The 144,179-nt window shown below is 39.4% G+C and overlaps 1 protein-coding gene across 3 annotated transcripts; it reads right to left on the bottom strand.

Moving 5' to 3' along the window:
- Window positions 1-58,449: 58,449 nt before the first annotated feature.
- ETV1 (ETS variant transcription factor 1) lies at window positions 58,450-123,026 on the bottom strand. Of its 3 annotated transcripts, none has more exons than XM_075587225.1 (13): window positions 122,764-123,026; window positions 122,208-122,358; window positions 121,592-121,679; window positions 120,901-120,948; window positions 112,015-112,068; window positions 86,441-86,570; window positions 83,663-83,851; window positions 81,691-81,938; window positions 71,991-72,059; window positions 71,548-71,616; window positions 64,756-64,925; window positions 62,632-62,733; window positions 58,450-61,557 (listed from the first exon to the last, which is right to left on the bottom strand). In XM_075587225.1, the coding sequence occupies exons 2-13, from the start codon at window positions 122,250-122,252 to the stop codon at window positions 61,336-61,338; spliced, it is 1,434 nt and encodes a 477-aa protein (XP_075443340.1). In that variant the 5' UTR covers window positions 122,253-122,358; window positions 122,764-123,026; the 3' UTR covers window positions 58,450-61,335. The 3 variants fall into 3 exon arrangements, with proteins under 3 accessions (XP_075443340.1, XP_075443341.1, XP_075443342.1); XM_075587226.1 differs by having other exon boundaries at window positions 122,208-122,340; XM_075587227.1 differs by lacking the exon at window positions 122,764-123,026 and adding an exon at window positions 122,518-122,536 and having other exon boundaries at window positions 122,208-122,340.
- Between the last annotated feature and the right edge of the window lie 21,153 nt (window positions 123,027-144,179).

Genomic DNA, 144,179 nt, shown 5'->3' with positions numbered 1-144,179 from the left:
CAAAAATTGTTATGCAAACCCATGTCGAGAAATGAAAAAGAAAGGTGCGTTTTTTCAGACTTGAAATTTACATTGAATGAGAATTCATACACACATGCGCGTAAATGTGATGACACGCATATGCGTTTCAACAAGGTTCCAATGAGAGATACACGCATGTGCATAAAAAAACAGTATGAAAAGAAGAGCAAGCCTAGCAAAAGCATTGATTAATAAATAATACATATAGAAATGTGATGACACGCATACAGTATGCGTTTCAGCAAGGTTCCAATCCGCATGAGCGTAAAAAATATTTTATATTCGGAAGACGCGACGTTATATTTTTGTAATACTGTACTTCTGTATATAGTACAGTATGTCCTCATATTTTTTATGCGTATGGCTAAGGAGCCTCAGACTACTGTATAAAGTATGAACTCGGAATGTTAATCTCTGCTTCAAATATAAATCTTCAAATTACAATTACTGTACACACCCAAACTTGCAGAACTGTACGGCTGTACAGTAGGTTGAATAGCTATTAGACTTTTAAGACAACAGCTCGATATCGCTTACTTGAGTTTCTAGACGGGATTGCAGACATCGCTAAAATGTAATTTTCTGCGCCCGATAGATGGATTCTGCGCCCGATATAAAACCGATAGAAACCCGAGTCAATTACTATACTGTTGGAAAACATAGCTTGTCATGACCCAGTATTCGGAGCGGTACGCCGGGCGAGGTTTTAGAATAAAGGCTGGCACCTCTGTAGGATAGAGAGCTCGTGAAGCTTCATTTTTAACTGATTTAATTTTGCATCTTTCTTCTTCTTCCTACCGGCCGCTATGTTAATTAAAGTGCTTCTGAGAGTAGCTTTGTGGACCTCCCATAAGGTTATATGAGAGTTCACGCTATCACTGTTAATCCTGAAAAATTGCACTAATTCCTCTTTAAGAGTTTGAATTATCACAGGGATCTTTATAATTGATTCATTAATTTTCCAGTTTGCTCCCAGGCTATCCAGTCTAATTTGTGATCACCTTAGCTCTATGGGTGCATGATCAGACCATGTAATATCATGGATCCTTGAGTATGCAATCTGCGGGACCAATATATTAGACACAAGAAGTAGAAGTAATCAATTCTGCTATAACTATTGTGCGGATGCAAGTAAAAGGTAAAACCTCTTTCTCCAGGTTGTTGTTCTCTCCATACAGAATGTCAACTAATTGTCGGTATCTCAGTCCTGTGAGATGCGTCACAGCCCCGTCGTTTCTGCCTCTTTTTTTCTGGGATGCCTTATCGAGTGATGGTTATAAGGTCTTATTGAAATCACCCGCCAAAACAATGTTACTGAAACGCTGAGCTCACCACAAACAAGGCAGGACCCCGGGACTGAGGTGGGAATTTGTAGTAATGCCACCCACAGACACAGAGAAACATCTGGAAAGTGGGTTGGTCGAGGTAGCCGGGTCGGTGTTGGAGAGGTCAGAGTTGTCGTAATACTTGCCGAGGTCAGAGTAGGAGAGGTCCGGATCATAGAAGATACTATTAGCCAAGGTCAGGACTGGAAATAGTAAAATAGTTGTTGTCCGAGTGCCGAGGTCAGGGTTGGAGAGATGCGGAGGGTCAGAGGTATGCCGGGGTCAGTAAGCCAGAGGTGCGGAGTCCAAGGATAAGGCCGGGTCAGTACACAAAGCAAGATACAAGACAAGGCAAGACGAGACTGCGAAGGCAAAAGAGAGGTGAAACACAACGATACATGGATCAATGCTCAACCAAAGTGCCAGTGGCACTGCTGATCATATATAAGCCTGAGTAGCCAATAAGACAGGGGGGGCGGAGTGGAGGCACCGCCTCTGCAGAAGCCATGATTGGTTAGAGCAGTGCAGGAGACAGGTGGGGGTGTGTAATGTGATCAGTGTTGCCACAGAGCTTGGGAGCGCTGCACATGTGCCGCGTGCCATCGACACACAACGCAATCAAGAGGCGGGACCTACCCCCGCAGTACCTGGTGACATCACCTGTGCGCACCTGCGTGCTGTGTGGCCTGTGGATGTTTCCATGGAGGTAGTCCCGCACATGAACAAAGGTATGGCGGGAGCATGCCTAGGCGGCGTGATTCCTGAATTCTCACAGTTACTCTCTGCTAACTTATTCAGTATTATGAAGAACATCTTGAAAAATTGTGGATCATTCTCACAAGGTGCGTAGATATTCGCCTACTATTATCAAAACTCTGCCCTCCTTGACTCTTCTGACTTTATATACTTTAAAGAGTAATTTGTTATGAATCAATATAGCTACATCTCTCTCTCTTTTTTCTTTGTCAGATGCTTGGTAAAAATGTCTAAAGTTTTTGTCTAAGAACTTTGGGGAGTTTGTTTCACAAAAGTGTATCTCTTGGAGGAGCAGTATATCAGCTTTCCTTTTTTTGTATTTGGAGAATGCTAGCCGCCTTTTATTTGGGCTGTTAAAGAATTTCCCATTGTGGGAAATAATATTTACAGCCATTTGTATTTCCTATGGGTCCCTCTAGCCCAATTCCCACTTACCCTTGATGCAGCCTGGAACGCTGGGTCCATTTTTTCTCAGCACCTCTCGTCACATCCTCCACCCCTCAACCGGGACAGGGGAAGGGGAAAAGATCACACACAAGGGATGACAAGGGGAAACAGACAAACAAACACAATACAAAACCGTATGAGCCTCCTTTGGTCATGGAAAACCTAGGCTCAGTCGCCCTAGGGAAATCAACCATCTCTAAGCCCTCCTGATAGAGGGCCCAGAGACATGGACTACAAATGAGCCCATGATCCCTTGGGACTTTAACGACAAGACGGGATAAGTCCATCTCGTTGGGCTGCCAGCCCATGCTGACCGTCCGGATGGCGACATCTCCACCCTACCTCTGGCGCTTCTTACGTTGTCAACAGTACAAACACCTCCCCCCCATAAACCCCTATCAACCTCTTAAACTTTACTAAACCCTATTTACTCCAATCTCTCCGAACCTATTATCTTAACTATAACACCTTTTACTTTTTGAGTGAGCACACCCTTAATCCCTGTGCCTTCCTCTAGCCTCAGCCCTCTTTTCCAGACTCCTATTAGCCTAATGTCTCTCTTGATAACCCTCAGACTCTAACCTCTTGCCCACAGATACCCAGCTGTGAAAATCATTCTGCCACTTTATATATATCTCTAGTTCCCTTACTTCTAGTTTCCTAACTTGGCCCTGAAAACTTGTTTCCCCCACTTCTACACTTCCTTCTGACCCACCTCTCCACCTTGCCTCTCCCTCATCCCCTCAACCTATCCCCCCTCTCTCGTAAGCCTCATCCTCTTCTCCTCTTGTCTCTACTCCCCCAGCTCTCACCTATGTCCCTCACCCCTCAACTTCCTCTGCCGTGCTAGTATCACTACCTTTGTCACAGTTTTTTTTTCGCCTGGCCTGCCCTTCCTCCCTACTCTCCCCCCTCACCAACCTACTATCCATTCTATCACCCTCATCCCCCACATAGACCTGCTCCCCTTCACCTCCCTTCAGCCTCCAATGTCGTCTTTAATAGCCCCCTTCCCCATTCAGTGACCTCTCATTCCCCCTCGTCACCTGGCAGAGGAGTACGCGAACCCCCGCCTGGAAAAGAATGGTCCGTTGCCACCCAGACCCATCTGTATGCTCCTCCGTCCTCTTTATAGTATAGTGCTTTTTCCGCTCTTCCGTCTTCCCCCTCCCCCCTTGCGTCCTGCCGGTGAGTTTCAAGGAGGTCCACCTTGTATGTATATGCTTGCCCTCAAGTCGCCCAGCACGCATACCTATCTGCAGGCACACGTACCCACATTCCCACATTCCCACACACATATATACACACACTCATACACCCATACACATACGCACTCCCTCATACCCCTTCACACACATACACATAAACTTATACACATACATACCCACACGCACACTCCCACATACACACATGTACACTTACACATACAGTATGAACGTACATACACACACATACACATGCACACTCATGCACGCTCCACCATCGGGTGCCTCTGCGATGTAGAGTCTTCCGCTGCTCTCTCCTTCTGAGGCCTTGGAGTCTTGCCAACTTAGAGGTTAGGTTACAGATTCTTTTCCGTTTGTCTCCCGCCGAGCCATCAGACGAGACCGTCATCTTCTTTTTTCTTTTTTACCTCTTTCTTTATTTTCTTTATTTTCTCCTTAAAATTTAACCGAGTCTCTGGAAGGGCCGGACCAGAGTTTTTCTTGGATCAATCCACCTCACCCGTAACTCGTCACCATTGATACCTGCTGCCCTTTTAAGAGCCGAAACTTTAAACCGCAAAAAATCTTAATTGGATAATTGAATAATTGAATTCAATCAGTAACTTTTTCTCTCTGATCTCCTGCAGGGCTCCCCACTATCCTCCATCTCTCATCGAGGGAGGGTCTCTGTTCGGGTTGGTGTGTAAACTCCTCGTTTATTCCTAGGCCCCTTAGGAACATTGCATCACCAGAAATGTCCTTAAGTGTACAGTAGCGACCAACTTTATTCTCACTTGGCTAGCTCCACGAATTTCAGAGTATCCCGGTGATGTGCAGTTTTGTATCATTTTCTCCCGGGGTGTATAGCGTTATTTCCGCGGCAGTAATTTAAGCATTTTATTCCGGCTGGCTGCAATACTGCAATGCCGTGTAAAAACGCATGGGGGCGTTTGCGAGCTGTTGTCTTTGAAGCCGAGAAATTCATGAATTGTAATGCAGTATATATATGTATATATACAGTATATACTGTATAACAACAACCCCTATAACCCCTAACATACACATACAGTACTGTATATGCACAGCAATGATACTATAGGCCGTCCCCTGCCAAGATGTATTTGCAGCAGAGAGAGAACCGCTGCTCTCTCTGCGCAAACATCGGCACATTAAAAATTATTTAAAATACATTTTTATTGATAGTGTAGATGTGCAGGGGGTCTCCGGAGCTGAACCGCGTTGGTTTCAGGTCTGGGGACCCCCTGCTTCCCGAGATACAGCCCCCTTTATGAAGGGGTTAAGCCATCCCACTACCCCCCCGCAAGCCCTAAACAAGCACCGTTGGGGCTAATACCCCCTTCACCCACCCCCGCTACCCACAATAAAAAAAATACACACACACAGCAGCCGCCAAAAAATAAATAAATAAATCTAAATAAATAAATGACTATAAATAAATAAATTTGAAATACATTTTTATTTATAGTGGAGATGTGCAGGGGGTCTCCAGAGCTGAACCGCTGATTACACTGAAGGCAGAAAGATTTAACAGAAATATTAGGGGGGAGGGGGCTTTTTAACAGATTACACTGAAGGCAGGGAGATACAGGGGATGTACTGTACTGTATGTTATTTATTCGAATGCTTCAATGTGTGTATAATGTATAATGTTTTTTACAATTAGATAGATGTAATCCTTGGTATTGTAAGGGTTAGCTTTGGTTTTAAATTGTGTTTTCTGGTTGGTACTTACAGTATATATTGATTTTTGTTTACTTGATTGGTTAAAATAGTTGACTTGTTTGGAAGTGTTTGTATTTACTGGTACAGTAGCTTGCAATGATATTGTTAACATTCATTTGCAGAATGTATGAGGTGCATAGATTTTATGCATCATTTATACAATGTAAATGCAATGTACTGATTGGAATGTTATGTTTTATATTGTAAGATCAGTTAGGATTATTAAATGGATTATTATTATTGTCTGTATGGAGAAGAGTTATTTGTAGGACAGTATGATTTTGATAACCATTCTACATTTATTTGTATATTGTTCATCATGTGTGTGTATATACTATGTGTGTATATATATATATATATATAAATATATATATATATATATATATATATATATATATATATATACAGTATATATATATACACAGTATATACTGTATATGTATAGGGATTGTTATTATATATATATACTGTATATATACAGTATATATATACAGTATATATTTATTTCTCTTCATGTATTTATTTATTTATTTAGATTTATTTATTAATTGTGGGGCTGCTGTGCGTGAATTTTTTTTATTGTGGGTAGCGGGGATGGGTGAAGGGGGTGTTTGGCCCTTGGTGTGAGTTTAGGACTTGCGGGGGGTTGCGGGTGCACTTAACCCCATCACGGCCGTAGCAGTTAGTACCGCTACGGTCGTGAAGGGGTTAAGTGCACCCGCTACCCCACCGCAAGCCCTAAACAACCACCGATGGGGCTATTACCCCCTTCACCCACCCCCACTACCCACAATAAAAAAAATTCACACACAGCAGCAACAGCACAATTAATAAATAAATCTAAATAAATAAATAAATAAATGAATATAAATAAATACATTTAAAATACATTTTTATTGATAGTGTAGATGTGCACCTCATAAAGGGGGATGTATCTCGGGAAGCAGGGGGTCCCCCGACCTGAAACCAACGCGGTTCAGCTCTGGAGACCCCCTGCACATCTACACTATAAATAAAAATGTATTTCAAATGTATTTATTTATAGTCATTTATTTATTTATTTATTTAGATTTATTTATTTATTTTTTGGCGGCTGCTGTGTGTGAGTTTTTTTTTATTGTGGGTAGCGGGGGTGGGTGAAGGGGGTATTAGCCCCAACGGTGCTTGTTTAGGGCTTGCGGGGGGGTAGCAGGAGGGCTTAACCCCTTCATGACCATAGCGGTATTAACTGCTACGGTCGTGAAGGGGTTAAGTGCACCCGCAACCCCCCCGCAAGTCCTAAACTCACACCAAGGGCCAAATACCCCCTTCACCCACCCCCGCTACCCACAATAAAGCGGGCACGGTGAGTTAACCCCTTCATTGCCTTAGCGGCTATCCGCTATGGTAATGAAGCAGCATTTCTGTATTTTAATAATATTGTGCAGGAGCAGGGGGTCCCTGAGCATTAATTTCTGGCTCAGGGAACCCCCTGCTCACTGTACAATATTATTAAAATACAGAAATGCTGCTTCATTACCGTAGCACATAGCTACTAAGGTAAGGAACGAGTGTTTATTTATATATGTTTTTTATTCATACTGTATATGTGCAGAGGGTCTCCGGAGCAGAAACGTTTTGGTTTTAGGTCTGGGGACCCCCTGCTCCCCGAGATACAGGCCCCTTTAGGGGGTGCCGGTATCCCTCTGCTTTGTTTACAGGCCGCGATCACGTGAACTGGACCTTTAAACGCAGAGGGATACCGGCACCTCATAAAGGGGGCTGTATCTCGGGAAGCAGGGGGTCCCCAGACCTGAATCCAACGCGGTTCAGCTCCGGAGACCCCCTGCACATCTACAGTATCAATAAAAATGTATGTTAAATAATTTTTAATGTGCCGATGTTTGCGCAGAGAGAGCAGCGGTTCTCTCTCTGCTGCAAACACATCTCACCCCCCCCGGCCTATAGTATCATTGATGTGCATATACAGTACTGTATGTGTATGTTAGGGGTTATAGGGGTTGTTGTTATACAGTATATATATATATATATATATATATATATATATATATATATATATACATATACATATATATACTGCATTACAATTCATGAATTTATGCCATCTGGCGGTCACGCGAAGCATTGCAGCCTAGTAAATCCTGAACCAATATTAATTAACACATCAACCGCGTGTCTGCCGTGTAATGCGCCTGGCTGGGAAGGCAAAAGAAGCCCGGCATGCTCCAGGTGAACAGAGTGGCATTCCAGGTACATGCTAGGTACATGCCAGTGATTAGTAAGAATAAATGCTGCCGCTGCTGTATGTGCCTTGCCATTTTTTATGGCAAGAAGGTTGAAAGGGAATGCCCACCTATACTTTATCCACTTCTCCATTAGGATTTTTGTTACAGGTTGAAGGGCTTTACTTCTCCCCAGCGTGATCTGAGAAATATCCTGAAAAATCAGGATTTTTATTCCCTCAAAAGTGGTTGTAGGGGAAGACCTTGTAATTTGTGAGATTTCTTCTTTTATTCAGAAATAATGCAGGCGATTCTGACATCCCTAGATGGGTTATTTGGAAGGGGTTTAGAACGTAAAGCCCTGTGGCATCGGTCCATTCCTAATTCTACATCAGACTTGTCAGGTAGCATGGCAGACAGTCATTTTCCCACCCACTCCTCCACATCCAGGACAGCTTCAGGTATCCCGCATATTCGCAAATTGTTGGAGCGGTCCCTGTTTTCAGTGTCCTCCTGCCTCTCTGCGATTTCATCTATCTTATTCTTAATGGTGGCTAATTCACAATCTGTCTCTTTGTGGATTTTTATAGAGGAATCCATTTTTTCCTCTAATGCCTCCGTTCCTTTGCCGATATTGTTTAGGTCTTTGCGCAAGCTCTCCATTTCGCCATGGGAAAAAGTTTTTAAGTCTTAAAACAGCTTAGTAATGTGCCTTTTAATAAGCAACTGCAATTCAGGGTTGTCCTGTAGGGAGTCCATGTCCAATCCGCAGCTAGGTGACAGCTCTGCTCACCCCCTTCTCGCACCATCTCAGCTCATGTGAAGTACGTTTTTAAGTCCATGGTTTGCCACTTTTTTATCTGTGATCTGGTTTTAGTTGTCATCCTCCGTTTTAGATATGATTTGGTGTACTTTTCTGGTCTTTTAATCGGATGTTTGCACCTTTCATTTGTATTAATGCACCGGGCTTTAGCGGAGCAGCGGGATTAGGCCTCGATTCCTTTCCGCGTAGCGCATGCGCCCCCTCCTCTCTGACCTTTTTGATGCTGATGAATGTTGCTCTCTCCACAAAAATATCTTCCCCACCCACCAACATGACAACAACATCCTCCCCCCCCACAACACCCTCACCCACACACTCACACCCACACACATTGGGTGGATCTCTGCAATGTTTGGTGCTGATTAGTGACATAAATAACTACAGGGTAGCCAAGGTTTGGTAAAGGAAATTATGCAAATATGCCAGTATTGACATTCAAAGTATCTGAAAGGCAGTAAAGCAGGGTCACGTAAATAACTGTTGGTGCTCTCCCCACAGTGTTTGGTGCTGATGAGAGTAAAGATAACGTAAATAACTGCAGGGTAAGCCAAGGCTTGGTAATGGCAAGAATGCAAAGATGTTAGAATTGTTCTTCAAAGTATCCGAAAAGCAGTAAAACCAGGGTCTAGAACTTTCCAGTACATTCTCATGTCAGAGGTGGAGGAGGGGGCAGGGGCAGGCTTCGCATGGGAGGTGAATGGGGCTTTCTCCACTGCCTCCTCCTCACACTAGAGAAGTAAGATACAAATTCTGGCTGCAGCTTAAAATATTTAAAAAAAAAAAAGTACTGTGCGGTATAATTAATTGATATTTGAAAACATTTAGTAAAATAAATAGGTTCTCAGGACTCGCCTAAAGAATATTTAAAGACACATAAAGTAATTTTAATGTACAACTTTCACATAACTGAACTCGTAGATTCGTAGACCCATTTGTTGGGTCACCAGGAGATTGATGCTGCACCGCCACAATATCTGGTACTGTGAATGCGACAGTGGTTGTTGTGGCTGCGACTGCGGCTGCTGCTGATTCTGCCATGCTGGTCTGTTTTCATTTTCAATGTGTCGTTGAAGACAGCGCATGCGCTGGTTGCTTGTTTTATGGACAGAGATATTCAGTGTGCCATCTGATGGACATATATTGAATAAAAATTAAATAAATAAGCCCAACAAATAATTCTGTTGGTTGGACCGCAATAAACAAGTGTTCCCGTGGGTGGAATCTTGCGCCTTGTCATGGTACCGAAGACAGTAACTATTGCTACATCTTTACAAGAGTTGATACAAGTGTTTGGTGCAAGCCTTCCTCTGTTCTCTTCTTTCAATTTAAGGTGCAGTAAATATACAGTGGCGCTATGGTCAAAGAAGCAAAAGACCGGAGCCGGGACACAGTGTCTGCCGAGATCTAGTTGCGGTGGGTCTACGCTTCCCAGTGGGACTTTCTTTTTATCTGTACCTCACCCACATACACTTTTTTCATATTCATTTTTCTAAATGAATATTGTATAGTGTATGTGATATTTGATATATGTATATGTAACAGTGTTTCCCCCACCCGCTGGGAGATCCCCCTGTTACCAGGTGTATGGTGTATGGGGCATGCTAGCAGTTGGTTCACAAGAGGCTTAGTTCTCCACCGATGGTTGTTGGGACTGCAGGACAGGCTTCTGGGGTATATACCTGACATTTACTCCATGGTACACAGTGCCTCCATCTGCCGTAAGCTCCAGATATATGGATGCAATCTCCTATGGTAGAAATGGTTACGTCTCACCCCAGTAAGATCACACGCCTTTTAGGAGGTATATTCAACTGGAACGGATTTAGTCCTGTACACTCACAGCACATGGCAGTTATCTGCCCAATACCATCTCCGTTCTGGTCTCCAAATGTAGGATTGTCCCTGGATCTGCTCTTCCCCAGCCCTCTAGCAGGACCAGGGGAAAAGGTAATCACTCACTCTCCCCCGTAGGGAATAGGACTATGGCCTGCCAGTGCACAGCAGCCCTGCGTGATATCTTGTCTCTCTCAACGGTAGAGAAATTACTAAATTTGGGGTTGCACCTCTATTAAGTACAATAGGGGGAAGGTACTAGGTCTGAACCCAGGATTGGGCAGAACACAGACCTAGTCACACCTCCTCCCCTGTCACTCAAGGGACTGCCTTTGTGGGGGAAACCCCATAATTGGTACTGGCACTGGCACTGGCACTGTCTGCTCTTACCAGGACTTGCATGTCAGTGACGGCAGAATGGTAGCCAGAAAACAGCCATGGCTCCATATATTTTTCTCATATACATATGATGGTATGTATTAGGTATGAATGTAGTGTATTCAACAAAAGACAAGAAAGCCCCAATATCATATCCAATATGACAAATTATTTAGTAGATTACAATGTATTGTATCTATATTGTTTCTTCATAAGTATGGGGCCATTTAGTTAAATCTTTTGGCCAAAATATTTTAAGTCTACAACCACATCAAGGTAAACCAATTTTGACTGGTCCTACAATACCGATATTATGCTATTTTATGTATTTCTGCCACTGTATAGTGAGAAGAGGAAACAAATGTATGCAGTGCCTATAGGGTTAACATTTAAGAAGTACTACATGTGCTTTGTATGTATGTATGTAAAAATCTTTTTTTTTAAAGTGCACAAATTATATATACTGTATACCACCTCTCTCCTGGGGAAACATATCTCCCAATGAACTACTCATTCACGTGTGTTTCAGGACCTGCTAATTATGAAGAAGTGGGATGGATGAGCTTAAAACTAAGGAGGAGTGCTCACTAAACCTCCCAAATTGTTGCTAATTTACATTTAGACATACACAGTCTTAGCAAGCTCAAACTCCAAACCCACTACATATAGTTATGTTAATTGGAGTGCTACTGGGTGACTGTAATGAATGATGTTCCAGTGCATCTGTACTACCCTTGGGATGATTAGTTTGCTTGAAAGCTCCTTGTATTGACCCCGCACATATTTGTATATAGTTATCATATACCCTCTTAGACCCCTCTTTTCTAATGTAAACAAATCTAATTTAGCTAGCCTCTCCTCATAAGTCAGATTTTCCATCTTTTTTCTTTTAATTTGGTGGCTCTTCTGTGCACTTTTTCTAGTTCAATAATGTCTTTTTTATGTAATGGAGCCCCAAACTGTACTCTATTTTCAATGTGTGACCTTACTAATGCTTTATACAGTTGCCTAATTATCCTTATTTCCCTACCCTCCATACCCCATTTAATGCAAGATAAGATCTTATTTGCCACTCCAACTACTGTCCGTCATTGGGCAGTGCTGTCTACAAGCACTAATGGCGACAAAGAAGAAAAAGATCCCAGAATAGTAGGGCACTCTGGCTCCTACATAATAGTATACCGTAGGTTAAATGAGTAGTGTCAAATTTAAAACTTAAGTTTTATAAGGTAGTTTTAAATAAATGGCTTCAAAATAACGACGAACTACAGAAGTGTAGTGATATGGACACTCGGATCTCTGGACCCTTTAATCTGCTGTATGCAGTGTCTCCGTGCATAGGATTAATCCACTTTGTGCTAAACAGTCTGTGTTGTGGATATATGTAATATTTTCCACTAGATCATGCTGTCTCATTCAGGAAAAAATCAGCGCACCTCCAAGAAATAAAACAGAAAAGAAAAACCAAAATAATGAAGTACGTTTTTGATGAATTCAAATAGGTGAACTTTGGTGAGATATGGACTTACTTCTAAGTGCCTGGACCCAGGCACGTTAAGGTTTCTTTATACAGCTTGTCGTAGATACAGATGAGCTGAAGCCTTTAGATTGTACAAATCAAACTTTTATAAAAGATAAAAATGGTATACAGGTATACACAGTAGATGGAGCAGGGACACCAATAACACATGCACGAGCTTTCCTCCTGGACCGCGACTACCACCGTTCCCGCCGGCGTCTTTCATCACTTCCGGTAAGTCTCTGTTTCTTGCAAATTAGTCCCCACAGCAACCCTACATGTTTCGAAGGGCGTTCCTTCTTCCTCAGGGGTTTGAATGGCATAGTCCATATCCTATCCTTTTATATACCCTATCTGACGCTATTCTATATCATACTTTATTATCTAAAACAGATAGAATACATTAACGAGAACATACACATGAAATACCTATATTGCACATATTACATGTATTTAAAAAATGAATTCATGTGTATTTATATTTTATATCCATGGATTAATATTCTTACCAAATCTAACGGTAAGTGGAGATATCAATTCTATCAAATGAAGATTGCTATAGTTAAAGATATAATCTAGTGGGCAATAATGATGGTCTCTAATGGAAGAGCGGTGAAATTACTGTTCCAATCTTTGTTGTATTATTGGCTTTGGAATTTGTCTTAGATAATTTAAGGCAAAATATCCTATCCATAGCCACAAGTAGACTCCCCTGCTTCGTTCTATAGATGTACTGACTAGTCTTGGAGTGTTTCCTCTGGCTATACATTTTGCAGACACTTCGCTTTCTAAGAAAAGTTTCAACTAACAAACATATTGAATGTACCTAAAATGGCAATATGTGTTGATCTATGTGAGAAAACAGGCAAGATCGATATTGATGTTTAATCCTTGGAGGGCTAATGTTTTTAATTTATATATCCACATAGTTTCTCTTTGTGAGATTTTTTGAATTATGTCCCGACCTCTTATATCCAATAAAATGTTGTCGATTCCCATAAAGGTCAGGTGTATGTTCTCGTTAATGTATTCTATCTGTTTAAGAGAATAAAGTATGATATAGAATAGCGTCAGATAGGGTATATAAGAGGACAGGATATGGACTATGCCATTCAAACCCCTGACGAAGAAGGAAGACCCTTCAAAACATGTAGGGTTGCCATGGGGACTAATTTGCAAGAACACAGAGCCTTACTGGAAGTGATGAAAGACGCCGGCGGGAATGGCGGTAGTCGCGGTCCAGGAGGAAAGCTCGTGCATGTGTTATTGGTGTCCTTGCTACATCTACGGTGTATACCTGTATACTATTTTTATCTTTTATAAAAGTTTGATTTGTACCATCTAAAGGCTTCAGCTCATCTGTATCTACGATATACTGTATAAAGAAACCTTTACGTGCCTGGGTCCAGGCACTTAGAAGTAAGTGCATATCTCACCAAAGTTCACCTACTTGAATTCATTAAAACCGTACTTTACTATTTTTGTTTTTCTTTTCTGTTTTACTTCTTTGAGGTGCGCTGATTTTTTCCTGAATGAATCTTCAATCAAAGAACTAGGAACAGTTATTTTCTCTTCAAGCAGCACTTCATTACTATTTTATTATAGTTTAAACCTTGTTCACATTTATTTGAGTGTTCTTTTTTGTATTATACAGATCATGCTGTCTGCATATAGGGCTGTGGCAGACATTGGTGATTTTTATTCTGTTTGTGTTCTGGCTATATTGCCACATTTTAGCCATAATATAATTTATACTGCATGTTGAAAAACAATTTGTATGTTTCAGACACTCTCTCGTGCTGCCTTTAGCTAGACTGAGACGGTAGTCAGTGGACATTTCTTTAGGCGGTGTTCATTTTCCGCAAAAAAAAAAATCCGCCTTGTATTCAGAAGCTGCTTTCAGAAAGGTAAGTTTGCCGTATGCATCTCACAGAAGGGTAGCATACTGTATAGAGTTTGCAAGGTTTATGATGCACCAGAATGAAGTCAATGAAAATGCCTTTACCCATCAAAAGTCATATATTATATATATATATAATCCGTTTGTCCTCCAGTTCGTCTGAGAGGCAGATATTAGTGTGTATATATATATCTATTGACCTTCTCACGTTTGCCTGGAGGCAACTTGCCTCAATATTTATAGATTCAATTGTATCCTTTTTGAAGAGCAGTCATAGTTTGTGAACTAATGTGTAGCTATGTATGAATATGCTACAAATTCGATATTTAGTATTCAGCCTTTGTATGTATGCTGCTGATGTGTCTAGTGCATATTGATAAGCCTTTTAATAATAACTTAGTGTAAGCAGTGTAACGAGATGGTCATGATGTATATTATAACCAGTATCTAGCACAGAGAAATTATGCTAATGACAAGCAGATTGGGAGGTGAAACTGCCATTCAAGCGAAATGCATTGCAGAGTGCTAATGCACCATTCCATTTGATATCCCATATAACATTGAGTGAAGAAAGATTAAAAAACTGACAATTAAAACCAAAAGATCAGACGCATAGTGAGCATCTGTCGGCTGTACCCTGTACAAGGTGTCATGGACCACCTCCTCAAAGTTGTCCACTAAGATGATGTCATCAAAAGGAAATAACGTGTTGACATATGTTTCACGCACCTAGCGGACTTTCTCAAGACAAAGTGTATATTGTCTATAAGCATTCCTGAATCCTTCTCCATCATGGATTGACTTAATTTTACCCCATTTAATGTGTAAGTCACCTATTTATTCTTGTTTCCCAAATGCATAACATTACATTTATCTGTATTAAACATCATCTGCCATTTACCTGCCCAAGTTTCCAGTCTAGCCAAGCCCTGCTTTGATTTTATTGCCTTACATCATTTAGTGTCATCAGCAAAGATGTAGACTGTGCTCTCTATCTTCATCATCATATATTAATTAAAAGCCCACCTCCACTTAAGGGAGAACCGCAAAAACTTTACAGTCAGTTTAAGAGCAAACTAAAATTATTTTGTAAGACATGAAAAGCCAGAAGGAAGAAGTAAGTCTTACACTGTGTCCGAAGAATACATATACCAACCTCAAGGTAATTAATAAACATGTTAAAAAGTGGGGTCACAGTATTGATCCTTGAGGTACTCCACTTACAACTTTAACCCAACCTTAAAAGGTTCAATTTATCATAACTATCTGTTGTATATCCTTCAACCAGTTTTCAATCCAGGTGCAAATATTTTTACTGAGATCTATTTCCTTTATTTTGTACACTAACATCTTGTGTGGCACCATATCAAAAGCCATTTGAAAATCTAAGTAGACCACATCAACTTCATTACCCTGATCTAAATTCCTACTTACCTCCTCAAAGAAACTAAAAAGGTTAGTTTTTACACGACCTATCCTTTATAAATCCATGCTGACTATAATTAATAATGTTGTTTTCCATTAGGTATTCCTGAATATTATCCCATACTATACCTTCAAGTAGCTACCCCACTAGTGATGTCAGGCTTACAGGTCTGTAATTATAGGTACCATGTCTGCTTTATGCCGGTCTTGTTGTACTGAGCCTGCGGTAATGGAGTCCTTGAAAATTGTTTTTAAAGAGTATCAAATTGGCAGACGTCCAATATTTTTATTAACGTTTTTAATAAAAGAAGTAATAAACGAGTCACAGCTCACTCCTTGCTGGGCCAGCCAGACATCCCAGATAGTGAGACGCATTTTAACTCCACATCACGCACACTGGGAAAGGTCTTGTACTATAGGTGCACCTCATCCAACACTTCCTCGTTGTGTCAGCGATGGAAACCCCAACATGGTGAGCTAATGCGTGTCTGCACAGGCTATGTGGGACACCAGACAGAAACAGCTGTGGTGTGACGTGACCACTACACATTTCATAGGTCATCCTGATAAAGCATAAGCCCATGCAAAATGCGTAGTGGTCAAGTCACACCACAGCTGTTTCTGTCCATCTCCTGTTTTAGCCGTTAACACACACAGTCCTGCCTGGCAGTTTGTAGGGCATCTTCAGGGTTCATCAAGGGATCGTCACTTACTTGTTCTGGCTCCACTTCCCTGGTATAGTTTAAGGGTTTCTCACTATCAGCACCAGACAGGCTCTTCTTTGGGGCACACAACTTCTACCTTGGGCACTCTGATATTCTGTCATCCGCAGGATGAATTCTCCATTTGTTCTAGGCTGCAGGGCATCTCGGCTCCCTTTTTTCTCTACGGAATCTGCGGACATGTCTGATCCTTCCATGGTAAGTAGAGAACCTCTTTTATTTTTGCTTTGGATGACTCTGTCCCATCAGGGATACTGGGGTCTCCTTCTTTGTTTGAAACTTCAGCAGTTTCACAGCATCCACCATGCTTTTCTTGCAGTTGCATTATCTGGTAGGAATATTCGACGTTCAGCTGATCCAGCTCTTGCTGCTGCCAATCATATTTGGGGTCATAGAGACCTGTCTTTTTGGTGTGCACCGAGTTTAGGCACCTTCACCATTCCAGGGGTGTTTTGTGGGTGTGTCTCATTTCGGGGATCACTTAAGATATAGCTTCCTCCTCATTCATATCCTCTTAGAACCTGAAGGGACCCTCTACCATGTGGCCAGGTTCAGTACAGGAACACCACATTTTGCCCTCAATTTTGGCGGTATCTGGTGTATTCTTCTTCCTGACCTCGGGAGGCGATATTGCAGTGATTTTCTCTCTATATGCTACAATCCCAGCATGTAGGCCTACAGGTGGGCAGACTTCACTTGCAGAGTTTGTAGCTCTTACAGGCATCTCTGTAGACTTTTTATTTTTCTTTACTTTGGTAGGTTCTGATACATCAGCAGTACAGGGCACACAATTTTTCTCAGAGATACTGGAAGTGCACTTGCTAAGAAAAACATTTGCCTTTTCCTTGTGACCATAGCACATTGCTTGCTGCTGCAGTTGCTACGCTCGTTGAAAAAAATTCCTCTGGTTTCTGCCCTTTTCCCAGGGCCACAGGCATCATCCTCATCATTATAATAAGGCTGGAAGGGACACTGCTCTGTGTGGCTTGGATCTTTACACCAGGAACACATTTTCTTCACAATTCTTGCAGAGTTGTACTTAACTTCAGCTGATAGCCATTTTAAAAACCCACAGGTTTTTTTTCCTTCACAAGTGGTGGGGTATACTCTGGTCACAGCATCTGTACCTTGTGTGGGTCACCATTTGATGCAGTCCCCCAGTCAAACTGTTATGTTGTGGCTGTCTCCATTGCAGTGTATCTTTCATGTCTGGATGCGTAGCCCATTCATTCTGGTCACTTCTGCACGTGATTCTTTTTTTTGTTGATCAGGCTGTTGCAGGAACTGTATGCAGGCAAAAGCATGAGAAAAATTCCCAGGCAGTCTCTGGGGCCCCTTTTAAATTCAAGAGCCACCTCTCATCCCAACTTCTCACCATATGTAAGAGACGTGCTGAGGTACAACCAGGGAGACAGTTTTGGGGAAAATAAACATGGCTTTATTCAGCATGTCACTTTAAACAATGCAGAGCATACAAAAATAAACAGCCTATCCCTGTGTAAGGGCTAACTCACTTTCCCAGTCCCTATCTGCAGGGCTGAGGGGAAATCCCATTACCAACCTATCACCCCAAAGTCCAAAGAGGTACCTGCAAGCAGGGGTTCTTTGTGGCAGTCTCTGAGTCTGGTTGGTGTCTGTTGAAGGACCAGCCTTTGGCAGGTTCCTGGGTCCTCTGTGTCCAGGAGTAGAGTCTGGTGTCTGGGTGTCTTAATATCAGCCCAGCCTTTGTGCTCAATACATCATCTCCTCTGTCAACACAGTTGTGAGTGTGCTCAGGAGTATCTCTTAGCAGTTTCCCACAGGAAGCTTTTCTACAGGTCTGATTATCCAGGTGGAGACTTGTTAATTGTCTTTAGCTGCAATTAACCAGATCACTGCTGGATTCCTCAGACCACTACATTACTACACCATTACAGTTAGTAATATTATGAATTTTGTGTCTTCTTATTTTCATGTATATTTTATTGATTGTTTTAGGTTCATATTGAGTGTCAAACTTAATTATTTGATATGTTCACTTTAATATTGTTCATGTATGTAATATATGAATTTGTATTTTATCCCAATGGTGTGTCATCCCTTCTTTTGCTATTTTTCCTTTAAATGTATGATTTTGTTTTAGTTTTTGAGACAATATTAAACTGTTGCACCTTCCATTTAAAGTAGGGAAAGTTAGGCAGTGGTTTTGAAGTATGTGTTTATTTTTACACCACTATGGTTGTAATTCTATATAGTCCGAAGCTGTTGTTCAAGCCTTTTTGGCAGAAAATCACCATTTAAGTCAATGGGAATTTCCTTCCGGAAACAGCCATAACGACCGCTTTAAACAAAAATTAAATTAGGCCCTACTGTATGTAGGGTGACCAGGCATCTATATTAGACGGGACAGTCCGGTTTTTAATTAACGTTCCCGGTGTCCCGACAATCTTTGTAATGTCCCGGTTTTGACAGAGCAGAGAGAGGAGCAATGTTTGTGAAGGTCAATTACTCCACCGGCCATTAGGTGGCACTGTGCTGCTCATGCAGCTTCTCCTGCTGCTGGCTGCAGTCTGCTGTCACTGATAAGGTTAATGTGTGTGTGTGTGTGTGTGTGTGTGTGTGTGTGTGTGTGTGTGTGTGTGTGTGTGTGTGTGTGTGTGTGTGTGTGTGTGTGTGTGTGTGTGTGTGTGTGTGTGTGTGTGTGTGTGTGTGTGTATCACTGTGTCACTGTGTGTATATCACTGTGTCACTGTGGGTAAGTGTGCATGTGTGTGTGTGTTTGTGTGAATAAGTGTGTAAGTATATGTGTGTGAAAGAGTATGTGGGTAAGAGTGTGTGTAAGTGTAAGAGAGGGAGGGAGGATTGAGAGAAAAGAAAGGAGAAGGAGAAGAGGGAGAAGGAGAAGAAAGAGAAGAGAGTGAGATGGCAGAGGGAGAAGAGAGGGGAGAGGGATATGGGAGATGAGAAGAGAGGGAGGAGAGGGAGAAGAGAGAGAGGGATAGAGAAAAGAGAAGGGAGAGGGAGAAAAAGAAGAGAGGGAGAAGAGAGAGGAGAGGGAGAAGAGAGAGAAGAGAGGGAGAAGAGGGAGAAGATAGAGAGAGACGAGATGGGTATAAGAGAGAGAGGGGGATGGGGGAGAGGGAAGAGAGATAAGGGGCAGAAGGAGAAGAGGGGGAGAGTGGAGAAGGGGTAGAAAGAAGAGGGACAAGAAAGAGAGAGGCGAGTGGGGCTAAATATCTCAATACTACAGCATACTTGGGGACACAATTAGACAAGTTCCTTCATAATATTTATTTTTATGTGATTTTATTTTAATGTGTTTCGCTTTTTCCTTTTGGAAATCTGGTCACTCTAGGTCTGCATTATCATAGAGGAAAATGTATGGCCTATTATTACCAGTCCATCTAATTCATCTTTATATGACACAATAGATATTTACTGTTATGTCTCAAAATTCCTGAGTTTAATGTATACAATACAATAGGAATCATTTTCAAATTGAAAACAAAGAAAGTTGTCATGGGCTATGTGTATTTAAAGCAGGAATATACTCTACTTATCATTAACAAATACATTTATCTTTTCTATTTACTATTGCAAAGCACTTTTCTGTTGATTTTAGCAACTGGACCAGCTTTACATTTTGTATTTAAATTCGAGAGGCATCAGTTGACGAAAATGTGCCTATCTTCGAGGTTACAATGGCTGCTACCATTCATGTTAGCTAAGATAACAGAGGTTGCCATGGTAATAGCTGATGCCAGTAAAAAATAAGCAAGTTAAAACTCAGGAAAAAAATTCAGGTGTTTTTTAGAGGTTTGTTGCTTTAAGGTGCAGAATGCAATTTAGTTTGATGATATCTTATTATATTGTTTGTTACTACAATGGATTGATCAAAGTTCATTTTGCAGTAAAAACTAAATTCCTGATAAATCCAATCCCAGTTAAGAAAAAAACTATTTTCGACTCACAAGCCTACTTGGATCAATATTTAAGTTTTGGTTCTGCTGAACTAAGACCTTTTGAATTCTCTAACATATAGATGAAACATTGATTGAACAAAAACAACCTTATTAACTAGCATTTAACACAGTTTTTAAGTGACTAGAAATGTGATACATTTATCTCATAGTTTTAAATAATTTTAACATGTATAATAATGATTAATAGTCTTCAAATGAATAGTGTTAGCAAACACATATTGTATGCACTTAAATAGAATTTAATTTGTAACTGGATGAATCATAATACGACACCACACAAAATGATTTAAAAACAAGAGTATAAATTAAAATTGTAACTCTGAAAGGTTATAAAACATGTCTTAGATGCAATTATAATATAAGGAAAATAGGTATGTTTGGTGTTTCATTTGAGGTCAATTGAGCTAACAAAATTAGCCAGGTGATTTTCATTTCACTTTAAAGGTAATTTATTGTAACAGCAGCACAGCTTCTAAGATGGTTCAGACAAATAATTCAACGTAAGTAAACACCATTTGCTACTAATGACATAGTAAGGCAAACTTTAGGAGCATTTATGAACAGCAACGTCTCTTGTACTCAGCACACATTTGCAATACTCAGTGAACATTTGCTAACCAAACTTTATTGTTTGCAAATGAATTAACTGTGGCTTGAGAATCATAATAACCATCTGTTTAAAAATAAAACAGAACTGCTGAAATATTTGTATTGCGACAACACAGAAACTGAGATCCATTTTGAAATTCTGTATTAAGTGCAAACTCATTATTCCATCCTGTCTGACTCAGCCCACCTAACTGCAAAGGATAACACTATACCTAGATATCAAATGGAGAATCAATTGAAATAACATCAACCACAAAATGCATACTCTTTGAAGTATTGCTGGCCAGGCTAGGACTCGCATGTACTAATCCCAGTCCCACTGACAAACTGTAATCAGATATCATAAAGTAGCAATATTAAACCAAAATAATATTTCAGTCACCAACATGTATCTTCGTCAAAGTACAGAGGAAGTCAAAAGTTAATCATTTATGTTCTCACTAGTAGTCTGATGTGTGACTGCTCTATATTATAATTTTGACATATTTTTAGAGGGGAGGGTCAAATGTTAAATATTAAATCTATTAAACACATTATTGTGGGTTTTTTACATTGTAAAGTATTTGGAAAACGGTAAAGTTTATTTTTTTGATAAAAAAATCAATTTAAAAATATATTATTTGCTTGATTAGTTGATCTGGAAAGACCATAAACCTTTACATAGTTACATAGTTACAAAGTGAATGAGGTTGAAAAAAGATATGTATACATCATGTTCAACCTATGCTAAATTTAGGCGACAGATACTTTATCCTATATCCGTATTTACAGTATATGGATCCAGAGGAAGGCAAACAGAAAACCCCAGTGAAATATCATCCAATGATATCTCATAAGGGGAAAATAAATTCCTTCCTGACTCCAAGAATTGGCAATCAGATTAATCCCTGGATCATCATCCTTCCCACATATACTTATTTGGTATATCCCTAAATACCTTTCCTTTCTAAAAAGATATCCAACCTTTTTTTGAACAAATTTATTGTATCTGCCATCACAGTCTCCATGGGTAATGAATTCCACATTTTAACTGCTCTTACTGTAAAGAACCCTTTCCTTTATTGCTGGTGAATTCTCTTTTCCTCCAACCTTAAGGGATGACCCTGAGTCCTTTGTACTGCCCGTGGGATGAACAGTTCTTTTGAAAGTTCCTTGTACTGTCCCCGAATATATTAGTATGTTGTTATCATATCCCCTCTTAGATGCCTCTTTTCTAATGTAAATAAATCTAATTTAGCTAGCCTCTCCGCATAAATTAGATTGTCCATAACCTGTATTAATTTGGTGGCTCTTCTCTGCACTCGCTCTAGTTCTATAATGTATTTTCAAGGAGTGGTGCTTAAAATTGTACTCCATATTTAAGGTGTGGTCTTACTAATGCTTTATTTCCCTTCCATCCATTGTCTGTTTAATGCAAGATAAGATTTTGTCTGCCTTTGCAGCTACTGCATGATTTTTGGCTATATTTGATATTATGAATGCAAACGCCTATAGATATAGAGTATAATGCTAAAAGCACCAAAACAATTATAGCAGACAAATGAATAAAAGATCTGATCATATTCATAACATAACTATAACTGAATCTACAAAGACAAACAAGTATGTTTAAAAATTATTTGAAATGGAGGCCACTGACGTATGAATTTAGTAAAGGTAGAGAGCACTTGTGTGGACTTGTACAAAGGTGTTTTTATTTAATAAAAAATGGTCAACAAACTGGACCTTTCTCAAGACAAAATTAGAGTAAAACACTGTATTATAACTTGCAATTACCCAAAATGCATAGCTTGAGTCTTGTGGCCCACCGTAGTTCCCTGAAAAAAAACTGCCAGTACTGGCAGCAAAAGTGTTGCTCAGCAACAGCACGTAAACAACTCAACTGCATACAGACAATATAGACAATGCAGAATCAATATCCAGATGGTAATCAGTGCTAGTGAAAATGCTCAATGCTAGTAACAACAGTGAACATAACATGATACAATAGAGCTAAAAAGAAAAAAAGCATCAACAATCCAGCATAAATGACAAGGGTTCTATCACAAGGCAAAGAGAAATATAAACTTACAAACAAGGAGGGCATGACTCAAAGGGATCACCTCAGACGAGGTGGACATAGCAACCAAAGTATATCTATTTAGTATTGAACTACAGAGCTTGTAGAGAGACAGAAAGGGGAAAATGATGGTATTACAAATGTGAACAGTTATTATTATTATTATTCTCAATATCTGATTTTTTTTAACTCCTATCTATAAACATTTGTGTGCTCCCTATGGCTAGGTGGACTGGGATGAAGAAGGGTTTGCGGCGACAAACAGGTTGAGATTGGAAAGGGTCCACTATAGAAGGTTATAAATGGAATTCGGCAAAAGGTTGCTACTGATAAAACAAATGGACTTAGATTAGGGGAAAGAGGATATTTAAAGCTATTGTGGGAGGGGCCTAGTATTTATTTATTTATCAAATGTTTTACCAGGAAGTAACACATTGAGCGTTACCTCTCATTTTGAAGTATGTCTTGGCCACAGAGTTATGATGACAAATACATGGTTACATTAAATGAACAGGGTTATACATCTATACATATATATCTAAAGATATTGCATGAACAGTTCAAGATAATATATGTTACAGACCAGATCAAAATGTGAGACAGACATAGTTTTGAAACACATGATACATAAGCTTGGCCCCCTGCAGACGCACTTACCAGAACTCCCTCCTACTGTCTCTGTACGTTCTCCCTACTTACCAATTAGACTGTAAGCTCCTCGGGGCAGGGACTCCTCTTCCTTAATGTTACTTTTATGTCTAAAGCACTTATTCCCATGATCTGTTATTTATATTATCTGTTATTTATTTGATTACCACATGTATTAATACTGTGAAGCGCTATGTAAATTAATGGCGCTATATAAATAAAGACATACAATACAATACAATACTTTAGACTGGTGACAGCTTTAAGAGTCTCAGGCAGATTGTTCCAGATTTGTGAGGTTTACGGTAAGAGAAGGAGGAGCGGCCAGATTCTGTTGCCGCCTCTCCAATTACAGGCTTTAGCCTTACAGTTATCTGATTTCAAAACCGTGCCATAATCAATATTGAAATGTTTAAAAAACTTTTGTGAAAATGTCAAATAATGATATCTTCAGATATTACACAATTATACCAAAGTTGCTAACAGATCAGGAAATTAGAATAAAAAACCAGGACTGTACCATTGGTCTAGAGTTATTTGACTAGAATGCAGTCACACTGTCTTTGTGATGTGGTTATACAGTGATTTTTTTCTAGAATAAATGGCGAGGCAACTCTGATGTGAAGATTGGACTGGGGGGGAGAATTATTCTTGGACATGCACAATAATATACACATTTATTCACTTATGAAACTCGTTTCTAATCTATATGTTATTATTTTATAAATAATAATTATTACATTCTAATTGTGTTATACATTATGTCAAAAAAATCGTTTTTTAGATTATTACAGTACAATTATGCTATATAAATTACCATGTGGTCTATGAAAAAAGGTACAGGAACTGCGTTCCACTGCATTCCCCCTGAAAAAAGCCCGGTGTTTATATATCTGTGCTAAATAATGTTAAAGTTGGAATATTAAGGTTAAGTCTGCTGAAAGTAAACCAAATTGGTAAAGAACGCATTTATTTTTCTATTAGGGTATCTCAGATGTGTTCCTTTATTGTACACAGGTATCTTTCTACGTGTTGTTATTAAGGTGTGTTTCCCTCTCTTTCGCTCTCTCTCTCCCAAAACCATATTTTAGATTTTGGATGAACTTTATAAAGTTCATTGAAGCGAATTTTAGTGGCAAAATAAAAGGCATGTTTTTTGCGCAATTGTTTAATAACAAAATGTAAATAAACAGATAGATGTAGATTTTTAATCATCTGTGTAGAGGAAATATGTGTGCAATCATTAAAAGTAATTGTACAAATACCTTCTTTGCTGCGAGGCATGTCTTATGTGAGAGAAGGGTGTCCAGACTGTGCAACACAGTGGAATGTACAGTAGGTGTGAAATAAGTTGTAACATATTTTCAGGGAAGGAAATTGGTAAAGAAGTAAGCTGGCCATGTTAGTAAGCTCCCTCTTCCTCACTCTTTGTGACCTGAACTCAGCAAATCTCTAACTAAGCCTGCCTTTTAGAAAATAAGCAAATACACATTAGTGTATATTAGGTTAAAACAGAGGAATTGAATATATACCTTGCGTATAAAATTAGAAAAAGGCATAAGAAGCAAGCCCTTGTGTTTAGTGTGACTAAACATTTCCCCTGAGTGATAGGGGAATTCAAAATGAATGAATACAGAAGGTTAGGCATTTTAGGCCTACTATGGCTGCCAAGTCACAAGTTCAGGCTGAGAGTACTCCATCAAATGCACCAATTATTTTCTAAAATACAACAAAGATGTGTAAAGCACATCTGCTCTTCTGGGTTTTTTTCTTCTTTCCGTGTTTCTATCAAGTGTATCTACTTACATATCTTTCTATTTAGCAGTAAACTGCGCAACATGTAGCAAATGGCATTGATGTGGGGAAAAAAATGTTGTTGAGCAAATATGACAGATCCTCCTGTCTGGGTATGTGGAAACAATATAAACAATCAATTCCTACACCTAACATATTCTCAGCTCCAGCAATAAATGTAATTTAGCATACAAACAGGACCCTATTGTCAAACATCATCAGAAATGGCACACTACCATTAAAAATCACTGGGATTTATGTATGAATGTATGCTTTTATTTACACTGTTTTTGCTTTACAGCAAATACAGGAAATTATAAAACCATACAGTGATATATGAACCAAACATAAAAGTAAACTCTAAGACACAGGAATACCGGTATTGAAGAGTTTAGTGTAAGAAGTATGTTGAGAGACTTACAAAGGCAGGAGGATTAGCTATAAGTACAGTGGTTTGTACTGATTGACCAGACTGGCTAAGCGGATTTCAAGCTATTGTAATGCTTTATTAATAAAATAAGGACTCATATAGGATATTAAGGTGGGGATGGAAGGTGCTTGATGATGGTTTATAAAGGGAACAAATCTTTGGTGGTACAGTAGGTAAACAGTGTGTAAGAAACAATTCAGTCATGAAAGCGATGAGTGTTATAAATAATAGACAGGCTTTATCAGATCTCAAAAATCAATCAAGGACATAGGACACCATGCAATATGTGAGACGAGGGATAGCACACATAACAATGAATTGAACTGAACAGAATGCATTGGTTTTTTAACCAGATTTTATAGGGGCCAAAGTGAGAGATCAAAAATATCAGGTGTGGCACAGGAGTGTAGAGCCTTGAGAGTGAAGATGAGAAGTTTGTGAAGTTAAGTTAATACAAATCTTAATGAGAAGCCAGCAGAGGGAAGCAAAGACTGTTTTAGGGGAGGGTGATATTATTCTAGCTGCATCATTTTGAAAATACTATTAGGGAGAAAGTTGCAAATCCTGGAGGTCAGTTAAAGAATGGTGTTATAGTCATAGTGAAAGAGAGTTAGTGTATAAATTAGCCAGATTGTGAAACATAACAGCATAGCCTATCCAGTCTATTCATATTTAATTTATCTTTACCTTACATATTTTGTGATATCATTTATTGTTTAGGCAGTTCCAACCAGTATAATCACCTAATAATGTGTCCAGCAGAAAGGAAGTAGAAAGGTCTTAGTGGTAACTCAAAGGCTTATACCAAGGGTGCGCAAACTGGGGGGGTAGGAGATTAGAGGGGGGGGGCAGCGGTTGCAGAGGCCCCACACTCTTCCCTAAGGCATTTAAATTAAATGCCGGGGACCACTCAAGGCCTCTGCAACTTCACTAACCGTGATTCAGCCGGCATCGGCGATACATCACTGTGGCATTGCAGTGTGAAAGGATGAGGCGGGGTCACGTGACCCCGCTGTATCATTTGATGCTTCAGACCAGGTAAGGGGGGCGCAAGCAGGGGGGAGAGCCGGCAGGGGGGCTCAAGGAAAGAAGTTTGCACAGCCCTGGCCTATACTACCTATTTCCTAATCACGTGATCATTTTGAAGCACATAGGAACATGTCTAAATCTATAGAAATCAGCTAATATCAATGTGATTTCCACTCCAAGCACGTTTCATTGCTACTGATGCAGCAGCTTGATTGTTCCCTTTTTTGTGAAATTGTAGATAGTGAAATTGAAATATTTTGTGTCATGTCTAGAAATACAGTATTCTGCGGCAACATTCCCATAGAATCCTGAGGACTGCTGTGATATTGTGATGCATAAATACTGTGAGTACATTAAAGTTTCTGGGGGAATGAAGACTGCTACATCTGTAGCACTTGGTATATATCTATGCAATGTATCAAGAGTAGTTAGAAAAGGGATGTTTGCTGTTTTAATATAGTTTTATAAAAATATATATTTTTAAGTTACGTTTTACTTACACTTATTTCTATAAATTGAGCTCTGTATCATGCACTTAGTTTATTTGTTGATTTATAATCAGGATAGGAACTCTATTAGTTCATCCAGGTTGAGCTTCTCATGTACAATATATAGATTACATTATTATTCACTGAAATTGAAACCAATTAAACTGTACATCCTTGTAACAGGGGAAAGACTGCTAGAGCTGTTGTGTGTCGGTCACTTAGTGGCTAATCCCTGCCTAGAGGAAGACACGACTACTAACGAGCCCATCTGAATCTAACAAGGGATTAAAAAGCAAGAAAGGGAAATATTTCTTTGTCTCCACCTGGTCTACATATAGACCACGTGTGTGTGTGTGTGTGTCCTTGCATCCTATGGATTTCAGGGCATACAGGTCACTTGTATATGTCCCAGATGCATAGGAATCCCCAGTAAATATGTAGACATACAGGCACTTTCAACCGCTGGGAAACCTGAACTTTATCTTACAGAACTTTGGCTAGGAAAAGCCTATACTTTATGTTGCTGAAACTGTGGCTCAATAAAAGTCTACGTTATTTTTCCCGAAACAAATCTCCTGTCTTCACATCTGCACACATCACCTACAATACCATTAAAAGAGAAGACTGATGTCCTAGCAAAAAAGTGTTATGCTATAGATTATCAGTCACTATTAAAGGATGCTGCACATTAACAGTTGATTGAAATAGCAGTCCAAATGCAAATCATGATAGCCCTTGGTATTTTCACTACTATCACTCACTTATTTCAGAACTGAATAAACAGTACTATATACAGTAGGTAGTAGTATAGATGTTAGATAAATTCTACTCACCAAAACACAGTATATGTACAGTGTTTTATGTTGTATGGAATTCACTCCACATCACTGGACCATGTGGTCTTCAATATAGAAATTTAAACACTCTCCATGTATTATTGAAGGCATTTAATTTTATAATGCACTGAAGAATAATGAGAAAGCAGGAAATGAAGCATCAGCTAGAAGGATCCTTTATTGACGATGTTGGGAAAATGTGACAAAAGTTTATTTTATTCATACAGCAGTATGGAGATCCCACCATACGAAAACAAGGTTAACAATAAGTCATCCTTAGTACCTTAAATTTATATGCTTTATGTTCTTGTTCACCAAAAACAAGGTGAGAAGGTCAGCACTCCCACAGATTACACATGATTATAGTGAAATACACTGGCGACACACTTTATTCGAGCTCGGCTAGTCCCACGAATTCGGGTATACCCGGGTGTATTGAGGTTTGTGACTGTTTTCTGCCCGAGTGCATTGAGGTATTTTCCAGGCAGGGATTGAAGCATTTTATTCCCGCTGGCTGCAATACTGCACAGTATATATATATATATATACTGCATTACAATTCATGAATTTATGCCATCTGGTAGACACGCGAAGCATTGCAGCCTATTAAATCCTAATCATTATCATTTAACAGATCAGCCGCCCGTCAGCCAGGCATGAACCCAGGCTGGGAAGGCAAACACAACGGGGCTTGTCAGAGGTGAGGAGCGGCGCATTCCAGGTATCTGCCAGGCACATACTGGGTATTTGCTCGAATAAAGTGTGTCGGTGCAGTACAAAGTCCACTATACAAGGTGAATATAATTATTGAATCAAAATAAATATAATGTGATTCAACGTGACATAATAAAGTGACGGAATAAAAGTGCTTAAACCAAATCAATTGTGCTTATTCAAGTGAATGGGAAATATATGAGTGAATATAGTGTCTTCCTGCTTAAACCCTCCAGAAGGGGCTGTCTTCGATGGTCCCAAGTATAAAATGGGTCTTCAAAGTCCAGGGGGAGCAAAGGAAAGCACCACAGAGAGAAGAGAAAAAAATCATAGTGCAGATGTATTTTATGAATGGTGAATAACACAGGTGACTATTGTGCGTACATCAATAAAAATCAGTTAAGCATTTATGGGATAAGTTACCCATCCACCAGCAATGCGACCCGGATCAGATGTCTTTTCTGCAGGGACCTTGCACCACACTGTGGATCGGATCAGCAGTCATCTACTGGCACTGGAGTTGGTAGGTAAGTCCCAGATTCAGAATGGGTAAATATGGAGTCTTTTAAATGTCCCCAGTGAAGGTGAACAGTGTCCAGCCACAAGTGGCTCACTGGGGAACGGCCATGTCCCGCGGTCCTCGCGACGGCTGGTCTCTCTCCTTCTCCCCACCGCACCAGCACTTCCGGGTGATGACGTCACTCCAACTCACGTCGCGTCACGTCAAGATTCTCCTCCGGTGGCCGGATCGATATAAAAACGGGGCAGAGAGTCCAATAGTACACTATCTTACGCGTTTCGAAACCGTAAAGGTTTCTTCATCAGGATTCCGGCCACCGGAGAAGAATCTTGACGTGACGCGACGTGAGTTGGAGTGACGTCATCACCCGGAAGTGCTGGTGCGGTGGGGAGAAGGAGAGAGACCAGCCGTCGCGAGGACCGCGGGACACGGCCGTTCCCCAGTGAGCCACTTGTGGCTGGACACTGTTCACCTTCACCGGGGACATTTAAAAGACTCCACATTTACCCATTCTGAATCTGGGACTTACCTACCAACTCCAGTGCCAGTAGATGACTGTTGATCCGATCCACAGTGTGGTGCAAGGTCCATGCTGAAGACATCTGATCCGGGTCGCATTGCTGGTGGATGGGTAACTTATCCCATAAATGCTTAACTGATTTTTATTGATGTACGCACAATAATTACCTTATTAATTTGTTGTTTTAATATATCTTTAATGCACTATGAGCGTTGTGCGCTGTGTCTTTTGTGTTTTTGTCTAACGTTTTAGGGGGTGCCCTGAGCCATCCCCGGTACCACAGCTGCAGATGCTCCAATTTGAATATTAGGTCACGTAATATACCTTTAATATCACTGTATTATCACTTCACGTGTGTGGTCTTGTTTAATAGTTGCGCACTTCCTGTTCACTTTTGAATAACACAGGTGTCTTGGCTTTTATTGAGTGAGTACTCACAGTGTAATAAAGTATAATGGGCAGATCCAAAACTGAGGCTCTTTACTTCCTTTGTCTAGTTCTCCTTGTTTTTATTGCTTTTGAAGAATGTACATCTTGTGAGTATGAGTGTGTTATTCACCATTCATAAAAGACGTTTTTTCCCTTCCTCCCCCTGGAGTTTGAAAACACTATGGGGCATATTCTAGCAGCCTTTATAACCCACTTATCAAGGCTTTTTAGCTGTTATCAGTCCAAAATGTCTGCAGCGATTCAGAAAGCCTTGATAAGTGGGCGGTGAAAGCATTTATTCGCAATTTTTGCTCTCGTCGAATACACATTGCTAAGTGAACCGCGAAAAGCGACTTATCTGCAGGATTTGAAACTCGTGCAATTTTAGTAGCCTCGATTAGCTTATCGAGGCTAATCGCTGCTCTAGAATGGCGATTTCCTCCCATATTCCTCTCACCATAAAAAGTTGGTATGGAGCTGGTGTGAGGATTCGGAGGCGGCGAGAGAGGGACTTAGAAAAAAATGCATTTTTTCTTGAATTGGATTGATACAGGGGGTCTCCGGAGCTGATACACATTATTATCAGCACCGGAGCCCCCCGGCATGAATCAGATGTATGAAAAATGCATTTACAGGCAACTTCATTACCTTAGCGGCTAACCGCTAAGGCAATGAAGGGGTTAACTACCCGTGCCATTTTTATTGTGGGTAACGAGGGTGGGTGAAGGTGGTATTTGGCCCTTGGTGGGTGTTTAGGCCTTGGGGGGGTTGCAGATGGAGTTAACCCCTTCACTAACATAGCGGTTAATACCACTAAGGTAATGAAGGGGTTAACCCCTCCAGCTACCCACCCGGTAGGTATAAATACCCACCAAGGGCCAAATGCCAACTTCAACCATCCTCGCTACCCACAATAAACATTAAAAAAAACAACAACCCTACTACCCACCTCCTCTACTCCCAACAACACATACAGTACATTAATTGTCAAAATTACTATTATCCAGATATGGATAATAGCTCATTTGCCTATTTTTAATCAAGCATTAGCCAGCCAGCATAAATAAAGTAAATAAAACTTATACTTACCCCTGCCATCATGAAGATCATCCTCGTGACCATACTCCAGGTCCTTGTCCTCCGTTGCCAACAAGAGAAAATACAATCTAATGGCCCTAACCCCTTAATCACCTTAGTGATTAATAACCACTATAGTAATTAAGGGGTTAACCCACCTGTAGAGGGAGAAAGGGGGTGGCCCGGGATTAAAGGGGTTACACCCCATTTGGCCATCCCCTGACCTCACCAGGGAGACAAGGGGTAACTGGGCTGAGGTCCAGAAATGTGATTTAACCCTTGTTAGGACATGAAAATGTGTATTCCCCTGTTCCCATGTTTCATTGTAATATCTGGTTTAATCAGTGTCTGCATCACACACACACTAGAATCCATCCGGGAGCACAAGGGTTAATAGTTCTTTAATGATTATAGCCCTTTGTGTAATTTTACTGCCTTTTCAGGCACCATTTTGCAGGGTCCATAGGCCGCCATTGGAGCTCCATGTGTTTCAATGTCGAATCTTGCTGTTTTGGTCCTGTTTCCTGAGAAGACCAGCAGATGGCGTCCGAGAGGAGGAGCGGCGGTTTCCCATTGTAAGTCAATGGGCCCATTGACTTCAATGGAGAATCCTCGAAGGAGCTTTCCAGGAATGAGTTGGCTGCCGTCCAAACCGCTAAACCGCAAAGCGGATACATTTTCAATAAGAGAGCTTTGATCACTTAACCGTCAAGTTCAACGACAAGTGGCGTGGGAATAAACAGTTCTAGGGCACATAGAAATAAAATTCTTTTTGCCCCTAGTTCCTAGACCTCCCCCCACTCGACCACAACTGGGTCCCTGTATCCTGGACCCCCGATAAGGGTCGAAACGAGAAGAGCGGGTCGCGCCATAGGTTCCAATGGCGGCGGCAGAAATGGCTCAGGAAAACGGCTAAGTGTCAAAAGCTGAAATTTGGTAATCCATAGCTCCGTTTCCGGAGGGTCCAGAGGATCAGGGTTTGGGATACCTGTAGTCACTGCTCCGGCATCGCTGCAGAACCATCCTTGACCCTCTTGGACCAACCCGACGGAGTATGGACCCCCTTGAAAGTTCGGGACTTTTCCTATAGACTCCAAAGGCGGCCAATCTCCATTGACCGGCTATGGCGGAAAACCCCAATTGACTTCAACGGCGGCGCAGCCCCGTTGAAAGTTTATGGCGGCGAATTCCCATAGCCGCCAACGGCGGCGGTTTGCCATTGAAAGTCTATGGCGGCGGAGCCCGTTGTTTTCAATGGGGATTTAGTGAAAAAACGTGATTTAATTTACAGCTGAGTTTTTTGTATTAAAATAGGAAATGGTTTAAGGTGTATTTGTGTAACTCCGGTTCCGAAGGTCGTAGCAAGTCGCAAATTGGACCATAGGGTGTCCCAGTTCCGGCATTGAGAACTGGGGAGTTTGGACCTGCTGGACCCAACGGAACCGGATATTTTAATATGTTTGTGTTTTATCTTTCATACTGTGTCCCAAAGCAGGGATAAAACCCAGAGGAAATTCCTTTGCATACCAGGGTAGCATATGGCCAGAGAGGCGACCCAATGTCTAGTACTTAAGTATGGTTCAAAGGATTTTGTCACCCTCACTGTTTACCTGAGGGAGGAGACGGCTCAAACCAGAGCAGTCTTTAAGTGTCCCATTTAACACCTTACAACAAAGAATATCCTGCCAGAATCCCAAATTGGTAGACTAGCTGGCATTCCTGATGCAGATGAGGGGCTACAGAAATGAGACCCCAGAGTTCTACTGCGCATGTATCAGCTAGCAGGGGGGCATGTATCAAAATGTGTTCCCACGTTAATGAGTGGCTAGAGGTAATTGAAGACCAATCACCTGTACTTAATGTTAAGGATAGGGTTACAAAAGGTTTATAAACTGTTGTCCAGCCTTTATCCTTTGTCTTCTTCTTCTGATAACATCTGAATTGTTACCTGATTGCGAGAGAATTGCTATGCAGAATACTTCTCATCCCCCATCCCCAAAGTAAGTGTACTTCTTGTCTTGTTACTGTACTATATCGTGTGTTCACCTATCCAAAGGAATAAATACAATTTATTATATCTAAGCCTCGTTCAGTTCAAACCCAGTTATTTGTGTAAACTTACAACCTGTGACAGGCTATCGTCACACCACCCTCACTGGCTACCCACCCGGGAGGCCTAACCACCCACCCCAGCACAAGTACCCCCACCCTCTACCCATTGATTGGCACCATATAATATGGGCATAATAAGCCACTATTGCAGTCAATGGCCAACCTATTAAAGCAATAATCAAGCACAACAATCCACAACAATTAAAGAAATAAACAAGCTCCTAAACACCACAAGAATAAAAGAAATACAAAGCCTCAACAACACATCAATACAATTATTCTAACACCAAAACTACAAACGACTTAAAATTATGTTATACTAAAAAACTATTATACAATTAAAGAAACAGCTAACCACAAAAGAAATCAAGAAATAAAACCGCTAACCAATCCTAAAATGTACTAAAAATAAGCCATTCAAATACCAAACAATTTAGTGAAAACAATAAACAGAAATAGAAACAATAACAATCAATTGTAAACAAGCATTTTCCAAAAAATGCTTTGCCTGTCACTGTATTTATCTTTACCCTAAAGGGGCATAGATTAATACATTAGCAGTCAATGGGCAATGAAAAACATAAAAATAAATAAATACAATAAAAAAAAACTGAAAAAAAGACAATGACATACATTCAAAATGTATCTTACCTTTAGAAGTCTTCACCCTCTGAATCCCAGCGGATCAGGAAGCTCTCGACCAGTGACGTCATCCACTGCAATCCGACTCCATCCTCCTTGAAGATCAACATAAGGTACAAAAATCTTCTTTCTCCGTCTTCTATCTTCACCTGTAATTATTTTCTTCTTATCTTTAATCTTCTTTTCTTTCAATCCAAACCCCATGGTAAATCCAAAACGGATGTTGACGCGTCGATATCTTCAGCTAAAATGAGATGGAACTGGCCTTATATAGGGCCTGTGACATCACATTTTAGGGTCAGATGGTACAGCTCCAATACGATTGGACGCTGTGTCGTGTGACCGTCCTTATATTTTTTTTAGGATGTGACGTCTTCTCCAGGGTTTCTGAAGCGTATCGCGTCTATTTCTCCAAGAGCATCTTATGGTGATTTCAAATTTGCCACTGCTGTCTTGGCGAGCAAAATCTTAGAGAATCTCAACAATGGATTGGCTGCAGAGTTTCTTATAGTATTTTGGAGTTCATTCACAAAATACTACAGCCAATCCCAGCGTGGGAACTTTCCAACCAGCTAATCAGATGGCTGCCAGTCTTCTGAAGTTGGGCAAGCGGATCTTCTGAATGGAACAAGGGCATGCGTGAGTTTGCAACCATAGCCACTTATTATGCAGAAGCCACATGTGGGGCTACATGCCTCCAGGTCTGAGAATGCGATTACTAGCCGGAATGGCATGCATTGATCCCAGAACGTGGGTACTTCACCTAGCCATCCTGCCAACATTTTCTTCACACCTCTGGCAGCATCTGTGGCTTTCAAGTCCAGACCTCGAGTAGACACAGTGGCACCACAGTTTGGTAGCCACCTGGCTAACTCAGAATACCAGCTTTGAAAGTCCCAGTTTATTTTACAGTGCACAAGCATAATACATTTTTTACATACCTGTTTAATAAAATATACTTTACACTTTTATTCCGTCTATGTCTTTTGGTTATGAGGGGCAGAATGGGACTCTTTACTTTTATTCCCACTAGCCATATCCCTCATGTGAAAAGGGCACATAAAAAGTTAGTCTGCGTCCAGCTCAGATACTCTCCACTGCCTCTGTCTCATACCTCCCGATCCAGATGTGTCACTTCTGGTCTGTGATGTGCACTGGATCCCAGATGTTCCTGGATGAAAGAGGGTAACGGCTGAAAACTCTGCTCATGTGGGGGCAGATAGGAGTCCTTTGGATACGCCACAGAAACACTCTATGCATTTCGCTTGTGTAAAGCTCCGTCAGGAGTGATGGAAACTAGTGGGCTTGGCTTAATATTTATACCCTCACTTATGATCCTATTGGCTAATGGGTAAACATACAAGAACTGCATAAAAAATGAATATACAGAGAAGGGAACATCCCAAATCTTCCAAAAACACTATATATAGAAAAAATATAATAATAGAACATTATAGTATTAAAATACTAATCAGAACACACAACTATTAAGAATTAATTAAAAGCTTGGTATAAGAGAATGACAAACTCAATAATACAAGTAATCGGAACACTATATAAATATGCTAATATTGGTGGATTATTTTAAAAGATCAGAACACCTGAGGAGAAGCATGGAGGGAGGGGGGAGACAAGAGAGAGGAAAATGCCATTAGAAAATGTAAACATTATACAAAAGTTATCATAAATATTTAAAGATAAAAAATAAAATTGAACGATATATTAACAATGAATTAAAAATTATACAACAAGTATATATATATATATGCAACAAGTATGACTTGTGGATGATCTGGAATTTCATCACCCAGTATCGGGTCATTTTTTTAAATATGCCAATGTTTGTTAACTACATTCTTTATTTTGGCTGCCTCACGATTGTACTGGGTGATGAATGTTGTTTGAAAATCTTTCTTAAACTGATGTTTTTCCTTCATATGTGTCTGGATGTAATAAACTATTTCTGTCTAAAGTGTTTGTCTTATTTATTGCCTCATTGATGACTCTTTCTTCAGAGTTCTTTTCTTTAAACTTTTGTATAAGAATTTATGACTGTTCTTCATAGACTTTATTTTCTGTGCAATTTCTTTTAATTCATTTTAGCTGACAAAATGGTATATTAGAAATGCATGTAGGATTATGGCAGCTAGTGTTTAGAATATAATTATTGCCGTCTACTTTTTTGAGGATTGTTTTTGTCTTCAATGTATCATTTTCTATGTAATTTCTTAATCCAAGAATTCTAACCTAGTTTTGTCATACTTAGAGGTAAATCTAAGATTCAGATCATTTTGGTTCATATATGAAAAACATCTATTCAATTCACTTTTGTCACCTTTCCAGATTAAAAATATGTCATCGATATATCTTTTCCAGAGGATCAGGTTCGCACCTAACTCATGGTGGGACCAAATAAAATAATTTTCCCAAATGCCCATGAATTGATTGGCGTAGCTCGGTGCAAACCTGGTCCCATTGCTGTACCACAAATCTGAAGGTAAAATTCTCTACCAATCCAGAAGAAGTTATGGTTAACAATAAAAGTAATCCCTTCTAACACAAAATTAATTTGATCTTCTGGTACAGTGGAATCATCAGAGAGTATTCTTTTTACTGCTTCTAGACCTGTATATGTTTTATTTAGGTATAGAGGGATGCTACATCACTTGTAACTAGAATATATCCTTCTCTTCAGTCAACATCTTCTAGAATAGTTAGTATATCTATTGTGTCCTTCAGGTGGGATCTATTCTTTATTACATATTTCTAAAGTAGAATGTCTGTATATTCAGACAGGTTAGATGTCATGGAATTAATATCCAATATTATTGGTCTGCCAGGGGGGTTTTGTATATCCTTATGTATTTTTGGTAAAATGTAAAATAAAGGTAATTTTGGATTTTTATTCCATAAATAATTGAATTCTTCATCTTTTAAAATGCCTTTATCTTTACCTTTTACAAGCATGGTTTGCATTTCAAGTAAAAAAAAAATAGTTGGACCTTTTGGTAACTTAATGTAAGTCTCCTTATCATTTAAAATCCTTACTGCTTCATTGACATAGAAAGACCTGTCCATAATAACTATCCCACCCGCCCACCCCTTTTATCTGCTTGTTTTATAATTATATCCTCATTGTCCATAAGTTCTTTCAAGGCATCTCTTTCAGATTTCGTTAAATTATGATGAAATTTATTTTTAGACATAGCAATTTTTTCAAAATCTTTATTAATTAACTGATAGAACACTTCTAAATGTTGTCCTTTCGAAAAACTAGGATAAAACATTGACTTTGGTTTTAAATTAGTATGTATAAATGTATCCTTCTTTATACTCTCTGATGTATCTGTATTTCGGATAATACTATTTTCTTTACTTCTTGAAAGGAAATGTCTCTTTAATGTTAATTTTCTTAAAAATCTGTTAGCATCTATAAAAAGATTAAAGTTATTCGGGCCCATCATTGGCGCGAAAGTAAGACCCTTTGCTATTAGTTTCTCCTCTGTGTCACTCAAGATTTTATTACTAATATTCAAAAAAAATTCTTTATTGGCAGTCGTATATTCTTTGCACTTTTCCTCTGTCTTCCTCCTCTCTTTCTTCAAACTCTCCTTTTCTGTGAGTCCCATGATAGCATTCCTTTTCTGCCAGTGGTGCAAATTTGTTTGTATCCCAAAAATTGGAAGACTTCTTACTATTAAAAAAGGAGTACTTTTTGCTTTACTTCTTGCCCTATCTTGTGCTTCAGAAAACCCTGATGCTTCAGCCTGATCATTTTCTTTATCTCATCCTTATCTGAACTATGGTGATTTATTTATTTGCTGTCAATATGGTTACCTTTGAATTTGTCAAATCTAACCATTATAGAACCAGTCTCGGCCGGAGATTTATGGTCTCTATATTCATTATCTGACCTGACTATCCGGTTTATTATCAGATTTTTTATGTTCATACGAGGAACTTTTCTTTCTCTCCGATCTATGTGGGTATATTTAATTATATCAATTAGATCTATGCATACAGTATCTGTTTGACCATAGTTAAGATTTGTATTTTTCACCGAACTCTTATAATTACCTTTAATATTCTTCTTCATCATGAAAGAATTTTTTACATTTTCCCATGGCGATTTCTTTCTCTAATTCATCAATTTTTCAATGTAGTTCTGTCATTCTTTTTAAAGTGTGTAGCAGGGTTCCCCCTGGGCCCCCCTTACCTCCGCTTAGCTGGGGGACCCCTGCGCTGTGCCGGGGAGCTGTAGGGACGAGCGCATCACCTGGGACTCCCGACGGCATCTACAGCCAGGCGCCGCCATCTTTAAAGCGTTTGCCCATGCGCGGGAGCTCGCGCATGCGCAGCAGAGTTGCAGCAGCCATTAACGATATTGCAGATGGGCAGAGGTGGTGCTCCATAGCGCTGGGACATCCCCAGTCGGTGCATGCACAGACAGAAGTATAATGCGTGGTGCTAAGAACCGTATACAGTTATAGTAATAATGAAATAATGATAGTAAATCCTGTGTGAGGTCTGGGATGTAATCTTGATTGTAGGGAGGGTACTGGGTGTGGTATCCTTGTTGGTAAACCAGCATAGATGGCACTCAAGTTGTCCAGGAAACCAAAGGCTAATAATCACCCCAATAGATATTTCTCTCTCCTACTGCATGCACAGACAGTGCCTGCGGCGGCCATTACAGACTAGTGCATGCGCAGTTGCAATTGCACACGCGGCCCCAATGTAAAAGAGCTCTGCAAAGGACTACAACACCCAGCAGCCACTGGGGCTGCTAAACCACCTACGCCAGGGAGCCAATAGGCTTAGAGATTTCTCTGCAGAGATAGATACATTGTTGTGCATTACACCATGCTAGAGAGTCAGAGCTGGGAGCAGGTTAGGGATGGGTGTGTGTAGGGAGCAGTAGCCCCTACACTAGGCCGGGTTACCCATAGGCCCTGAGACATAACCCAGATTGTGGTTGCGACAGGGACAGGCCCTAGGTAGGGATCCTGCCCCTTTAGTTATTGCTGAGTTCAGGGACACAGTTCACCTGCTGTGCAGCCCTGATTATTGTGTCTGGACACAGACCATCGCTCAAGATAGAGACTATCTTCCTGGTGGGATTGTCTGATGGGACGCCACCCCACGCGTCAAGAGCCGAAGCATCGTGGATCACGCTTTCGGATTCATCAGCCAAGAACAGCATCTCCACGTCTTGGTGTGGACACACCCGGCAGGTACCGTCAAGTCACCAAGTGCACCAACTACACACCTCATATTAGTGGGCAGCGCTGTTCCACATGGGTGGGGTTGTGGGACTTTTGAGACACTTGGGTGGATGGTGGTGGGGTTGAGGCCCAGTGAGGTCAGGTTAAAGGGTGACACTGCTGTGATGCTGTTGATGTTATATTGTGATCTGTTATGCTTTAGTTGCATATAGTAAACTGTTTTATCCCTACCCTGGTGTAAGTATTTACTGTATGTGGTTCCTGTGTCAGGGGTTATTCTACACACTAGAATCCCTGCACAGGTGGAGGCGCAGTAAACAGTACGTTCCAGGATACACCCCAGGCTCCCAGTGGCGGAGGTTCAGGCCTCCTGTGAGCCTGACAGGTAACGCACCATACACCTGTAACATATGTAGATTTCCCCATATGGTCCCTATCTGCAATTGGAGGGGGGGAGGGGGTGGAGTGTGTTACAAGTGATTAGTTTTATCATAAGAATCTAACTTTTCTTTTATTCCATTTATTTCGTCATCTAGTTTTTTCTAATTTCTGGTATGTTGTGAAATGATTAGACACATTAAATTATTTGAACATTCGTCAAGGATTTTATGCCACTGGGTGATAAAAGTTTCATCTTCTATATCACAGGTGGGATTTTTTTAATAGTCTTAAACCTCTAGGGATTTTGTTATCATTGAGATATTTCTCTAGAAAGACTAGAACCCACTATTTCCTTGTATCTTTTATCATTAACCTTTCTAACTTCAAAAACTTCATATCTAAATTATCCTCTGCTTTAGGAGCAGGATCTTCTTGCAAATCATCATCTGAAAATAAGGAGCCTAATCTGTTCTTTCTAGAGTCTCCAAATGAATACATTTGGAGTATCTACTTCTTCCATTATAACACACAATTGTGTAAAAGTGCAGCCACTGATCCAATAAAACCAACCAAAGTTAAGTGACAAAGCGAAAGGGTGGGCGCTTAAGTGATTAAGTGCACTAATTAGTGCAATAACGTGCAATATAGTGTAATTAAGTAACAATAAAATAAACACACAGTTAATTCATATAGTGACATTCAATGTACATATACGTAATATACGTATAACAATTAAAGAATGCAGCTAAAAAAATACTTAAAATGGATGGTCTGTAGACTTCACTCAGTAGAATTCTTTTTCAAAAGGTAGGGGAGCGAAGATATCAATATTGTATATGAAAAATAATGTGCATAATACATAGTGCAAATAAAGTTTTTAAACCAAGTAAAGTGTACTGGAAGAAGCTCTCCTAGATGGAGAATCACATGGTATCAGAAATAAAAAGGCATCTCCAAAACTGTGGCAAATGCTGGACTCTGTATAAATGGATGCAGTTCCTCACTTGAATGTGATTCTGGTGTAGTCAAGTCTCACTCAGATGGCAACATCAGTGGCAGTGTGGGTATAAGTAAACAAGAAAGCCAACAATAGTGTAATCCAATATGATACAAAACAATCTTTATAGACGAGAAAAATCAACACTTACATAGTGTCATGTAAAATGGACATATAAAAACTTGGTGTGCATCCAGATAAGATACTCTCCGCTGCCTCCGTCTCAGACCTCTCGATCGCAATGCATCACTTCCGGTCTGTGACAAGCACTGGATCCCGGTTATTCCCAGATGAAGGAGGGTCCCGGCCGAAAACTCTGCTCAGAGGGGGGCAGGAAGGAGTCCTCTGGATACACCACAGAAACGACTCTACGTGTTTAGCTAGTGTAAAGTTTCATCAGGAGTCATGCAAACTAGTGGGCTTGGCTTACAATATATATCCTCACTTATGATCCTATTGGCTAATGGTTCAACATACAAGAATTGCATAAACAAATTAATTTACAGATAAGGGAACATCCCAAATCTTCCAAAAACACTATATATATATATATAAAATATAATCATAGAACACTATAATATTAAAATACTAATCAGAACACACAATTACAAAGAATTAATTAAAAGCTTGGTATAAGAGAATTACATAAACTCAATAATACAAGTAATCGGAACACTATATAAATATGCTAATATTGGTGGCTTTTTTTAAAAGATCAGAATGCATGAGGTGAAACATGGAGGGAAGGGGGAGACAAGAGAGAGTAAAATGCCATTAGAAAAAGGTAAACATTATAGAAAAGTTATCAATAAATATTAAATAAATATTTATATATAAAAGATAAAATTGAATGAAATATTAACTATTAATTAAGTGCAAAAGGTGTATATACAGTATATGCAATGGAAGGTGCAAGGTATAGTGGTTTCACACAAATGCTGCAATATCCATGTTTGTAGTTAACCCTTTTGGAACCATTGTTTTGATCCTATGAAACCAGAAAGTCTCTCTTTGTGCCAAATCTTGGACTCTATTACCATTTCTTCAATGAGGTGTAACTTGTTCTATCCCTCTGAAGGTGAGATCGTTTGGATTAGAATTGTTAGACATTTCAAAATATCTAGTGACACTGTGGGTTTGTAATTTTCTTCTTTATACTTTGTTTTTTACAAGCGGGAGAACACCGAAGTAAGATAAGTCCGAAACACGGGCAACAGATGAACGATCTTCAATAATGAATACTGTATATGCTATTGCTTTATTATAAAAAAAATCTTCAGACCAACAAGCTATGAAAAAGTTAAAATAAAAAGGTAAATTTGTAGTCACCCGGCTTCAGTGCTCTTACCGCTAAGCAACTTCTTCAGCCCATTTGAAATTATCCCTATTTACCTTACACTTTAAAAAAAAAAATCTTTGCTTCATGGTTTGAGCAAGCTCAGAATAACACAATAGATGTTGGAGAAGTATTAACACATTCACTTGTGAAGAAACTCTAACATTATAACTGATTAAAGATTTGTATTTTACAACATTGAAATAAAACTTGCCTTTATTTATTTAATGGCCCTCTTTCTGGCTGGCAGTGGTGGAAGTCCTGGAGTGGGCGGGGACTTCTTCTTTTGGTCAGAGCTCAAGGAGAGGTCAGGAGCAGTGGGTCTGGGCGGGGGATCCTTCTCCTCACGCTGGAGGAATAGGAAAATAAATTCTGGCTGCAGTTTAAAAGAAAACAAGTAAATTAATACATAGTCTGCATCTGCAAACAGCATTTACTACAGTACAGCTCAAAGACAATGATACTCACGGGATCATCTGGCCCCTCATATTGCCTTCCCCATTTTCCAGCCACTGCGGGAGGTTATTTTCCCCAACGGTGCCAAGGAGGCCGTCCTTGCGCTTCTTCCTGCTGGTCACTGAGCAGTATTTGACTACTTATTACTTATACTACTTATTAGATATGCATCTATATCCCCAGAAGACAGTAAAGTTCTTTGTACAGGTATGAGCACTCAATGAGAAGTAGAGCTCAAAACTAAGTATGCTTTGACAGTGATGCTAGCCATCAGCTGCTTTAGCTCACACTGCTAGAGCTGTTGTCCTGAATAACAGTGGATGTGTGGGTTCAACTTTTGATCATGTTCATTCTGACCTCATACCCCATTCCTAGAAGGTACTTTAGACTTGTCAACCAAATAAAACTATGTGTGCTGTGGGAAGCCAGTGGAATTACAACATGCAGTTTGTAGAGTTTTATTTATTTTTAAATAAAGTAGTTAAATTCAGTATGTTTCTGGCACTCTGGCAGATGGTACAGTGAATATTTTTGTCCCTGTTTTGTTATACCGTAGCCACCTTTGTGCATATCTGTCATTGAGTGCTAAAACCTATTTGGCTGGACATCCACAGAAATGATTCACAAGTCTCTACAGGCAGGGCCGCCAACAGAAATCATGGGGCCCGGGACAAATGGAAGGAGCAGGCCCCCCCCCCCCACCCATAGCGCACCGACCACGGAAAAACATTTTTTAACGCGCAACTTTAACTTAACCACCCAATACATTAACAAAAAATACACCCCCAATACAAATAAAAATCCGACTTACCTTGTGGATGGGGGGCTGGTGGCTGCTACTGGGGGGGGCGCCGGTGGCTGCTACTGGGGGGGGGGGGGGCGGTGGCTAGGGTTGCCAGGTGGCTTGTCCAAAAATACTGGACACAATGCTAAAATATGCGAGACCCTCCCAATACATATAAAAAGTACTCGACACCACCAATACATATAAAAAAATACCCCAACCCCCCCCAATACATATAAAAAATACCCCAACCCCCCCAATACATATATAAAATACCCCAACGCCCGCAATACATATATAAAATACCCCAACCCCCGCAATACATATATAAAATACCCCAACCCCGTAATATATATATAAAATACCCCAACCTCCGCAATACATATATAAAATACCCCAACCCCCGCAATACAAATATAAAATACCCCAACACCCACAATACATATATAAAATACCCCAACACCCGCAATATATATATTAAATACTCCAGCCCCCACAATACATATATTAAATACCCCAGCCCCCGCAATACATATATAAAATATCCCAGCCCACCCAATACATATATAAAATACCCCAGCCCCCCAATACATATATAAAATACCCCAACCCCCCCAATACATATAACAAATACCCCAACCACCCCCCCCCCAAATATATAAAAATCAGACTTACCTGGGGGGTGGTCTCAGGTCAGGCTTGGTGGCTGGGGGGGTGGTGTGCCGGTGACTGCAGAGGGCTGGTTGTTGGGGGGGGGGAGGGGGCAGTGACTGGCTGTACTGGGGGGGTGGCAGAGCCCGTTGCTGGGGGTGGGGCAGTTTTGCGGGGGGCAGGGCCGGTGGCTGGCGGTACTGCGGGAAGGCGGCCGACCGCGGGGGATGGCGGTGCTGAGGATGGGCCCAGTAGCAGCCTGGTGGTGCTGGTGGTGCCACAGTTGTGAGCTGCATGGGCGGGAGCTACCTGGCAGCACTGTGGGGGCCCAGCGGCACCTAGCGGTGCTGGGAGGGGGAGGGCGCCATGGTGGTGAATGCTGCGGAGGCTGGAACAGCCTGACGGCACTGCAAGGGCCCAGCGGCACTCGGGGCGGGGGGCGGCCACGGGGAGTGACGTTGCTGCAGGGGGGAGGGCACATGGCTGCGGGGGGAGGGCTTGTTGCTGCGGGGGGGAGGGGGCGTGATGCTGCGGGGGCCCGGCGGAAGGCACCTGTTCTCCGAGGCTGCTCCCGCATGCGCTGGGCCTCCCTCTCATGCTGGCGCGCCAGAAGCTTACCCAGCTGCTGACTTCCGGCGCTGCCAATAGGGAGTGTTGTGTTTTTTTAAAATTAAATTAACTGGCGCCCGGCCGCGCAGGGGGCCTGGGCAGCCAAGCCCCCCTGATACACGGGGCCTGGGACACCAGTGCCCTTTGTCCCCCCCTCTTGGCGGGCCTGTCTACAGGTAGAGATGGGCGATTTTTTTTCGAGGATTTGGATTTGCCTCGGATCGGCAAGTTCCTTTGCTCCAAGGATTTCAGTCTCAAAAAGGCAAATCCGCAGTTTCTGATTTTTATTTTAGAGAGCAATCCTAAATTTGTAGCTAGATTGTTAAAAATCCGGAGATGGGTATATCCCCGCGGGAGGAGGGGAAATCTCTCTCTCTCCGCAGATTAATGTGTGTTGATTTTTAACAATCTGATGCGAGAATGTGAAATCCACAGATTTATTCTTAAATGTCCATCCGGAAAATTATTCAGTGACGTATTTGAATGTATCTGTTTGCTTTTTCATTAAACAATCCGCAGACGGATTTTGGTCAAAACAATCCATGGATTTCCATTGAACAGATTTGGACTGTTCTGCCCATCTCTATCTTCCGGGGATCTGACAGGTGGCAGGAGACAGAGAGGAGGATGTGAGAAGAGCAATATGCTCCTTGTACCCAATCCTTTCCTGCATCTCACCTCATTGTGTGCTGCATTTTTTCACTGTCACCTTGTCATCCCTCCTGTATTGTGCCCTGTGTATTCCATTTATTTACACATGCTCTCCGCCTTTTCCCTTTCTTGTTTAACCTGTCACATTGTCTCCTACTGTCATAATATCCCCCTCTTTGTTCCTCCTCCAGCAGGACCTGAGTCGGGAGCTGAACTTTGAGAATGAGGAGAGGAATTATGAGCACTGCGCTCATGACCTAAGGAGACTCATTTATGTGCCTCTACCTGGAGTGCACTGGGACTGCATCATCAATATTGAGGTAGTAACAAGAGGTGTGATCTGCCCTGAGGAGGGTAACTACCAATATAATATAGTCTAGCAAAGGAGAAACTAGATGTATCAGCTGCCCAAGGATGGGATCACATGGTAGGAAGTTTGGTCCCCTAGGAGGAGGTGGGAAGGTATAACATTTATATGCATGATAATGCCTTAATATTACTAGCCTTTATGACATGCAATTAATGGCAAGATGTCTGTCAGTTTCTCCCCAGTATTGCAGCAAATCGGGCAAAAATACATGTGAGTGATATTTTAAACTGCACAATTCTGCAAGTCACCTTATCTCCATGTGCCTCAGGCAACAAAAACTTAGATTGTAAGCTCTACAGGGACCGTGTCTGCAAAATTTCTCTGTAAAGCACTATATAATACTAGCAGCGCTATACAAGAACAAACTATAATTATTAATTATAAATACCCAAGTATGGTACCATGTTCAGGGATTCTGTTTTGGAATAATGACATGGAATTTCTCCTACAGACTGTAATTATTTCATGGGGTTTCATTTTATTATAAAATATATTATGTGATATGGTGTTGGCTTTTAGTGATAATATTTATTTTCAAGTGATTTTAAAATTGTTGGCACTGTTACATTGTAATATCTTATGAATTAAATGATATGATTTTTTTTGTTTTTTATATATACCCTTGAGTTAAAAACACAAAGCACAAAGATGGTACGACTCTCACAGTGAAATATTGTTTATTCAATTTTTCATTAAAAAGGTAAGTATTGCACATACAGTACAACAGTATGATAAAAATCAAGCATATCGTATTAGAAGACCCAGGTCTCAGGGTCTCTGGAAGCAGTCGCCACCCTCCATAGAAAAGGCTGTGGCACAAATAAGCTATTTTCTCTCTCAGACCTCTGCAAGAAGCCACATGCAGTCTCTGCCACCTCCGAAGGATCTTCACATTCCCATATCTCCACTGAAGGGTGCGGATGCTTGATGATTATGTCAGTGTTGAGTAAACTTGCCAGTCCAGAGAGCATATTAAATGTAAAATTTGGCACCCTAGGCAAACCTTTATATTTTGTTGTTATTATATCCGCATTTTCACTCACCCTCCTCCTCCTCTCTCATTTCACACCCCCCTACTCCTCCTCTCTCATCTCACCCCCCTCCAACTCCTCCTCTCTCACATCCTCCCACACCTCCTGTCTCTCACCCCTAATCCTCCTGACTCTCACCCTCTCCCACTTCTCCTCAATCACCCCCTCCTCCTCTTAAATCAAACCTCCTCTTTTTTTCTCTCACCCCTCCTCCTCTTCCGCTCTCACCCCTCCTGTTCCTCTCACGCCTCCTCCTCCTCTTACCCATCCTCTTCTGCTCTCACCCCCTCCTGTTCCTCTCCCACTCACCGTCCTCTTCCTCTTTCACCCCCCTCCTCTTCTCACCCCCTCCACTTCCTCTCTCAACCCCTCATCCCCTATCTCACTCCTCTTCCTGTCGCACCCCTCCTTCTCTTCCTGTCACCCCCTTCTCTTCCTCTCTCCCATCCTCTTCCTCTCACCCTCCATCCTCTTCCTCTCTCACCCCCTGCTCCTTCCTCTCACCCCTCCTTCTTCCTCTCAATCCTTCCTCCTTTCTCTCTTGTCCCCTTCCTCTTTCTCTCTCACCCTCCTCCTCCTCTTCCTATCTAACCCCTCCTCCTCTCACCCCTCCTCCTCTCACCCCCTCTCCTCCTCTTCCTCTCACCTCCCTCCTCTTCTTCCTCTCACCACCCCTCCTCTTCCTCTCTTACCCCCTCCTCCTTCTATCACCCCCCTTCTCCCTCAACCCCTCCTCATTTTCCTCACCCCCTTCTCCTCTTCCATTCACCCCTCCTTCTCCTCTTCCTCTCGGCCTCCTTCCCCTCATTTTCGACCCCCTCCTTCTCCTCTTCCTCTTTCACCCCCTCCTCCTCCTCTCTCACTCCCTCCTTCATATCTTTTTCTCTCACCCCCTCCTCTACCTTCTCCTCTCACCTACTTGGCTTCAGTGGTCTGAGGTGGAGACGGCAGGAGCAGGGCAGCAAAGGAGGAAGACAACAGGCGGTGGCAGGAGAAGAGTGTGGAAAATGGCAGAATCAGAGCAGGGCACCAGAGGAGGACGTCGGACGGCATCGGGAGAAGAAAACAGGACTGCAGGAGCAGAGCAGGAGGGCTGGGGAGGAGCGGAGCTGTAGAAGCGGCACTCACCAGAGGTCAGTGAAAACTTCTGGGTTGGACCGTTGGGACATGCTCCTCCCTGGCCATCCTTCTCTGCTGCCCTTCTCTGCTCCCGCAATCATTTGTCCACTTCTAACACTGCTGCCTGCCATTCTCCTCCTCTTCTCCCACTGCCACCTGCTGTCCTCCTCTCCCGTCGCCCACCGCCCTCTTCCGCCACCCCCAAAAATGTGACGCCCTAGGCGACCGCCTAAGTCGCCTAGTGGTTGTACCGGCCCTGTCAGTATAATGTGACACTCCAGCTTACATGAGCATACACCTCGTACATTTGGGCATGTCACTCTGGTATAGTTATTTGTCCCAGTTAGACAATAAACTTCAATTAAAGAGCACCAGGGCCCAGAGTGAGGTCTGAAGGAAGTGTCCGCTTCTCACATTGCAACTTTTTACCTTTGTGCACAAGGTTTGCAGGCAGTTGCATTATTTCTGCATTTCCCTCTACTCTAACACCATTCCCTCAATGTCTTTAACTAGCAGCTTGTTCAAAAAACAAGAACAGTAAAAACATAAGTTGCCTTTTGATCAAAACTTTAAAATGGATGCTTGTTAATTATTTAAAAAAATATTAATAACATATTATAGGTGTCGACACTAAGGGAGAAATTCTATACAATCCGAAGCAGCCTATTGACTTCAAAAGGGGATTTTCAACTGAAAAACAGCCATTTAGGAAATGATCAAATAAGGCCCTAAATGGTACATAACAAATCTTAATGATTTTTCTCAGCTTTTCATTGCGTGGCAAAATTATTTTGTAAAGTCCTTTTCAGTTAGATCTCCCAAAAAATATTTTCATTTGGTTAAACATTTTTCAGATTAAAATGCAATTTGAAACAGTGACTACATGAAATTAATTAAGATATGTGTAGAACAAATCTTGTGGTTAGCTAGATTCTTTAGAAATGCTTTGTGTTAAAGGCATTGCTAATTCACACTTCACCACTAGCAATGATTAAATCCTGTGCATCTCACAACCTTATCAGGCTTTAAAGAACAACAGTTTCATCCTTTGTATGTGTTTTGCATATTTTCATGATAAAATTCTTAACGCTTGAAAATATTTCCACGTGACTCGAGGATTCATAATTTATCACTGTATTTGAAATGTACTAAAAATGTACTAATAGACCTTATTTAGTAAATAGACATAAATAATTGGCAGTCCCAGATGCCTATATTTCACATAAGTGTGAAATTGAACAGTATAAGACTATTAATTGTTCTGACATGTTTATGAGAATATAGAACAGGTATTTTTAATGTTCTGTATGTACCATCAGAGCATGTCATATTTTCAAGAAAAAAAAATATTAGGACTGCTATTCTGCCTATTACAGAATTACTTGTTGAGATTCAGCTTGTGGCTACTGTTTTTTTTTCCAAAGCACAACAGCATTTACAGGTGACATTCTCTTTATCAAGCTTACATAAAGAGGAGCACACATTCATAGTCCCAGGAATCAGCAAGAAAAAATGGGAAAAAGTGAAAAAGAGAGGAAATATAAAGTGTAGTACAGTATATATACACAAAATGTAAAACAAATCTTAAGATTAAAACCCTCACATAAGATACCAGTCTGTCAGAAACATTTTCTTCAGTGAAGAGGATCCCAGCATGGATTGATCCCTGATGTGTTGTTAGTAAAAAAAAAAATACTAAAAGACAAAATAAAGGACTATATAGTGCAGTATATTTAAAAAAAATTCATTACAAAGTAAAAATCTAGCATCTAATGCATTCACAAATATAGAGTGCTAAAACAGCATGTTACGGAAGTGGAGAAGATAGCCTGAGTGTGTTGTATTGCTTACAGTGCTAACTGGGGTTAATAAGGGCAATACATAAAACTAGCTGTACCCGGCATAGCATACACCAATCTAGCAGATCTTAAAGGTTATTAATTAAACATTGACGCATTTATTTAACTTATATTTTTTAATCAAAGATTTCTCTAAAGACACAATTGTCAATTTCTGAGTTATTTTCCGACACTACACTATACCAGTTTATCAATGATCTGACTCTTGATAGAGAAACATATAATTATCCATGACTAATAACATGCTTAGGTAGGTAAAGGTATATTTTATCAAAACATTTGGCCTTGTAACTTATTGATGGTCACTGAAAAAGCTAATCGTATGGGAAATTGTTTTCGTTTGAAACTGAATGGTAAATATGTGTCTGACGAAATGAGTGGGATTCTTTGAATAATTACCGTGTCTGAGTTTGCTGCACCCATCACTTTTGCTTCAATTATGTGTGTTTGTATTCAAGTAACAGTATGTCTTCTACCATTACATAGTCCTCTCAATGGCATTAGGTTTTTAAAGAGCATGATAATGGCTCGTCCTTTACAGTATGTTTCAATTCATGAGGAGGGATTCTGGTTGGAGTAAGACTGTTTAAGAATGCTTTCGGGAATGCAAGTTGATCATCAGTATCATCACTCACAATAGTACCCACGCTTTGCTGTAGCGATTACTATGATGATAATATAATACAGTACTCTAAGTATCTACCCAATTTGTCAAGTTTTTTTTATACAACTGTATTGTGATCTTCTAATCATTAACTAATGCTTTGCTTTACATTACAATATATAAATACTTTTGTTGGCAAATGCCGTACCATGTTAAACACACCAGTTCTCGTCCGATCACCTAAGTTAAGCACCATCAGGCGCACTTAGTACTTGTTGGCAATGGATATACCATGTTGAACACACCGGTTCCTGTCTGATCAGTGCAATTAAGCAACATAGGGCACAGTTAGAACTTGGATGGGTGACCAATAGGGAAGTTTTTTTTTCTTCCTATATAGATTGTTGCAGACATCCTTAGCCTTTTATATAGAGGTACTGATCTGCTGATATTAATATGTAAAGTGCAGGTTGCTTAATAAATCTAAAAAAGTGACAATAATATGTGCCGGTATTTAGGAAGCAATCCAAGCGATGTGTTTAAAAAATAAATAGGATTGTAGCAGGGGGCCTCTGGGGCTAAACCCCATTAATTTCAGCTCTGGAGACCCCGTTTCCTGAGATACTTATCAACATAGGGGGTGCCGGTAGCAGCTCCAGCATGGCTTGCTGGGGTTCCAGTAATGGAGACGCATCCTGCAGGCTAATACAAAGTCATGACATAATCCCTTGCGGCTTCCTATTGGCCCGCGTGACTCGGACCTTTAAACAGCACAGAGATACTGGTACTCAGATGGAGGTAAGTATCTCGAGATGCATGGGGCCACGGAGCCAAAATTAATGGATTTCACCTCCGGCGACCAGTGCTTCAATTTTATATAAAAAAAAATGCATAGCTTGGACTGCTTCTTTAAAATCTCCCTCTCGGTGAAACAATTTGGTTGTGCATTTTGCGGGATCGGAGGGCCATAATAAAGCCGCCCTGTGATCAGCTGCAGACCCTTATTGGACAATAACTGAAGCTGAAAATATTATAGAACATCCTTGTTTCAATAATGTAAAAAATAATCAATTTAAGATCATGGTAGGATGTTTGTTATAATTATAAATAACGGAGAATAAAAAAATGAAAATAAAAATCAATTATATTAAAAAAATAACATTAAAATGTAGGAGCACACCTGAGGTAACCATGGCTAGGCAAAGTGCATTTAAATGAGTCACATCCCACACTTCCTAAAAGGATTTCCATAAAATTTTTATTGAGCAGGCAAGCCTTGTGACTGAAATAGTGTACTGGTGTCAGGCCCAACAGGATTAGAATCCCCAACCTCGGCTCCTCTGGACATTAGTTCTAGCAGTATGAGCTAAACCAGATGCTGGGTAGTGTCCTTGTCCCATCATACCTTTAAAAAGCTCAGTACTCACATGTGTAGCTAATCCAGCTATTAGCATATCTCACCGGTATCTTTGGTGTGCTGTAAAGGAACATTAAATTGTCAACCAGGAAGTGGAATTGGCCTGCTTTTAAAGGACGTCATGGAGAGGGAGCTACACGTATGAGCACTCAGTAAGTAGAGCTCAAAATTTTAGCATGCTGTGAGTGACAGTGGTGCTACATGACAGATATGCACAAAGGTTGCTACAGTGTATCAGAGTTTTAATTTCCCTTAATAAAGGTTGCATGGTGTAACAGTTACTCCTATAACATACAAATAACATGACAACAAAGTGGGTGTAAAAACATTATTTGAACTGTTACAGTAAGTTCTTGAGACATTCAATAGTCCCACCATGGCCAAGGCCCAAGATATTTACTGTGCCATCTGACAGACACATAGTGAATTAAAATAAATAAAGCTCTGCAAACTGTAGGAAGTGATTCCGTTGGCTTCCTGAAGCCACACCACAGTGCACAAAGTGTTATTGGATTGACAAGTCTAATGCACCTTATGATGAATGGGTTATGGTGTCAGACACTGGATGAGCTATCTTTATGGTAGGGATGGATTGTTCCTCAATTAAAAGGGATCTTCTGTGCTAGGGGGGAGGATGTTAAAAAGGTTGGAGGAGATTTTAAACAAGAACGGAGGGGGGAGGGACAAGAAACAGATAACTAACTAAAAAGAATAGATAGGGTCAGGGAAATAGCAAGGGGTCATGGAGGTAGAATAGGGGCAAGTGTGAGTTTGGCAAGCAGGGAAATACCCATATTTAATACAGATAACACTAGAAAACTTCTAAAAACGAAAACCAATTGGAGTAGAAAGGCAAGAGCAGATAAGATAATAGTACAGACTGGAAAAAAACCTTAAATGCATGCTTGCTAATGCAAGAGGCCTGAAAGATAAAATGGTGGAGCTAGAATGAATAACTTCAAGCGAGCTGAATATCATAGGCATTACTGAAACATGGTGGGATGGGACCCATGACTTGGCATTTCATTTAGATGGTTATTCCCTTTCTGGGAAGGATCAAGCAAATAGAAGAGGAGGTGGAGAATGTTTATATGTTAACCGGATCTAAAACCTATTATAAGGGAAGATGTTTATGAATTGAATGATGAAAATATAGAGACCTTGTGGATAGAAATTAGCAGTGGAGGTAAAAGTACAAAGACAATGTTTGTATGGATATACTACAAACTACCAAAATACTTTTCCAAATGGAGAAGGCATCAAAACAAGGCCATGTTTGCATAATCAGTGATTTTAATTATCCAGGCATAGACTGGGGCAATGAGATTAGCATTACAACAAAAGGAAACCAGTTTTTATAGGTGCTTAAAGACAATTACATGGCACAAATTATTGAGGAACCAACCATGAGTGGGGCAATACTGGATTTGGTCATATCAAACAATTTTGATGTCATAACAAATATTCAAGTCCGGGAACATTTGGGTAACTGTAATCATAACATGGTCTCATTTGACATAAATGATCAAAAACCAGATTACTTGGCTTCAACAAAGACTTTACATTTTAGAAAGGCAGATTTTAATAAACCAAGGAATAATCTACGTGGAATACATTGGGATGATGATTTTGCATGGAAAATGTGGAAGATAAATGAGATAAAATATTGTTAGGAAAGCACACTTTATACCCGGTAAGTGTATACCCTGAGGTAATAAATATAAAAGAAACAAGTTTAAACGAATGTGGCTAAATAAACAGGTAGGGGAGGAAATGGAAAAGAAGAGACAGGCATTTAGATTCTTAAAGTCAGAAAGGACAGAGGCATCATCTTAGAATGATAAGGAATATAACAAAAATTGCAAAAGGGCAATCAAATTAACAAAAATTGAAAATGGAAAAAGGTTTGCAATAGAAAGTAACTGGTTAACTGAGGAAGAAGTTCATAGGCGGTTTGATCAAATTAAAGTAAATAAGGCACGTGGTCCCGATGACATACATCCAAGAGTTCTTAAGGAGCTAAATTCAGTAATAACCAAACCATTAAATTTAATATAATATTCAATTTCCAGTACCATTGTTTTCAGTACCACAAGATTGGCATTAAGCAGATATGGTGCCTATATTTATAAAAGGAGCTAGATCACAACTGGAGAATTACAGACCTGTAGGCCTAACATCAATAGTGGGGAAGCTACTTGAAGGTTTAGTACATGGTAATATTCAGGAATACCTAATGGAAAACAAAATTATTAGTAATAGTCAGAATGGATTTATGAAAGATAGATCATGCCAAACTAACCTTATTAGTTTCTTTGAGGAGGTAACTAGGGATTTAGACCAGGGTAATACAGTTGATGTGGTCGACTTAGATTATGCAAAGGCTTTTGATACAGTCGTTAGTGACACACAAGATGTTAGTGTACAAAATAAAGCAAATTGGACTCGGTAAAAATATTCTGCACCTGGACTGAAAACTGGTTGAAGGATAGACAACAGAGAGTTGCCATAAATGTACCTTTTTCAGGTTGGGTTAAAGTTGTGCGTGAAGTACCTAAAGGATCGGTACTGGGACCCCTCTTTTTAACTTGTTTATTAATGACCTTTAGGTTGGCATAGAGAGCAAAGCCTCCATGTTTGCTGATGACACTAAATTTTGTAAGGTAGTACAATCATAACATGATGTAATTTCTCTCCAGAAGGACTTTGATAGACTGGAAACTTACGCAGGTAAATGGCAGATGAGGTTTAATACACATACATGTAAGGTTATGCATTTGGGAAACAAGAATAAAAAGGCAAATAAGAAAAATTGGGAAACAAAAAGTCCTAGTTGACAAGTGCTGCAGAGTTCATGGATGTATCAGTCACACTTCATTATGTGTAATGCACCTTGACGATTCCGTGTACCGTGGGGCTGTTTGTATGTATGATGTCAAGTACAGCTACTTGGACCACTATGGATTGAGTAATGGCATAGTGGAAATGGTATAAGGGGACCCGGGATGTCTGTTGGATGTCGTGAGACAGGCTCTGGGCCCCTACCTACTAAATGCCACAGAAATAGCCAGTCCTCTTGGGGTAAATAAACATAAAGTTCTCAGATAAGCTACTTGCAGCCTTCACGTGTTGTCCGGATCAGCGTGCTCCCTGCCAAGGACTGAAAACCAAACGCATCAGAACTTGTGTGTGGGGTTATTCCCTCTTTTACTACTTCGCTATGGCCAAATAAATCATTTTTTAAACATTCACAACCCAGCCTTAACTATTTTTGCATCGCGCTGTGCACCGCTGATACTATTCCCTCATTGGATCTCATTTCCGGTCAACAGGCAATTAACAAATGAAATGGGGATAAATTAGGAGAATCCTTGATGGAGAAGGATTTAGGAGTGCTTGAAGACAGCAGGCTTAGCAAAGGCAAACTAGATCTTATCTTGCATTAAACGGGGAATGGATGGAAAGAAGTAAACATAATTATGCCCCTCTATAAAGCATTAGTAAGACCACACCTTGAATATGGATGACAGTTTTGGTCACCACTCAATAAAAAAAAACATTATGGAACTAGACAAAGTACAGAGAAGAGCCACCAAATCAATAAAGGGGATGGATAATCTGATTTATAAGGAGAGGTTATTTAAATTAGATGTTTTAACATTAGAAAAGAGGGGTGTAAGAGGGGAAATTATAACTATATACAAATTTATTCGGGGACACTATAATTAGCTTTCAAAAGAAATATTCATCCTAAGGGTAATACAAACAACACAGGGTTGTACTTTATGGTTGAAGGAAAGGAGATTTCCCTAGCAATAAAGGAAAGAGTTCCTTACAGTAAGGGCAGTTAAAATGTGGAATTCATTACACATGGAGACTGTCATGGCGGATACAATAGATATCTTCACTAAAAAGGTTGGACGCCATTTTAGAAAGGAAAGGTATACAGGGATATACCAAATAAGTAAACATGGAAAGGATGTTGATCCAGGGATTAATCTAATTGCAAATATTTGGAGTCACGAAGGAATTAATTTTTACCCTTAGGAGATATCATTAGATGATATTTCAGTTTTTTTTTGTTTGCCTTCATCTGTATCAATATACTGTAAATACAAATATAGGATAAGTATCTGTCATCTAAATTTAGCTTAGGCTGAACTTGGATGGATGTCTTTTTTCAACCTCATCTACTATGTAACTCACACAAGCTCTGTTATTCTGAACAGTAGCTCTAGCACTGTGAGCTAAACCAACAGATGGCTAGCACCACTGGCATAGTGTACTTAGTTCTACTTCTCATTGTGTGCTCATATCTGTACAAAGCATGTTACCCTCTTTTTAGATAGAGAACCATATATAATAAGCAGTTTTCTGCCATGAGATGCCTTCTGGCACAAGAAGACACCTTACAGTCCATTTATTTTAGTCGGCTGTAATGTACTTATGGCAGAACACTGCTTAGTAAATATTCCCCACTGTCATTATCCTTTAAACTATTAGAATAACTCAAGTCTCCAATTCACTTTGTTATATTACTTTCTCACTGCATTGGCTTTATTTGCTGTGCCTCACCTTGTCTTTACTTGTGTGTCAGAGAACCTGTTTGTGTATATCTCAACTGGCCTCATTCACTCATAGCCCTCATTAAATATGATTACTTTGTGCTTGAAGTCCTTTCAAGGTAACACTCCTTATCAAATCTCAGCAAAATTGATATCCCTTGGAGATATGTTAATAGACAGTGGTGCTACCCAGCAACTGGTTTATCTGCTAGAACTGCTGCTCAGAAAAGCACTACACACTAGTCTTGTTGTGTCTGTCATGAGTACACCATTCCAGTTACATGTGTCTTAGTCTTGTCAATTCAATATAATTGTTATGGGGATCATTTTAGGAAGTGTTGCTCATTTAAATATACTTTGCATAGCTATTAGCATACCTCCCATGGTACCTCAGGTGTGCGCCATTTTGCGCACAAGTGTCTCTCCCTAATTTATTTGGAGGATGTTTGAAGGGATATATATAACACTGAAGGGAAGGGATATATATAACACTGAAGATGCTACTTATGTGAATTCATCCTCGTCCTCCTCTGGGCAGCTGAGACCTCACAGCAGATTTTGAGGAATCTGGGTGGCCTTAAAATGTAAGCAATTCTACAGATTGAGTTGGAAGGGACAGCTCAGGAAAATCCAAGGACCAGATTCAGACATGTCCCCCCATCTCTCGTAGGGAGGTGCAAATAAATAGCATAGCGACTAAGCTATAAGCTCAAAATATACTAAGAGCAAATAAGAGAATGGTCTCTAAAATATAATACCACTATGAGAATTAAAATGTACATTTACATTTAAAAAAATACAGGGACTACTCAAATGCTAGGTGACACTATAAAATGTATTTGAAAAATAGGTGTAATAATTGTATAATCACATTTTTTAAAAATAAATCCAAAACTTAAATCTAGATTTTGGGGGTTAGGTTTTGAGTTTTTTAATGCAAAATATTTATCTTTTGGACAGATCATCAGCTGTCTCCCCATATCCGATTAGCTTTGAACACAATAATTACGTATTTCAGTCACTCAGGACTTTGACTGTACCCGTGTAAAGTAATCAAAGACACCATGTGCCATTTTATCTCTATAGGCACAATGACATAACATTTAAAAGCTAATTAGAGCAATGATATGAGCAATAGGAATACTAAGGTTTAAGATATTAACCAATCAATACATGTGTGCATTATATTGCACTTATAGCCTTATAGCCTAAAAACTTTGAATGCGAGAGGGATATATACAAAATGATTTCTGTAAAGCAAATGTATTGTAGTCATGCATGCACAATGTACATCAAATCTAACTGTAGGTGTCTTACAAATGGTCTAACATTACTCAATACTAAAATACAACCTTAATAAAATAATTGAAACAGATTAAATGCAGAACAAAACTGCAAAGCTGTTATCTTGCCAAGAAGCAGTTGCAAGGTAAAGTTATAACCTGTCATAGGTTGTGATTCACATGATACTTAGTTTACACATCGCTAATCTGTTACATGTTGTGATACTGCAATATTTGATGGTTATAACTGAATAAACTATGTCCAAAGTCAATCTGGATATTTGATGCTGGTAAACTTGTCTTCTGAAGGATTTGAGTATAGGATACCGCTTAAGGATAGTGTAATTTGTTATCCAGATAACTCTGCATATCTAGTTTAATGTAATAATATAAATCAGATACAAAGAGACTCAATAATACTCATTCGTATTGTAGTGTTGTCGGATCTGTAAGTTTCGGCCTTTGTTTTGTGCTATGTCTAATTTACACTTTATAATTTCAATAAAATACATGTCTTGTTATCTGGAAGCATATTACAAGATGGAGGCACACAGCCAAGTGTTGACCAACAGCTTGTAGATTGTAAAATATACTGTATTATGTCAGTCAAAATAAAATACTATTGACGAACCCATCCCTGCTAGACAAAATATTTTAATTGCTAATTGTTTGATAAAAGTTTTTCTCTAATAATCTTTGAAAATTCAAGTGAGATGCATATACAAGTGTAATTGTATTATTTATTTAATTTCAGTCTATTAAATGTCTCTTTCAGACATTTTCAAATCTCACCAAACTGCAGGATTTTGGTTATAATTAAAATGCTACATCTTAGAGACCAATAATATTGGTAATTTTTCCCTTAAATGGCAAATTAACCACTTTTTTTTTTTTAACCACAAATTACAAGAATACATTTCAAGTCTTTCAGAAATCAGCTGCCAACTTTATTAATCTATCTGAAAAAAAGATAAAACAAAACCAACAAAAAATATTTATAACTTTAAATAAGCCTTCAGGTTTTACTTTTGCTCAATGGGATCAATCAGTTCAGTAAAATGCTTCAGTTGTTTGCTATGTGAGATCCTCATTGGGATTATGTTTAGCAACTACAGTTTATACAGAAAAGCGTGTAATTTTCTTAGGCACCAAGCAACGATTTTCACTTGTTTAGTTAAGGACTGGGACATAGGAATAAAAACAGAATGGTAAGAGATCAAATTGTGCTTGTATCATAATTTCTAAAACACTCTTTATCCTGCCATTAAGAGAATTGTACAACTCATTGGGTGCCAGAGGGTCTCGCAGCACATGTAACGTAATAAATACATTGCAGTCCTGTGTCAACAAAAGGGTTAATAAATGCTGTTGGCTAGTTACAGTATCAGGAGCTAAGGGGGCTTATTCATTAATCTGCAATAATGGCATTTCAGTGAACAAATAAGCAAAGTTGCACAGAAATCCATATCGCTGTGTTTATTAAACAGTTCTTTCATGTCTGAACTGTGCAAAAAAGGCATTTAAGATGCAAGTTGGTTCTGGCTAGGTATATAGATGCTATTATGTAGGGTGCGAGATTAAATTCCACATGCAAGATCACTGCCACACATCTCACCTACTTGTGGCATGTGAATTTAAGGATTTGCAGGGGAGGGGGACAGAGGAAAAGGAAGTGGCCTCTCTACTTAAATTTGCAGGCCTCAGGAAGGTGAGACCAATCATGCCAAATGGACACATTTAAAATGGAAATTGGAGTGAGGCTGGTTATTCACAAAAATTGCCTCAATGTATTTACTGATAAAGAATTTAAAAAAAAATAGATTAAATTGGGAGAATTTAATAATTGGCCCATCTTTTACAATTATACCTAAAAGTGGTGAAACATTGACATTTTAAAATGTTAATCAGTTTTGCATCTCCATCATTCCTTGACACCTAATAAACTTTGGCAGAGAAAATGTGACACAAAGTTACATCTATCCATGAAACAAATTGTCCTTCAGGGTGCTTAGTTCTTGCAATTATTACATATTACAAATTGTATAGAAATACATGAAAACAATGTATACCATATTATCTTTTTTATTAAATGACCAAGTGTATAATAATTGTTGCTCTAATCCTGAACTATGTTTGCTCGTCAACCTGCTGGCTAAAATCCCTGTACTGTAGGTTTATTCCTCCTATTAGAATTTCCCTTTGTACATGTAGTCTTATTCTTTCTTTTAAGATGTCAATGAAGAAAAGACATCCTGTACATGCTATCAATATTTCTATCTCCACTTCAACTTTTATCATGTCCCGAATACAAAACAAAAATGGTAAAAGGTGCCCATAAGTTATCAATACATCTTTTTTTTTTTTACCTGTACATGCCTCCCACCAAAAAAAAAAAAAAAAAAACCCCGGAAACTTAAACTTGAAATTTTCTTCCAAACAGGTCTGCTCACATTTACATTTAGTGTCCAAAACAAGTTGATTGATAACATCAGTGCCAGCACTACCAGGTCATACAGCGACTTCATTGTATTCTTTTGACAGTTCGCAAATAAGTAAAGTCTCCATTCCACAAAAAGTTACAAAAGATTCTGCTGAACTTCCCTCGGCAAGCAGAAGCTTACTATTCGTGTGTTGGTGAGAGTAGAAGCGGATTGCAGCGTAGCAATGGCGTAAGCTATTTTCTAAGCAATAAATGATTAAAGTCATCTATTTTGTCCTGAAATGCTACCTGTAGTTACAGCAATGCTTATAATGACTGTAGTAAACTTTGCATCAAATAGAATAGTACAGAAAAAGACAGCAGCAGAAGCATTATCTAGTATTTATATATGTTATCAACATAACACAGCAGTAAAAGGCTTAAATGCATATTAATGGGTACCGTGTCTAAAAATTACTAAAGTACCTATTTAGTGTATTGGATATTTTTTCCAAGGAGTGCTTGCTGCATCTACAACAGCATAATAAGATATGTGACTGAGTACAGTTAATTCCTATTGATTAAATAACTTATTTATGTACTATGGGAAATGAAAGGAAATATCTTTTTTGTTTCTCTCCCCTCATGATTTTTATCTCCCCCTCATTAATGCTGACAAGGCAGGCCTTCATTTCACCCTGAAAGGCTTTGAAAGGCTTGCATTGTTCATCACGCTCTTCTTTAGACAGCAAGGTGGCAACAAATGCAGGGTTTCACCAGCCTGACTAAGCCGTGACTGTTCTCTCCGCAGTTACACTGCGAGATAAAACTTTCAATGTCATGAAACCGTGTAAACTACTGTACGTGGACAATTAAAAGAAAAAAAGTATAAATAAATATATAAGTAACAAAAATATGAAGATGTGAGACGATAATGCTTACAATCTAAAATGTGTATTGTATAACTGCAACAAAAAAAAAAGTATTGGGAATGACTAATATGTATGGAAATATTTTTTTTTTCCCAAGCAGCTATTTATACAATAAAAATTAACTGTACCGTGAATTTCCAGAGAAAATGTACAATATGTTAAGCTCTTATAAAAAGACAGACATGACGTAGTAATTAAGTACTTAAAACTTAAGTTCCCTTCCCAAGCTTAAGTGAATAGTATATCCATCTTTTTCATTCTGTTACACACGTTAATGCTTACATTTTCACTCCCGTTCCCTCAAATAAAGTGCGCTGTCCATGGCAGACCATAGGAGATATGCAACAGGAAAAGCCCATTCGTGTACTATTCAAAAACAACAAACTGAAGTGTATTTTGCTTTCCTAAGGTCTTGCCAAAGAAGAAAAGCAGAATGATCTTGCTCATTTCCTCAGTCATTAGTACACATATCCTTCATTATATGGATGAGTATTACAGTAACCACCATCCTGTATGTAGGTCATATTCTCATCAAAATGGGACAGTGGTACTGTGTCCTCTTCATTAATGTGACGTTCCATGTCGGTCTTCAGTAATGGCCGTTGATTGTCTGGGAAGGCCATGGAGAAAAGAGCTTCTGGGTCACAAACAAATTTGTAGACGTATCTCTCTCCAGCAACCTAGCAAATTAAAAAAAAGCCAAACAAGTTTCATTAGAAATTAAAATAATTAAAAACAGGCCACTTCTAGTTTTAGGGCTGTCATTTAGATCTTACCTGCAATAACTTTGTGCTATTATTCCCCATTATTGCTATTTGTCATCCTGTCAAATTGTGTAAAAGCAACTTCAAGGATTGAGTTGCAAGGAGGGCCATGAACCACTGAATTTGAATATTATTTTATATTATTATTTTAAGTCAGTAACGAAACACACCTAGCCTAAAAATTACCTGTAAATCAGGAACACTATATAGTGATTTTTTATTTTAAGTTATATGGGATTCTGCTATGATTTTTAAGAGGCCTGTAATCTATATAAAGTCTAAATGTTTGTCATATAAACTATGGACTGTTTAGAATTAGGAAAAACATTTTTGGAACATGGATATGTTATGAACCACCTGGTAGCAGTTAGAAATCATTATATTAAATAATGCTAACAGTAAAATGAATCTAATGCCAATTATGCTTATGGAAAAACATTCTAGGAACTCACAAATATAATGCCATGGTGACACACAATAAGAAAAAAACAGCTTTAAAGTAAAATATTAGCTGCAAGATTCTTTCATAGGTTTTTTCATTATCCTAACATTTTCTTTGAGTTTGAAACCCTAATTAGGTTGTAAAACATTTTCTCACAAATGCAAACATTTTTAGTGTCCTTTATGCTGAGCTCTCAATGGCCAGAAATCAATGTTTATATTATGAAGTTAGACGATTTTGTACAGTATGTTACATTGGCATTTACAGTAAAAGTACAGGTCAGCAGTCTTTCATGATTAGTGATACAGGCAGAAAGAAAATTCAACTAACTCAAAGGGGTAAATATGATATACTCCGCACATTGAATTTACTCGTATGGGGCTCAATCTATATTCACCACAGTGGCTGATCGGGTCATTTTCGGACTAAATTCCCGAGTGACTTCAAGAGGGAATTTCAGCCAAAAACAGCCTGATATGTCTGCTTGGGCTGATATAGAAAGAGCTCCTTAGTTAGAAGAAAGTTTGACTGCAGCCATCATGTCCCACCTTTTGCATGATTCCCTTCTCATAGTAATAGCGCAGAGAACGGCTAAGTTTATCATAGTTCATGGCCGGTCTGTTTTTCTGAATCCCCCAACGACGTGCCACCTGTCACAAAGAGAATTAAAAAAAAAAAAAGGATTCACGCATTTATTTAGAAATACCTAGAAATAGTCAATGATATTTTTTAAGATATAAGTGTTATATTTTACATAATTTATTGACATAATAAAAAGAATTAACAAAACACATAAAACCCAAGCAAGCTCTTTTTGGGAACGCCTGAGCCCCCACTATATATATATATATATATATATATATATATATATATATATATATATATAAGTGTCAAAAAGGAGAGCTATTGAGCGTGGCATATGTATTTAACAAACGACAGAGAAGCCCAATGCTACATCCAATATGACAAAAATACACAGTAAAATACTTATAATTCTCTTGAAAAAGGGTAATTTAGTTTAACCCTTTGGCCAAAGCATTGTAAGGGTTAAACTAAATTACCCTTTTTCAAGAGAATATATAAGTATTTTACTGTGTATTTTTGTCATATTGGATGTACAGTAGCATTCGGCTTCTCTGTCGTTTGTTGCATAATAAAAAGAACACTATTTTAAATTCAGATTTCAATTGTGCTATGTTTTCATGTTCCGGTCTGAGATTTGTTGAGATAATGGCAATTATTATGCTTTTCCATGGAAACATTGGATTTATACATAGGGCTGTATATGCATGTTGCCTGCAGAATATTTCAGCATTATTTTGTTTTATTTATGCAACAAGAAAGTTACAGGAAATACTTTCTTATGGCAAGGAGATTTTGTACATCCTCAGCCACTTTCTTTGCACAGGTATATGTGTGTGTGTGTATATATAATAATATATATATGTATACATATATATATTTCCAGTTCAATTTTGTCCTTTGTAATGCCACTTGCTCTTAAAAATCTGGGTGTCAATGTCGATGATACTTTCAGGACAATGAATAAAAACTATATATATAAAATATATATTAGGATTCAGTCCACAATCAATTAAGTTCCAGAAAAAAAAAACTGGAGAGGTGCACAAGCTTTCTCAAATATATTGACAAGGCGAACTGAATACCCTCCAAAGTCTTTATTCACAAAAAGAGCAATAGTGCACTATGACACCCTTGGCAATGTCATATTCCACCCACACTATCACAGTTTAATGAATGTGGAGCTAAGACATGCTAAAGCTTAGCACCCTTTAGTGAATATGGGCCTGTGTGTCCACAATTACTTCAGGATGCCTTCAACACCCAACCTTGATATTCATTTCACAGCTCCCACTGATGAAACATGTACATTGAAATTGATGATGAATATAAGATTGATGAATTGATAGATTCATGTTTTGGCAATGATTGAACTTACTGTGAAAACAGAGATTGTTTTGCATTTTCTAACTTTCACGACAAAACACACCATTCATGTCTAATTTTACAAAAAAGTTTGTAAAATTAGCAACATTTCAAAAATGGGGATTTTTAAAATATAAATATTACTAATTACTATTTTTGTTAAATAGATTCTCCAGTCAAATTGGATACTTTTGCTATAATTTTTTGTTTTAAAAGTTTGATCAAAAGTTAAAAAAAAAAAAAAAATAGGCAAAGTGAATTTCGGCAACTTCACCCTTTCTATTATGAGCAATGTCACCCAGAGAATGCCGCCTGGATAATGCTGCCCAGAAGTTGCCACCAACTCAGGGAGCATGTGACTACACTGAATATTCTCCTGGCCAGAGTTGCACATGGAGAGAGCCTAACACAATGCAATGGGCTCCTTGAAATGTATGTGCAACAAATTTGTCAGATAATGTGAAAGCAGAAGAGAGGCAAGTCAAATGACTCAATGAGACTTGACCCCATATCTTGATATTTCCCCATCTCTAACCTTAAATGTAATTCCCATTATAGTAGTAATTTATGTAATGGTTTTGAATACTTTTAAGTACTATATTTATTTAAAGGCAAGATGGCTTCATGTCTATGATAATGTCTATGATAATACACATATTTAAAGGAACTGGAAATTATTATCTCATCTGGTTTTGGACCTTTACCATTAAGAAATATATACACACCTCCTCTGGCTCAATGAGTTTAAACTCCATGCCTCTGCCTGTCCAAGCAATGAAGTGGGAATTTGCAGGGTCATCAAGAAGTGCTACCAAGAACTGCCAGAGTTGAAGTGAACCCCTTCTCTGATATGTAGGTCCCTCACGGTACAACCCTGGTTCTTGTTTAATATCACCTGCAAAACAAAGAAACATCACCATTTAAATAGTTTGTATTGCTATCTATTCTCTGCCATTCCGCTGCAAAGGGTACAGCCTCAAAAACTGCTAGATAACAGAACTCCTGGTTTTCTCAATTTGAAAACCATATATATTATCCTTCTTTCAAATCCTTATCTCACTGCCTCAAAGTGGCGGGGAAGTGGCATCAGATGTTCATGAAGATGCATAGTGGCACTTGTGCTGGTAGGTTTAACCATACTATGAAAGCTTAAACAATATACCCAGCTAAACTAGGAAAGGTACTTGCCAACATTCAAATGAGGCTGGCATGCCAAGGGATATATATATATATATATATATCAACAAAAGAATGAAACAGCGCCTAATAGTATATAACATGCAAATAGAAACTGAACTAATCATATTAATAAACTATGCCTGTGAAAGAAAGGCCACTGGGATAATGTACATTAAGTGACTAATTCACCTGTATTACAATGGATAATAACTAACTAATAGTAGTAATGCTCTGCCATTAAACACGTGCTATACTAAAATACTATAATGAACAAAATAAACAATCAAATACAAGCAATGCAAAATAAAATAAAAAATAGTAAAAACCAGTTCCAATAACACAGTCCTCCGGAGTCTTTGCAGCCTGGACACAGGAATCACCAATTCCTTGAAGGACATCAAAAAACACAGAAAAAAGAGAACAGGCACAGTCCTAGTGTAATAAAGTAAAACAATTTTATAGGACTGGACAGAATAAAAAGTGCACACTCACAAACAAAGCTTGAATTCGAGCAGTTATGAGAAAATCTCAAACTCTGACTCGGCAAAAGGATCCTCGTGGCTTCATCTGTTATCTGGTACTCCACGCTCACCGCAACCGGATGTGGAACTTGCGTGCCATGTCACCTCCAATTCGGCTCCTCCGGCAACAGGAACTCCTCCACTATGTAGCCCAGCTCCCGTTTAGTACACGTTGGTACTTGCGGCAAAGGTCCTTTGCTAGGTCAGTCACAGTGTCCGCTAAAAAAAGCTTATGCGTAGTGATATGGCACTAACACGCTCAGATGGCACCCTACGCGTTTCGTAAGGACGACTTCATCATGGGAAGACATCACTACACACAACATACTATTTATAGGCTCCTAATTATCTGCACTTGATCAATTAATAATGCAATAAGAGTGACCCGATTGCCTTGGGAATGTGTGTGTTAATCAATTTCTGACTGGTAACAGTTGTTTGCAGGTAGGTGGCCCCTCCTCCCAGAGCTCACCCCTCCCCACCTTTTTAACTTGGGTGGTTTTCTCATTTTGATGTATGAACAGGATCTACTATGATTGTTTCACCTCACACAGAGGTAAAATGAAAGGTTCACAGTTCAGTGTTAGGATCTGCAAATTTGGTCATACCTTGACGTTGGTATGCAGGCTTATGACGCTTTGGCCAAAGGGTTTAACTAAATATCCAAGAAAATATTATATGTTTTGTCAATTGGATGTAGCATTGTGTTCCCTGTCTTGTGTTATATATGATGTGGTGGGTATTGGGGTTTGAGCTTACTGGGAATGTGTGTGTTAACCCTCTAAACATTATAAAGAGGATATATAATTAACCCTTCTAAACATTATAAAGAGGATATATAATTATATAATATGGAGAACAACATAGATCAATAGATATAATTAATAATACATCAAGTTCAATTAAATTGATGGATATAATAAAGAATTAATACCGATCATTTAGAAACATAAATATTGGAAAATCTATACGAGACTAAACTGGACAGAACAATAGAAACTAAACTGGATATACCAATACTAATAATGAAAAGACAATAGGAATAAAATAGGAAAAATGCAATTTTGGAATGTGGGAAAAAAACAGTGTCCTGGGATATTTAATATATAAAAATTTAAATTCTGACTTTGTAATGATACCTGCTGTTTGTGCTTCTAGAAGGAGATTTTTGAACTCCAATTGGTATTCAATTACCAGGTCTTGATCTAGTGTAATGTATGATGAAGTGTCCTGCAGGAGACGATCAACTTCTGATATATAATCCGATCTATCCTGCAGGACAATTGCTCCCCCTTTGTCTGCCTGCCTGACAATGAGATCCTAATTGTAACTGATGTTTTTCAGTGCCCGCTCCTCTTCCTTGGATACATTTTTGTTCACTGTATTGGCAGTATTTAGACAAAACTCAAGATCCACTGTATAGAATGTTTCTATAAAGTTCCCTTTTGATATGGGAAATATGTGGATTTAGGTGCAAATGGAGAATATCGATAGCCAATAACCACATTTTCACTTGTGGAATTAATGATATCCGAATGTACGATAAGATCAACTAACGAATCATGAATCTCAGGATGCAAAGTTGCATTAAACAGTGCATCCCCTCCTAACTCTTATTCCAGAATAGGTGTTCTCCATATTATAGGACCAAGAAGGGTATTAGCTGCAATGGGATCTGGCATACTAGTCATACTCTCACTATGGTCCCCTGGTCCAATAATGAATGATGTTAGAGCATTAATGCAAAACTTTAAAAGAACAAAAAAAAATTGTTTGAAACATGCCATGTATATTTGGATTCTATTATTGACCCATTATACTACAGTATTAGTTTTGTTATTTGGTCCCTATTCTTTAGCCTTTAGTTTCCTACACAGTAGGTTAGTTTCAATTGGGCTTATTTAAAGACCCACATTTTGAGACTTTAATTGGTCTAAATCATTCATGCATTAGTGTATTTTATTCTTTAGATTATTAATCCTATTCAAATTGCCTTTTTTCCTATTGTCTTTTCATTTTTTATTATTGGTATATTCAGTTCAATTTATTTTGTTCTGTCCAGTTTAGTCTCATAAAGATTTTCCAATACTTATGTTTCTAAATTATCAGTATTAATTCTTTATTATAACCATCAATTTAATTGAACTTGATGTATTATTAATTATACCTATTGATCTATGTTGTTCTCCATCTTATATAATTATATATCCTCTTTAATGCTTAGAGGGTTAACATTGAGGCAATCATGTCAATCTTATAGCATTATTAATTGATCAAGTGCAGATAATTAAGAGCCTACAAATAGTATGTTGTGTGTAGTGAAGTCATCCCCTGATGAAGTCGTCCTTACGAAACGCGTAGGGTGCCATATCACTAAGCATAAGCTTTTTTTAGCGGACACTGTGACTGACCTAGCAAAGGACCTTTGCCGCAAGTACCAACGTGTACTAAACGGGAGCTGGGCTACATAGTGGAGGAGTTCCTGTTGCCGGAGGAGCCGAATTGGAGGTGACATGGCACGCAAGTTCCACATCCGGTTGCGGTGAGCGTGGTGTACCAGATAACAGATGAAGCCACGAGGATCCCTTTGCTGAGTCGGATTTTGAGATTTTCTCATAACTGCTCGAATTCAAGCTTTGTTTGTGAGTGTGCACTTTTTATTCTGTCCAGACCTATAAAATTGTTTTACTTTATTACACTAGGACTGTGCTTGTTCTCTTTTTTCTCTGTTTGTTGATGTCCTTCAAGGAATTGGTGATTCCTGTGTCCAGGCTGCAAAGACTCCGGAGGACTGTGTTATTGGAACTGGCTTTTATTTTGTCCAGTCCTATAAAATTGTTTTACATCATTATACTAGGAGTGCGCGCCTGTTCTCTTTTTTCTGTGTTTGTATATATATATATATATATATATATATATATATATATATATATATACACATACTATATTCATATATATGCGAAGCTGTGTTGTAAAAATGTCTTATAATTTAAAGCAAATTGGGACGACAACATATGTAGAAAAATAACAATGACCCAAAGTCCAAACATAAATGTTGGCACAGACATATTGCTATGAAGTCAACAGTTTCCTCTACTGAAATACTATTCGAACCTAAATGAAACCTTTTATTTTACATTTGTAAACATATATAAGTAACACAAATTATACAAGCACATGTTTCTATTTCATGTATTGCTATCATGTTAAACAAACAGTACAGTATGTTTGTTCATTATGTTGTCTATTCAATTTGTGAAAACACATGCTAATAGGTCTCCATTTTCTTAACTATTAAAATGAATGCACAAAAAGTACAAGAATTTCTCAAAAAAAATTAGAATAAAAGATAGCAACTGGCTCTAAAATTCGAAGTACAAAAGACACTGTTATACGACGCGCTACTATTTTGTTAACAGTATAATTATATTTGTATTTCCACATAAAATAAGAACAGCAAAAAAAATTATTAAGGTGTAACTCATAATTACGGCAAATTCCCAATGGCAAAGAGCACACTAAGTACTATAGAAAATTGCTGTGGGGTTTTAACTTACAGATACATGTAGCAGCCATTATCACTCACGCTGGCGTGTTGTAGCGGGACACACACAACGCTCTAGTGGGAGCGGACACCACTGTGTGTTAAAATAGCCGTGTGTGGGGTAAGGGGACGGGGCTACCACATTATTGCATTTGCTGTCACAATAACGCCTGCTACAGTACATCTGTACATATATGTAACCAAGTGCCAGAGATTACATGTTCAATTGTAGTAGAACATTATTATTACAACTTCCATCCTACTAAGGCAGGGGTGAGCAACCCCAGTCCTCAAGGGCCACAGGTGGCTCAATCAGTGGCTCAGTCAGATAAAGCCATGTGCTGCAGCAGGGATATCCTGAAAACCTGACCTGTTGGTGACCCTTTAGGACTGGAGTTGCCCACCCCTGTACTAAGGACATCATATTAGAATATTAAGCAAAAATAGCTTAAACAGTTTAATTCATTCTATGAAGCCACAGAACTTGTCCATGTGAAAATTACTCCTGAGAATCTTGCTCTGTCCTATCCCCTATCCATGTTTGTCTGAATTTTGATGTAGGACCTGTTTTATATTGTTGCATACTTTTTACTAATATAACATAGCAAATACATTTTATTTTATTCAGAAATCTCAACGATTAACTAATCAAAATGATTTCAATGTATGCTGGATGAACAAGCTGTTTTCAAATCTCAATGACTAATTCTCCAGATGAACTGCGGCAATTAGCTGTTCATTTTGCACTCTAGGTGACCCACAGCCCTAGACGTCTGTCACAATCATATGAGAAGATTGATTGTCCAAATTTATGTAGCTGCTGACTAACCTTATACAATGGTTAATAATAAGGAATTTTCTTACTGCAGATCACGCTTAAAAAATCAGCACTTTGCTTTATTTTCTCCTTTAGATAACAGTTTTGCTGGAAGCATATAATATGATTTCCTACTGAGGAAGTGGAAGCTCTTTTAAACACCCCACAACCCTCCCCCCCCCAATATTTAAAAATAAAAGCCAATATTCTCAAAGTGCCACAGCATAAAATGTCACCCTACAGACCATTAAATAGGCTTATTGAACAATATTAAGCTAGAGTAACACTGTTTGCATATTGCAACAGATTATATATATATATATATATATATATATATATACATACACACACACACACTGTATATATAAAACTATACATATACATACTGTACACACATACAGTAGTGAAGCTCATGTCCAGGACAGAAAGCCTAGGCTGTTTGCATATTTATCATGCAAATCATGTATCTGTGGATAACTAGAGAAACCAGCATGCGTCAGTCATCACCAATGCTTTTCTGCTCCGCTTAGCTAATTAGTGGCTCAGCTTTACACAAATCTTTTGTACAAGACTAAATGTTCTGAGCGCAACAAAAATCCACCAATGATTTCTTCTAGCAACACACAACTCTGCATAGAGGTGGGTAAACATTGGAAAAACATTCTGGAGAGACAGATCATATATATCTCCCTGTGCCTCAGGCACCAAAAAAACATATAGATTGTAAGCTCCACGGGGCAGGGACCTGTGCCTGCAAAATGTCTTTGTAAAGTGCTACGTAAAACTACCCGCGCTATACAAGAACATGCTATTATTATTATATAAGTACAAGAATGTCACGTAGGACCAGCATGAAATACGTTCTTAATCGAACTAAGGAACGCTTTTCCCTATCAGATCACCCATATTTCCTAAATGCAACTGCTAAAACTCTTGAAGTGATCTATATATGCAGATTAAGTATACAATACACAGTCCGAAAAAAAAATTATTTCGTTAGATGAACATGAACAAAATCATTTGTTTTCAACTGTCATTAACTCCTACATAGGGAGCACGCAAAAATCAGGCAGGAGAACATTCCTAGGAGTCTTAGGCTGCGGCCATGGTGAATGCTGGAGAGGGCGCAAGCATTCACTCGGCTTCCCCGCCGCCTGCAGCAGGAGAGATCTGTGTCCTGCATGCAGAGGAGACAGGGAGGCATGTCGGGGGGCGTGGCCATGACATCACGGAGCTGTTCACCCTCATTGGGCGAACCGAAAACACGTGACCCGGCTGCCGCACATGAAAACAGATTTTTCTGTTCCCTCCTGCATCGCGAGCGCTGGCGCCTCTGCTCCCATGCGCGTTGGCGCACTCTATAGACAGCCTCATAGAGGCACATCTACCATGGCCGCAGCCATACGTATCCTTTTTTGCCTATGCAACTAAAACTTACACATGCAAAAATACATACCATCAAATTTCTCAGGAACAACACACGTGTCATCAAAGAACTGACGAGGCCCCTTTTCAAACATGCAACCTATGATTAAAACATGAAATACATAACAATATTACATAAGTATATATATTTATACACACACACATTCAGCAGTGGATCGACAATAATGATGATGATTTGCATTTTTTGGCAAAAACTCACTAAGTGCCCTTCCTGGCTTAGAATTTCTTGATACTTCTATTGAAAAACGAATGAAGTGCCTATTTAGTCATAGCTCAGAGTTACCAAAACATAAATCTCATTAAATATGAATTTGAAATAATGTCAAAAATAACATTTAATTGCCTTTTCCTCAGTACTCAAAGAATGTAGTTAATAACTTTTACCGCTAGATGTTGTGAGACTGTGAATGAATAAAAAAGTATCTTTAATTATTTTATTTTTTTTAAAGTTACCTTCTGCTCCATTGGGATGAGCAAGGAAAGCTTCTTGCCTCATATAAATGGAATGGCAGCTAGGCACTTCTGAGAAGAAAAGAAGACAATGCTAATTAAAGGAGTATCTGGAATTGAAAGCGTGTACGTTATCAATGAGACAGGTTGAAGACAGAAGAGTAACAGAAAGGGACATAAGTTGCAGCAAAAGGGAACCTGTCAACACATTGTTAGCATTTTCAGACACACGCACATGGCACTGCAAAATGAAACCAGGATATGAGGAACATTGATTTTATCTAACGTAGTCACTTGAACTCAAACTTTCTTCATAATCAACCTTGCTTAAGGTCAACTCCTTTGGCAATCGCACATTATTTTAAATAGCACTTCGAATATTTTTTGTAAGGTAACCGGGATTCACATTTGCTTCATTTTTCTATATCCTATTTTCTGACCTAATTACAATTCCTAAATTCTATTCAATAATCTAAATTATTACCAAAGCTGTAACATTCAACAGGAGGAAACATAAATAACATGACGTTATCCCTTTACAACTGTATACAGGTACCTTTGTCTCTTTAAATACATAATAATAATAATAGCAACAACAACAACTTTGTTTCATATAGTACTTTTCTCCCAATGGGACTCAAAAGGCTTCACAATTACAGTACAGTGCACAGCACGCTGCACATAGGATGTTTACAGACACAGTCCTTGCTCAGATGAGCTTACAATCTATGTTTTTGGTGCCTGAGTCATAGGGAGATGACACCAGGAATTGAATCAGGTTCCCCTGCTTCAAACACAGCGTTATTGTTTGCAGAGTCAGTGTCTTTACTCGCCGAGCCACTCCTTCTCCCTTCGGTTTAGTTTAGACACAAATACATAGAAAGAATAACATGCTAAGAGAAAACTGAATCATCAATTCAAATAGATTTTGTCAGTGAAAGAAAAATAAATACACTTCCAATACATTTCTATAATAGATTTTATTTGTTGCTTTATTTCCAATTTACTGCTTATATAAAGTACCACTGTGGGCGTGAAACGCGTTAGAGGATTCATTTTGCCTTCCTTTTTTATGCTATGGCTTTTGTCTAAATAACTCAAATTTTTTATTGCTTCTCACACTCTAGTAGTCCTGACGGTTTTTTTTTCTTCCTAATTTAAAGTTATATAAAAATATTATTTATAAATCCATAGTCTAAACGTGTGTTCCTCATTCCTGTCCTTAGGTCACCTCAGCCAGACAATGTTTTAGGGATAGCCGGCTAGTCATGCAAACATGTGGGCTTGGTAATTCATTAATTATTTCTAAAATGTTGTCTTGGTGAGGTGTACAAAGGAATAGGTTGAGAAACAAAGGTCTAAACCTTGCAAGTTAAAATATAATTCAAGCCATTTCTGGCTGATCCATTTAATATAGCGTGACAATCATGATGCAGGAAGGAACCAATATATGTTTAGGACAAAATGCTGCTTATTTATGTGGCTGATACAATACTGTACTATTTTATTATGTACAAGAACAGAATAGTTGTTATTTCTTTCTTCCTAACATTTTTAGGCTACTGTACTTTAAGCCAGAGATCTTTTAATGAGACGTTGCATCTGTGCTGAACTAATATAGCTTCATAGTGCAACTCTATCATTGATGCTACGACCTGGAAAATGTTGAAAAATGTAAAAACTCACTATGAAAATCAAGGTGTATTTTTTTTACAATTCTTTTATTGTGGGTCATGTGTAAACCTATCAACTGTTAAAAAACATTGTGTGTGTGCTGATCACGTACATTTTAAGTGAAACTTCTTTGTCTTTTGTCACTGTTTTGACACAGAAATTGTATTTGTAATGGTGATATTTTTAATTAATAACCAAAATTTCAGTGCAAAAACACAAAGAAGTTTGACTTAGAACGTGTGTTTTAGCTATTTGCACTTCTATATTTATAGTAGCTGAATTCCTTGTGTCAGTCAGTTTGTGAGAGTGTGAGAGTCAGTCAGTCAGGTACAGGGGGAGAGGAGGTCAGTGGGTGCAGTAGAGGGGATCAGTGGGTGCAGCAGGGAGAGGGGATCGGGATGAAGGAGGGAGGTGGCGGCGGCTCACGGGGGGGGGGGGGTGTATTGATCATCATCGGCTGCAGCTCACGGGGGGCAGCGGCTCTCGGGGAGGCGGGCAGAAGGGTTCGGTGGCGGCTCACGGGGGGGTGGCGGGCGGAAGTCGTCGGCTCACAGGGGTGGGGCACGGGAGAGCTTGGTCTGCGGCTCAAGGGGGTGCGGGAGTGTGTGTGGTCCTCCTCTCGCTGTCTTTCTCCTCTCTGGTGACTCCTACTGGCAGTTGGCAACACTGACGGCCTCATCTGCCAGCAGTGACGTCACTTCTGTCACCATGACTTCCGCATCAATCAACTGCATTCACTGCCAGTGAATTTTGCTGATGTGGTAGGTGCCGCTAAAGAAGTTTCATTTCAAAAAGACAACATAATTGATCTGATTTAGAAATAACCAATCTACACAAGACTTTCTCTTGTTAAAATCTATATGGTACTGAAGACACTATTGACAAGATCTAAACCCCTCTAAACTACAACGCATCCGTTACTCAAAAGGTCTAACTGTTAATTTATGACTATCAGAGTGGGTCAGGCCCTAATCAAATTGCAGAAACATTTCCAAAGTGATTATTCAATCAAATGACTAACATGGTTAATTAGGAGCCGTAAACATTGCTCTGAAGTTCATCAAATTAATGACTTGCCCAGAAAAATTGCAGCTAATTAAATTGCCTGCTGCTTCCATTTCTACCTTATCTAATAAGAAGTCACATCAATGAAATTTAGCATTTACAGTTTCAAACTGTACTAAATGTTGATGCAAAACACAGAACAATTTGCACTGGTTAAACAGGGTTAGTTCAAAGCAAACAATTAGTAGACAGTGCAGACTAATTGTATCTTTCCCTGTGATTAAGACATAACTAAAGGAAAGTATATCTAATTCCTAGAAACTCAATCTTCATTCCACCTCCATATCTGATATAAAATGATTTGAGTGGCTTTATTGCTCTCCGCTTACTCAACAGCTTGTATGTTATAAGACTAAATACATGTACATGAAGAAACTGCATGTAGAGAAAGAAACGATTTCCCAATGTTAAAGTCAATGTAAGTACATGGAGAAATACTTTAGCTACTGTGGTCTTTTTGGAGGACTGGTCAAGATACATCCTATTAGACAATTGAGGGAACAAGTTATACCGGAACACATTACCCTACTGGGAAAGATCTACAAGAAAGTCTTACACACTGATACAAAATAATTATGTCTATATTTAAAGAGGTTGTGTAAAACAAATTGGTTTTCTGAATTACTTTTTCCATTGTCACTGTTCCCAAATCTATTTTTACTTTTACAAAAAATAAAGCACTAGGTTTTTTAAGCTTGAATGTTGCCTCATGCCTACTTGGAAAGATTTTTGTAACTGCATTTTTTACTTAGTGCCTTTCTGGAGCACACTCTACTTTTGTGGCACAGAAACTGATGTACTAGACCAGGAGTGGCCCTAAATCTGACAAGCTACAGGTAGCCCTTGAGGACTGGAGTTGGCCACTCCTGTACTAGACAAACATACTTTAGATACAAAATATAATGTAAACTAAAATAGTACTGCCTTAAGATACATTGTGGTATTAGAAGGGTCAAAAGGCAATACCTTTTGGGTAAAAAAAGGATCCTACTACATACAATATAACAGCAACATTTTAGAAGTGGTATGACAAGTCTCTGACCCAGGGTTGCACATGACTAATTATTATATATCCCATGAATGGGAAGAAGTGGGTTTTTGGAGCTGAATATTGTGTTCATTTCAGCTATTGGGACCCCCAGGCTCCCAAGATACTTAGCGGGAAAGGTAGCGCTGGCATGTCTGCATGTTTAAAACCCCCTCCTTATGCGGGCCAATAGGAAGCCATAGGAGCTTAAGCCCTTTGAGTGACAGTGGGTCAGTGGGGTCTGAGTTCCACGGCCCCACTGGCACTTGCGATCAAATGACTGTTTCATCACTGATAGCAAAACGAAGGGGAGGAGTAATCCATCCGCCGTCAGTGATGATCACGTACTGTGCTCTATAGGAGCGCAGGACGTCATCTCCCCTAATACAACAAGCATAAGGCTGAGGCCCCGCTGCACGCGTCCGCACAGCTGCCTTGCTTGCCGGCGGCGCATGCAAGTCACTGCACCGCGATCTGCAGCTGACTTTTTTCAACGCGGGAGGCGTGGCCAAGATGGGTCAGGGGCGCGGCCATGACAGGGGGGTAATGTCCCTCTGCAGGCTGTGCGGTCCCGCGGATGTCACATACCCCCTCCCCCCCCTCGGTTTCTGCAGCTCACCACAAACCATAGCCGGGGAAGACAGTGAGCGGATCTGTGCCCCGTCACCCCCTCAGCAAACACAGGGAGAGGGTAGCCGCCTCCCTTCCGTAGCTCGACAGCTCCCCTCCTCATTAGCCGACTGCCGCACCACGTGACGCGTCAGAACTGCAAATCACCAGGCGCTTGCTGCTCCGGCGGGCTGACGCGTCACAGCACGCAGTCAGCCTTGTTGGAAGGAGGCATCGGGGACCAGCACCCTTGGTGGCCCGCGTTGCCGCGCGCGACGCCGACCGCAGCAGGGCAGCAGCCTTATTATCGGGGTGACAATTACGTGCCATTGATAATTGAGGTTTATTCATATTTTTATCTCCCCTGTGCCCCAATCACGCTGCACTGAGGAATCTGATATCACTTTAATAATAATAGTAATAATCATTTTAATGTTGTCTTCTTTTTTATACAAAGGGAATGACAAACATTTTTCTTCCTCTATTATATTTTACTGCAAGTATATTTCTGTTACTTGTTTAAATTGCACTCTTCCTTGCCCCTCCTATGTTTCCTAGTCTGTAAGCTGCACAAGCAGAGCATGAACAGAATGACATATTTGAATGGAATACAGGCCAACGGGTTCCTGTTTATCTATCTGAACTGAGAATATAGTCTTCTCATTCACTATACATTAGGAGCACACTGAGGCCATAAACTGGTGTCATGTAACATACTGGCACAGCCAATGAACATTAATCATTGCTTCAAATATCTGGCAAACACAGCAGCTGATGGAACACTAAACCCCTAAGCTCTCTATTATTGAACTGTTCAGTTTCTTCTCTCCTACTCAATTTTATGAATGAAACTTCAGGCTATACAAAGTCCATTCATGTAAAAGCAGTTCTTACAAGGCCCAGCCCTTGGGGATCAATCAGTCATAGAAAAAGCTTATGTGATTGGTTTAAGACAGTCTTCAGACTTCCATTACCGATTTAAAATGTACCCTGTGTTCATCTGACCTTTGTTAATGCATAAGGAGTAAATCCAGACTGTACTCTCAATTCTCAAATCAAATAACTAGACAGTTGCACTTACAGTAACTGTTGATCTGGATATGTATCCATTTGTTAAAAAAAAATTCTCTTCCCTAGCAAAATTAACTGGGCTGATTCTGATAGCAAAATAGGTCCAAACGTTGGTTAATTGTAGTCAGAATGACACACTGAGTTACACTACTATTTGTAGTGTTTGTATTCCTCAATTGTATTATGTGCTCATACAAAATTTCCACACATTACTTGGTACTTAAATATCGCTGGAGATCATCTTGGCACTGTTTTTTACCCTAAAATCCCTGATTTGCCTGAGTATAAGATGACGTTTTTTTCCACTAAAGTTAAATCAATAAGTACATACTCGCTTTAAAATCGGGACCCACCCACTTTGTGAGCAAATCAGCAGTCGGATGTATGAGGTACAACAGTGGAAATAAGCGCACACCCAACCCATCTAATTAAATGTAAAGATACAGTATCACCATGCAGGGAGATGCAGCTGGTAGTAAGATGTTTCTCAACACCTTAAGTAGATGTCACAGAAAACACTCTAAAGCGCAAACTCCCCTCAAGCATAAAAATAGAAAAAAAACATACATAGTGCAGATGTGTATAACAAATGTCAAATATAAATATCAGAACTAGTGAGTGCACAATCACGTGGTGGAAAAGGTTTTCAATCGTTGTATATAATATCTGGATCAAAGTTGGCTCAGACAGGAACTCTCCCAAACATGGAAGGAAGAAAATGTATAATAGTGTAAAACCATTTAATGATAAAGATAAGTAAGCGCAGTGAGCCCATTCAACTCACATGCTGGAAATAGAACAAAAGCAATTTTGACCACTATGGTCTAGCAGCAACAGCTCCCCGGTCAGTGATCAGCTGGCAGTAGGTTGTCCTACTGGTAGGTCTTGTGAGCACTAAACTGCTTAAAGTACAGCTGCAAGTATATCAGGCAGGGTTTCACAACTCCAGTCCTCAAACAACCCCCAACAGGTCAGGTTTTCGGAATATCTTTGCTTCAGCACAGGTGGCTCAATCCGTGGCTCAGACGAAGAGCCTGCTTCAGCACAGGTGGCTCAGCCTAAGACTGAGCCACTGATTAATCCACCTGTGCTGAAGCAGGAATATCCTGAAAACCTAACCTGCTGGGGGTCTTGAGAATCACTGATGTACAGAGTTTGGGATTTTTAAGAAAAGCTTGCATCTCCCTAATCATTGGATTTGGCCTCCATCAAGCATAGGAGATTTATTATTATAAATCAGAATTTTATTGCGACCAGTTTTCCTTCAGATTTCTTTATCTGGTCTTTTGCATTCTTCAAGCCAAGGTGGATTCTATCAGCAATACGCTGCACTCTTCACCTTCCTCCTCTTCACCTTGCCTCCAAATGCTTACAAACTCCATACAGTACTTAACTTGTTCTCACCAGTATCTGAGAAAGAAGTGTCGCATTTCCTTTCCTTCTAACCCACATAACCCCTTTCCAGTCCTGCTCATCAAACCACTTGAATTAATCTATATACTCCTCCCTCTGCCGTGGCACATTCCCTGCACCCTTCAAACATGCAATAGTCACATCTCTTCTCAAGAACATATTAATTGACAGGCTTTTATTGGGAATTATTGAAATGTTTCTTTTCAGTCTATTTTCTTCAAAACTTCTTGAAATCCTTGTTTTTTTTTTTTTAGGTATGCTTCATTTTTTTTTACTTGCATACTTCTCAGACTCTAAAAACTGATTTACTATTCACTCCACTAAAACTGCCTTTACAAAGGCAGCCTACAACCTCCAGATAAGCAAACCTTAAGGTTATTACTTTCAATATTCTAGTTGACCACTCTACTGCTTTTGATACTACGGGCCACCCTCTTATTCTCTAGTCTACGATACAATACTCTTTGAACTCCTCTTTGATTTCTTAGTGCCCAGTCGTTGTCTTTTTTGCCAACTAATTTTCTTTTACTCTTCACTATCTGGGTGTTTTCCATCCAGTGGAAGTTGAAGGACCCTCTGATGGTTAATTTATGCATTCACATTAATTCCCTACTGTTTCTGTGGTCTCTCCAAAGGCCACTTAGGCTGAGTCCATAGAAGGACAGTCAGCGCTGAGCCGTGCGGACGCTCCGCGATGAGCCACGTCATCCTCAATGAGGATGTCTTGAGAGGGGGCTTTCGCGAGCATCCGTAGGCATGCTGAGGCGCAGGGATTTTCAGCTGACCGCAGAACCTGTTTCTGAGTGTGCTGTCGGCTGAAAACCTCCAATCAGAGCGAAGCAGCGTCAACGTCACGGCGCCGTAACGTCGGCGCTCCGTGGGCTATTGGCCCAGTGACGTCAGTATCCTGCCTCCCCATCGCGCACGGCAGCGCGGCTCCCCCCTCTATGGACGCAGCCTTAGAATTGCAAGCTCTTCAGAGGAGGGATGCCTTTCTCTCAATTTTTTCTTTTATTCACTTCTGCCCATTCTGAAACATAATTCCTTGTCTGCTAAAATGTTGTGTGCATGGACAATGATATTTAAATAGAACTTACATATACATTGTTACTCTGGGTTATGGATAACAAATTATTGTTTTGGAGAACAGATGGCAAGAAAACCGAAAACAAAACCTTACAAACCACAGTTGTTGGCTACATTTTTTGGGACGTTATTATAGCATCATCTTAAATGTAGTGATGTTGTGGCCAAGAAAATCATTCTCCAATTCCCACACATTAAAATTGCATGAATTTTGGTTGAAAGGCCGATCCAAAATTAAAATCACCCATTATTCACTCCAAAATAAACAACTTGGATTTTTTATTATTCTTTTAAATTGCATCCTCTTTGCATTATTCTTATTAATTGTATCCTCTTATGTGACAGGGAAGGTAAATATATATTGCATAAGGAAATGTTTTTTAATAAAAGGAAATTCTCTTTTACTGCTGTTGGTATGGAGCTATTTTTCCGATACTAAATATGAAACATATCTACAAAAGATCTTTTGAATGCATTCATTTTTATGGGATGAATATATGACTAGGGATGTGCCCCATTTTCACCACAGCTCACACATCATGCGCATTTTGCTCTCCTCTCCTAGTTCTATTTCAAGGTCTCAGTTTCTAAGTCTTGGAAATGTTTGCCAATTCCTACAGTATTCAAGATTTTGCAGATTTGTAGCCCCGTAACTATACACTTTCAAAAAACATATCACAAAATATTTTGTGAATACTGTATAGTTGGTACTCTCGCACATCTCTACTTATGACTACTAAATCTACAGGCTATCACTGCTGTCTGAAAACGAATTCTGATATTTATCCATATCATACGTGCTAGAAAATTGTATGTAGTAGTGATGATGTATCTTATACATCAGTGATTTCGTCTATCTCAGCGATGCGGAAAGTGGGGGGGCGCGAGACTGACTGCGCTGGTGTGGGTTTTACAGAGGCCCTGCACGCTTCCTGAAGGCACTTAAATTAAGTGCAGGGGAAGCGACGAAAGCCTCTGTAAACCTGACTTACCTTGGCTCCGGCGGCTTCTAAGACGTGTCGCCATGGCAACGTGACGTGATGCCGCCTCAGCCGACGCCGGAGCCGAGGTAAGTGGGGGGCGTGGAGAGAGGGGAACTGCCGGCAGGGCGGGTGCAGGGAAAAATGTTTGCGCCCCCCTATCCTATCTGATAACACCTGGTTAGAAGCGTAAATGTTCATGTTCCCCACTTGGTCATGCCTGGATTTCTAAAAAAATTAATGTTTTTGTTTCTAAAATGAAATATTGACAGTTTAAGCTTATATTAAAATCCAATGTGATCCTGTGTATTTATACAAAGTAACACCAACTCTAGATGTTGCCTAATGAAAAAAAATGTAAAACATGTACTGACAATTACAGGACAAGATGCCTAAATATTCATATTTTGCTGAAAAGTGTTAACGTTTGGCCTTTAAAGTTGCACTGGTACTAACATTTTACTGGACTTATGCTAAATTGAAAGCATCCAATCCATGTAATCTTTTGTTTTAATAATTAAAAACTTTTTTTTTAGAAATCATATTTTTTATTTGACTGTAAGCCATATTTAAAATGGCTAACACAAGAAAAATGCAATAAAACTTGTATTCCCTGCATTATATTCTAAGCTAAGGAAAGAAAGCTACTGTCTATATGGTGCAGCAACAAGACCTGAATGCACAATAATAAAACAAAAACAGAATAGTTGGGAGTACAGCATTAAATATAATCTCTATTTGAAGTACGCATATAACACCAAGAAAAGACAATGTTTACCTGAATCATAAGCAAAATCTCTAGGTTCCTGTTTAATCATGAGAGGTGGAGGGAAGGTTTGGTTGGGTGCATTTCCAACCATAGTGCTGTGTTCATAGACTGGATCATGATATTCTTGTTTGAATCCTTGTGGAGGGAACGGGATGCTTGGCTCGGACATCTGCCGTTGGTACATTGGACGTCCTTCCCTTGGCATTGCGGGCAGTGGCGGGAAAGAATTGCATGGTTCAGAAAGCTGCCGGCGGAATCTGTTTTGCAAAACGTAAAGTTAAGTCAGAGATGTTGTTGGGTATCACATAGAATTAGGAAGCAAACATTTGAATAGATTCAAAGTTCAATAAATACATGTGAAAACGTGAATACCCGGTGTGATGCACACTGCGTTATTCATTACGTCAATTCTATATCAGTAATGTCATTCTGTGACATAAACTGGATGGATAATTCATGCAACTATGAAAACTAAGATTAACCTACTGAAATATATTCTAACAGGAAGATGTAATCAAAAGACAATCACAAACCGACTGCACGATAGCTAAACATACTTGTATATCACTCAATTGTCTACACTGTCTGTGCTCAAAAAATGATGTCCTGAAAAAGTTACTACGCTGTATGTAAGCATTTTCCCACCAAGACTCATACAATTTATATCTGGTAGTGTCAGTGACTTATCTGAAACATTAGCCATAGCACTTTTAATTTAAAGTGCTTTACTCCTAGACCCAAACTAGATAACACAGGGATCTGCAAATTCAACTGAAAAAACAAACACATTTTAAAAGATAATTTTTAAGTCCTCCGTATCCACTTTAAAGTATCAGTTCAATGTAGCAGGTGCACAAAATGTAAACAATTTATCAGTGTAACTGGCTTCTTTCAAATAGATTTGATCACCTTTAAAGTAACCATTTTACTTATTTATAGCTTATGAAAAATGAATATGCTTTGCTTTTTTCCAGTAACACTGGATTCAAGCATATCGGCTAGTTACGGTTATCTGATTGAACAATGACGGATACATAAATACTCTGCAAAGATATCAGAGCTTGGAGGACAAACAGTATGTTTACCAAAAGACAAAGAATGTAAAAACTATCCCCGACATTGACTTAATATGGAAATGATGAAATGCTGAAAGTTAAAGAGTTTTAAAAATACTTATAATTGTCTGATATATTTTTTACAAGTCTCAATCAGCTTCATTTAACATATCAAATGTGACATTGTCCTAAGTAGGACTGTCCCATTAAAACAAAAATAAAAAGTAGTAGAAATGACCAACAATGACCATAAGGGAAGACATTCGATCCAGGTATCTTTATAGTAGGAAAAAAAGAATTACTCAGGTTTAATTATACCTCACATTTTACTAAAAGCAAAATAAGTATGTATATATCTCCATTAGAGCAATATATTTCATACATAAAAGTTTGAACTTTGGACGTGTGGCACACAAATATATTTGGACCATATTTCATTACTATATGTGTGTAACAAATAAAAAACAAGGTTTTTAATAATTTATGTATGACATTCATACCTCCATAACTTGTATTCAAACACAGTGATTCAAAACCATTTGGTAACAACATAGTAGCATTTCAAGCTTCCTTACAAATTATTTGCAATGCAAAATATAAACAAAAGAAGAACTATTTCCATACGTCTGTATGTATAATACACAAATGAAAATTTGACCTACCCCAGGTAGTTGTTTAAATGAAAGAAAACTGGAATGTAAAACAAGTCTGAGTTCAGGTTTACACAAAGTTTAATATTTGTCTTCTATTGTACTATATTGTTTAGAGTGTGTATATGTGTAAAGAATTTGCATGAAAAGTTAATAACGTAAAAAAAATGGAAAGATCGGAATTATTACATAAAATAAAAGTATTACTATTGTTATTGTACCTCATCCAAATACACATACACCAGGTGCCATGTAAAATTACGGCAATCATTTTACCTATGCTCCATGGAATAGCTGTTGTCTGGGATGGACTGTGATGGAGGAAGATGAGTAGAGAAAAGCCGGTCTGGTTTTGGAGTCTGAGCTGAATTAGGTGATGCATGATGCAGTGGAGACACTGGAGTGCTTGAAGGTGTTGGTGGGTTAGAGGGCCTCATTCCAACTTGTGGCTTCTGATCATAGGCACTACAAAAAACACCCCAAAAATGAACAGTCTTTATCACATTGAATAAACCCCCCTTCATAGATTAACCATAATAATTCATGATGGGATCTGTATTAAAAGGTATTATTTACATATATTGCTTATTATGTCAAACTAAACAGTAAAAAGGTAACCTGATCTAATTTCGAATATACCCACTAGTCACAATGCATTCTTCCTCTGGATGGACGGCATCATGTAAATCACTTTAAGAGCCTGTCTCAGCTATGCTGAATAAAAATACATTACAGTAAAGAAAGCAAAGGTTAAAAAGATTTTTCAAAACACTCTGCTGAAAAGCATTATTTTTCATCTAAAAGAACGAAAAGCCAAGGGCCTCAGAAGAGCCTAATAAATTATAAAAATGGCAACTCCGTGATGAGCAAATTAGAAAGGTGTCTTAATCTCGTTACTGGCGGATTGGGAATTCTTCTGCTGAGTTTGCATCCAATGCCTTCTGTGCAAAGACACAAACCCCAGTTTTGCTCTTGATTATTGTTCAACTTCAGTAACTATGTTCCTAAACCCTTGCTTACCACAGATACATTTATTTCGACATTATGGTAGCATTTACTCCACTGCACATATAGTTCTGCATATTCATTTAAGTGCTTTTTATTTCTGATATATGTGTATTAAAGATTCCAAGTAGTAAACATGGAGCCAAAAATGAGCACTTAAAAACATCGCTATAAAAAAAAAAAAGAAAAAAAATGCAAAGGTTGCAAAATGACCAAGTACATCTTCCCATCTACAATACGTACAAGCAGTTACTTTGCAAGCAATGTAATATAAAAGTCATTGCTTGATTCAGAAAATAAAGCCCCATACACAACTAAAGCTAGTGGATTTTGCAGAGTTAGGTTGACAATTCTCCCCCCCCCCCCCCCAAAGGGAACTATTTTCGGAATAAAACATAACACGCATAAAGAATATCAATACAAAAAAATGTTTCAATACAGAACAGTTTTGTATATGCATGTTACTAGTGGATGGAGTCTAAAGAAAGTTTTCATGGACATGTCGATCGTGGTGCGATACCCTCTATCGTGTTTTAGTGAATACTGGCTTTAGAGTTGTTCATTCAACTTTACCATTGTTTGATACCTACTGGAACACATTATTGAAATGTCAGCAATATACATCAATTCCCTTTATTTAAAGGAATATACATGATCCTCGATCATGGAACTGACACTTAAGGAAGGACTAGTTTCAGCTCCACGACTCACCCTCGGGTATTCCCTATTTCTTCATAAATGAAGAAAACGTTTGCAAACTTTGCTAACACAATGTCCCGAGCAACCCAAAGGTTATGTAATGATCCCGTTTAACATGGGGAAGGGGAACTGTGTTACGTTAAGAGTTGCATGTGACTATATAATGAAAACTAATCAGGGAAATAAGTTGAACTTGTAAATTCTCCTACAAATGCCAGTTCTTAATTTCATTAACCTTTGTAGAAATGGTTAATTTTCCTTCTCTCACTACCGTAAAATAACGTTCTCTGATGTCATCATGTCTGATTTTCTTCATACAATAAGAAAAAGCGGATGGAGTAAAGGTACTAAGTCGCCCCTAAATGTATGTCACTGAACGATAATTAATCCATTTCCAAACTTTTACACCCATAACATACAAAATAATTTCTTATGAAATAAATAGTGTTCTTCAGCAGAAATCAAACAGAATTGTACGCTTGATTAAATCACTGAAGAAGCTATTGGCGAAATGCGTCTGACAAACTTTGGGCATCACAGGCCACCGTACTGAGAAGTTGGAGCTTCATCCGGCTTGTAAGCACCACTGCGACTGACGCGCATGCGCAAGAGGTGTAAGCGGGAGCTGCGGCAGGGAGGACAGCAAGAGGGAGAAACCTGGTCTGTGCACGAGTTCCAGAAGGCCCCCCGCTGCTGATACATCTCTGCAGAGAACCATCTTGATTGCTGAAGCGGAACCCACACCGACAGCTAGGGACTCTGGAGGACGGCTTGTGGAGACTGGATACACTCCTTCTCATTGCCATATATTGTTGGCTGTTTGTGAGTCTTTAATCTCTTTTTTACTTATTTGTTAATAAAACGGAGTTACACTATATTTTCCTTCTTTTCCCCAATTTGAGGTACCATCAGGAAGTCTCCCTTATCCCTACTGGATAATTATTGATTAATGTAAGTGCATTTCTTACTAAAACTAACCTTAGATAATTCACTGCCTTAACCACCCCTGATTGTGGTTCCTTCTTTCTGCTTATTATTTCATGTGTCCCGGAGTCACAAGTGGAATCACGCGCCGGAGGATCCCTTTTCTTTTATGACTGTTACCTATAGAGGTTGGTGAATCACCTCTAAGAAACTCTGGCAGCAGGACTCCATTTTGTGTGGGACTGAATTTTACCATTTACCTTAATACGGTTGGCGCAACTATTCTTTTTTCCTTAATCTATAACATGTGCCAAATATGTTTATATTACAGTGCTACCATCCGTGAAAGCATACATTTGTTTTCAGTAATCTTCAGGGCTTATTTAATTTTTCAAAGCTATATAAACATCCTGTTGGTTACTTTACCTGACATTGTACAGGCACTTTTCCCCATAGCTGAACTTGAATGGCTGTTCTTGACTGCAAGCAGTGCTGAGTTCAGAGCAGGGACTGTGTGGTTCTTTCTTGATTTTTAATGGGACACCATGAAAAGCCACTAGGAAACAAAAAGTATGTACAATTAAAAGAATATTCATCTTTAAAACAACAATGAGATCTACATTTCATACTTTGTATATTAAAAGTTAGTGTTAATAAATGTAATAGTTTGACATAACTACTAAAACTAGATCCATTTTCTACATGGGGGACTTAGATGCTATGGCCTTTGCAAACAACATTGCTCAGTGACACAAGTATTTTACAGACTGAAGATGTCTAGTATTGCTGATAGTGCTGGCCATTATTAAATTAGTGCAGGATCTACCCAAATTCATCTGTTTCAAAACAATACATTATAGCCATATTTGTATTAAGGCATTCACTTTCAGAACAACCATTACTGTAATGTTGTATTACATGTAGTGCCTACAAGGCTCTCTTGTATAACAACAGAATTGGAAAAATTCAATACTAAAATAAATCAAACATTGGCTACACAGAGGTTCTAAGTGTGTGAATGTCGAATTCAGCAAAGTTGAAGTCAGTACACAAATCTAAGTGGGTATGTTTGATAAATGATCAACTTGATGTCAATAGTAATTGCTTAAAAAAAAGAACCTGACCACTTCCCTACATATAGTACACTCCACATCGTTTATCTTGATACTCAAAAACTTTGTATGATCTGCTCCAACAACAACCAACATTTAAAGGAACCGTATGCATACACCAAATATCAAGGAAACAAGCATACAAAGACTAAACAGGGAATAAGTAGAAACTGCTTTCCTGGGGAGACAGGACATAAGCTTCAAGAGGGCAATTCTATATATACTGAAACAGCCGTTCGAGCCCATTTAAGTTTATGTGGCTTTGCGGATGAAAACAGCCCAATTGGACTTTAATTGGACCCATAAATGTATATAGGACAAGGCCTGGAATTTGAATTTATGAGTTTGGAAGCCTGAGAAATATGGTGGTTTAAAATACTGAGCCCTTCCAAGTGAAATGTTATACATGAAGTAATGATATTGGGGATTTTTCTAGGGTAGATTGAGTGAAGTGAAGTGTAATGGTAGATGATGGCCATTCACATGATTGTTAATGGCTTTTATACCATATCAAAACTGCATTAAATTAAATCTAACTTTCTTTTTTTTCTATGCAATGGTAGCACCTACAGTACTCAAATAAAAAAATTAAGAGGGGAACGATTAAACCTAAACTTTAATATTATTTCTTGCCTGACTATCTGGATGGGTTAACACTGCAAATGCCAAACGGATTTACTAAAAGCTTCCAGTGTCAGATCCATGCATGCTAAAGAACGTCTGAACTGAATTAACATTAAATGACAGAGTTCTTTTAGCATGAACTCAATTCAATATCAATTAAGATTATACATCATTCATATGCATTTAGTCAATTTCACCAGACTGGCCAGTTGACGGCAAGAAAACTATTAGATAATTTAATTTCCTGTGGTCAGTATTCCCATATGTATCATATGTTGCAGAGTAATACACCACAAACTTGTGTATTTTTTTAAGTTGCAAGCTGAGCTTTTGTTTTTCTTTGGAAGAAAACCCTTGTGCCCCCCAACAATCCAAAGACGTAACAAAAAAAACATAGGATGGGGAAAAAATACATTAAAGCTTACTCTCTAAGGGACTTGTTTGTGACGGGGTCATACGGAAAACAGTAATTGAAATGGCAGTTTCAGTGATTTTCCAATGTTTATAGTTTCATGAATAAGGTTAGTGACAACCCCACTTACTATTTACTGGTCACATTTAGCCAACAAAAAAAGTTGTAACAATGTATTAATGTTACAAAAACTGACGTCAACTTTTTTAGTTTCTCTGAAAAACTCCCTTTGATTTCAATAGGATTAACTTCAACAGAATTTACTTCAATTGAAGTTTCCGTGCGATCGCTCCCCCAAACAGCACTATCGCAGTTTTATGAATAACCCCCTCTGAAATGTGATACAGGGTATCTATCTGTATTTTACAGACTACTGTTCTAGAAACTGGAAAATGCCTTTGATGAGAGACAGACAGAGAGGGGGGTGTACTTGTATTTTTTTTTTTATATTCTTGTATTATTCATCTTTTTCTTTAACATAAAGTAGGACAGGGACTCTTTCTGCATCTCTATTAAGATCACAATATTTCATCATACTACCAAAAGCTTGTGCATCTGCTAAAAGGCACTCTTCCAGCTCACTGGCACTTGCACAAGAAAAAGCAGCACATTCATTTTGTGCAATTTGCTTTACTTTCCCACATGGAGTTGGTGCATGTAAAAGGCTGTTAAGTACTAAATTATTCCTTATCAAATCACCATCATCTGGAGTCATGATCAACACTAATTAAATTAAATTCACTGAACACGGCTCCAGCCTGCTGCCTCGACTGCTATATACATTTTGCTTGCACACTGTAAAAATGAAAAGTATAGTAGATATATCTTTACTTTAATGTGTATGGTCAGTGCTGCGGCGGCATCTAAGGTTTGAGATACAATTCTATTCAGCAACATATACTAGAATAACACTTTATCTAGGATGCTGTATATCTACTCCCAAGATCTACATTTATTAAAGCAGCAGAACATGTGAAATCTTATGGGTTTTTATTTTCTTAAATAAATCAGTTCTGTAGTATTAGATAATAGTGATCGTTTTTTTTTAAATTCATTAATTTTTTTATTCAAAACTTAATGCCGTTTTTAATGAGTTATAACACATCTTTTGATTTCCATAGCCGGCTTTAGCCCACCTCCCCAGCCGTGCAAGATCTTTGCAACACTGTCCTTTTTGTGATAATGTGTTGCCAATGTTCCCAGTAATTTGAGCTGCAAACTGTACTAATAGATAATGTTACCTTGTTAATACCAAGATACATTTTAGCTGCAGAGTTACATCGACTGAAGGATTGATTGAAACTGAAAGGTCGGCCATTTAGTTAGGCACACAATCAGGATTTTGACAGATTTATAACAGGAGCACCAAACGATTGTGAATTTAGGTAAGAATGTAGAATTATACTTTGTCACATGCTTTACATATACAAATAAGAAAAAATAAAATAAAGGGGGGGGGGGTGGGGTTTGTCTTTCCTTAACTTAGGAGATATTGGCCTGCACAGCACATTCACAAATACCACTGAGCAGTTGTATTTTGGGGGATCATAAAAAACTCATGCCTAAGGGATTCCAAAGTAGCAGTGATCAGTCATATCCGAGCAATAAGGCTCTTTTTAGACTATTCACATTCAGCTAATTTAAGAGTCTCTGGCAATCCTATTTTACCCTAATATTCCTCCAAAACATGAAATTAGATGATTTTTAAATAAATGTTATGAACGCTGTTTGATTTGAAATAAATCAAACTAAAAAGAAACTGTTCATGCACATTTGAAAAAAGAATTAAAACAGACTTATTCTTTTTCCCCCTTTAATGTAAATATAGAAAAAGGCAAAATTTGTGGTGTGATTAAAGATTCCTTCCATATATACATCACAGGAAATGTATGCACATCTGGTGTATGAATGAAAAAGTGTTTGTCCACATAATTTAATTTCATTATTTACCTACTGAATTAATTCATTTAGGAGCCTGAACAGGCGCAAAGTTAAAGAATAAAGTGTTTCCATTGCTGATTTTCAGTGAAAATGATGAGCACATGTTAACAAACGTTCTAGTTTCAAATACATCTTACCTTTCTTCCTAAACTAGGAAAAAGGTGAGTGGCAATGAAATACCATAATATATGCACAGGCAAACCTGAATATCAAATAAAACAGCTTATATAAAATAATAAAACCTATAAGCATATTAGGCTATCCACTCACACTTTGTAAGTGATATAAAGGCAGTTGGAGATTTTTTAATCAAACGGAGTCTCTCATATTCAGCTTGTACCCCGATCAGCTACTTTCCATTCTGTGTTAGGTTGTAACCTGATTTGGAGATTCGCTGGAGACTCAGACCTGCTTCTCCGTGTACCGGCGTCTGTTCTCCCTGATAGCCGAACACTACTGTGTCACGTGTCTTTCTCCAAGTATCGCGAGATTTCGCTTGTACACTGCTCCGCTTTCAGTCTGTTCACGGTCGGGACTCTCTCTCTTTCTCGATCCTCCTGCTGCGTTACCGCCGATCACTAGTCACCCTACGTTTCACCAATAAGGCTTCTTCAGGGGTTAATCTCCAAATCAGGTTACAACCTAACACAGAACGGACACTATCTGATTGTGGTCCAAGCTGAGTGTGAGAGACTCCGTTTGATTAAAAACTCTCCAACTGCCTTTATATCACTTACAAATTGTTAGTGGATAACCTATATGTTTATAGAGATTTATTATTTTAAATAAACTGTGTAACACTATATTTGTTTCCCATTATCTTTATCCCTATATGGTGTTCCATTGAAATTGAGAACAAGTTCATCTAAGACGGTGCGGACACTCCCCCCTTTTTCTGCACCTAGGTCATTCTTTAACATTTCTACTTCTCGGCTTCTGTGGGGTTGTGGACCTAATTGGCTGCATTAATTAGGGAAAGGTTAGACACGGTTAACACCTACCTATATTGATTGTTTATTATACAGTTTGTATTATTTGGATTGTGGTTATATTATACCCTAATTGATATTGTTCACTGTAGCGCTTTAAGCTCTTTTTTCACACACACACACACACACACACACACACACACACACACACACACACACACACACACACACACACACACACACACACACACACACACACACACACACACACAATCAAAAATGAATAGACGATACCGTTCTGTGGTACATATGTAATACATATATAGTACATTCATAATTAACTACACTTAATAATAATACAATGATGTTAGTGACGAGGCTTATTTAGCTGCATTGAAAGCCTGAACGGGTCATCCAAAGACATAAAACTGTTAGTTGCACAATGAACTTTATGTATTCATTATCTTTACAACTGGATTTGATGCAACAAACTGACTGCAGAACAGTTACTTCAGCTTCATGTTACTCCCTCTCAAGGTGATAAACTGCCTGTAAGTCGCTGATTTAACCAGCCTCAATTAGCACCTGGTTGAATTCCAGAAGCAAAGGAGAAGGCCTGTATACAGATAAAGACAACAGTGTCACAGGCTCTTTCAATCTGTCTTCCTGTACACACAACAAAGCTGAAAGCACTTGACATATATCAGAGCCTCTCAAAGATTCTCTTCCAGTACATTTACCTCTGCCAAACCATAGCCCTTCCCCCACACCAAAATCCATTACTAAAAGGCCTAATCTCAGCTATCAGCACAGAGTGCCTTTTATGGAGCCATTAAACCATTTCTCTTGTTTACTGTGCCCGAAGAAAGATGTGAATTATGTCTGTGACAAATCTAGCGATAACATTTCTAAACTGCTATTAAAATACAAACTGAAAAAAAGAAAAAAAAACATTATTGACCTTACTTTCTCTATCTTGGTACTTTCAGATGCGTTTTATGCTACAGATTAGCTGTAAAATTGATATTTCATTCTTTCTCTTTTTAAAAAAAAAAGAATTCTCTCTCAAAACTCAGCTCACAAGATGCAACATAAAGTTATTAGTGTTCCCTACCTGGAAAGTTTTACCTGTATTTCTTTTATTTGAAAATACTTTCAAAGTAGTAGAAGGGTTTGAAACAAGTAGCAATTGGGAAAATTATATACCGTATTTCCTCGATTGTAAGACGCCTTCGATTTGGCACTAACAATTACTTTTTCACTATGTTTCAGGAGATGTCCCATGTCAGCGGAGGAAGAAGCGGGCGGTGGCAGGAGAGGTCCCACGTCTGCAGATGGTTCACGATGGACAGCGGGCGGGCGGGAGTGCGGCGGCAGGACAGGTCCCAAGTCTGCAGGTGAATGACGATAAGACAGTGGGCGGGGTTGCGGTGGCGGCGGAAGCAGGAGATCATAATAACAGGAGAGCTGAGCAGGAGCAGAGCGGCATAGGGGAACGGCTTGGGAGGTGCACACTGTAACCGGAAGTCAGACACCGATCAACTTCCAGTGTTACAGTGTGCACCTCCCAAGCCGTTCCCCTATGCCGCTCTGCTCCTGCTCTTATGATTTATTAGCCGCCTCTGCCACCGCACGCCCGCTGTCTTCTTATCTTCATTCACCTGCAGACTTGGGACCTGTCCTGCCGCCGCCACTGCACGAATATAACGCAGTATCGAATATGCAGTAACGAATATATTTAATACGCTGTCAAAATGTTAGCTCCATTCCTGTTGGTGGCCCTTGAGGACTGGAATTGGCCACCCTTGCTTTACAGCAGGGGGGCGCAAACTTTTGCTGCTGCGCCCCCGTCTTGTCTGTCCCGGTGCTCGCCCCCCCCCCCCCCACCTTGGAACTGCGTCAAATGATGCTGCGGGGTCATATGATGTCACGGGACCCACGGCGTCATGTAACACGTGTGACGTCATGTCACATGACGCCGCATTGCCATGGTGACGTGTCACCCAGCAGTCTGGTTCACGGTAAGTTGATGTTGCAGAGGCCTTAAGCGATACCCCGGCATTTAATTTAAATGCCTTGGGGAAGAGCGCGGGTCCTCTGCAACCGCCGCACGGCCCAAGAAAAATATTGCGCCCCCCCAGTTTGCGCACCCCTGCTCTAGAGCATGAGGGAGCTGGCTGAGTAGGGGCCTAAAAAGTACACTAACCTTTTAGTCATATTTGGTTAAAATAATAAAAATAACTAGTAGAAATAATTATCAAAGGGAGTCCTTAGTCTTGTAAGCACTAGTAACTACCAGAAGCACTAATAAGCCAATCATCTGTGTTCCATAAATGCTTTGGAACATTTGTGTCAGAATATGGAAAGGGCATAAAGACCATAAAGAGGGCTAAGATTCTGTGTAAGTAAGTACTATGTAACTGCTACTGTATCTGCATGAGCTACACATGCTCCCTGTAAATACTAAAAGGAAGGTGTTTTTCCATACATGTCAACAACTCAAACATTGCTTACATGCCTTGATTTGCATATCTCTAATGCAGATAATTTTTAAGCATAAGTATGTTTCTTGCAACGTGACAGTACTCTTACTAAAGCAAACAATAATGACATGCTAATTGAGGAAAAATATATATATTCAAAGTAAAAATGTGCACTTGCTGTTTTCTCTGCTTACAGTTAGCTAGTCTGCAGTAAGAGCGTAACATGAGGTGACCCCCAGGAATTGTGTATGAAACCGACATCAGCAAGGTACAGTATATAACATTTAAGGTTTTTACTGTGTGCTCGCAAGCCATTTATAATCTGCAATTATTAGGATATAATGAGACAGGAAACTCTTCATTCTGAAAATCGTTGTCCCAAATGGCAGAAAAATTGCACGCTTACAACTAGAGTGCGCAGGTGCACTTTTATGAACAAACAACAGTTGAACAGCAGAATGAGCCCAAAAAAATTCATGGGAATCTGTATCCCAATAACGTAATAAATGCACTTGTTTCCAATTCTTAACATGCCAAGAAACAAAATGTATATGATGTGCAGGGAAATATCTGGCCCCACGGATGTATGACCTAAAGATTTTTTTATTTAAATAGATTACACTATGTGCTTTCAAAACAACAAAAATTACAGTGTTATTCGAATAATGTGCAGTTACCAAAACATTTTCAATCTCTACATGGTTTATAGTTGCATACAGAGTGTCAGGTCTATGGGGGTTAATCGTTAAGGTCTGTTACAGTTTAACACACGTGACCCGACACTCACATTCAAGTCAATGGCAGTTAACACCAGATCTTAATGGATAGCCTCCTGTGTTGAGCTTACTAAATAAAAAAAAAATAAGGATTATATATATTATTACTATTTTTCATGCTTGCATTTACTTCAAATGTTAACCATGTGTCTTACCTTTGAAACAGAACATTAGTCAGAGAGATTTATTCAATGTCTATCATTGATTTTCTTGTTATTAAAAAAATCTTGAGATGCAGAATCTCTCTCTTCTTACAACTACTCCACATTTCTCTAGCTCAGTGTTTCCAACATTTTTTTGGTTAAGGAACCCTGCATTATGTCAAATTATGCAGAACCCTAACCCCCTCTAATAGCGTGTCTGAGATCAGATGCATTGCAAGGAACCCCAACCCTTTCTAATAACGTGTCTGAGATCAGATGCATTGTAAGGAACCCCAACTCTCTCTAAGAGTTCGTCTGAGATCAGATGCATTGTATGGAACACCAAGCATCTCTAATAGCGCGTCTGAGATCAGATGCATTGTAAATGCTTCTGTATTTGGCACAACATATCTATTTTGCCTCACTTGCTTCAGTAAACTTCCAATTATAGTGTTGGTAATTTACACTGACACACATTTGTATACACGTATTTTAATAAAACGCGTTCAATAAAGCATGCTAATAGCTGTATTGGTCCCAGAAAGAGTAAGATGCTTGTGCATAAGGCTGAGGACCTGCTGTGGTTGGCGGCGCACGCGGGCCACCAGCACCCTACCTCCAGTCTTGTGGTCCCCGCTGCCTCCTTCCGACGTGGCTCGCTACGTGCTGTGACGTGTCAGCCGGCCGGAGCTACAAGCTTCTGGTGATTAGAAGCGCTGACAAGTCACGTGGTGCGCGAGTGAGCCAATGAGGAGGGAAGGAGGGGAGCTGTCTGGAGCTACGGGAGGGAGGCGGCTTGGGAGGGAGGTCTGAGTGCCGAGTGCTCCTCCGTCTTGTATCTGGATGGGGAGGGGCAGGGAGGGCGAGGTGGTGGGTGGGTGTGTGTATTTTATTTGTATGTGTGACTATACAGCTCAGGTTCGTGCAGTCACGTATATATCACTGTATATAGCTCAGGTTCGTGCAGTGTGGTGTATATCCCAGTATATCGATTTATATACAGCTCGGCTTGTTGCTCTGTCCCAGTTCTTCTCTGATGTGTTTGTCCTGCAGCAGCTCTCGACTCAGTCTCACAGCTGATCGCTCAGGAGGGGGTGGAGTGTCTCAAGCCAAACACCCAGATAACGTTACAGAAATGCTCCAGCCTGCTCCTGTCGCCCTAGCGCTGCCACAGTGTCTCTGGCCCCTGTGACTGCCAGCGAGCTGCTGTGCGGTGCTGAGGTGCTTGTGTGATAGCCCCGCCCCCTCACGTCATGGCTGTGCCCACTCGACCCATTTTGGCCATGCCTCCCCCCCCCCCCGCCGAAAAAAGTTAACTGCAGACGGCAGATCGCGGTGCAGTGACTTGCACGCGCCGCCGGCAAGCAAGACAGGTGCAGCGGGTCCTTAGCCTTAGCTTTCGAGACTGCAGATGGCTCCTCATCAGAGATCCCCTCTAACATGTAGATGGGAGGCTTAAATATTGCACATAGTACATTGAGGTTTATCACAGCAAGGGTCTTTACCTGTGAATGAGATGTCTAGAAGATTAGCATACTGTAGCTGGAATATTGACCTGTGGTATATTTATCCAGGTGTTGAGAAGCCAAGGAGTATTGTCCTCAGGTACAGGTATAGTGTGGGTGTGAATGGATAGAGGTGTGAATAGAGCTCTAGATATGTTCTCCTAGTATGTGCTGTAGGAGTTAAAGGTTTCCATAGCAAATAAAAATATCACTTGTGAGCACATTAATATCTCAGACAGGTCTACAACCCTGCTTTTCACCATTATCATAGTGAGTCAGGAATCCAAAGTCCTGATCCAAGCCTGGAGTCCAAAATAGTCATGTATTTCAGTCCCCATGTCCTTCTGTCCTGAGGATTTCAGAAGTTACCTCAGAAAGAATACGGATAAATTCTTAGTGGAACGTCCAGGTAGTGAAAAGTGTTGACCAACCAGTGTTCTGGTGTCAGGGTCAGATATGACGTATCTGTGGTAGTTCCGCGATTTGGGGAAGGTTTGAACATATTTTAATATTAGGGCATTTTCTACATTGGATAAGATATACTGTACTGCATTGCTTGACTTGCAGGTAAATTATCGTTTAACTTCTTTTTTCCTTGATGTGCTATGTAGATTGCTGTGTCTGTGGAAATATGTTTGCAGGTTTCACATTTCGTCTTGTGGCAGGGTGACGTACCTAATGCAGATGTTTCTATGGATGACAGCCTGTTTCTGAGAAGTAGGTTAGAGAGATTGGCTGGATGTTTATAGTCTATGGTGTGTAGTTCAATGCATACACAGTATTTCGGAGTGTTTCATCCTCGGTACGCATTGCAGGTAACTAATGACGTCTTTCAGTGATGACAATATGTTAACATAAGTGATGACAAGAGGAATACAGTCAGTCTGTTTTTTCTCTTTGTACTGGAGCATGTCCTCCCCGGATAGCCTTGCACCACATTCTTTTTCTCCATCACTTCATCTCATCAAGTATCTTTGTTGGATAAAAGACTTGTGAAAAGAGGACAAATGCTTGTTTCAAGTAGTCTCACCGTAGCAAATGTGGTGGTAGCGGATTGTTTGGCTGTAAAATACCTATCTTGAGTGAAACCTTGGGCTATACAGGCATTTGTTGCAGTCTGTAGTTTTTTTTTAATATACAGTACTGCATTATATTATAATATACAGTACAGTATTAATTCCTCCATCCTCTCTGATGCTAATAGTAGTTTCCATGAACTCCATACAGATTCGGGATACTACAATGAGTTTTATATGGTGAGGTTGGAATTTGTTGTAATCTTCATTAAACTCTTCATGAAGCTGTTTAAAGCTGCAGTCCAAGCAATAACCTACATGTGTTTTTTTTAATAAGTCAGTTCTGTACTATGAGATAATACTTGTAGCATTTTAAAAAAAAACTCTGAATTACATTTTTTATGTATTATAATGTTTCACTTTACAACGAATGGCATATCCAACACTTTACAATGCAACCCTACGGGCCGTTTTTCGATGCCTGAATGTATTATCCAACGCCTGAATGTGTTATCGAACGCCTGAATGTGTTATCCAACGCCTGAATGCGTAATCCAACGCCTGAATGCGTAATCCAACGCCTGAATGCGTTATCCAACGCCTGAATGCGTTATCCAACGCTCACCGCCACTGATTAACATGGGACTCACTTTACAACGGTTTCACTATTCAACGCTACTTCCAGAACGGATTACGTTGGATAACCGAGGACTGCCTGTATATAATTAACGTACAGGTGTATCAGAGGTTTTAATTTTATTGATTGAGAAATTCCTCTTCCATGTTCGCCATAAAGAGATAAACATACGCTCTACCCAATGGTCTATAGGAAATGACTTCCATGGAAGGATAAGTTCTGTACCACACTAATAAGGAGTTATCAGATCCCACCATAGATTGCAAATGGGAAATGGAACTCCTGATACAGTATTCCCCATTCAAGAAAAACTCTGCAAACTCATCCAACACTCCATCTCCGGGCAACTTTTATATGTCACCAAGATCAAAAGCCACACATTTTTAGAATCAAAACACTTACTGAAAATATACCAGGACATATTGAAACTATCCTGAAACCACTTGTACGTTCTATTAATAGTTTTAAACAGGATACCGCAGGCTTTCTCAGAAAGCTCAACCGTATTAATGAAATACCACCAGACTCGTTACTTGTTACAATGGATGGTAGTGCTCTATACACCAATACTCCAAACAATTATAGAATATCAGCCGGAAAAAAAAATCCTGAAAAGGACAGAAACATTGCTGTTTAACGGCTGAAAGTAAAACATGACTCACTATCAACTGGAGTGAAATTGGTGACATATGAGCAGTTCCGAATATATATAAGCATAATGCAGCAAAGAAAAAATGTATTTTATCAAATGTCTTGTTTGGTTTTGAGCTTGTAAACGGAGAAAACAGAAACTAAGTGGTAGATTTAAAAAATTAAGACCAGTACAAAAATATAAGTCGTAGGGGTAAATTATGTCTACAGATGTAACCTTCCAAATATATTTGTTCACCGTTTTTTTTGGTAGTAAAGTATAGGCAGATCACCCTAACAAAATAACTAACTGGAATCAAGATATATGTTACTTGACTAAACCAGAAAAAGCACCAATTTTAAATCCTCAATAGACCTCTCAAAATATCACAACCTTAACATCTACACCCAAAGCTGAAACAATGAAGAAAAGAGGGAAGAAATACCCACAATGACACCAAACAAATATAGGTATAGTGAATTAACAAAAACAGTAATATAAATATAATAACCATATATGAATAAGTAAACCTCAAAAGTTTAATAAAGTACACAAACAGATGTGGGAAAAGAGATCTATATGCTAATTGGAGAGGGCTTTGTACCTGATCATAGGGGTGTTTCTTTGTGTGCTCTGGGGAGTATTTATTCTTATATAGTATGCACTATGTGTTTTCCCCCCAAAATGTATCTTAGGTCTTTTTATCTTAAAAAGTGTTTTGTGTTTGTACCTGCATTTCCATTCATATGCTATGTAGGTGTGTGTTCTTTCATCCAAATTCTATCAGGAAAGAAGATGCTTTTAATGGCCATAAATAGATTTAGTTGACAGATATCTCAGATTTGTATTTCCCCGAAATGTACCCCGAGAAGGTGCAATACACAGAAAGGGTTCATTAAAAAATGCCTGTGTGCAGTTTGCATAGGCAGAGCTCAGATAATAAAAGATGTGTATATTGTTTTTCCATTTTGATGTTTTTTCGGCAAATCCATCAGCACTAATGTAGAATGACTAGGGGGTTAATAATGAAACTACAATAGTTCTGATTGGGGCACTATCACACTGAATTACCCATTGAAGTCAATAGCAGTTCATGTGCAATAATGCCACGATCAGCACTATCGCAGTTTAAGGAATAACCCCTCCACCAACGTATACCCTGGTGTGGATTGATTCTTGGAGGGTGGCTTTAGACTCACTCCAAGCTCCAGACAAAAGTACAGGTTTTTGGCTTTATTTCTCACAAGCAAATATATTTCCTTTTGGTGAAGGGGATAAAAGCTAAAAATAAATCAAGGGCTGAATGAGTCTGACCTTGATAACAATCTATGGGTCTGTAATATGTGGGACTGGCTGGTTAAAAATATCCAGTATATAACTTTCCCCTAGATTCCAGATTTTAAAGCAGTCAACTCAAAAAGGATTGAGAGTGATTAGTGTAATTAGACGCAGGATATGGCACGATCTTGCCATGGAAAAGATCACAGTCTTACTAAGGGATAAAAATAATTCAACTGTCAATTACATGGAAGCCTTGGTTAGACGTGAAGTGTGGGAAGAGACAGAATGAAGGTACGACCTCGACACTATTCTAAATTACCTTGATGTGACCGAGCTGGCGGCAGCGTCACAAATAAAAGTTTTGTCCTGTTGTAGCCAAAGTTGAAAATCCCACCCTTACTTCAATATCCTCTTCCCCCACCCCACACCTCCCGGAGTGATTTATCTCCCCTGTCTTCTTTCTCCTATCCATTGACAGGTGATCATATTATCTGTATACATATGTACAGCACCTTAAGGTACATGGTATTGTTTCCATATGTTCCCTGCCCTTTCTTTTCTGTGCCTCGCATTATGAAAATAAACAGCTGAAGAAAAAGGGTGGATTGGGGAATTAATCAATATCTGCAACAAAACTCCATATAATCTTTTATTTAAATATTTTTATTTATTTTAAATTAATCCCAGCAAAAAAATACATCTGCTTAAAGAGTCATAAAGATGAGTTGAATGCATACACTGTTGATATTCATAAGAAAATTGTAGAATGACAATTGTGTCAAACAGTATTTGAATAATTGATCACATTAACATATAATTTGTCTTACAAGGAATTATGGTTTTAAACACAAAACTGCAATGCTCTTTTGATCATATTTTCTAAAAATCAATTTTAGAAAAGAAATGTGTTATATTTGTGCAACAAAGTACTAGCAAAGTACAAGCAAGTTATGGCGACTAAAAAGGTGATAGAAAATCTCCACCGTAGAGGTTATTTTTAGTATTTAATCTTTTAACTTTTTTTTTATTTTTTTTTTAACAATTTTAGGTTTTAATGTGTGGTTTTAGGGATATTGTCTTTGTGAATGTGTGTCATTATGTCAATCGATGTCATATGTGTTTATGGGGTGTGTGATCTAATTACTATACAGCTGATCTTGATACATGGTCCAATGGGAAGATAGCTATTGAAATAAGATAGCTCCCAGTATGCGTATTGAAACCTCCTGACGAAGCGTGTGATACGCGAAACGCGTTGAGGGAAAGCCTTGGTCGGTGTTCAAGGCCTAAACGAGGTGTAATATCCCATTAGGACACCGGAGAACTGACCCATTCACTGCTTTAAACGCAAGAGTGCCCTTCTAGCTAAACGGTAACTCTCGCGAGATCTGCCTATCCCGCGGTGCACTCTGGGATCCGTAGTTCAGCTGCCTCAGACAAGGTGGCAGTTCGGTACTCTAAAGAAATCTGAGCAAGGGAAACGGTCCGGGTGGCAAGGGAAAGGAGGTGATCCGGGTGGCATGCAGTATTACCAGCCAGTAAGACGGGGAAAGAAGTTGCCAGTGATGCCCACAGATGTATTTTAAATTGTAAGTGTATAATGTACTACATTAAATGGTATTTTGAATATTATATCTAACAGAGTTTTCTCTGCGCTCTTCCTTTTTTGTATACAGGTTCACAAACCAGCCTTTCCATATAATAACTGGATTCTGGGTAATAACATGCAAATGAGCATTCACTGAGTATCCCTTTTTGCTTCTTGTCCATTTAAATACGGATCTCTATAAGCTTAAGCCGACCGCATTACAAAGTGCCTGCGGCAGAGAAAGGTCCTAGATTCTATACAGTGTACGTCATAAGAGCCCTCAGGATGACACCTTTCATGGCGTACTCTGTACGTCAATAGGACATTGAAGAGGTTAAATCAGCGTTTTCAGCACAGCCTGGGTTAAACAAATGCATAGCCTGTAAACCTACTCATTGATAGCTTCTTCGACCTTTGGAGTCTCATCACTGTGATTATGGTGAAGTCAAGTTTGTGGACATGTCTGAGACATGTGAACATGCTCATAAATTGTATTTACTGTATATTTGCTGCACAGCGGAGGGGTTTTGTCACTTTTTTACTCACAATACCTTACCTTTGTACCAGCTTCCCATTGCAATGCCAGGAATTATCATCAACCATGATCACACTGATGAGACCCAAAAGGAGGAAACTGTTTGTGAGCAGGTTTGCTGACCATGCACTTCTTTAACCCAGGCTGTGCTGAAAAGCAGTGTAATACGACATACAGTCATGTGGGGAAAAAAAGTACACCTTCTTTGATTTCCATGGTTTTACATATCAGGACATAATAACAATCATCCATTTTGGCTCTATATTTGTTAAATAAATCATGACACAGTGTAATATGTCATGTGTTGTTGTTCATCTGAGGTTGTATTTACCTCATTTTTAGACCTGCTAAGGAACAGATTATTGTTATTATGTCCTGATATGTAAAACCATGGAATTCAAAGAGGGTGGACTTTCTTTTTCACATGACTTTACATAATCTTATACGGGTCCATGTTAAAATGGGTAAGAAGCAAGAATTGAGTGCTCATGTGCCTGTCATTACCCAGAATGCCTGACTGCAGTGTAAGTACTGTATGCTGAGTGATTATACGGGAAGGCAGGGTTGTGGACCGGTCTGAAACATGTGAATGCGCTGCTCATAAGTGGTATTTGTAACTGCTACAACTTAATAGAAAGTATTAAAATTCAGGTAGTTTGGCCTGTGTCATGTGGCTTCTATAGTTAGACTCTATGAACAAGTATAACTCACTAATTCTTAGCTGGTGCCCTTCATGGTGCTGAAAGTTCAAAGATTAGTGAAGCAAAGTTTTAGTTTTATTCAAAATAGCCACAAAAATAGTTAAATGTGCTAAGATAATCAATTTCTCTTGGGTGAATAAAGGGAAGAAGATGTTGGCAATGAAAAAAACTCTCAGCCAAAACAATATAGAACATAATAATTACAATCATTTGGGGGTCATATAATACTGCTTGAGTAGATGTAGTGCAAAACATACACAATTATGCCAAAAATATGTAACAGGTAAGCATGTGTTTTTTCCCATCAAGCCCCAATCAGACCACCACTTTGACGTCTTATAGAGCACAATTACATGTCATTTTGCGAGTTTCCCTTATTTGCATACCTCACTGAACCAAATCCCATTAAAAACAAGCGTTTGCGTACTGTTTGGACCTTGCGAAAAGGCCTTAAATACCGCGTGATGCAAATCTGTGCAAAAAGGCAATTTGCGCATGGAAATACACTTAACAGAGATTAATCAAGAGACACTACAGTGTCTGTTGAGTTCCTTTTCTATTCTATTTTAGGCTCTAATCTTATAAATGCTCTGAATATTTTACTCGGTATGTTCTACAGTTGTTGACAGTCTCTAAAATTGACAGTAATTGAAAATAAATGTACACTATATTCTCATCGTGCCCATCCACAATTAGCACCTCCCTCAGACAGATCTAAGTAGCAAAAAAGGGGTGTGCGGACGGAAATAGGCAGATGGTCTGCATTTCTCTTAAAGCACACATCAACAAGATTGGTTAAGGGCAAAGGTGATCTGCTAATGCTAGTACTAGGATATTGAGTTAAACCATTCACTATCCAATTGATTCTCTGTAATAGTGGGCAGTGGTTTTTCTTTCATCAAGGGTTAAAGAAGTACTTAGGCAGTGCAACCCGACCACTTAATGCTAAAGCTAACATCTACGTTCCTGTTCATACTGCTGGTCTTCAGCTACAATTGTGAAGACCAGGAAGACAGTGGTACTGTATAGTCCAGGAGTGGTTAACTCTGGTCCTCAAGAGCCACCGACAGGTCAGGTTTTAAGGATATCTCTGCTTCAGCACAGGTGGTGCAGTCATGACAGTCACCTGTGCTGAAGCAGGGATATCCTGAAAACCTGACCTGTTGGTAGCCCTTGAGGATTGGAGTTGGCCGCCCCTGGTATAGTCACATTTGATTTCTCAAACATAAATGTATACATATCTGAATATTTCAGCCTGGAAAAACCCTCCCACCTTGCTACTCAACGAACTGACAGAATCTACAAATAGATGGACGCGTAAGCATGAATATAGAGTTGGTGGAGAGGGGAGGGTGGTGCCAGAAATAATTCTGCATGGTTTGGAGTATGAACTATAGCCTTTTCTGTGATTTTTATACTTCAAATGACTATGGGATATCATAAGGACACGTAAATAAAAGGTATACAACTTTATCATAAAAATGTATATGATTAACAGTAAATGTACCACCAAAGTCTGCAATGGGTCATCTTATTATTTCCTCTTGTATAGCACTGACAGTGAACGCAGTGCATAGAATTTTTGCAGGCATGAGTCACTGCCCCATTGAGCTTACAATCTACTTATTGTTGCCTGAGGCACAAGGAGATAAAGTAAATTGCCCAAGGACACAAGAAGCTGAAACCGGGATTTGAACCATGTTGCCCCTGCTGGTCTAGGGCATTTGCTCAGGGCCATTTTGCGGCGACTCACCCCTCCGCCAGAAACTTCTGGTGCCGCCGGAAACCCCCTGCCCCAAGCTCTTACCTTAAAACCACTTATATTAACCCCCTACCCTAAGCACTAAAACCCTTTACATTAACCCCTTACCCTAAACAGTAATAAAACTTACCTTGGAAGTGGCTGGCGGCGGGGTGAAGCGCCTGCAGACATTTGGTCGCAATGAAACGGCCGCGATCAAATCCACTCCATCCCCTGCTTTAAACTCAGTGCCATTGTTTTCAGTGTCAGTGCCTTTACTCACTAAGCCAGTGGCTATTGATCCCCCTTGTAGAAATTAGGGTTGCAAATAATCTTCCACTCTACTATAAGATGGTTATAGCATTTACTGGTCTGTCTGAACAGTTCCTTGGAATATTTCAACTTAAACAATTACAGGAAAAGTCATTGCTAAGTTTTTTTTAACACATTTAGTTCTCCACTAGGTCCACAGAAACCCCTACATTTTACACTGGTTTAGCTGATGAGAATAAGTTTAGCAAATGTAGCAATAGCAAAAGACTATTATCTTGTATGTTAAATCAGTCTTCATAACTATGTCCAACCCTTATTTGTCTCTAACGTAGTTGTACCTTTACACAGAGGCTGCTTTATTATGTGGTATGTCTGTATAATCAGTTAGCTATGTCTTCAAGAAAGCCAACTGCCTAACATAATTGCTGAATAAACTCTCTGGGTAATCTCTTGTAATGGTCTTGTAAGACTGTTGTACTAAGTGGCTAAAAACTCAGATTGACTTGAATGCAAGTATTCGTTCTGCTGCATGCTTCGGACTTCAATACAATCAACGCCTAATAGTTCAAATGAGTAAATGTTGTACAAAGCCAAAAGATACCTTCATTTTCTGGTATCAGACAAAAGAACATGTCATGTTTATTTTAGAAGACTATCATTTGAAAGCAAATTTCATGGAGTCAAGTGGGGCCATTCACTAACTATTAGCAATTGTTACAGGCCATTCACATGAATAGACCTTTATCGATTACGAAGAACAGTCACAGTTTACTACATAACCTCCTGGGAGTTTACTTGCAGCAGCTACCATGGCAATAGGGAAAAAAATTAGATTAAGGGACACTTTCTTGTCAATAGCTTAAATGTGCTCTGCCCCCACTCTCATATCCCTTATCACACTTTTAGAACTCCACCAGTTCATCTAACATTTGATTCCTGCCCAAGACCTTTAACATCAGTGTTATTATGTCCTTTAGACTAGACACTAGATACTGTTATTTAGGTTACAAAATGATTGCTCAATAAACAGAACATATTTTAAAAAGGAGTATTAGGGAAACAAACACGCCAATTCAGTGCAAGAATAGAGACAGGCTTTGATTTAAACACAACAAATCTGATTTGTATTCAACCCCATTCGAGCAATTAACATTAATTAAAGTGCTGACAGATTTAAGACATTGGGTATAAAGTTTTGGTAACTGGTACATGGATATTTGTGGTCGGTCAATTGATTTTGACAAATAGTACATGGTGCAAATGACATCGTTTTTTCCTACCTTCTCATATTTATAAACTGGCATTAAGACAAAGCTCAACATTATATCCAAGGAACAAAACCTATGTACATGTAGCTAGTGCTAGAAAAATATATTTCTCAAATAAAGCTTAAGAACAATACTTATTACCTTTTCATTTCGACTACAAACATGTAATTCAATTGCTGTTTAAAATATGAACAGGATACGTTTTTTTTTTAATTGACTAACACAACATAAGACATCAAAAGTATACGTAGCCAGCTGAATAAATTAATTTCATTAACATGCAGACGACTTAAGAACTGCTTACGAAAAAGGAATTGCAATAGACAAGGCCTTACACTTTTATGACTGGAGAGAAAAGATTAGCATTGCAAATAGTGGTCAAGTGGTTAATATTTACAGTTTTACGTAATTTTCCCATTGAGTTTCAGCCCCCGCACGTATCTTTAATTTTTGAGTGCGCATATATTTCTATATATTTTGGACTTTTATGACTGGGCCATTTGTAAAGTAAGTGAATGCGGATTACATTTTATTGATAATGTTTTGGGGAAGAAATTGATATCAATGAATCTGCAATGAAACAGATAATTTAAAGGATGCTTAGAGATCTGTCTGGCATGTAAGGGCCAAGTATGTGAAGGGGATTCAGAGTGAGCGAGCAGAAAAAAAAAGCATTGCAATTCTGTGCATTTGTCTGAACCACAATCAGAGCTAAAAGCAATGAGGTTGCTTTACATTTGGGCTACATGCCAAACTGTGCACATTGAAAGCAGAAAAAAACAGTATAGAATGACTGCTCTCCAGATAGATTGGGGTAGCACAGCTAAGCAAACAGCACAAAATCAGCGCATGGCGCAAAGACCTTGTGAGTGGATAAAAATGATTGATTTAGCTGTTGTTACACAACCAATCAAATCTTTCCACACACGATGAAAACATTTATAAATTCAAAATAAATATTCATAATCTTTGAATTTAGTTTCACAATGTGCAATATTTGTTTATAAATAAGTAGTCTCAAGAAACTCAGTTTTAAACTTTTTTTCAATTAAATATTCAACATCTTCCGAATGTGAAGAAGATAGAAAAGGACCACAGATTGTAACCTGCAATCTATTACAAGTAAAAGTCCTTGCAATGTCACATAAAAATAGTTGAAAAAAAATAAAATATAAATATACACATACATATATACTGTATAAAGAAATAGAAAATAAACTTCATGGAAAAAAGGCAGATTCCGTGTCCTGATCCACCACATGACTTATTGGATCGGTAAAAGTGCCAGTCACAGCTTAGACATAACATAGCGAACAAAAACAAAAAAGTGTGCAGAACAATGGGACAAAATGTGATACTTAACTTGTAAATTGTTAAATCTGTTGAAGCGATGTCTGCAAACAATATTTCTTGGCTATAGCCAGATGGAAATGTAATGGATTCATGTCGGTAAACAATGAATGGCAGTTGTAATCATGCAAGAAGTTCCCTGAATTTACACAAATGAACACACACAAATAGTAACTGTCTCAACAAACATTATCTGTGTATAGTGTAAAGAGAACAGTAACCTAATCTTACACGTTTCAAATAAACTCATGTGATGTTTCTTACAAATGACTAGAACTGGAAATGATGATTCCCCAGAAATGTATTGCTGGCTTTTAACCCCTTTCTTGCTAAAATGATCTGCAACGTACTCAGTGTACATTTATTGCTTCATATTAATTATCCCATACTTAATATTATGTAGCATAATGGTAACTAATTATAAACACAAAATCAAATGAAGGTATTCCAGAACGAATCAGTTATCAACTCTGAATGATGAAAGGAAATAACATTTTTAATGTTATCATCCTAAATTAAATAGTTCTTTTTAATTGTGAGAAATAAATACCTACACCCCCCCCCCCCCCACAAAAAAAAAAATCTAAACCCAAATTCCTCTTATAATGATGAAACATAGTTTTAGATACTGTGGGGGTCATGCACTAAGCAGTGATAAGTGCTTTTAAGTGAGATAAAAAGCCATTATAGCGTGATATGGCCTGCTGTGAGATTCACAAAACAGTGATAAGTCTTTTAAGTGAGATAAATGCCTTTATAGCGTGATACTGTCTGCTATGAGATTCACAAAGCAGTGATAAGTGCTTTTAAGTGGGAAAAATGCCATTATAGCACGATACTGCAGTGTTATCACTGCTTTGTGAATCTCACAACAGGCAGTATCACGCTATAAAGGCATGTATCTCACTTAGAAGCACTTATCACTGCTTTGTGCATAGCACCCAGAAAACCCACTTATCACTGCTTAGTGCATGACCCCCTGTATGTTGGATTCATCTTCATAACTTGAAGTGCTGTAAAATACTAGCAGCAGTGCGTTTCAGCTCCTCTGTGCTTAGTTCATGTTTCCTTAACAACCAATCTTTGTATATTGTACTTTATTGATATACATTAAAACATTTGTTAAAACAAAATGCTTTAGATACTACATAAGTGAGTAAAAGCACAGCTGACCAATTAATGTAGTAATGCAAAATGGGGAAAAAATCCTTTCGGCAAACCTGAACACTCTGGGGGTCATGCACTAAGCAGTGATAAGTGGGTTTTCTGGGTGCTATGCACAAAGCAGTGATAAGTGCTTTTAAGTGAGATACATGCCTTTATAGCGTGATACTGCCTGTTGTGAGAGTCACAAAGCAGTGATAACACTGCAGTATCGTGCTATAATGGCATTTTTTCCCACTTAAAAGCACTTATCACTGCTTTGTGAATCTCATAGCAGACAGTATCACACTATAAAGGCATTTATCTCACTTAAAAGACTTATCACTGTTTTGTGAATCTCACAGCAGGCAATATCACGCTATAATGGCTTTTTATCTCACTTAAAAGCACTTATCACTACTTAGTGCATGACCCCCACAGTAATGTATAGGAATAGAGTCTAGTTGCAAACTTGTGATTCATTTACCAATGTACTTTATTAAAAATCTAACCTCTTTTTGGAGGCCTCCATGAACTGGAAACTCTCAATTGTTGTCTAGTTTATTTTTTATAAATGATGGAATATACCGACAGCCATGTATGTAAGGCCAATGCTTTTACCAACAGCATACTTCACCAAGGGAGGAGCGAGCGCAGGTAATATATACAGTATTTGTTTTCCATAAATGTTAGGCCAATTCTTTTCCATGCTGCATACTCCATAAGGGCATTTAATTCTAGTGTTAATGATACATTGCGTCATAGGGGTAGGTTTTGGGTCACCTGGTTTCTGCTTTAGTGAGCAGTTCCTTGGAGGTGTATGGTTCCTCCCTTCAGGATAGAGCACCAACCAATTCTCAAATTAGCATAAAGGTATAATACACCTCATTGTCAGTCTACACATCACCCTCCAGTGAAGAGCAGGTGAGTGTCTATAGCTGACAGAAACAAGAGATATGTGTAAGTATTAATATTTCACATTAGGGTATTTGTGCACTCACAGTTTACCTTTAAAATAAGGGAACTTTGTTACCGACTTTGGCCAGCTTGTAACTGCACTAAATCACAAAGAAGCCTATGCTTCATTTATTTAACCCCTTCATGGCACCTTCCATACTTCACAAAGTTTAGTTCACAGGACATTAAGAAATTACATATATTCAGTGCAGGTACCTGCTAAACGGTGTCTACCTTCATGAGGTTAGCAGGCTTGACTCATGTTTTGATCAAAAGATGCAACCAAATGACTCCTTTGACACCGACTTAGGTTCTAAATGTAAACATGTAACTTGTATATTTCAACCTAATTGGTAGGAGCACAGGAATTGTTTTTTGTTCTGTGTTTTTATAAATGATGGAATATACCAACATCCATAAGAGTGTTTATATAAAATGTAACGCTAACTGTTGTAATATGTATTGCTCATGACATCCATTTAAAAAAAGAAAACTACAACTTGTCCGTGAAGTTTCCAAAGGCTGAGCTTTGTGAAGGCAAACTGTATTTGCATGACGTGGATAGGACTTTATTATTTGATACCAAAGTTGAGGTATTATGACATGTGAGATTTGTGGTATTTTTGCTTTCATGTAGCAAGTAGTCTGTGGCCTTTGCTAATTTACTGTCACCTTCCTGGTGACCTGAGCAAATACCGAGCCATATATTGAACTAGAAATAATGTCAATTATCTAAAGGTAGCGGGTGAGGCTCATTAACACTTTTCTTTCTACATCCTCACAAATTACTAGCAGGTACCCTGAGATTTGATCACTTAATCTGATAAAATGTTTCCTTCTTTAGATTAATATACATTTTTATTTCTTCTTTTCCCCTATATATCCTAATGTTAATAAAGCATTCAGGTTTTGTAAAGCAATAAAAAAATGGTGGTGAAATAACGGTTACATGAAAATAACCATACACCGACTGCTACTACCTTGGGATATCTGGATCACATTCCACTCTGAAGACTGGAGATGAAGCCACATTAACCTCACACCAATTACAATGAAGATTTGATTGGTGATAAACTATTTCTATCATTGTACACAAATTAAAATGTTTCAATTAATAAAAAGTCTATTTTTCAGTGCCCATGCTGCATTTCATAAGCATCTTCGTGATAACTTATGCATTTCACCATACTAGGCATTATTTAAAAAATTGTTGTTTTTTTTTGTGGATTTCTACCTCAATGCAATCTTTCTTAAACTCCAAACATTTTTCATATAAAGGCAGGCAAATAAGTCTAGGATTTCAATGTAATTGCTCAACACAGTCAAACGTTTGAGAGAGTTGAATGGTTGTAATAGCATATGCTATACAGTATACAGGTGTTCTATATAAACTAATTAAACTGGTAGATCTAAATTCCAACTGCTCAATCACCTACACTTTTCAGATATACAATTGTCTCTGTTTGTAAAAATTGGAATGATACAGTACCAGTGATACTAATGTGATGAGTGTTAATGCTGACACAAAGTTACATCACAACTGAATTCACCTGAGCTGTGTAAAGAACATTATTCCGAGCATTGCCTAAATGGAATATCCCCAAACCTGCAGTCCAAACATTAGCAGGAAGGTGAATGGATTGAAATTATGTTTTAGGAAGCTGTGGGAAGCCAAGTAGACTTAAGGTCGTTTGACAAGGAGAATTCTTAAAACATGCAGGTAAAATGCCACCTACTTTCCTATTCTATTCCAGTTTGTCTTTGTTGCAGTATATATTTAATTTATAAATGATGGTGATGCTTTCTGGCATAAAACATGAATCACCAATGAAATGTAATGAATTGTACATTTCAAAAGTTTAAGGAAGAAGTAGCTTCACTTTAAGATTACGTACTAGTTACGTTTTAATATATCAACTCAATTCTTTGTTTGTATAATGTTAGGGTTTTGAACTGAATTCTATTGAAGTTTTTACTTTTGAAACGCAGACCCTTCAATGAAAAAAAAAAAACAACACACACACGTACTTTTAAATGTAAACTATCTTCAGAGATCCCAAATTATTTCTAAAGGAAGGAAAATCTGTAATTTACAAGTGCTAATGCATATAGATTTACAAGCAGGTGTTACTTGACTTCTACAACATGAAATAGAATGAGAAGGCACAAAAAAGTCTTATTAAAGTGCTATGTGAACAAAACATCACCTTTACAAAAACTTGTTTTGCTGTCTATAATGATCCATTATTTTCCTATAAAAATGTAACACCCCAGCACACACACACACACACATTTTTTTACATTTTTGTTTCTGGGTAGTATGAAACGGCTGCAATTTTCCTTTGCAAACATGTTATAATTTAGTTTTTTTTTAATTAATTTTCAATGCTCACACAATGATTTAAAGAAATAAATGCAAAACAGGGTTTCCTGTGGTTATATCAAAATTATTTAGCGGGATTGATCCTCTAAATTAGGTAAAGCAAAAGCGTCATGGTTTTGTAAGTAATGTTTAGGTCAGGATCCCTCAAATGTAATAGAAAGCTGGAAAATACCTAATGCACTTACAAGCAAAACTGTCCCATACAATTTACAGGGTCATTTTTCCTTCAGTTATGACGCAGTTATTTTACTTATTATGTAAAATATGTTTTTATGAAAAGCTATAAAAATCACATTTGATTTTATTTTTTCCATTTGGCAGGGGAGGAGGGCTTCGATTATATCTGCTGATAGTCTGAAATATATTCTAGAGTCCCATTTAAAAGGCCATGATTATGATCCATTAAAATGGAGTCTAATATCCAAATCACTTAAGAAAATCTACAGAAGATATATAAACATCATGTTACTGCAGGCTCAAATGAGCACTCTGAACACAATACTGTATTTGCTTGGATAGGAAATCAAAACAACAAAGCTTACACACACGAAATGAGTCACACTATACTTACAATTCTCAGCCTGATAATCTGGCACAAACTGCTCGTCATTGTCAGGCACCTGAGCTAAAAAGGGGGTAAAGAAGAAAGATTTCTCAAATAATGGCAGTGTGTAAAACATTACATTACAATTATAGACCAAATGTAAAATTACAGTCATACTTTAGGTCAAATTAAAATGCTCTTGAAAGTAGTTTTTCCAATATTAGACCCGACTAATTAGGATTTAGCTGAAGACACTATTGTTCTAGATTAAAACGGTTGTACAGATTTTGCAGTGTAACTTTTTTATTCCTCCCCGATGTTTTAGCACTTCAGTAGTTTTGATAATATCCAATAATCCACTAGAAAATATATACATGGGTAGTACTAACATTTGTTCTAAAATATACCCATGGCCACAGGGGGGACTAAGCTTTTGCTCTATACAGTATTTCTCATATAAGAAAAGATCGTTTTAATTCATACATGTTAATAATAAAAAAAAAAACAGCATGTAAAAAAATGCACCAATAGGTACATTAACAAAATCTAGATTACAAAATAAAATTAACATAAAATAACAAAGAATAACAAAGAAATTGTATTCTACTAATGAAAATATCCTTAAATGTTCTGCTTCCTTTTTCCTAACAGCATGAGTGCAGAATTTTTAACACAGCCCTATATTTTATCCCTATCATTTAAATGTTCCAATCATGTGAATTCTGTTATTTAATGACATTTGTACATAAACCTATCATTTTAAAAACTTTAAGATAGCTTGACAACTTGTCAAATGAAGTGCAGTGGAGTTTAGCGGAGATTGATTCAGTGGTAGCAGCACAAAGCAGCTGTATTCAAGCAAGAGTGTCATAAAATGCAGGGCCCAGGGCTGTACCGCTCTACAATTCCTCTGCTTGTTGTTGCAGTGTGTTGCAACACAAATGTGAATATACCAGGGGATCAACAACCCTGTTTAGCACTAAATCCTAAAAAATATGCACTTTCCATTTAGATTTAGTGCAAGCAGAGACAATCTTCCATTAAACATTCTTCTTGATAAATGTTTAGTCACTGCAATAATATTTGCCCAGCAAAAGAAACAGATGCATTCTAGTAAATGGTCAATGACAAAGGAGAAGCAGCAACAAATAGCCAACAACACTGCCCTGATGTAACATTGAGTAATGTATTGCTGCAGCATCCACAACTAAAAGATTCCTGATTTCTAACAGAATGCAGCTACTGATAATTAAATACAGCAATTATGACTGGCCGTTTCGAACAAAGATCTCAAATGAATTGCTTTAAAGCCGACTACAAGATATTAAAGGTGCACTACCACTTTGGGTTCACTATAATATATGAAACAGAGCACGACTTCCAAACTGCATATAGTTCTTGTATTTGGAAAAGAGTAGGCGGTTGAAACTACCAACACTCTACACAGTTAACAGTCTCTAATCTCAACTACTCTAACCCCATCTGATGTCTTTTAAAACCAATAGAACAGGGGTAGCCAACTCCAGTCCTCGAGAGCTACCAATAGGTAAGGTCTTCAGTATATCTCTGATTCAGCACAGGTGGCCCAGTCAAAGACTGAACCACCGATTGAGCCAACTGTGCTGAAGCCACCTGTGCTGTTGGTAGCCCTGGAGGACTGGAGTTGGCTGGCTACTCCTGCAATAGAGAAACCAAGTTGTGTGGAGTAGGGTTATCTTGTTTATTACTTCTCTGAATTAGAGGGCTGTAGGGAAGGATAACACCAAGAATAAACACTCTGCTGAGGCTCTTTAACAAGAAGAAAGTATAGGTAGCTTGAAAGGTATGCAAATACTACATATTAACAATGGTCATTTTAAGGAGGTCTTCAAATGTTTCCCCTAAATATAACGTAGAACGGTCCTTAAAGAAAGATTGAATTTGCTGATTTCAAAAGCACAATATTTTAACAAAATATTCTATAGTGACAGGATAATAAGACAACTACAGAAAGGAAGATGTTAATGATGTGCCTATCCAAAGCGTTTCTGTTGAAAAAAATTAGGTTTTTCTAACTTGAGAGTGATGTTTTTCTGCCATATTCTTGCCTCTATACGTGGACCACAGAATTTGTTTTTGAATCAGGAGTGCAGCACTGGACTATAATATAATAATGTTTTCTATTATATAGTGCGGGAAGTGTATTTTTGCCAGAACAATCTATTTTTGGGTGCCTGAGGCACAGAGAAATAAAAGTAACTTGCTTTTGGTCAGTGCTCTTACTCACTATGCCACTCATTACGCGTGTGTATATGTGTGTATATATATATATATTTATATATATATACACACACACACACACACATCTATCGATCTATATCTATCTATCTATATATATAGATAGATAGATATAGATCGATCGATAGAATTTATGATTTGGTTGCCTGACAAACTTTTAGAACTTGGAGTGTTAAATTAATATTTAGGTCATTAAGCCGCCACAAAATAAAAATTAAATTACTGCTGTAAGCAATACATGAGTTAACAGTTTGATTTCATAACTACTTATATACAAGTATAGGATCTATGTCCTGCATCTGTAACCAGATATATTAAATTACCAAAATTACCAACAAACTCCTCTTGGTTCAGATCAGTAACTTTTTAATCTGATTTAAGTACTTTAAAAAAATCCCTTCTAACATACTACAACATGGGTTAATATTGCCAAATGACATATGTAATTTCATACTATGATGTTTATATAACCATCAATCACATTAATGAGAAACAGAAACTCTCGGAATTGGATTTATTAACCTGTTCACTACTAAAATGACTAGCATAGAAATGCAGGGCTATTCCTTAAACATTGGCTCCTGAGACTGTTTCAAGTGAATAGGTAGAATAAACTAGAGCAGGTGAGATTGAGGCTTTACTATTTATGAATATGTGTAAAACGATAAACTTTCCCCTCCAGGTTCACACAGGTATTAATGTATACAGCAAATTAGAACAAAGAAAAGATCACCTATTTTTATTGTGTAGTTTGTTTTTAGTAGGCTAATCACAACAACCAGAACTACATGAGAGAGGTTAAAACGCTAATATGATAAAACAATGGGGGGGGGGAGAAATTTGAAATAAGCTGCTAACGGTCAAACTCCACATGGAATAAATGATAACCATGAGAAGAAGAGACAAAATCAATGACCAGTCCAATACTTTCAAGTATAAGGTATGTGGATTGTAGTCAGGATAAATGTTAAGTTTGACTAATTCAGTCCATTGTGATAGACAAGCTGGCATCAAGTCTCACACTATATCTTGAAGTAGCCCATATCTGAGCTGGTAACCGATTAATGAATTTCATAGTAAAGAAGATGCTGTTTTTAGCACTTGGCTTAATTACTGTTTCCTAGTAGAAAAAGTAAAATAATTGATTTAGACCAAAGTTATGTCTTACAAACAAACTCAGCAAGGATAGGTCTAAAGTGCAGCAGCACTTGAAATTAGAAAATATAAACTGATGTATACTGGTTCGTTATTAAGAAGATATAATCTAATGTCATGCTAGCTAATAGCTATTTGGAGATGGAATCGGAAGCATGTTTTTTTTCTTTATTATTAGCGGCTGCGGAGGTGGAGATGGGAGCTGTATTAACATCCACATGCCAGCTCCAACCCACCCCCAAGATGTTACACTTTTACTAAATAACAGAACATATCCAGGAGATGTGCAATTAATCTTTGTAGACTTATTGAAATCATAGTGCCTTAAATGTGCGCACAAACAAACTCTACCGAAAATGTGCTTGCTTCAAGGAAACAGGGTTTTCAAGCAAATATAAACATCCAGCATACAGGGGGTTAGTATTTTAATTAAAACATGCTCTATCCAATGTAACAATGACCCGAAGCCAAACAAGGCAGAAGATGTATGAGTCATTCTTTCTGCCAGTGAATGAGACAGCTGATCTCCTAAGCAATTTTTCAAGACAAGCAGTCAGAACTGGAGTTCTGCCTTCATTCACAAAAACACAGTCCACCATGAATCATGTGGTCCAACCACAGTCTTTTCATGTCACACCCTTCCACAAACCTACAGCAAAGTCAACTTGAACTTTATGCGTAAACACAGACCTGTTTGCTTTGTCTAAAACAGTGCACAGAGCCATTTTTTTACATTATAAACTATTTAACGTATTAGGGTTTACTGAATTTCAACTATGACATAACAACATCTAACTATAGTTAATTGTTAAGCATTCAAAAATAAATTTACCTGGTAGACTGAGCCACCTTTGCTGAAGCAGGGATATGCTTAAAACCTGACCTGGTGGGGAGCCTTGAGGACTAGATTTGGCCACCCCCGATCTATCCAGGTTTTGAAGTTGGCGTGTAGCCATAGCTATAATATTCGTGTTCAATATTAAAAATCTTTATTACACTTCTTCACTGAGATTCTGCCAAATCTCTATCAATTGTATGTTTATTTGTCTGTGTATGTTTTATCTTGTATTAATAATAATAACATGTTCTTGTATAGTGCTGCTAGGTTTACGTAGCGCTTTACAGAGACATTTTGCTCACACCGTTGGTCCTTGCCCCGTTGAGCTTACAATCTATTTTTTTGGTGCCTCAGGCACAGGGAGATAAAGTGACTTGCCCAAGGTAACACGGAGCCGACACCAGGAATTAAACCTGCTTCAAACTCAGCGCCAGTCAGTCATTACTTTACTCACTGAGCCACTCCTTCTCCCCTATATATACTATATACTATCAACAACAAAACTGTTTTCCTGAACCAGAACATCATACTTGATTTTCTTTCCACAAGTGTAAGGAAAACAACAGTTTTCTTTACATTTGCAGAAGGAACTTTAAAGATGGAAAAAAACAGACACACTTGCCTATACACATATATCAACAGAAAACCATTCAATGGAAAATATCAACATTGCATACAGTTACACTCGCGATAGCCTCAACACAATTCTAAAATTATATAAAAGAAGCCTGACAAAATTCTAGAAAAGTTATGGTATGGATTATTAAAATATGTGTGTGTGTGTGTATATATATATATATATATATATATATATTTTAATGAATGTAAACCGGGTATCTTAATCATTACAAAAACACAATTTAAATATATAAATTAACAAAAAGATATTGTATTTCCTGGATGATGATGCAGCCTTTGAAACAACTTATGATGTTTCCCACTACGACTTTGCTTCTCTCTTTTTGGCTATTGTAAAGCCAGTGCCTAATAAAAACGTTATAGAAGTATAGACATTGATTGTATACAAAAATGAAAAGATAATGAGTTGGAACATAAAAATACACAACGAGTTATGCAAACAGTTGTTATACTTCCGAATAATTGAGGCGGCCCTTGCTGTAACCTTAAGCATACATTTTCTTACATGAGTACAAAAAGCTAATTTATTAATTTGTTGTATTGTTATCTGCAATATATCATTCTTAATAAAACGATTGGAGTCAATCCTAACTGTGCCATTATAAAAACTCACCTAAAAATGTTTCATTGTGCAGATCAAATGTAATGCCATCTCTAACTTGAAGTTATGCAGAGGGTTCATTCATTGTTCTTTGCCATCATTAGTGCTAATAGTAGCTTGTCAATTTAGGAGAGCTTATTCATGCACTCTTGGGTGCCCATCTGGCATGTAAGAATCAATTCAGACCAAACCTTCTCTCCTCCCCCTGCTAGTTCAAGATAATCATTAAGTCTCCAGAAAATATAACTCTCCACGCGTGTGTGTACATATTATAACACACACACACACACACACACACATACATACATACATATATAGTGGTTTTCCAATGCCATTCAACTGTCTCTCAACAGCCTCTACTACACTGTATTAGAAACAACAGGTTTCTTTGTGTAAAATGACACATTTTTTACATCTTTACATTTGGTACCCATTCCTTTGCATTGTGTTATTTTCAATAATACTTAAGTCAATGATCAGTAGTGTATATGTCTAATATTTTAACTGTTACAAGAATCATGCTATATTTGCCGAAATTATACAAGACAACAACTAACCTGATAAAAGGTAGAAGTTTTTACAGGACAAATATATATATATATATATATGTATATATAAATAGCATTGTTGGTCATCTCGGTTGAGACATATCGAGCAATGCAGAGTAGTAGTGATAGTAAAACGGTCAATAATTCTCTGTTCCCCATAGTTAGTATTGCAAATGTTTTGCAATTTTTTTCCCACATCATCTTCTCTAAGAAATACTATTATCCCAATACTTAACTATTAGTAAGAAAAAGTATTCTATTGAGAAAAAGATAAAAACATTATAGTATTATACAGTAATTACACGTACAGTATAATGTATTATATGATATGCTGCAGGGATAATGTTATACTGTAGCTAAAACCTGTGAGGAATTTCAAACAATGTACAGGGACATTTGATCAATTATATTCTTTTTCTGCAATTTTCAACTAGTTAGGTTGACAGATATTAGCAACCAAACACACTTTATTAACTATTACCTCATTCTCCATTGCATTTCACTAACATACTTCAATAATGCCTTAAGTATTAGAGGGTTTCTGAAAACTTCTTTGATATGTTTTATAGTGTGATACACCAAAGTTGCTAGACCAATAGGCAGGTTATCTGACCTGGTCGGTACCCAGTGAGGTTTCAGAACTAGCTGGAGAAACAAGGTATGTTGTCATCCGTCTTCTTAAAAGGGTGATGGTACTTTTAGATTTCATGGTCACTTTACTGATTACACAGTCTCACAAACAGACATATGTAAACACTACAAATTCAGCCAAATTTGCCACAATCTTCTTTCTGAAGAACTATATAAAGGGACAAACCTACCAACAGATTAGCTAGGCTAATTTTATACTTCATCTGTAAGCTGTTGCTTCCACTGGGACATTCACCAACTCCCTGTATTGTAATTATCAGTGCACAAACTTACGTTTGAAAAAAAAAACTAAATAATAGGAAGTAAAAGATAATTGAAATATATACTGCGTAATTAATGTTTTTGCTTGCTTGAAAAGGGAGATGTATTCGCCTTACCTATAATAGACTAATAAGTCATATTACTAAATTCATCATTTAAAATAGCATTTTATACTGAAATGTAAGAAGACATTTTTTTACTACTTCCAGTCCTTTCATAAAACTTGTTCAGGCAGGTACTGTATGTACACCAGGCTATTTAACCAGATGGTGATTTATCTGCAACCCGACTACTCAACCAAAAATATTCTGCAAAACCACATGAAAAGATATGCAATAACAGCCGCTCAACTATTTCAAATAAAATATATATAATAATGTACTTGAATAAATATATATATATTTAGCGGTTTATCAATATTCAGTGTATTAGAAAGTGTTTATTCCTCTCAGGTGCCCATCTTCAAAACTTCACAATGACTAAGTAACTATAATATTTGGTTAAACTAATAAGTTCAAAGAGACAATGACATTCAAAAAAAAAAAAGTGCAACTTTTCCTTGCACAGATGTTAACAAAAGACAACTTAGCAGTTTAATTTATGACATTTGATCAGTATTTAGAAGAAGAAAATAAGAAGGATGAGAGCACGGTAAGTGGAAATAACATGATTTAGCATGCTGTTAATGCACTAGTATTAGCGGCTCAGCTCCACGATATTGCTTCTAAGCAAAATTTATGATGACATCTTAATAAAACAAATACTAATGCCAAAAAAAAAAAGGAAAACATGTTAACAATTTAACTATATACTACTTCTGTGTTAATGATGTCTTCATTTCATCTCAACGAGTACGTACGCTAAATAACCTCTTTATTTTATTTCACGTAGTTACAGGCAATGATTTATACTTTAAATGATTGCACTGTCAATCTCAAACCTGAAAGCCTTGATAGAGTTACAACAATCTTTAAAATATGATGCGTAATGCAATCCAACATACAAATAATGTTACATTCTAATACCATAAAATAACGAGATCTACCAAGTAGTTTTGCATTCAAAATAATTTAGAATATATGTACAATACAAATTCAATATTAACTATACTATAATATTTGAAAAATGAAAATAGCACACCTCAATCATCAGGAACTGTTTATGGATCTCTCCTATAGCATCCTTTGCTATTAGCTTTCCGCCTGTCACCTAATGTCCTTAAAGTAATATGAACTAAAATCCCACTGTAACCACTTTTAATATGCCAAAAAATAACAGAATGAATTCAGATCTAGGACAAAAGCGGTGATGCATTTTACATAAAATATTTACTTATTAACGAGAACTACAAACTTCAAACTATTGAAAATAAAGTTATGTTTCATTAAAAGCTGGGGAAAATCCCAAACTCTTGCATACACACCTAGACTCCTATGCTGTGAGCAAGGTGGAAAGAAAACACTTGCACTTAATTCTTGAAGCATCCCGTCCAAATGAACTCAGAGAAACCAATTTCTGCCATCAGAAAGGTACTCTTCCAGAACACCAAAGAATCATGTGTGCTGTTCAGAAGGAAACAGCAAGACCTGTTCTGGCTGTATGCAGTCTCTTGAGGTACACTGATATAAACCTGATCAATTGCAATTAAAAACTGAACAGAGGCTTAGAACTTGAAGTCTTGGAGCATTAGTTCTTGCCAAAAGCAGATGTGATTGTGAGCTGGAAGCAATTTCTCCTGGTAATTTGTGATGACACTGGGTAGAGCAGCCTCAGAGTCCCCAAAGACAAACTCATCAGAGGCTCTAATGTATGCATGACACATGATGTGGCTCTTTTAGAGCTCAATTAATTGGGCTGAACATTAAGACAGCAAATTCAGGACTTTTTTCCCCCTCTGCTGTTGGTTTTCCTCCTGTAACATGCATATTTTTTTTTGTTCTTACCTTCTGCAAGCCATGTTTCTTGTAACTGGCTCAGATCTTGGAAGAGTTCTGGAAACAAAGTTAAATATTTGCACTTTAATATATCATGTATTACTCATTTACGCCAATTATATCAAAATAATAATTTGTGTAACATTTGTTGAATTGATACATCCACCATTCGGTGGCCAGGAATTCATCAATGGGGAGATTGGACCAGGTAAATTACAGTAAAAAAACAAGGCAAAATATTAAGCACTGAAGAGTTCATTTATCTTTTTTTATTTTTAGCATTGTGGTGATTGTATCAAAGTTTTGGTCCTGAAGGTAAGCCAAATTATTTTCAGATAAAACTTTATTCTTGATAGCATGCTGTTTGTAATGAGCATTACTTTACAGAAGTAAATACAAGATTTATTATAGGTGGGTGTATGATGTCAGCACCAGGGTAAAATGCTAGTGATGAAAATGGAAACAGTGTGAAAGGGAAGTCTGTGCCCAGCCTGGAGGTAATACAATGGAAATAGACAAGCCATTCAAACATCATTAGATACCATTCAAAAGTAATTCATAGGCTGAGTGAACCAAGATTTGCAACAATGTGTTTTTACAAGCAGAGTTAGCACATAAAGGCTCTATGAGCAAATCAAGGCGGAAAATACACTAACTGAAGTCAAAACAACCACACAGTTTCAGATCTCAAACCACTCACCTTCTGAATCATGAGCCAGATCCCTATTTAGAAACTTTCTTTTCCTGACGTTCGTGGCTCTCTCAGGGCAGGTTCTCCCACTCTGAGTCTACAACACAGCAAGAAGCAAGGGCTTAAAACAAACCGCTAACATGGAAGCAGTATTATTCAACGTTTACATTATCCTAACGATTAAGCACCCTGTGTATTTAACTCTCAATTATATACCAGACGAAGGAAGCATGACCTTGAAATCCTTAAAATAACCCAAGGAGAAAAAGATTCAGCCATTATGCAAATATATATAGTATTATATGATAACGTATGCTCTATTTAGTCTAATCTATAGCATACTCATAAATAACATGTGTAACGTTCAACTTGCTATAACTAATCGTTACACTTCTTTCACAACAACTCGGTTGTAATGTTTTAAGGAACACTGACATAAAACACGTTTATAATGAAGCTGCATTTAAGCAGAAGTTGACAGCTGTAGTTTTAAAGCAGAGTCGTCTGACCTGGAGCCTGCTAAAAGTGGCAGCAAAGACAACCCGATGTATTATTATAATAGCCCCTCGTAGAAATAAGTCTTATGTCAAGTTTCTAAACACCAACTTGGGAAGCGACCACTCACATTGGTGACCACGTAAGGCACTTGCTGGTCATAAAATCCATCCATTCTGCAGCTCTTAGGCAAATCTTAGGTCGGTATTTTATGTTCTGGGCATTTATCTGGTGATTTCCTCGGAATCTGGGCTGCGAGCAACCTACAGGGAACAAGATGGCTTTAGAAAGAAGAAGGGGAAAAAATCATGAATGAGAGGCTTGAATTTGCATAGCTAATTAACCTTCAACAGTTCCATTCATAAAAAAAAAAAAAGCTCTGCGCAGCACTAAACTGAATTTGCATGAAAAAGGGCGACTAAAAACTTGCAAATAATCACTTTAAACGACAGATCTTGCCCCTGTATTTACACCCCAGCTACATTTTCCAAAAGATCTGTCACTGGGATCACTGATTCTCAAACGTGTGCAAAACTAGTAATGGCGATCAACATGATTTGCTTTGCACCTAACGGGAGTAGAGGCGGAGATACAGGTCGTAGGGACCCGTTTTAAAAAAACCTCCCCGCACAAAAAAAGCAAGCGAGGATCCTGGCGATATTGAAAAAGTTGTCGGAAAGACCCACCTGAAGGCGATGCAAAGCGATCGGCTGCACCAAACTCCCTCCAAATTTAATAAAAACATTAATTATTTCCCAGCACTTCCCCCTCTGGAAGCAGAAAGCGCCACTGATAGAGCTGAATTATTCTGTGGTTTTTCCTCTGCTTCTCCTCCAGGGGCCTCCTATCCAAACTGATAAATCTCTCCCTCCCATTGGCTCTCTGTCTCTTTCACGGGATCAGATTTCTGGCTGTCAATCAGGCTTCTCCCTCTCCCTCTGATAAGAAAAACAATGGCTCCTGATCCCCCCCGCCCCCCTCCCCGGGGGAGCTGTAAATCTGACCTTTCTGCTGCCCTTTCCTCACCCTCCCAGTGACATTCGGAAATGCTTGTTTTCCGCCAGCTCCATTCACTTGACAAAACAACACTGGGAAGACAGAAATGTGAGACTGAGCCCGTGGCGGTTCCCCTCACCCCACTCTCTCTCTCTCCATCTTTCGAGTTCGCTCTCGCTTCCCTTTGCAAATAATATGATGTTTTTATTAGCAGGGGACCCGTTTACAAAAGTTTGCTGTTATGGTCCTGAATAAACGATAGCCTCTTTATCTATCTATGGTTGTTCGGGTAGCAGCACATTTCAATGCGCTGTATTTATTACTGTGGATGACATTGCTTCCTGTTTATGTAGCGTGGTATATATAGACATATATCATATTATTATAAATAGATATTCGTATCATATTTCACTGAAATATAACTAGTGATCCCTCTTCTTTAATTACTATTACAATAATTGTGTGCAAGAGACGCTGTGAACGACGACATGTATTCACTCAGCACCATTCTTGTGTTAATATGACTCGTAGTTAAACACACTGTTGTGAACCGTCGTTGAACGCAATTCAAGGCACTCAATGTACAGTAATCCCACATCGCCATTCTTTATTGCAGAGATATAATGTACGCATGTCGGATGATAGGAGTGTGCGCTACGTGTTCCCTTTGCACTGCTCGGGTGAGCATTTGCTTGTTTCGTTGTTTCTTTCAGATGGATATTAAGTGTCCCGGTCCCCTCCTCTTGTAATCTGAGCAACAGTTTGCAGAGACCGTCTGGAGCGGACAGAGCAGGATTGGTTGCCCGGGCAACCTGGGCGGGGTTTGGATTCTGTCCAGTCTGCCTGTGCCGGGCAGCCAATGGAGGCGCGTGTTTTTCTAATCTGATTGATGTGTTTATTCATAGACTCGCAGCCGAGATTTGCCTCCGGGCCCTTTGAGCTATAGAGCTTCATTCACAAAAATTCCAGAGAGGGTCACATGGAACTATGGGGGTGGAAAACAGGCCAAAGTTACCAGAGCTGTGGAAAAAAAAAACCTTCAATGAAAAAAAAAAAAAAAAGTGAATGCGGATCTCCCTGTACGAAAAGAAATGAGTGTTTGCAAGTGTTTGCAAGTACAGCATTTCTGTGAAGCCGTGGAGTCCCGGAGAGCCTTGTTTAACCCCTACAGTGCTGACGGAAACTCACAAAGCCCGTGAAAGTGATTACATTAACTGTTTATGTTGAACATAATTTAAACATGATACTGTAGTTCAGGCCTGCACAACTCCAGTCCTCGAGGGCCGCAAACAGGCCAGGTTTTCAGGATATCCCTACTTCAGCACAGCTGGCTCAATTAGTGGCTCAGTATTGTAGTTGATAGTTTCAGAGCTTCTGCAACGCTTGTGTGTCTCCTATCTGTATAGAAAACATCCAAACTTGCCTTAAAAAAGTTATTCAAAGTGTCCAATTTACCCGGCAGCCACCTCTATAACTTCCTCCATTATTTTGCCGCAATTATTTTCTTCCAGATTAGTGCTGGTTGGGGTAAGGGTTAGGCCCGGGCCATGGTGCCTTCACCCGTGTGGAGGCTGTGAAGTCACCCGCGTGAAGCGGGTGATTTCCCTGTCCTTGGTGGACGGGCCGTGGGGGGCGTTCCTAGGGGCGTCACGGAGCTGGTTCAACCTCATTGGGCGAATCACTCACGTGACCTGCATGTCGTGCCAAGAAATCAGTTTCAACTCCTGCCTCCACCCGCGTGTGTACGTGCGGTCTATGGGCGCAATCAAGGTTGCCACCTTCGACCGACGGCCAACCTGGAGAGTTTTTTTTAAATGACACTGTTGCCATGACAACTGGACGCTATGTCACGTGGCGTCAAGTTGCCATGACAACGTAGCACCACATGACGTCGTGACGTAGCGTTTCATTGTCATGGCAACGGGCGTCGTGATGCTGTTATGTCACATGACGTTCCCGTTGGCATGGCAACACAGCACCATTTGCCGCTGCGCAGCCATATTGCCAGTAGTTGGAGGGGGAATTGCCAGGAGACATTGCCGTTGCGGCACTATTGCTGCGTTAATAGTATATGGAATTGTCTATTACTGTACATAATTTCTATTATTTATAACTAACGCTAAGGACAATTGTTGCAGACAAAGTCGTCGCTAATCAATATTAATTTATTACAATGGTTTATCTCAGTTTACTTTGCTTGAGTTAATTTAACAAAGACTCACAGCTATGAAAAGACAACATGGCTGTTGAGGCGACACCAAGGGGGAGCGGATTGCAGGGGACACTGAAAGGAAATGGCCGGTTGGTGATGGCACCGCTGCGGGTGCTAGAGCTGTACAGCGGCATCTGGGGCATGCTCTGCGGAGTGACAGCTACCAGCAGCGCGCACTCACAGCGGCGCGTGGCCCTGCTGTAAGCATGCGCTCAGAGTTCAACGAGGCACGCACTCATAACTTTAGGAACAGCACTGCTCCACCACAGCCGTCCTCTGCCGCCCGGCCCCTGCTTCATTCACTAGCTGACGATAGAAAATGTGCACGCCACTGCCGCCAAGCCCGCCCACCCGGAGATTTCAGGGACCAACCCGTAGCCCAGAGATGGGTATGCCAAACCTGAAGTCTCCGGGCCAAACCCGGAGAGGTGGCAACCAAGGGCGCAATCAATGCCATAAGGCAATCTGATCGCGCCCGTCCAGTCTCCCACACCATGGACTCAGTCTAAGGCTGACATATTAGGAACAGGGTGGCATATTGAAGTAAGGGTTAGGCTGTATCCATACTGCTGGTGACTGCGCACGCTTGGCGCGAACAACAGGCCACACCTCTATGAGGCAGGCCATAGAGCACGTGATGAAGCACGACGGCGCGACCGTGGTTTCAGCTGACAAAAAAAATTGATTTTGTCGCACGCCAGGTCACGTGAACGGTTGAGCCAATGAGGGCGAACCACTCACATGATGTCACAGCCACACCTCCGCTACAGACATCACAGAATTCCCAAAGACCACGGATCGCAAAAAACTACAGGCGCGCGCGACACCATGCGCTCCATCACGCGTGCCCACCTACTATATCCGATGCCTTAGGCAGCCGTATTAGGTACACAATGGCATATTTAGGTAAGGGTTAGGCAGGCAGGAATATTAGGAACCCAGCATATTAGGGTAAGCGTTAAGCAGGCATATTGGGGACACAATGGCATATTGGGGACACAATGGCATATTGGGTAAAGGTTACGCAAGCATATTAGGGAGAGGATGGCATTTTATTTATTTATAAAATGTTTTACCATGAAGTAATACATTGATAGTTACTTCTTGTTTTCAAGTATGTCCTGGGACATGTTAAGGTAAGGCTTAGGCTGAACAAGTCCTTTATTTATACTGCTGCCGGTTAAGCAACACTAAACAAGTGCATTGTTTGCCCTGATCGCTGGGTACATTACTGTACCAGTAGCCCCTACCAGACTTATTTCCTAAAGAGGTGAATGAACTTTGCAGCCATAGCACTTGAAAACATTTTGACACCTGATCTGAAAAAAAGAAGTGACGGAGGAACAATAGAGATATCGTTGTGATACATGGTGTGAAAAAAATAATGTATCCACAGTTCACCCTGAGTAGCTGTTATAAAAGTTTTCTCTTGACACCCAGACAAGGCCACTTGTTTTAATTATAAATGCCATTATAGTATGACTGTTATTAGAGCTGATGGGTATGCAGACGCTCAAGTCTCTGCTTGGAAATATGACAAATATTTAAAATAATATTAAATCTGACAAGCGTGGAAGGGTGTATTTTTAATTGGGATTTAAAACACTTTCCTGAGCTTCTCTAAAACACAAGGGCAGGATACATCATTATTTTATACATACTTATTACTAGTGCTGAGATTTACACCAGTTTTGGCAAACTCTTTTGCAAATAAAGGATGGTTAGCTATAGCCCTAGTCTTAACATTCACATAATTTAAGTTAGCAAGTAGCAATAAAATATCACCATATGAATTTTTAAACGAGATTGGTAAAAAGTACCAAAAATCCCAGTTTGCACATCTGTAAAGACAATCACAGTTTGCAAGAATGTTCACCTGCAAACTTCCTGTGTTCTAGGGAAAGGTTGCCAAATTGCAATAGCTGGTGGAACTAGGGTTGGGCGGTAACAAAAAAATGGACACGATAACGATATTAAAAAATGTATCTTGATCATTTATCGTGATAACGATATTTATCATGATACATACAACTAAAAAATGGGAAGTCATAAAAATGTCTCTCTTAACCCCTTGCTCCCCCAACAGGGTTTAACAAAGACATTGGGTCCTATGCTGTGAGCGCCGATAAGCCCTATCTCGCCAAAAAAAGCCTACTGATATTCAGCAAGCCCTGAAAAGTTGGCGAGAATAGAAAAACTGGCATTTGTTTTTTGGCAGAAAAAAAAATCCGCCGACCGCTTGGCGAGAAACCCTATCTCTTCACCCGCAGTCCCCTCGCAAGGCCTAAACACCCACCAAGGGCCAAATACCCCCTTCACCCACCCCCTCTACCCACAATAAGCCTGGCACGGGTGGATAACCCTTTCATTGCCTTAGCGGTTAGTTGCTAAGGTAATGAAGTGGGCTGTAAATGCATTTTTCCTGCATCGGATGCATGCCGGGGTCTCCGGTGCTGGTATTAATGGGTATCAGGTCCCGACACCCCCGGCATCAATCCGATGCAGGAAAAGGGCTTAATTTTTTCTAAGTGCCGTCTCGCCACACCTCTCCGCTCATCCCCAGCTTCTTGCCAACTTTTTGTGCCGGGACGGTTTGGAGAGGAATTGTCAATTCTAAAATGGCGAGAAGCTGATCGGGGCTAATAGAATTCAGCAAGTTTAAAAAAGTGGCTTTTCGCCGCGCGTCTGCCAAAAATTTTTTGGTAAAATAAAGGCGACTTTTTCTGTTCTTGCCAGCTTCCCGCTGCTTACTGAATCTAGACCGCATTTTTGGTGAGAAAGTAGCAAAAAGTGCCTTTTCGCCACTTACTGCATAACCCCCTTAATCTTTGAAGAATGTACTTGTTGGCCCATTAAAGGGACAATCCCTCCTAGAACTAAAATGTTCCAATTGTAGTGATATGTTTCCGAGTTTTTTTTAAATCAAAATCCTCCACCTCTAAGTACAGCTCAACCCCGTTATAGCGTGGTCCTCGGGGCCACCCAATCTGACTGAGCTATAAACGGGTTGCGCTAATTAAAAAATAAAAATGGCCACTGCGCGCCTGATCGGGAGAAAGGGGGAGGAGGAAGGCGCTGGCAGCCCTACACGACCCCTAGCAGCCACCATACTTCTCCCAGCATTCCCCGCACTCCCCTCAGCAGCTCCGTACCATCCAACCACTGATCCCCGCACCAATCCCCCATCCTCGCACTGATCCCACCCCCCAGCGTCGCACCGATCCCCCCCCCCCAGCCTCACACCGATCCCCGCACCGACCCCCCCCAGACTTGCACCGATCCCCGCACCAATCCCCCAGCCTCACACCGATTCCCCCACACCCCCCAGCCTCGCACTGATCCCTGCCAGCAGCCCCACGATGCCCCAGCAGCTGACACCAAAGGTAGGGGGGGCTGTGAGTGTGTGCTGTGTGTGCACTGTGCTGTGAGTGTGCTGTGAGTGTATGCCGTCTGCTGTGTGCTGTGAGTGTGTGCAGTGTGCTGTGAGTGTGTGCAGTGTGCTGTGAATGTATGCAGTCTGCTGTGAGTGTATGCAGTCTGCTGTGAGTGTGTGCAGTGTTCTGTGAGTGTGTGCAGTGTTCTGAGTGTGTGCAGTGTGCTGTGAGTGTATGCAGTGTGCTGTGAGTGTATGAAGTGTGCTGTGAATGTGTGCAGTGTGGTGTGCAGTGAGTGTGTGCTGTGTGTGTGTGCAAAAAACCCCCCTCAAATCGCGTTATAAGCGGATCGCGCTATAACGGGGTTGAGCTGTATTTGTAAATAATAATAACTTTATTTCATACAGGCACTTTTCTCCCAATGGGTCTCAAAGTGCTTCACAATTACTGTATAGTGCGTGGTACGCAGCATTGTACATAGGATTTTAACAGACACAGTCCCTGCCCAGGTGAGCTTACAATCTATGTTTTTGGTGCCTGCAGCACAGGGAGATAAAGTGACGTGCCAATGGTGACAAGGATCTGACACCGGGATCATTTTGTAATTTAATTCAGTAAATAAGGCAAGCTAAGACTTGAAAAGGGTTTGCTTTTCTTTGGCTGCTTTCTTTTGTCTGATATCAAAGTGTGTATAGGAAGAGTTTGCAAGACAAAATAACCTTCTCTCAACTCTCTCACTTTTCCCTCTGAAAATAAAAATGTGGGATAAGAGTAAAGGAAAATCTTGATTATTTTCATGACCTATTCTAATATATTTTGTAGTCAGAAGCATGGATCCTAAAATGTGTGCTATACTGTATAAATATGTCATGCTTAAAATCCTTAATTTGAGTGTGTAGCATGCTCTAGTGACATTATGCACAGTATAAACACCATGGGCCTTTTGTGACAGTATTTCATCCAGAATGATTTCATAATAGATTTCAAACAACCCTTTTACCTGAAAATAGTAATTTTGCTACTCGCGAGTTCACAGGAATTCACAGGACTTTTCAAATTGTTGCCATCAAATATTAAAATGTTAATTTCTGTATCAGTATTGTGGTATACCCTCTAGAAAACTACATATTTTTTGTTGGTGTTATTCTCCATGTACTTAAATGTAACTTCGCCGATCTAATTAGTTTGCAAAAATTCAGGAATATTCTTTCAAATGTTGCAATGTAGTATGACTATGGCTATCACAATTTTGACTGGATGATGCATAGTACACAACACTTAAACATATTTTGTTTACTTTTAGACAATACAAAATCTAATACATTTCCTTTTTGTTTAGTGTATGTAATTACTATTTTGCCATGTAATTACAGTACCTATATAACCAATCACCAAGACTTAAGTTATGTTTTATGAAAGTAGACAGAAATATTGGTGTGTGTCATTTTAAACTGTCCGACAATGACTGACCATTTAGATTGTCCCTTTAAATAACATAAAATGAACATTAAGGTGCCTATGCAGTAAATTCCGATAGAAATTATCGGCCAGGTTTTGAACTCGCCATGTTTTTGCCGAGTTGCTCTCACGGTATGCAGAAATGCCCGAATATCAGTGAGAGCAACATTAGCAAACATGGTGAGTTGCCGGCGCCGAGATGACCTGCCCTCCGAGAAGGGCTCATCCGGCGACTTGTATCTGCGGCAGATAGATCTGCCTCTCTCTGCGGAAAAATCGCTGAAAATAAAAATATTTTTTCATTTAAATTTTATTCCTAGTGTAGATGAGCAGAGGGTCTCCAGAGCAGAACCGCGTTGGTTTGAAGTCCGGGGACCCTCTACTTCCCGAGATACAGGCCCTGTTATGAGTGCCGGTATCTCCTATGCATGGAGATGTCCCGATCACGTGACGCAGGACATTTCCATGCATAGTAGATACCGGCAGCCCTTAAAGGTGCATGTATCTCGGGAATTAGAGTGTCCCCGGACCTCAAACCAACGCGTTCAGCTCCGGAGTCCCCCTGCTCATCTACACTAGGAATAAAATTTAAATGTAAAAATATTTAGTAAGCACCAATACACCACCCACCCCGGTGCACCCCCATAAAAACATGATTCATTATTTTACACACAGGATTAATACCCCAGGCCGGCGGGGGTCCACGGAGGTCCCGATGGGTATCTGCAGGCCCCACTGTTCACCCCGGAGGGTACCCACGGGTGTCTGGGGGCCTCCGGGTGGTCCTGCTAGGCACCGTGGTCCTCCAGGTGTCCCCGTGGGGCCCCAATGGGGTCCACGGTGGTCCCCGCAGGTGACTGGGGGTCCCCGGGTCATCCACACAGGTGTCTGGGGGCCCTCAGCTGGTTCCCAATGGAGTTTTGGGGCCCTCGGGTGGTTCCCACAGGTGTCTGGGGCCCTTGGTTTGTCTCAGCTGGTCTACAGGGACCCCAGGGGCCCCAGTTCTTCCCTGCAGGTGTCCCTGTGGGTCCTCAGGTGGTACCCATGTGTGTCCGGGGTTCCTCAGGTGGTTTCCAGGGTCCCCGCTGCCCTGCGGTACCAATCCTGTATGTAAAAAAAACATGGTCTACCTTTCAATCAATACACCCCCCCCTCCCCACCACCAAACACATACAGTACAATAATGGGCAAAATAGCTAACATCCAGATATGGATAATAGATAATTTGCCCATTATTAAACACAACATTAGCCAGCATAAATAAAGTAAATAAATACAGTTCTACTTACCACAGCCAATATGAAGGGCATCCTCGTCAGGATCCTGCAGGTCCCTGTCCTCCGTTGCCAGAAAGCATACATACATACATAATAAATACAATCTAATGTCCCCTAACCCTTTGATCACCTTGCGGTTAATAACCGCTATAGTAATTAAGGGGTTAACCCACCCTGCCCCATTACCCACCCGGGAGGCCTAAACACCCACCCCGGGCCCACTATACACACCCTGTACCCATTGAATAGTATAGTGGTACATCATACCCATATAGTCAGTGTTCGACAAACCTATACATTTGCTTGCCTCGGGCGAGTGGATTTAACCCCCGGGCGAGTAAATATTGGCCCCAGCAGCACACGTTTGGTACTAGGTGGCGAGTAGATTTTTTTGTGTGGCGAGTAGATTTTTTGGTGATTTGTCAACCACTGCATATAGTAATATGGGCCCGATAAGCCACAATAGCACTCAATGGGCACCCTAATTAAAATAAATTAATGCACAAAAGTCACAATAATAAAACATTCAAAAACACCGAAATACCCCAATTCACTAAGTAAAAATAGTAGCCAACAAATGTAATTAATAAAAGCACTAACCAGTTCAACAAGGAATTAATTAAACCATTAACCAATCAAAGTAATTCATTAATAAAACAACAAGAAATTAAATGTAACAGTAACCAATCAAAGCAATTAATTATTAGAACAGCAATGAAGTAATTGAAACAGTAACCAACAAAGACATTAATTATTAAAAAATATTAATTAAAAACGAAAATCAATCGCCAATTTTTTTTTCAAATAAAGCAGTAAAATGATCAACAATTACATCCACAGAATAAAAACACATAGAAAAAATCACACTCAATACAAAGCAAGGAATTAAAAACAAATTATTGGCCTAATAATGTATTGATCTGTACCATAAAGTGGTACAGAATAATACATTATCAGTCAATGTGCAAAGGAAAAAAAAATACACATCCAATGAAAAAACCTGTAAAAAAATACATTTCCAAACATTCACTTTTTTACTTACCTTTAGAAGCGTTGGTCCTCCGACTTCCGGGGAAACAGGAAGCTCAAATACCGCGAAGGCCTCAAACAGCATCCGATGCCATCCATCATGAAGATCCGGATCAGGTATTGTGGGGCTTGTAATCTATAAGATAAAGGAGACTTTTGGTGACATCCTTTGATAAAATAATGCCAAGCCTGCTAACCACGTCAAAGTAAGTTTTACATTTTCTGTTGGGCCGAATTAAATTCTTAGCAGCACGCTCCTAGAGGGCACCACTATTAGGGTGTTATTAATGTATTTAGCCATATCACCTGAAACTGCTTAATGAGCAGCTTGTGGGGGTCAACCCCTCCTTTTTCAAGGTACATAATCTCCCAGTATGGTCCCTGTATGTTCACTATTCACTTTAATTGCAGACATGTAAGTATCCTCACTGGTATTTATCAGTTTTTAACTGAACTAGGTTATATAAGCATATGCTTGGATATATTAACCCCTTATGGTCCTGCTATAGAGACTTACACTTGACATGGTTAGCAGGCTTGACATTATTTGATCAAAGGATGTAACTAAAATTCTCCTTTATCTTATAGATTTTTACACCATATATATTTATTTCGCATGTATTGCTATCCCAAAGGGAGAAGAGCAGGGATTCACTTTCTGTTTTTCATACTTGTATGGCCAATTCCTTCGCCAGCTGCATACTCCTTATATTGAGAAGTGCGGTGATTATATATTTGTCAGTACTACAAGATTGGCGTAAAACAGATGTGTGCCTATATTTAAAAAGGGAGCTAGATCACAACTGGGGAATTACAGACCTGTAAGCCTGACTTCAATAGTAGGGAAACTACTTGAAGGTTTAATACGCGATAATATTCAGGAATACCTAATGGAAAACAAAATCATTAGTAATAGTCAGCATGGATTTATGAAGGATAGATCATGCCAAACTAACCTTATTTGTTTCTTTGAGGAGGTAAGTAGGAATTTAGACCAGGGTAATGCAGTTGATGTGGTCTACTTAGATTTTGCAAAGGCTTTTGATACGGTTCCACACAAGATGTGTACAAAATAAAGTAAATTGGACTCAGTAATAATGTATGCACCTGGATTGAAAACTGGTTGAAGGATAGACAACAGAGGGTTGTCATAAATGGACATTTTTCAGGTTGGGCTAAAGTCGTGAGTGAAGTACATCAGAGATCGGTACTGGGACCCCTGCTTTTTAACTTGTTTATTAATGACCTTGAGGTTGGCATCGATAGCAAGGTCTCCATCTGTGCTGATGATACTAAATTGTGTAAGGTAGTAGAATCAGAGCAGGATGTAATTTTTCTCCAGAAGGACTTGGAGAGACTGGAAACATGGGCAAGTAAATTGCAGATGAGGTTTGCTACAGATAAATGTAAGGTTATACATTTGGGATGCAAGAATAAACTGACGACTTACAAATTAAATCGGGATAAATGGGGGAATCCTTGATGGAGAAGGATTTAGGAGTGCTTGTAGACAGCAGGCTTAGAAATAGTGCCCAAAGTCATGCAGTAGCTGGAAAGGCAAACAAGATCTTATCTTGCATTAAACGGTCAATGGATGGAAGGGAACTACACATAATTATGCCCCTTTGCAAAGCATTAGTAAGACCACACATTGAATTTGAAGTACAATTTTGGGCACCACTCCTTAGAAAAGACATTCTTGAACTAGAGAGAGTGCAGAGAAGCGTAGGTCTTAGTAAAAGTTTTAATTTGCGCGCTCACGGGAGCACAGGGCCGGTCACGTGAGCGGTTCGCCCAATGAAGGCGAACCAGCTCCGTGACGTCACTGGCCCGCCCCCCCGACACGCCCCCAGACGGCGCGCTAACCAAGGCCAGGGAAAGCACCCGCTTTCCCTCAGCGCGCCTCCGCACGGGCTGAGTCACCATGGACTCAGCCTAAGAGGGGAAATGATAACTATATACAAATATATTCGGGGACAGTACAAGGAGCTTTCAAATGAACTATTCATCCCAAGGGCAGTACAAAGGACTCGAGGACATCCCTTTAGGTTGGAGGAGAGGAGATTTCACCAGCAACAAAGGCAAAGGTTCTTTACAATAAGGGCAGTTAAAATGTGGAATTCATTACCCATGGAGACTATGATGGCAGATACAATAAATTTGTTCAAAAAAAGGTTGGACATATTTTTTAGAAAAGAAAGGTATACAGGGATATACCAAATAAGTATACATGGGAAGAATGTTGATCCAGGGATTAATCCGGTTCCCAATTCTTGGAGTCAAGAAGGAATTTATTTTTCCCCTTATGAGATATCATTGGATGATATAACACTTGGGTTTTTTGTTTGCCTTCCTCTGGATCAATAAGTAGGTATATATATAGGATAAAGTATCTGTTGTATAAATTTAGCATAGGTTGAACTTGATGGACGTATGTCTTTTTTCAACCTTATCTACTATGTAACTATGTAACTATGTACATACACATAGAATAAAAAAATCCATGCTAAGAAGCGGAGTCTCTCCTTACTCCACATACCATCCGATTGCTGCCCTAGTGGCTTGGGACAGCCATTCCGGACTCCGCTGGTCCGGCCCCCTTTCTCTCAGCAACAACTTGGAAGTCCCAATGAGCAAGTGGAACTAGCGGAGGCAGAATTAAAGCTCCACTAGTGAGGCAGAAACCATATGATGTTAAGGGTCTGCCACAAGGGCCACAGGAGTGCAATTTCTTGTGACTTGTACTGAATGTCACAGCGGCAGTGAATGGGTTTTAAAGAACCAGTTGTGTTTCAATATCAGTTCAAAAGATGTGAAAGCCAAAGTTATTATTTGGAATATTTTCGGTGGATGACATCTCATCGACTTTATACTCACTTTCAAAATGCATTGAGCTAGGAGACTTAATTACTTATAGTATTTATTTTTAAATATATTTATGTGCATCTGAAATAATGACGCATTGCATGTGTACATTAATATTTGATAGAATTTTCACCACAAATCCTGTACTTAAGCATAATTTTCACAACAAGTGTTTCTTTATTTAAATGCCTCTGATAAACAAAGTATACATTTGATGCAGCGCCAGTGCAGCACAAAGACCCTAAATGTATTCAAAAGATAAAATCTTGAAAAAATAATGCTGCAATTCATATTGAAATATTTTGATTAGCCTTGAAAATAAATTATTGCACTACACAGGGATATTTGGTTATATTTTTTCCCCCTGAATTACCCTTGTGTTTGTGAATACTTTGGTCTACAGGGCAGCAGCATAGCTGTCACTCACTCAAAATGGTAGACTTGCTTGATTCAGTTAAAGCTGCATTTCCACAAATTCAGCAAGAAAACAACCTTTTCCTGAAGAATGTAATAGTCTTATTGGCTTCCCTAAACTAAGCTAACCATGCTAACAGCGAAAAATGTGGCATCTTATTTCTTTTTCATTCTTCTAAATGGGGCAGTGTTTGACAATCACTTGGTTTTTTAACCTGTAGAAGTGCACAGTGCACAGAAGACACATATGAAGTTTTTAAAGCTCTGTACACATTCATTTTATCTATGAAGAATGTGGATCAACTATAATTGCATAATAACTTTAAAACATTATTCAGAAATACTTATAGGTGTCCGATGTGGGTAAAAAAATGCACCAATCACCCAGTCATAACTCTTAAACATGTCAGTGGTATTAGGAGCGTTTGCCCAGTTTCTGAAAGCATCCTGGCATGTATAGCCCATCTATATTATTAAGAAAAGATACACTTACCACAGCAACCTGACCATATTTGGATATCCACTAGTGGACTGAAAAATAGTAAATATAATAAAGGGTTGCTGGCTAGAGACAGTAAATAAATGTTGTTTGTTTATATCAAAATTCAAGTTGGCTGGCCTTTTTCATACCACAGGCTTGTAAATGCTATACAGTAATAGTGTAAAGTCATATGCAAAGAGCACTAGAAACCCCTTAGGCTCTCCAGCCCTCTTTGATAACAAAATCAAAAGGACAGATGCCCTAACATGCTGTGAATAAAAAATAGTGCATATGAACACTCAATTATATTTATTTCATTCCATCTGTGGGCAGGATGCTACATTCTCTTTTCCATGACTTCTTGATAAAAGCCATGGAAAGTAAGCTAGTGAAGTTTCCATTGAAAATAAATATGGATAATAAAAAACTTAATACGGCGGGTGGAAGTGTTAACCCTTTACAATATGTTTTTTTTTCTGCCAGCAAATGGGTTAATTATATTAGACCTTTCTAAACTAAAAAGATGCATCTGTATAGATAGAGAAAAATGGCATTCCATGATACTTATACACTGCTTGCAGTAATTACCAGATTGAGAGATGGGCCTTTTTAAATACATTGTTCAAATTAGATCCCAGTTGCAATGTTAATATGGATCGACATGTGGGTATTCAGTAAATGGTATCAATTAAAGAATAGTTTAGTGTGCTGAAAAAAGTTACACAGACTATTCCTCTATGATTGATTTGCAGATATTACCAAATGTCTAATTGTAGACTTTTGTAAGGACTGGATTAAATATGAAAGGGTGCTATAACTTGTATTGAAGGTTTTTGCATAAAGATATATTGACATACTGTACTACAGTAGCCAATTTGGGACAGATAACTAATAGAGTTGTTCAAATATCTTTGGGAAAGTCTTCATGTTTTTCCCTTAAACTTGCAATATTTTTGCAAAAGGTCACATTGTTTAGGAATAAAGAAAAACTACTAGATCAAAGAACATGTTCCAATAATAAAAGATTAAAAGATTTATAATATCAATGAGATAAAGAAAGCACAAATAAGTGCCATATAGAAAATACACTGGAGAATGCTAAGCAATAATGTTAAAATTGGAACGATACAAGATTACCCGAAACACCTTATATGATGTAAATGTAGCCGTTGAAAGGGCAACAGTGTAGTAGTCCTACAATAGAGGCAATACTGATAAGGAAGGCACCCGCTCTCAGCTCGTCAGTGCAGGCAGCTCACATCTCAGCAGTAAGTGGTTAGATCAGCTTGTCCGCTCCATGTTTGATTCCACTTGATACCGGATAGGGAATACACCCGCTCTCGATTGGCACCGGTTAGGGAAAGCACCCACTCCCGGTATGATGTTCTCAGTGGTCACGTGGTTTCACAGTGGAAAGTTCACAAACTAACACTAGGATTGCAGGCATAGAATATTGCACTGCTCCACCTCGTCTTCTAAGTGGTTTAGTGCAAAATAGCACCAAAAAGGAGCATCAATGCAGTTTATTACTAAATAGCAAAATATGAATATAGAATAAAAATGGATAAAAAGGCACACAATCTATTTCCTATCCAATGCGTTTCATATCAGGGATGAAGTATCTTTTATGATACGAAATGCATTGGATAGGAAATAGATTGTGTGCCTTTTTATCCATTTTTATTCTATATTCATACTTTGCTATTTATTGGGGAAGGGGAATTCTCCTCAGAGAAGACGGCCGAGGCCCTACATAATAGAGTAGAGGAGATTCAGTTGGGTGTAGTAAAGCCCATGGGCCCAGCTTTCTTATACCAAGTGGTGCCCTCTCAAGAGCCCCTCTTCTGGGTCTTGCCAGGCAAGGCTGGTAGCTGCAAAGTAAGGAAACTAAGACGGGCTGATAGTGCCATTGTGCATTGGTACTGCCAGTCTCATGGGTATGAGTACCTTTATGTCCCTGAGCCAATAATGCAGGAAATAGAGGACATTAAATCATATTGGCTACGGCGAGCTGTGCTGGACTATTTAAAATCAAAGACCAGTCACCAAGAATTTCACACTGAGGCAAAAATATGTGAAGTCATGCGAGTGTGGAGCGTGAGCCGAACCATATTCAAAGACCGAGTAGAACTTCACCATGAGAGTGGCCCCCTAAGGGTACACTTTGTCTGTGTCACTGGTTTTGATGGGTGGGTAATTGAAAAGCCTGATCCCGTTTTACAAAAATGAATAAAGAATTCTCCCCTTTGGAAGTGATTCAGTTGTTCCTCATCGCTGAATGCAGTGTATGAGATAGTACTATTGATGCTTTATGTACTGCATTTGTAGTTGCCTATTCATGTTGTATAACATATGTTGTTATGTTTCAGGTTCCACACTGAAGGATGGTACCACCAAATTTGGCTCCAAGTGGGGACTATTGGATTCCACCAGAGGGGGAGTGTAGCCATTCCTGGTTCTTGCTTCTAGTCTACCCTCCCTGACATGCAAGTCCTGGTAAGTGCAGGCAGTGTCAGGCCCAATCTTGGGGTTTCCCCACACAAGCATCCGCCTTCAGTGACAGGGGTGGAGGTGGGACAGAGCCTGTGTTCTGCCCAATCCTGTGCTTGGACCTTCCCCCTCTGTACAAGGGAATCTGCAACTCTAAATTGAGTCCCATCAGGGAGTTGTAGAAAAGCAAAGGGCTGATGGAAAGGCCTCATGCCTCAGAGCTGACCGAGGGACCATCCAGCGGTCTGGGATATATATATATAAAAAAAAATTATGGTTTAGCCTATCCCATAGCCTCTCTTGCATTCCCAGTAAAATCAACCCCACACTGATGAGACCCATCAAGGTCGAAACAGCTGTCTGTGGGTGGTTTTCTGGGTATGCACCTTAACCCTGGCTGTGCTCAAAGCTGTGACCATGCAGCAAGCTTAAGCCTATAGGGAACCATGTTAAAAATGGTTATTGAGGCAAAAAGTGACACTGTGTGCTCATTTGCATGTCATTTCCCAGAATCCCTTGCTGCAGTGGAAGTGCTGTATGCTGGGTGATAATGGGGAAAGGCGGGGTTGCAGACCTGCCTAAGACATGCAGATGAGCATACAGCTATATTTGCATATTTGCTTTCCTGTGGAGGGTTTTTGTCACTTTTTTTACTCACCATAACTTAACTCAGTATTATGGTTTAGCCTATCCCATAGCCTCTCTTGCATTCCCAGTAAAATCAACCCCACACTGATGAGACCCATCAAGGTCGAAACAGCTGTCTGTGGGTGGTTTTCTGGGTATACACCTTAACCCTGGCTGTGCTCAAAGCTGTGACCATGCAGCAAGCTTAAGCCTATAGGGAACCATGTTAAAAATGGTTATTGAGGCAAAAAGTGACACTGTGTGCTCATTTGCATGTCATTTCCCAGAATCCCTTGCTGCAGTGGAAGTGCTGTATGCTGGGTGATAATGGAGAAAGGTGGGGTTGCAGACCTGCCTAAGACATGCAGATGAGCATACAGCTATATTTGCATATATATATATATATATATATGTATACTGTATGCTGTGTTGATGAATAAATAATGATCCTGTTCAACTATACTCTGGTCTGAGTCTGCAGTCTATAAGGGGGAGTATGAGACAGTTCTTCCGCAGGGACTGACTCCAGCACACCTGAGTCTGCGGCAGATGGAGGCACTGACATCCAGAGAAGGAACTATGTATTTACCTCAAAAGCCTGTCCAATTTCCACAGCAACATCGGCGGAACCTCAGACCACCTGTGAGCCAGCAGGTAACTAGCACCACTACACACCTGGTAGCAGGGAGATATCCCATAGATATACCGAGATATACTTCTCATTTCTTCTGTAATAGGACAGTATTCAGTGTTCACATTTGTGCTGGGGGATTTTGGCACACTATCAACTGGATGTTTGCATAGAATAGACAATGCCGTTCCCCCTCCCCACTTTGTTTCTGTCAAGGGGAAAACTCTCCCTCGGACGAAATACCAGTGGCCAAGGAACCTTCTCACTAATTCTCTGCCTTTCCCTAACTCAGCCCCCCTCTGGCCGCCTCCTCTTCGCTCCTCCTCTGAAATTCAAATGGCATCTTCATTATACATTATGCTGTATTTAAAAGGTAAAGCGACAGGTATAGGTCAGGTATACGCCTACTTTTGACGCCTTACAAATGTAGCTCCGTCCTACACAAAATGCTGACCTTGAGATGTCAGCTGTAATGTACATAAGAAGATCACAGAAATTGCATAGCCACACTGTAAGGAATCCGCTCCGCGGTTTACTGGTTGCCTTACCTTGCAGACCGGTGCAGTCCTGGAGCACCTCTCCTGATGTTTGCTGCAGCCTGGATTCACTCACCAAAGCAATACACACTCCCTCTGGTATCTATTGCAGCTGTGCAGCCTATCACTGCAACCTAGACTTGCATTCACTCATTGGAGCAGTACCTTCACACCCCCTCCGGGGATTGGCCCGCTGGCCTTTAAGTACTGTCTTCCCATAATGCTCCCTGCCGAGCATAGTCCTTCCTGGATGTCACTATCTGTTCTGCCACAAGCCCTCGCTTGTTCCTGTCTCTCATGCTGAAGCGGAGTATTCTCCTTGTTGTCTGCAGCTCCAGGTTTCCTAAGGCCGGCTGCTATATTCACGCAGCGGTCTGCTCCAGTCTCCTGTGTTGTAGCTGAGTACTCTTCTTGTTCACTTCAGCTCCTTGTTTCCTGTGACCGGCTGCTATATTCACGCAGCGGTCCACTCCTGTTCTCCTGTGCTGAAGCAGAGGTTTCGTCCCTGCGTCCTTCAGCCTCCTGGATTCCTGCACTGAAGCGGAGGTTTCGTCCCTGTGTCCTTCAGTCTCCTGGATTCCTGCACTGAAGCGGAGGTTTCCCTGTGTATCTTCAGCTTCCTGGTTCCTGGGGCCTACTCTTTCCCTAATCTAGAGAGGCCGTGTCCTGGTTCCTGCGCTGAGACAGAGGATTCCCTAGCCCGCTCAGGACTCTTGCGCTGTAGCACTGGTGCACCCGTGCAGCAAAGCGGTGTGCTACTCTGGTCTGCCTACCATCTCCTGTGACCAGTACCATGGGCCATGGTCGCCGCTCGCGCAGAGGCCAACCCCGCGCTCCTAAGCTGAAGCGGGGCTCTCCTGACTACCTGTTGCCGAACTCTTGCCTGAACAATGTTTATCCTGATGTCTCCTGTCCTGACCCTGGCTTCTACAATGACGACGCTGTCTTCTCCAATCCTGATCCTGTGACATATGACTACGAACTGCGCAATCCGGATCAGCCTGCGCGGTCTCAGGTCGGTGCTTTTACAACCCTACCTCAGCCTCGCGGTCCGACCCTGGTTTGTGGCGAGCAGAACCCTGACACACACACACTGATCTTGATCAGAACTACAGTATAGTAATTCTTGTTTTCTTGTGCTTTCAGATACTGTATCTTGTGCAATGGATCGATCCTACTTCTACAGACGTAAGAACCTGGTTTCTTAGCTTTCCCAGCCAAAATCCTGAGAGAGCCAAAAACGGCAGCTATACCCGCGAACCCCTAAAAAAGAAGCTAAAGTAGGGAAAGTAAACCAAGCAGCACCTAAAACTCCTGTCAAGAAGACGTGCCAAAACCCTTTCCACCCAAGTTTTTGGGGGCTGATGCTGCACCCGGCAACCCCATTGCTTCCAGCTCTGGACCCTGCTCACCTTGCCCTGGATCCAGCAGTCTAACCCGACCCCCTCAGCTTACATTTCTCTAAATATTGTAGTGCCCAAGACAGTCCCATCAGTCCCAGCCCACCTCACACCGGATCCCACTCCTTCAGATGCATATTGGAACTGTTTAGTGGTTGTGGAACACCTGTCCTAATGCAGCAATACAGGGACAGAGTGGACACCAAGTTGGACCTGATTTTGGAGAGTATGGGGGAGGGACATTGCAGGTCTCTATTCTATTCAAGGCCCACAGCAACAGAAGAGAGCAAGACATCTGGAGGCACCTTCCCCACTCCTTGCGGCACCCGGCCCACACTCTGTGTCTCCATTCTATACACTGATGTTACAGAACATTCCAGATGAGGAAATTTATGCTACGAGCCCCTCGGGTAGAGGGAGAGACCTGCAGGAAAGTGTCGCCCCAAGCTTTGCCTGCTTTTCAAAACACACCTGTTGCACCACAGAGGCAAAGACCACAGATGATGCGTGGGAATCCAGTATGTGACATCCCACTTTTGGTTATACCAATGGAAACTCTGTCAATATATGCTACAAACTGCGCAGGACAGCCGAATTGATTGCCCTGCTAATTTTCAAGCACCATGTCAGTTTTGACCAGTATTACCAGTGGTACAAAAAAGTTCACTTTGATTGCTCGAGGGGGAAGAGGGTGATTCCCACCAATTTATAGATGAACTAAAGAAGCAGTTTAAAATGAGCACTGCACAATTTTAGACCGTAAAAGACAGCATCAATGCAATTTTTTGGCATTAGAGGGGTTTTGAGCTGGAGTGATCTAAGTGAAGAAGAGAACTTTATGAACTAAATAAATAAAGTTTAAAAAAAAAATGTTTTTCATCTAATAAATGCAGTTTTGATAAAAATATTTTTATTAAGTTCTTTTATTCTTGTGTTGCAGGTTTAGCAGGCTGATGTCAACACCGTGTTTGTGCAGGAAACACATCCAAAGATATTAGCAGGTAATGTACTGTACTGTAATTCATGCATCTACAGTGTTTGTTTCTCAAAAATTATTTAACCTTGTAACATGTAAAAGACGCAGCAATAAGATGTCAGTTGAGGGTTGCAGAAGATTGTATTATCGTAGTATTTCCAAATGGAAAAATGAATATTCTAGTCATTGTTTAATTGTTGTGGTCATTCATGTTTTGCAGATTTAGCGGGTCGATTTCAACACTATGTTCATGCAGGAAACACATCCAGCGACACTGTCAGCTAATGCAGCGGTGCGCAAACTGGGGGGGGGGGCACAAGATTATTTAGGAGGGGCATGGGCTGCGTCTGGGGAAACCTGGGGGCAGGCAGAGCTGTGCATGGGTGGCCAAGAGCCTCCGTACTGAGGCTGCTCCTCTGCTCTGTGTCTTGCAGAGGGGGCGGGGCTTATCTCTGCACACAGACAAGCCCTCCTTCTCTTGCGGTCTGTATCCCGCCCCAGTTTTCAGCAGCATGGGGGATCGGAGCATGCCCCCCTCCCCAGGTGAAAGTGTGTGACTTATGATTATGATTGTGTGTGTTGTGTCTGTGTTGGTTGTGATTGAGTGTGTGTTGTCTGTAATTGAGTGTGTGCTGTGTCTGTGTGTGTTGTGATTGAGTGTGTGTGTTGTGATTGAGTGTGTGTTGTGTGTGTGTGCTGTGATTGAGTATGTGTGTGTGTTGTGTTGGTTGTGATTGAGTATGTGTGTGTGTTTGTGTGTGCTGTGTGTGTGTTGTGTCTGTGTTGGTTGTGATTGAGTGTGTGTGTTGTCTGTGTTGGTTGTGATTGTGTGTTGTGATTGATTGAGTGTGTGTGTTGTGATTGAGTATGTGTGTTGTGATTGAGTATGTTTGTTGTGATTGAGTATGTGTGTTGTGATTGAATGTAGTGGTGCGCAAACTGGGGGGGTAGGGGCGCAAGATTATTTAGAGCGGTGCAGGCGGCATGCGGCGAAAACTGGGTGTGCGGGCCGGGTGAAAAAGCTGTGCGCGGGCAGGCAGCTGATGATGTGCACGTGCCGCCGAACAGGATAGTGCAGGTGGCGGCCACGTGATGGTGTGTGTACACAAGTGTGGGGGCTTCGGTGGTACTGGGAGGAGCACGCCCAAGCGCTTTGATGTCAAACGCCCCTCCTTCCGGTGTCTGCCCTGCGATAGCGCTGTGGTCCTGCTCTCCTCTGCTGGCAACCTGCTTCGCTGCGATCCTCTGCAAGTGAAAGGGTAGGCTGCCACTATATCAATCATATTATGAATGTACAGAAATAATGTAAAAAGAAAACAGGGAAAACACATTGAAA

This window comes from Ascaphus truei, chromosome 2, assembly GCF_040206685.1.
Source record: "Ascaphus truei isolate aAscTru1 chromosome 2, aAscTru1.hap1, whole genome shotgun sequence".
Taxonomy (NCBI): domain Eukaryota; kingdom Metazoa; phylum Chordata; class Amphibia; order Anura; family Ascaphidae; genus Ascaphus; species Ascaphus truei.
This window is presented reverse-complemented; position numbering and strand designations above follow the sequence as displayed.

Excerpts from the sequence above, each read along its gene's own strand:
- ETV1 (XM_075587225.1), bottom strand. The coding sequence starts at position 122,252 with ATGGATGGATTTTATGACCAGCAAGTGCCTTACGTGGTCACCAAT. Across the intron at positions 72,060-81,690 it reads AGATTTTGCTTATGATTCAG|AAGTGCCTAGCTGCCATTCC; the intron begins GTAAACATTGTC and ends TTTTCTTCTCAG. Across the intron at positions 71,617-71,990 it reads TCATCCCAATGGAGCAGAAG|GTTGCATGTTTGAAAAGGGG; the intron begins GTAACTTTAAAA and ends TTTTAATCATAG.